General features: G+C 43.6%; 4 protein-coding genes and 1 pseudogene across 21 annotated transcripts; 4 read left to right on the top strand and 1 right to left on the bottom strand.

The window, feature by feature from the left end:
- Nucleotides 1-23676: 23676 nt before the first annotated feature.
- On the top strand, nucleotides 23677-24151 carry LOC100772172 (annotated as a pseudogene).
- Nucleotides 24152-33734: 9583 nt separating this feature from the next.
- Ska1 (spindle and kinetochore associated complex subunit 1) lies at nucleotides 33735-44759 on the bottom strand. Of its 2 annotated transcripts, none has more exons than XM_027397889.2 (7): nucleotides 44561-44759; nucleotides 43915-44010; nucleotides 40452-40576; nucleotides 39306-39403; nucleotides 36482-36619; nucleotides 35441-35610; nucleotides 33735-34932 (listed from the first exon to the last, which is right to left on the bottom strand). In XM_027397889.2, the coding sequence occupies exons 2-7, from the start codon at nucleotides 43997-43999 to the stop codon at nucleotides 34784-34786; spliced, it is 765 nt and encodes a 254-aa protein (XP_027253690.1). In that variant the 5' UTR covers nucleotides 44000-44010; nucleotides 44561-44759; the 3' UTR covers nucleotides 33735-34783. The 2 variants fall into 2 exon arrangements, with proteins under 2 accessions (XP_027253690.1, XP_027253691.1); XM_027397890.2 differs by lacking the exon at nucleotides 44561-44759 and adding an exon at nucleotides 44225-44547.
- Nucleotides 44760-49330: 4571 nt separating this feature from the next.
- Nucleotides 49331-54813, top strand: Cxxc1 (CXXC finger protein 1). Of its 2 annotated transcripts, none has more exons than XM_035440063.1 (15): nucleotides 49331-49675; nucleotides 50347-50465; nucleotides 50566-50666; nucleotides 50991-51226; nucleotides 51315-51500; nucleotides 51865-51891; nucleotides 51969-52214; nucleotides 52373-52480; nucleotides 52651-52832; nucleotides 53105-53312; nucleotides 53394-53504; nucleotides 53633-53682; nucleotides 53836-53932; nucleotides 54132-54284; nucleotides 54367-54813. In XM_035440063.1, exons 1-15 carry the CDS (start codon nucleotides 49673-49675, stop codon nucleotides 54511-54513), a joined length of 1974 nt encoding a protein of 657 aa, XP_035295954.1. In that variant the 5' UTR covers nucleotides 49331-49672; the 3' UTR covers nucleotides 54514-54813. The 2 variants fall into 2 exon arrangements, with proteins under 2 accessions (XP_035295954.1, XP_027253692.1); XM_027397891.1 differs by having other exon boundaries at nucleotides 49332-49675; nucleotides 52648-52832.
- A 19182-nt stretch (nucleotides 54814-73995) lies between these two features.
- On the top strand, nucleotides 73996-88719 carry Mbd1 (methyl-CpG binding domain protein 1). Of its 16 annotated transcripts, none has more exons than XM_035440060.1 (18): nucleotides 73997-74268; nucleotides 75231-75365; nucleotides 78845-78959; nucleotides 79049-79218; nucleotides 79296-79378; nucleotides 79620-79660; nucleotides 80034-80180; nucleotides 80272-80400; nucleotides 80774-80884; nucleotides 80968-81036; nucleotides 81620-81787; nucleotides 82111-82407; nucleotides 82496-82642; nucleotides 83001-83132; nucleotides 83220-83281; nucleotides 83482-83659; nucleotides 84355-86285; nucleotides 87865-88719. In XM_035440060.1, the coding sequence occupies exons 2-16, from the start codon at nucleotides 75256-75258 to the stop codon at nucleotides 83513-83515; spliced, it is 1815 nt and encodes a 604-aa protein (XP_035295951.1). In that variant the 5' UTR covers nucleotides 73997-74268; nucleotides 75231-75255; the 3' UTR covers nucleotides 83516-83659; nucleotides 84355-86285; nucleotides 87865-88719. The 16 variants fall into 16 exon arrangements, with proteins under 16 accessions (XP_027253694.1, XP_035295951.1, XP_035295947.1 ...); XM_035440056.1 differs by lacking the exon at nucleotides 83482-83659 and adding an exon at nucleotides 87533-87729 and having other exon boundaries at nucleotides 83220-83293; XM_035440058.1 differs by having other exon boundaries at nucleotides 83220-83293.
- Nucleotides 88720-88872: 153 nt separating this feature from the next.
- Nucleotides 88873-135487, top strand: Cfap53 (cilia and flagella associated protein 53). Its single transcript, XM_027397905.2, has 8 exons — nucleotides 88873-89260; nucleotides 94055-94284; nucleotides 95270-95443; nucleotides 104921-105224; nucleotides 105719-105937; nucleotides 109484-109700; nucleotides 122984-123086; nucleotides 135219-135487. Exons 1-8 carry the CDS (start codon nucleotides 89000-89002, stop codon nucleotides 135445-135447), a joined length of 1737 nt encoding a protein of 578 aa, XP_027253706.1. The 5' UTR covers nucleotides 88873-88999; the 3' UTR covers nucleotides 135448-135487.
- Nucleotides 135488-143269: the final 7782 nt, after the last annotated feature.

The following is a 143269-nucleotide window of genomic DNA, read 5'->3' as shown; positions in this document are numbered from 1 at the left end:
TCTGTGACCCTCTTTCCTGAGCCATCTATGCAGAATGCACAGGCTGGAATTAATCAGCCCCAAGGGCACTTGATGCAACACACAGGGTTGATGGGGTTGAAATGTGCTTCACTGTTTGCAGTTTCTTCCACTCAGCCTGCAGCCTCTGGGATATTTTCTCCTGCAGTGATCGGACAAGATGAGTGAATCAAACAGTGGATATTAGGAAGCAGCGGGAGCTGTACCTGGCACAAATGTGCTGGTGGATTTGAAGCCAGTGAGTCCACCGCCCGCCCTGCTGAAGTAAAGTGGGGATTGTTGTCCACTCCTGATTGTGTTCCTACAAAGTAGGAATGTTGAGCCTTCTGTGCTAAGAAGAATCAATTTTAAAATGTACCTTCTTGAAGAATACCCACCATGGGGAAAAAAGGAGAAAGTTACTGTAATGTCATTAAATTCTGTTCTTTATTACCTAGGATGGTTTCTGATCTCACCTTTCTTTTTGCACCAATTCTAGGCAATACCTCAATCCACATGCTTGCTAGCTCACATTCTAATTGCTGTTATAAACTCTAGGATAGAAACAAAATAAAGAGGGGAAACAAAGGCTCCTCATCCCACGGACCAAAAACCTTGCATGGAGCTGGGCATTGTGGTGCACACCTGCAGTTCCAGCTACTCAAAAATCAGAGGCAAGAAAATCATTCCAGCTCAGAACTAGAGACCAGCTAGGGCAACACAGTGAGACCCCCACCTCAAAACAAACAGCATACACACACACACACACACACACAGAGAGAGAGAGAGAGAGAGAGAGAGAGAGAGAGAGAGAGAGAGAGAGAGAGAAAGAGAGAGAGAGAATTTACTTGTTCCCATTACTAAAGAACATTTGATTCCACAATGATTGCTGTACAAGTCAAAATGTAATCTAGTATTATCTGACTCTTTGTTGGGGAAGAGACACACCCACCCATCCTCACCCTAAAGCATCTCACAGAGCCCAGCATGACAGGCTCTACAGCTGGAGAATTCCCATCAGCCCTTGTTGCCATAAGAGCTTGTGAATAAAGCAGATTAGGAACAAACAGCCTCCCTCCCACAGTCTTTAAGCAGTCACCTGCCCACTGAGCCTTTGGGAATACACTAGTGTATTCAGCCAAACCCTTCATTCAAGGACCATTCTTCCACTGAATACAGTGGTCAGATCACTTCATATCATGCTGACCCAAATTATGCTGCTGAAAGACATAGGTTTAAAAAGAAGCTTAAAATTACAATAGAGAGCTTTGCTGGAATTTTTTAAAGAATGTCATTTATTTAGAGACAAAGTCTCACTATGTAGAACTGGCTTCAAATGCACAGAGATCCACCTTTCTGCCTTCAAGCCGATGGGACTAAAGGTGTGCCTACCACACCTGGCTTATTTTTAATCATGTATGTGCACACAGCTATGAGTAGGTATACGTAACTGGGTGCAGGTCCCGTGGAGGCCAGGAGAGGGCACTTGATCCCCCAGAGCTGGAGTTACAGGTGGTTGTGAGCTACCTGACCTGGGTGATGGAAACCAAACTCCAGTCCTCTGCAAGAACAGGAACCACTATTGATTGCTGAACCATCTCTCCAGACCCCGGAGCTTTACAACAGAGCAAGCACTTAAGTCAGAGTCAGTAGTGATTCTCAATAATGGCACTTACCATTAAAACATAGGGTCGTAATCCAGAATTTATGTTCTTGGCCCTTTACAAGGTGCCACCTGCTTCTGTAAGTAACATATTATTTCAAGCATGGCTGCATCCACTCACTGACATACACTGCTACTTTACAACTTGCACCACAACAACTGAACTTGATGACTGAAAAAAAAAAAAAAACAGTATCTACAAATCCTGAAATATTTACTATCTGGCTGCTGCCATCTCCTGCCCTAGAACATTGGATGTGAACTCAAGTTTGCCCTGCATGTGGAAGGAGCATGTGGGTTTTCATTAGTCATCTGCCCTAGAACAACCAAGAGGTGACTAATGAAAACCCACATGCTCCTTCGACATGCAGAGCAAACCTGAGTTCAAATCCAAGTGTCTTACTAACTCTGAGATCTGATAAGCTTGTGTCTTGTGCATCTGCCATGGTATCCCAACAGGGTTCACAACTCACATCAGCTAATGCTGTAAGAGTATTGGCAAAAACAAAAGTGACAGGGTACTGCACCTGAACATCCCAAGAATTCTCATTCTCTCTGTGTGTCTCTGTCTCTCAGTGACTCTCAGACTCTCCCTGTCTGTCAGTCTCTCTGTTTGTCAGTCTCTGTCTCTGTCTCTTTCTGTCTCTATGTCTCTCTCAGTCTCTCTCTGTCGATCAGTCTCTGTCTCTCTCTCTCTATCTCTCAGTCTCTCTCTATCTCTCTGTCTTTGTCTCTCTGTGTTTCTGTCTCTCTGTCTCTCTCTGTCTCTCTCTTGTGTCCATCTCTTTCTGTCTCTCTGTCTCTGTCTCTGTCTCTGTCTCTGTCTCTCTCTCTGTGTCTGTCTGTCTCTCCATCTCTCTCTCATCAGTCCTCAGAAGAACTCAATCCTTAAAATAAGCCCTGAAGCTCTGGTAACTTTCTCTTACCTCTACAACCTCATTGATTCTGCCTTTGACATCTATATTTGACACCTGAATTGTGATGGGGCCAGAAGCTGAATATCCTTCTTTTGGGGAATTGCACAGCTAGGAATTCTTGAGAGCAGTGGTGACTTCCTCCCCTTACTGGGGCTGAAAACTTCCACAGCATCTCTTAAATCTAAAGCATAGGCATTCAATCTCTGCTTCAGCCACAAGACTCCCAGAGCTTGTGACACACACACACACACAAACATACACACACACACACACACACACACACACACACAAAGCGATAAAATCCATTGAGACGAGGATGGAAATAAGATGTCTCACAGTCTGTCACTGAGGATGCTGAGGACAGAAGCTATGGCAGAAACAGCTGCTGATAAGCAGAGGCGCCATCAGCAGGGCCAGGTGAAGAGGCTGTGCCCTCTAAAAGCAGCACTTGAGGTCACTTCTATAGCAGGATTTGAATGGTGCTCTTGATCATACTTCTGCCTTTCTGAAGAACTTGAGAATGCCTCAATGTCCCTGTCTAGTTAGGGTTTCTATTGCTGTGATGAAACACCATGACCAGAAAGCAAGCTGGGGAGGAAAGGGTTTATTCTGCTTATGCTTCTGTATCACAGTTCTTCATCAAAGGAAGTCAAGGCAGGGATTCAAACAGGGCAGGAACCAGGAATCAGGAGCTGGTGCAGACACCATGGAGGGTACTGCTTATTGGCTTGCTCCGCATCCTTTCTTATAGAACCCAGGACCACCAGACCACAAATGGCCCCAACCACAATGGGTTGGACCTTCCCCATTAATCTTTAATTAAGAAAATACCCTACAGGCTTGCATATAGCCAGATCTTGTGCAGGCATTTTTATTGCAAATGTTTTTTTATTTGAATTAAAAACAAGATTGTTTTACATGTCAATCCCTCTCCCTCCCCTCCTCCCCTACCACCCCCTCCAACTAAAACCCTACCTATCACATATCCTTTCTGCTCCCCTTGGAGGGCCTTACATAGGGTGTTATCAAAGTCTATACTATCCTTTGGGATAGGGCCTAGGCCCACCCCCATGTGTCTTGGCTCAGGGAGTATCCCTCTATGTGGAATGGTCTCCCAAAGTCCACACCTATGCTAAGGATAAGTACTGAACTACTACAGGAGGTCCCAAAGATTTCCGAGGTTTCCTCAATGAAATCCTTGTTCCTGGGGTCTGGATCAGTCCCATGCTGGTATCCCAGCTATCAGTCTGGTTACCAAGAGCTCACCGATGTTCAGGTCAGCTGTTTCTGTGGGTTTCACCAGCCTGGTCTGAACACCTTTGCTCATCACTCGTCCTTCTCTGCAACTGCATTCCAGATCAGTTCAGTGATTAGTGAACTGATCTGTCCCCCTTTTCATTCCTGATTTAATTGATTTGCATGTTCACTCTCTGGTAAGTTTGGATAAAGGTTTGTCTATCTTGTTGATCTTCTCAAAGAACCAACTCTTTTTTTTTTTTTCTAAGCCTGGATTTCTGTTGTTTTTTTTTTCTCCAACTTTTTTTTTTATTTGAATTGGAAACAGGATTATTTTACATGACAATCTCATTTCCCCTCTCCCACCCGTCCTCCCCTGCCCACACCCCCAACTAAAACCTTATCTGTCACATGTCTTTTCTGCTCCTCCTGGATGATGATGACACTCCATAGGGTGTCATCAGAATCTTTCGTTTCCTTTGGGGTAGGGCCTAGGCCCACCCCCGTGTGTCTTGGCTCAGGGAGTATTCCTCTATATGGACTGGGTTCCCAAAGTCCACACCTATGCTAGGGATAAATACTGGGCTTCTACAGGAGGTCCCATAGATTTCTGAGGTTTCCTCACAGAAACCCATGTTCCTTGGGTCTGGATCAGTCCCATGCTGGTATTCCAGCTATCAGACTAGGGAGCAAGAGTTCCCAGATGTTCAGGTCAGCTGTTTCTGTGTGTCAAAGAACCAACTCTTTGTTTCATTGATTCTTTGTATTGTTCTCCTAGTTTCCACTTTATTGATTTCATCCCTCAATTTGATTATTTCCTGGAGTCTGCTCCTCCAGGTGTATTGGCTTCTTTGTGTTCTAAAGCTTTCAGTTGTGCTGTTAATTCTCTAGTGTGATTATTCTTCTGTTTCTTCATGTGGGCACTTAACACTATGAACTTTCCTCTTAGCACTGCTTTAAAGTTTCCCATAAGTTTGGGTATGTTGTTTCCACATTCTCATTGAATTCTAGGAAATCTTTAATTTCTTTTTTTATTTCTTCCTCAACCCAGGAATTGTGCAATTGGACATTACTTAATTTCCATGAGTTTGTAGGTTTTCTGCAATTTGTGTTGTTGTTGAATTCTAACTTTAAAGCAAGGTGGTCTGATAAGATACAGGGGGTTATTTCAATTTTTTGTACCTGTTGAGGTTTGCTATGTTGCCAAGTATGTGGTTGATTTTAGAGAAGGTTCCATGTGGCCCTGGGAAGAAGGTAAATTGTTTTGTATTTGGATAGAATGTTCTATAGATATCTGTTAGGCCCAATTGCGCCATAACTTCTATTAGTTCCTTTGTTTCTTTGTTAAGTTTCTGTCTGGTGTTCCTGTCCAGTGGTGAGAGTGGAGTGTTGAAATCTCCCACTATAAGTGTGTGTGTTTTTATATGTGATTTGAGTTTTAGTAATGTTTCTTTTACAAATGTGGATGCCTTTGTATTTGGGGCATAAATGTTCACAATTGAGACTTCATCCTGATTTCTCCTGTGATGAGTAGGAAGTGACCTCTTTCATCTCTTTTGATTGATATTAGTTTAAAGTCCAATTTGTTGGATATTAGGATTGCTAGCCCTGCTTGTTTCTTGGGTCCATTTGATTGGAAAACCTTTTCCCAACCTTTAATTCTTAGGTACTGTCTGTCTTTGAAGTTGAGGTGTGTTTCTTGTATGCAGCAGAAGGATGGATTCTGTCTTCTTATCCATTTTGCTAACCTGTGTCTTTTTATAGTCGAGTTAAGACCATTAATATTGAGGGATATTAATGATCATTGATTGTTCATTCTTGTTTGTTTTGGATTTGGTGGTGGTGGTGAAATTATGTGTGGGATTCCATCCCTTTTTTCTTTTGGCTGTTGATAAAGTAGGATTATCTATTGCCTATATTTTTCTGGTTGTAGTGAACTTCTTTGGGCTGCAGTTTTCCTTCCAGAACTTTCTGTAGGGCTGGATTGGTGGATATGTATTGTTTGAATCTGATTTTGTCATGGACAATCTTGTTTTCTCCATCTATATTGGTTGAAAGCTTTGCTGGGTATAGTAGTCTAGGCTGGCATCTGTGGTCTCTTAGTATAGGTAGAATATCTATCCAGGACCTTCTGGCTTTCAGAGTTTCCATGGAAAAGTCAGGTGTAATTCTGATAGGTTTGCCTTTATGTGTTACCTGACCTTTTTCCTTTGCAGCTCTTAATATTTTCTCTTTATTCTGTATATTTGGGTTTTGATTATTATGTGTCCAGGAGACCTTTTTTCTGGTTCAGTCTATTTGGTGTTCTGTAGGCTTCTTGTACTTTCATTGGCATGTCTTTCTTTAGGTTGGGAAAGTTTTCTTCTATGCTTTTGTTGAATATGTTTTCTGCGCCTTTGAGGTGGATTTCTTTACCTTATTGTATACCTATTACTCTTAGGTTTGGTCTTTTAACAGTATCCCATATTTCCTGGATATTTTGTTCTAGGGATTTGTTGGCCTTAAGATTTTTTTTGCTTGATGAGTCTATTTCTCCTAGTGTGTCTTCAACTCCTGAGATTCTCTCTTCCATCTCTTGTAATCTGTTGGTTATGCATCTGTAGTTCCTGATCGTTTACCCAGCTTTTCTGTTTCCAGCATTCCCTCAGATTGTGCTTTCTTTATTGTCTCTATTTCAGTTTTTAGGTCTTGAACTGTTTCCTTGAGAGATTTGTTGATATATTGTATTTTTGGTTTGTTTTTTTTTTCTTCCATTTCTTTAAGGGATTTTCTCATGGCCTCTTTGAGGCCCTCTATCATTTTTATGAAGATGTTTTTAAGGCAATTCTCTTCTGCTTCATCTGCACTGTGATGTTCAGGTCTTGCTGGTGTATGGTCTCTAGTCTCTGGCGGTGTCATATTGGGTTTTCTGTTGTTGAATGTGCTTTTACATTGTCCTATTCTCATCCTTTCTTCTGATGGGTGGAGCAAGAGTCTCTTCCTCTCCTGGTCGTATGGGACCAAGGCTCCCTTCTGGTAGATGCAAACATTTCCAATACTCTGATGTCTGTCCTCTTCTCGTGGATGGAGGTGGGACTGTTACCCGGTCCTTGGCAGTCTCTGGGTGTGTTGGATCCCGCCGCCAAGTTCAGATCCCATGAGCAGATCCCTGGTGTCAGGTGTCTCACAGCAGGGCCGCAGAACCAGAACCGGAAACAGCCCCTGGACTAACTGAGCCATTGGATGGAGGCTGGACTGAGCCGGTGGATGGAGGTGGAACTGTTACTGGGGCCTTGTCAGTTTCTAGGTGTGTTGGATCCTGCCACCGAGTTCAGATCCCGTGAGCAGACCCCTGGCATCAGGTGTCCCCGTGCAGGCATTTTCTTAATTGAGGTTCCCACCTTCACAAATAACTAGCTTGTGTCAAGTTGACATAAAACTAACCAGCACGATAGACTCCTTGTCAATTTGACACACAAACACATCACTATTAAACCATAACCTTTCCTTTCTTGTTCTGTCCCAAGATTACACATTAATATCAACATTACAATATAAACCTTCCAAATTTTTGCAAGTCCCAGTCTTTAAAAATTCAAATACAAAAAAACCTCACTCTCTTTAAAATAACCAATCTCTTTTAAATTTCAAAATCTGTAGGCTCCTGTAAAATCAAAAATAAGTCAAATACCTTCGTACTTCAAGAGGGATGTACCAGGGCACAGTCGTTACCAAATAAAAGCAAAACCAAACTCCCCAAAGTGTAAATAGCCCAACAACCAATGTCTGGGATCCATTCACCATCTTCTAGACTCCTCCAAGTGGCTTAGGTCACTTCTCCAACTCTGTCCTCTGTAATACACACAGCTTCTCTTCTAGGCTCCAGTTGGCTCTACTCCACACATGCTACCAGTAGGTCCTAGTGGTTATCCTAGGGCACTAGCATCTCCAAAACGCTGAGGTCTTCTGCTGCAACTGGGCTGCACTTTCACCAATAGCCTCTCTTTATGGTGCCAAAACCCAACTTCTCTGCATGACCCCTTCAGTCCCGGGTCTTTAACTGCCACTGAGGCTGCACCTTCACCAATGGTCTCTCACAGTAACAAGCCTCAGCTGCTCTCCATGACCCCTTCACTCCTTAAAACCAGCACCACTTGGGTAACTCTTACATATTACCAAGTCCGGCTGTCAGCAAAAGGTATAACCTTGGCCACCTCTGGAACATAGCTTCTCCATGCTCTCAGGAAACACTTCCCAGAAGATTTCACCTTGGTGATGCTGGTCTCTTCTTAATCACCACTAATTTCTTAACTCCAGCTGACCAGCATCAAATATCCCAGCAAAGAAAAGGTTTCACTTTAGTAGTTCTGGTATCTTGTTAACCATAGCTGATTCTTCAGCCCCAGCTAACAAAAACTACAGGATCTTAATTCAAAATAACAAATGGCCCTGGTGGACTCTATGAACTTCTCTTTGAAACTTCATAAGCCAGGCCTCCATCCTCTGCACTGCTCTCAACATTCTTATCTTCCAAGCTCCTACAGAAGAGTTCACCAAGCATTGAACGCTCAATGGCTTTTCTTGCATATAATTCCAAAGTCCTTCCACAATCCTCCCCAAAACAACATGGTCAGGTCTGTCACAGCAATACCCCACAATCCTGGTACCAAGTTATGTCTTAGGGTTACTATTGCTGTGATGAAACACCATAATCAAAAAGCAAGCTTATGCTTCCATCACTGTTCATCATTGGGGAAGCCAGGACAGGAACTCAAACTGATACAGAGGCCACAGAAGGGAGTTGCTTACTGGCTTGATCCTCATGACTTGCTCAGCCTGTTTTCTTATAGAACCGAGGGATGGCCCCACCCACAATGGGCTAGGCCTTCCCCACCAATCACTAATAGAGAAAATGCCTTACAGTCGGAACTTATGGAGGCATTTTCTCAATGGAGAATAACTGTAGCTTGTGTCAAGTTGACATAAAATTAGCCAGCACAGTTCCCTAATAAGTTATTTTTTTAAATCTTTCCATAATAGACACATTTTGCCTAAGGATAAAACTCTCTCTCTCCCTCCCTCCCTCCCTCCCTCCCTCCCTCCCTCCCTCCCTCCCCTCCCTCCTTCTCTCTCTCTCTCTGCATATATTCATGCTAATTTAAGACTGTGATTATAGCTCAACAACACGATACTTGCCTAACATGCATGAAACCATGAATTTAAATCTCCAGCACACAAGCAGGAGAAAAATCTAACCTACCAATTGTTTGTTACAGGTGTAGTTCAAAGGAGTAGACCTTTATTATGATAGTGTGAGTCTGAATTTGATTATTTCTATTGCTGTGGATGAAATCAGTAAAATTCAGCAAAATTATACATTATGGTGTCCATTATACTGTTAGATAGTGTCAGCAATGTATGAAACAAAGTGTTCATTAGGGTAGGGTTTGGGCCATTAAATGGTTCCTAACATAAAACAGCTATCAAAAGCAAAGTTATTCATGGTCCATGTAGTGAGATGGAATAATATTTCTTTTCTTTGCTTTGCTTTCCTTTTCTTTTCTTTTTGTGGTGTTGACAATGGAACCCAGGACGTCACACACAGAAGGCAAGCACTCCATCACCGAGCTAGGCTTCTGTCCTGAGGTGGTTGGTTTTTTTTTTTTTTTTTTCTCTTTCCTTCTTTCATGTGTATGTGGTATGCATGCATTTGTGTATGAGTGTATGAGTGTTGGAGTGTGTGTGTGTGTGTGTGTGTGTGTGTGTGTGTGTGTGTGTGTGTAGCTTGATAGCAGGTTTACTCTCCAATTAATTTTATTTGAAACAATTTTCATGCACTGTATTTTTATCATAGGCTTTCCCCTTCCCCAAGTCCTCCCAGGTTCTCCCTACCTCCCTACACACTCAAGTTTATGTTTAAAACCCAAAAAGATAAAGATTAAAAAAAAAAACACCAAGTCATAACAAAAGAAAGAAAGCGCATACATTCACTCTTTTTCTTCATTCATCGTTGGGTAGAAATTTGGGTATCAGTTAGGAAGCAGTGAAGATCTGGGCACAACAGGAAGATCCAAAGTCATTTGCCAGTCTGTGTTGTGTTGTTATAACAGAATACCACAGGGCATACAATCTGAAGTGAACAGGAACTTACGTAGCTTATGGCTCTGGAGCCCAGGCAATCCAAGCCTATGTATCAGTCTCTGTAGCAGATGGGTCTTGCTTACACATGTAAAGGTAAGAGCAAGAAGGGAAGGTAGCTTAACCTATCCTTCTATCAGGAGCCCACACCCCAGTAACTCCCACACTGCTGTAAAAATGGCATTAATTCATACATGAGGGCCAGATTGCTTCTTAAATTCTCACCTCTTTGCAGTGCTGCCAGTTGCACTGAGCACTAAGTTTCCAACACATGAGCTCTGGGACACACATGTTCAAGTCATAGCACTTTAAAAGCTTTCGAATTCAGCAGGAGGAACTGTTCCTTCTCCTTCCTTAACTTGCTCTAGAGTCCCCACAAGTCATGTTTGAGGCCAAGTGAGTTGACTGTCCTCGTGATTTAGCCATGTTTCAGACTAGTGACAGGGCTGTCTCAAGAAGACACACTCAGGAGGGATGTACACACCAAGGACATGAAAGATACTACTTATTTTTTTATTTCATTTGTTTTTCTATATAAATTTATATAAGTCATATTTTTTTTACTGTTAAGCCATGGTTAAGTATTTAAATTGAAAGCAAAAAAATACAAATGGAGACTTAACAAAACTACTAGGATGTGAAAACGGAAGGAGGCAGCGGGCAGTATGAATTAATGAATACAGAAGGGGCATGTTCTTGGAGATGAGGGAGGTGTGGTTAAGATATGAGGGGGTGGGTTAGGAAAATATCAGGAGAGTGCCTATGTGAGGAAATAGTTGGATATGATTACTAAGCCCCACTGTATTTCTGAATCACCCCCTCCTTCCCCAGTCTTCCTTTCCACCATGACGGACCAGTTTCTGTTTCTGCTAACCATGGCCAGTCTTCATCCTGTGAATTTCCCTCCTCAGAAGAGTTCCCCTGCAGTGCTGGGACGTGCTTCAGAGCAGACTGAGCTGCCTCCTCTTCCTTCAGCTTGCTGCCCGCTCTGCTCCTCTGATGATTGATTTGCTCTTCAGCTGAGCATCTCTTTTCAGCATGCCATTCCTTTTCAGTGTCTTCTGGGCTTTCCTGGGAGACTCTACTTTTTGTTTTATCTGCTCAATCCTAAACTTGAAGGTAATCTCTGAACTTGATTTAGCTACATTCCTCCCATGGGTCTTAGGCTCTTGACTGGGTTGTAAAAGGACAAAGCCAGGAGGGGATGTGCACACGAAAGGACACACAAGAGAGTGCTCATTTTTATTCTGAAACATTTTCAGAAAATGGTGTAGACTGAGAAAGGAACTTCATTTTGGAGAATGCTGAATCTACTGGCAGTTGTATAGTTCAGGAACACTGTATTTTGTGTGCTAGCTGAGTAGCTGGAGGTGATTTTAGCCGTGGTTTCAATTAAGTGGCGATATCTGCTCTTAGGGGTGGTCTAACACTAAGATATTTAATATTTAATGCCATAAATTCACTAGCATGCCAAGCCTAGGTTAGTGTTTCTTAAACTTTAATGTGCACATGAATAGTATGAGGGTCTTGTTAAAATTCTTATTTAGTAAGAACCGGGGTAGAGTCGAAGAGTGTGCATTTGCAACAGGCACCCAGGTGGTGCCAATATTCTTTGTTCCCATGCACATTAAACAGCAAAGATATAAGAAGAGATCTGATGCCTGTAGGATTGGCATGGGGCTGGCGCTAGGGCTGGGGCTTTTTTTTTTTTTTTTTTTTTTTTTTTTTTTTAACCATGGACCTCCCACTTAGCTGTTGCCTATGCACACTCAAATAACCCCAAAGAACTAGAATGACCTAGTAAAAGTACTGCCATTATCTTCCAGCAACCATGATAATGAAAAGGATAAGGGCCAGTCTCTCTGCTGGCTGAGGGTTCAGATGAGAGAAACCAAACTGGAAATGAGTTTCCCAGTGTCACTGACAACTCTGGGAGTCTAGCTTGACAAAGCCTAGATTCAGCATTTCATTCCCACAGGCAAGATGGGCTGTTTCCTAAATAAAACATGAGCCAGAGTAGCAGGAAGGTTCACCTGCAAAGAGCTTGGCCCTGGTCTTTGACCATGAGCACTTTAGAATTGAAATTGTCGGTCAGTCCACTTACCTTCTTGATCGATATAACAAATAAACTCTTAAGCACAAAGTCTTTTCCGGTGGTTTCTGCATGCTCAGAGCCCAACATTCATGTGCCACACATCAACATCATCGAGGCACAGCCTGGACCGGATTATTCTGCATGTCACTACTGGACTTGTTTCCCAATTACTCCTTGCTGTTCTATAAGCTACCTAATATTTAAATAATTTTTTCACAAAAAAAGAGGTCTGAGCTTTAAAATATTTTCACTAATTCTTTGACAGTTTCCTACAATGCATTTGGGTCATATTTGTTCCCTCCCCCAACTCTTCCCATACTCACCTCCCCACCCTCCCTACCCACCCAACTTCCCACTTTTTTCTTTCCTCTAGTCCAGTTTGTATTCCCCAACTATTCTTGAGAGTGGGGGGTCTGCCCTAGAGTGTGATCAACCTACCAGGGGTTGTATCATTAGAGAAAACCTCTGACTCTGCTTCTCCTGGTAGCTACCTCGGCTAGCGGTGGGATCTCATGGCCACCTCCCTGGCTTCACACTGAAACAGTCTGGTTTGAGCTTATGTGGGTCTTGGCATGCTGACACCTTCACTGTGCGTTCATATGTGCACCTGTCACCTGTCCTGTTATGACTAGAAAACAGTTTCCTTGAAGCTACCCACCACCTCTCTCTTCCAGTCTTTCTTCCTCATAGATCCCTGGCGGGAGGGGTGTGAATTGTCCTTGTTTAGGTCTTACAGTTCCTTGTGCTCCGCACACTGCGCTCTTTCCTTCTCCGCTAAAACCCCAGGGCAACATTCTGGCATCGATTCCCTTATATCAGCCACACTCCTTTCTGCTCCCAGGGCCTCTGCGCATGTCCTGTCTTCCATCTTCCCTGAGAATACTTCATTCTCCCTTCATTGGCTTCTTTCCCATTCATCCTGGGGACCTCAGCTCTATTGGTCTTTCTGAGGATGCTTCTCTCTGTTATCATTAAATATGCCCCCGCCCCCGGTGCTATTTACTTCTCTCTTCCTCTTACTGTATGTGTGTGCCCATTTCGTTAGTTCCCTCCATTACCCGAGAAATGAAAGCCGGTGTCTAAACCTCTGGCAGAGAAAAGCGTGCCCCAGACATTTCTCCCACTTCTTCATCATCTCTCCTCTCCTTCCCTGGATTCCCTTCCTTGATTTTTAGCTAAACATGGCAGGGATTTATAAAGATTCGGAGAACATAGTTGACGGCACAAAAACGAAGCCCCTAATTGTGAACAAATTTAGTCTCTTTGAATCTTCTGCAGCCGAAACGAAATTAGCAAGCTGAAAAGACCACTCAATTTTCTACCTGAGGACAGAATTCAATTCTCTTGACGTTCCAGCCCCACGGGAGCTATTACTGATCTGGATACAGCCCCATAAATCGCATGCCCGTGGGGCCCTTGAGCTCTTAAAGCACCATTTGGTTCTTAGCTTCGCTTGTGTAGCATGGGCTTGTGCTCACTCTTTCCTACCACCCCCACCCCACTCTTCCCATCCCCCCTCCCCCATACTCCACCCCGCTGATAAATTTGTTCAGTTTCACCCCTTGTTCTTGCTCAAAGTACCAATTAGAAGCTGCTTGGCTACGGTTGATGTAAGGATATGCGACTGAATACATCAGGGAATGTGAGGATTTACAAGCAAGGGGGATCCACGCGAGACAAGAGCTCACACCCGGTGAACTTGGATGCTGGTGCAGCCCCGGCACCCACGCACTGTTCCCCGGCAGATGTTGCCATGGCATTGCTCCAACAGCCTGAAGTGAAGGCACTGTCTGAAAGCCATTGTTCCTCAGAATCTCACACCTGCATGTTCTGTTTAAATGTCAGGGCCTTTGCTGCTCACTTTGGCCCCAGTGAACACAAAGCCACAGTAAAGAAGGTGCAACATCTAAGACAGCAGGGGGGCAACTTTCCCTTCAGCCAGTGTCAAAGGCCGACATCTATCCCCTCAACTGATCTTTCATTATTCCAACTGGTAAAAGCTTTAATAAAAATTTGTCTATTTAAATCTGCTCATTTCCACTTTCCATCTTGAAAGCAAAGAGACTGAAAGTCTAAGTACCTTTGCAAGAAGGCAGACCAGGCCAAATGGTACTTTACGTAACTCATCTTAATTAGATTGCAAAAATGTTCAGCCCAGAATCCCCCAGAATCCAGCTGGCTCGCCGTGGTGAGCGGCTGCAGAGGCTTTCTCCCTTACCCACGAAATCAGAGCAGTCGCCCATTTTTCTGTCACAAAACCCAGACACATAACAGTCTGTAAATTAGTCTTCCTGCCAGTGTAGGAGGGGAGTTCAACAAAAGGAAGTCATTTATGCAGTAAAGAAAGTTCAAACAGGAGGGAGTTAAGTGTTGTGGGGTATTTGTACACTGTGAAGAGGTACTGCTGTGATTGGCGTAATAAAAAGCTAAATGGTCAATAGCTAGATCCGGTAGCGCGACTTCCGGGCAGAGAGAGGAAGAGGATAATGGAGGCTCATAGGAGACCCCAGGGAGATATATAACGAGTCAGACACACACAATGAGAGGTAAAAGCCTTGTGGTAGAATGTATATTTTTAAAAAAATGTTAATTTAAGTTTTAAGAGCTAGTGGGAAAAGCCTAAGCTAAGGCTGAGATTTCATAATTAATTTAAACGTCTGTGTCATTCGGGGAGCTGGTGGCCCAAAGAAAAGCTCAATTACAGATAAGGCTGTCCAAGACCAGTCCAGGTTCTCTATCTAGAAACATCCAGAACCTTGTGTCTGGGAGTGGTTAACAGAACCAAGGCTGTCCCCATGAGGTTTGAACACTTCTGGAGTCTGTCCTGGTGTCATTGGCAATGTTTATATCAAGGACCAAGACTTTATTGAACAGGGACCAGAAGCCAGCTGTTTGACCAGTCTGGTTCACCAGAACACTTGGTCCTTTCCACTCTCTTGGAGATGGAGGTGGAGAGGAGTGGGGAAGTCAACCTCAAATAGTAGGATACTCTAGAAGCTTCACTGTCAAACTTGAGTCTACTTCCATTGAGCTAAACCTAGACTGTTAGGGAACATGGGTACTAATCAGGAGCATGGCTTTGGGAGGGTGATAAAGGCTATATATAACCTCAGCCCCCTGGAGTCTGAGGCAGGAGGATCATGAGCTCCAGGTCAGCTGGGGATCTGTAACCATATACTGTCACAAACAGTAAATAATAGTGCCAATTTCGTGTCCTCTGCCAGTGAGCAGCAGGGTACATTCTTGGTGATAGGCTGCTTTGTGCCAGGGTCTCTTTATGGCTCCACTTTATGCCTCTAACCAGAGATTTCCACGTAGAATCTAGTTGCTATAACTCAACATGATGGTGGCATGATCTGACTTGGTGAGACAATGGAAAACAGAAAACAGCAAAAAACTGTGTAAGGGTGTGTATAAAGACAAAAAAATTCTATATTAGAGAAGTGGTTCTCAACCTGTGGGTTGTGACCCCCATAGGAGTCTCATATCAAATATCCTGCATGCCAAATATTTACATTTCAATTCATAACAGTAACAAAATTACTGTCATGAAGAGCAATGAAAAATTTTCTGGTTGGGGGTCACCACAACATGAGGAACTATGGTAAAAGGTTGCAGCATTAGGAAGGTTGAGAACTTCTGTATTAGAGTATAATAAGACCAAGGAAAAAGGATTTGCATGACAAATTAGTGTTTGAATGACTTGGTAGACATTAGTTTGGTAGAGGAGAGAGAAATCATTCCAGTAGGGTGAATAGTAGTTTTCAAAACAGAGGCCTTAAAAATGAACATGGACATGTTTAGGATCCCCAAGGCTATTCTCGGGGCCAGTGACTGACTAGGACTTACACTGCAAAGATGCTTTTGTAGTCAAGGTTACAGACATAGACTGATACAGCAGTGGAATGTATGCGCAAGGCAGAGTCCATGCAAGATCAGACAAAAGTTTCCATCATCTTTCATCACTGGGGCTGTCAGAAAGGAGGGTGCCTATTTCCTGTGTGACAAACTCACCCAAGCAAACTCCCCCAAGTTTTAGTATTCAATATATATGTGGTGTTTGAATACACTGGTATGGCTGGACCCTCTGACACCCTCAATCTTCATCTCCTTCTAGAAGGCTCCCAAAGCTCCTATAAAAATCACATTAGCATGACCATCTAACATGGCCCACTCTAGGCATAGAAAACAGCATTGCCAGGTTATATTCCAACACCTCACTGGTAATCTAGGAGATGGAGAAAGACCACACATTCCTCTAGAGTGTGAAGACTTCAAAATGCCTGTCTGTTGAAGGGCACTTGGAGAGACATCAGAGGGGCCTCTGGGTGGGAAAGCATGCTGTATCTTGTCCGGATTGTGTGGTTATTTCACAGATACTGTTCACTTCTGTGAGCTTTCTGTATGTACATAATACCAAAGTAATGTTTTTAATAGAAACTTGGTCTTTTGGAGCCGTCTTTCTCAGCCTCAGCACCAGTGATATTTTGGGTTAGAGCACTCTTCCTTGGGGGTTGTCTTGTGCATCATAGGATGTTTAGTGACATCTCTGGTCTCTGCCTTCTAGATGCCAGTAACACCTCCCCGCTCATAGTCCTAGCAACTAAAAATGTCTTTAGACATTGCTATAAACTTCCTGGTAGAGATATAGCCCCAATTCAGAAATTGTTCCAGATAAACATTGAGGAAAAATTATAGTTGAAATAACACATCAGAAATTTGCCTTAAAATAATCCTGACTAGGGGACAGTCTGGGGTGATAATGAAAATGCACTTTGCAGGAGTTGCTTCTTTCATTCCACATGTGGGTCCTAGGGATCGAATCAAGGTCATCAGGTTTGTTGGCAATCATCTTCGTCTTCTGGGCCATCTTCCAGAATCAGAAAAAAAACATTTATAGAGAAATATTATTAAAAAGGAAAAACCAATAGAATATAATACATATGATGTGCAGATAGGCAGTAAAGAGACTAGAACTGAGTAGGACAACATGTTTGCCTCTGGGTGACAGTACTGAAATATTTGTTTTCTGTTTCCATGTATTATTGTACTATGAAATTTTTATAATTGGAAAGATGAACAGGGAATTCAGTTTTAACACAGAGTTACTATACAGAAGCTAAAAGCAAAGAATTTTCTAACTCTGACCCAGAAAATTTCAGAAAAACCTGCACATGACCCTTTGCATCTGGGCAAAACACAGGGAAAATGAGCAGTTCTGCAGGTGAACAGCTGAGGAATGGATGGGCTGCCAGGCCAGGGATCCACAGATACAGGGGCAAGAGAACATGCCACATTAGCAAAGAGCATCATTGGATAACACAGCCAAAGGGGCCACATCTAGGAGCACACATATCCAGAGAATGTACAACAAGGTAAAGCCTGAAGTGGGAGTCAGAGGGGAGAGGATATTTTATTCTTGGCTCTTTTTTTGTGCTAATTCTTTTGCCAAAAGCCCTTAAAATATTTTTCCATCACTCTTGGAATCAAATTAATTTCCCCTGCCGAGGCCTCCAGGACCCAGCATTCTCTGGTCCTTAGTCACTCTCATCCAAGTGTCCAGTCTCTAAAGACCTTCACAGTTGCTCTTCCCTGTGACCTCCATGCCATCCTAATATCTCATATGATTTTCCTCCTTATTTTACTCAGTCAAATGACACCTCTCTCCCTAGTGGGGTCTTCCCCAACCAACATCTCAAACCACCACCCTCCATGCTGTATCTTATTAGGTTGCTGTATGTTTTCCACAACAGTTACTGCTAGCTGACATTGGCATGTATTTATTATTTCTACCTGCCCCCTCATCAATACCCTTGCCCCAAACCCCACTAGAATGAAGGTGGGATTCGTTTTATGCATGACTGTATTTTTGTTACCTGGAATAAGTTTTGAGATAACGTTTTAAAATCCAATGTATGTTTCTTAGTGGGATGAATCTTATATTCCATTTGGTGCACAATAAGTTAATTAGTTGAAGACATGGGTTTTGGAGTTATTAATGGCTGGATCAAAATACCAGTTCTCAATTTTACAAGTCATATGACCTCAGGAAACTTATGTCACCTCTGTCTGCCTTTCCTACATCTCTATAATGGAAGGCTAACTGCTCATGTGGTTATTTTGGTTGTTGAAATGGGACACTAGGTGAAGCTTTTAGCATGATTAGACAGTAAATGGCAATGCAAAAATCACCAGTGAGCAGTTGGCCGGATTTTCAGTCCACAGAAATGTGAACTAACAATGTGAAGACTGGAGGAAAATTAAGTAATTGGTTACATTTGAACATCAGGTACTTTGACATATTCATTTAGGTTTGGTATTTCTCTGTCACTGGCCTGCCTTCTCCAAGGGTAGACATAAACTGGAACCTAGAATCATCCCACCTCATTTAGATGAGATAGTGTTGGACAGCTCCCACTAAGAGTTGCCATGGTGTCTCATCACAGAAATAGAAACCCTAACTAAGACAGAAGTTGGTACCAGGGATGGGGGTACTGCTGTGATAGGCCGGACCATGTTTTTGTTTGAAGGAATATGGGCCCTGGGCTGTGGATTAGAAAAGCAGTGGAATGTTTTAAGTAGTGCTTAAAGCAGCATGGACGACAGTGGTGCTGATTGTGATTTGAACTGTGGGTGCCTGACTGAAGAGGTTTCAGTGGAGAAGTATGTTAGTATGTGGCCTAGAGATTGTTCTCGTGTTACTTTGGTCAAGAATGTGGTTGCTTTTGCTCTTGTCTGAAGAGTCTACCTGAGACCAAAGTGAAGGGTTTTGGATTAATTCCATTGACAGAGAAAATATCAAAACAGCCTAGTATAGACTATGTTGTGTGGTTAGTAGTGGTAACTCCAATGAAGATTTATAATGAAAAGGAGCAAGTTGAGCAGGGTAAATTACAAAACATAAAATCTGAGAAAAAGAGCACCAGGAAGTAGAATGGAGTTAAGTCCTGTGTTCAAGGAGATAAACAGATTAAGCCATGGAATAAAGGGAGTGGTGACCTCAAGGCAAGACCCCACCAAGCTAAGTTTCCAACTTGTGAAAAGAAATTAAAGAAAAGCTTAGGTCTGGGTACATGACTTTAATCCCAGCACTCAGAAGGCAGAGGCTGGCAGATCTCTGAGTTTGAGTCTAGGCTGGTCAACAGAGCAAGTTCAAGGACAGCCAAGCTTAGGCAGTGAAGGTAACCATTGGAAACAGAAAGTTGATGAATATGTAACTGAACATGGGGGCCATGTTCCAGCCCTAGCAAACAGCAGAACTTGGCAGCTTTAGCCACATGGCTCTGGCTTTAGAGTTAAGGATGGAAGAAGCAGGATATGGAATTTGCCTCTTCAACTAAGGAAAGCTACTGAGGCCAGACATGTGTCAGGGGTATCCCTGAATGGAGGCCCAGAGAGACCATTGTGTGAAGGCAAACTTGCATTGTCTTGGAGACCCCAAGATCTTAGAAATTCCAGAGCCATGGGATACTTACTGAGGAGAGCTGCTAATAGGGAGTGGGAACAGCTCAAGAGAGAAAAGTATGTTGTAGTCAGCAAAGCTGAAAGGAGTTGGAGATCTGAAGGGTATTTTGACATCAGGCATGGATATGCAGAGTTTGTAGTTTGTCCAGCTGTTTTTCAGTCTTTCATTGGTCCAATATTTTCTCTTTTCCCTATGTTTTGGAATGGTAATGTATATCCTGTGCCACTATATGTTGGAAGCATGTGATCTGCTTTTAGATTTTGATTTTACAGGGGATTACAGTTAAGAGGTTGCATGAATCTCAGAAGAGACTTTGAATTTTGGACTTTTAAGTAAGTTTGAGAGTGTGATAGACTATGGGGATTTTTGAAGTTGGACTGAATGCATTTTTGCATTATGATATGGCTACAAGCCTTTGGAGGCCAAGAAGTGGAGCGTGGTGGTTTAAAAGAAAATGGCCTCCAAAGGGAATGGCACTATTGGAAGGTGTAGTTTTGTTGGAGGAAGTGTGTCATTGTGGAGGTAGGCTTTGAGGTATCATATATGCTCAGTCTATTCCCAGTATCTCAGTTCACCTCCTGTTGCCTGCCAATCAAGCTTTAGGACTCTCGGCTCCAGTACTATGTCTGCCTGCACAACACCATATCCCACCATGATGATAATGGACTAAACCTCTGATACTGTAAGCCATCCCATTAAATGTTTTTCCTTTATAAGAGTTGCTGTGATCATGGTGTCTCTTCACAACAATAGAAACTCTAAGACACACATGATCTTGCCTCCCATTCATCCACTACAATGGCTCCTCTGCCACCTGCTCTCTGGCCTGTGTCATGTTGGAGCACTGACAACAGTGTTGTAAGTGCCAGGAATGTGTCTTCTGTAACCTTAGGTCACTGGTAACCAGACTGGCTTTTCTGAGATGAGGGCAGCCTCCAAGCTAAATTCCAGACTCACACATGTTTCTCAGCATGATCAAAGTGAGAGGCAGAGTGAGGGGTTCTGGGGAAGGGAACAAGAAGAAAGCAGAGGGCCCATAGGGAGCTGATGTGCTCCCAGCTGGCTACACTGCCCAAACAGTACTGTTAACTCTGGCCAGAACAACTTTAGGCCCAAATGGAACTAAGACAGGCTAAGCTTTTTCTTCAAGGTCAATGTGCTGAAGAATTTTATGTCAACTTGACACAAGCTAGCGTCATCTGAGAGAAGGAACCTCAATTGAGAAAATGCCTCCATACCAGCAAGCTCTAAGCAAGGCTGTAGGGCATTTTCTCAATGGAGGAGGGCCCAGCCCATTGTGGATGGTGCCATCTCTGGGCAGCTGGTCCTGGGTTCTATAAGAAAGCAAGCTGAGCAAGCCATGGGGAGCAAGCCAGTAAACAGCAATCCTCCATGGCCTCTGCATTAGCCCCTGCCTCCAGATTCATGTCCTATTTGAGTTCCTATCCTGACTTCTTCTAATGGTGAACAGTGATGTGGAAGTGTAAGCCAAATAAATCCTTTCCTCCTCAAATTGCTTTGGTCATGGTGTTTCACAGCAGCAATGATAACCCTAACTAGTACAGTTAGGTATGTTTGCACATAGCCTCCTAAAGGGTACTTCCAAATAAGATTCTGCAATAGCAAGGGAGGAGCTACTAATATCTTCAAGGTAATATAGATTATATCAGTTACTCAAGTACTAGAGATTAGGAAATTCCATATGAGATGGTCATCAGCAAGATGATATTCATGGGGTTCTTTGAATTTCCAAAGGATCCGCAAACATATTAATCACCTGTGAGTCCTCCAAGGACCACAAATTCATGTTGTCACTAATATCACTATAAATAGCTGTCTAAGATAGAAGAAATAAGCACTAAGGAGGAAAACTAAGTGATGGATAATTTGAACATAGGAGTAATTTTTGCTTCTTTCTTTTCTGGTTTTTTGAGATAGTTTCCCTGTGTAGACCTGGCTGTCCTGGAACTCACTCTGTAGACCAGGCTGCCCTTGAACTCACCTTAGGAGCCCTTTCTGTGTTGCTAACAACATCTGAAGTTTATTTGGCTGAGGAGGATTCTAGAACAACACTATGTTCTAGAGAAAATCCCTTGGTCACATCTCCTTATGGCAGAGAAGCAGAAAGGGAACCAGACACGTGCATGAGGCAAACACTTTATATCTTGTTCTCTTATGGATGAACCTGGGCCTTCAAGAATTCCATTAATACCTTCAGAGACTAGAGCCCCATGACCTAATCTCTCTCCACTAGACTCCACCTTTTAAAGATATACCACCTCTTAATACTATTTATTACATTGGTCTAAGCATCCGAAATATAACACTCCCAACCATATAGTAGAAAGTAATTTAAAACACTCTATTATTACACAGAATCTTGAAATCTTGGGGAGATGGATCGATCTTAAAGTGCTTTCCACTCCAGCCTTAGGACCTGAGGTTAAGCCCCAGAACATACATAAAAATCCTGGGAGTGGTAGTAAATACCTGTAATCCTAGTGCTGGACAGAGAGACTGGCATGTCTCTGGTACTCACCGGCCAGCCAACTTAGCCTATTGATGAGATTTGGGTCAACCAATGAGAGATGGATGATGAATGGCTTCAGAAGCACAACACCCAAGACTGGCCTCTGGCCTCCACACATGTGAACATACATGTTGCTCCTGCAGATGTATGTGTGCCTGTACACATACACACAAATACATATCAAAATTTCTAGGGGTGACATGTTTTTAAACAATTTCAACATTCTAAGGTAACAAGTGTTATGGTGTTCCTGTCTGGTTCTGCAGCTGCCTCAGAGCCCCCAAATAACACACGAGACACTTTATTAATTATAAATCTATTGGATGGTGACTAGGATTTCTTATTGGCTAGCTCTGTCTTAAGTATTAACCCATAACTACTAATATATGTATTTCTACATGGTCTTATTTTACCAAGAACTCCAGACTCATGTACCCTCTCTTCCCAGGATCACATGGTGACTTCTCTCTTACTACACTTCCCAGAATCCTCCTTGTCTCCTAGTCCCACCTATCTTGCTTCCCTATTGGCCAACAGTGTTTTATTCAATCAACCAATAATAGAAACATATGTACAGAAGACTTCCCCATCATCTTCTCTTTTTTGTCTAAATAAAAAGAAAGGCTTTAACTTTAACATAGTCAAATTATATATAACAAAACAATTATTAAGCAATAATTGTAATTACAATACTTAGTACAATAACATTTAGCAATATTTAAAGAAAATATTTTATCTATCCTATCTTTGTGAGTCTAAAGTCTTATATGTGACTTAGCTTTTATCATAACTAAGGAAAACTATAACCATAACTATCTGTCTTCAACTCCATCAAAGACCACAGAAGGATAATATATAAACTCTAAAATTAACAGAAACAACTTGCTGCCTGATCAGTCACCTGAAGTTCTTCTGTAATGTTCCATCTTTGGCCCATAGGCCATAGTGTGTCTGGCAGACTCCTCAACAAAGCAGGAAACTTTAAACTGTCCACCTGTAGGGAAACACTGTAGCCCCGCCTCCTAGGTGCCGGCTACAGGTATGCTTGACTATGCCTGTGAGGGTGTGGTCAGGGGAGGAATTCTTAAGGAGGTGACAGACACGTGGGAGCTCTCTCTTTCTGGGCTCCCTAGCCTGCTGCTTCAGGGCACTCTCTCTCTGGCTTGTGTTTGGCTGGTGTTTATCTGAATAAAGACATCCTAACCCCTATAGTCCACCTGTATTGGCAGTTTGTCAATCACTTTCTCCTAGGATGTCTGTCAGACTCTTCCATGAATCAGGAACCTTGAAGCAATGTCCATCTTGTTTCAGCAGTCACTTTCCTGTGGGTCCTGCATGTCCATTTTATACAGCATGAAGTCAAACAGTCCAGACAAGAGCAGTTTCTTGCCTAAATGGCTAGTCTTGCCATATTGGAAGCAAACTCCATAATGAGTTTCTTCGATGTCCATCTTCCCTTCTGACACAGTTGGTGTTGCCAGAAGCGATTGTGTCTCATTGTCAACGGAGTACTAATATTAAAACATTTAAATGCCATATTCTGTAGGTTTATGAAAGGTTTGAAGAATGTTTATCCAATTGAAATATATCTCTATATGTCTAGAAAACCTAACTAACCTAACTATAAGTTTTGACTATTAGCCCCTTCCTTCTTCCACCTGCGAGGTGGCTGCCATCTCTTTTGCAGCATCATGGCTGCCCTCCGCCCTCTGGTGAAACCCAAGATCGTCAAAAAGAGGACCAAGAAGTTCATCCGGCACCAGTCAGACCAATATATCAAAATTAAGTAAAACTGGCAGAAACCCAGAGGTATTGATAACTGGGTTCAGAGAAGACTCAAGGGCCAGATCCTGATGCCCAACATTGGTTACGGGAGCAACAAGAAAACCAAGCACATGTTGCCTCGCGGCTTCTGGAAGTTTCTGGTTCACAATGTCAAGGAGCTGGAAGTGCTGCTGATGTGCAACAAATCTTACTGTGCTGAGATTGCTCACAATGTTTCCTCCAAGAACCAAAAAGCCATTGTAGAAAGAGCAGCACAGCTGGCCATCAGAATCACCAATCCCAATGCCAGGCTTTGCAGCAAAGAAAATGAGTAGATGGCTGGTGTGCATGTTTTATTTGTGTTCAAATAAAACCATAAAAGCTGGAAAAAAGGTTTTGACTATTATAGGCAACTATCTATAATCTGTACTTAATTATACATTGTATTTTTAATGAGCTATATAAACATAATACCTACACAAGAGGAGAAATATACATATCACAAAATTGATCTTAAATTTGTGTCAATAAATGAAAATCAATTCAAATACAAAATATTCATTTCTATACCATAATCCCCCTTCTACCTTTAATAAGAGATTGGTTGTAGTTATTAACCATTTATAACCAAGCCCCTATAAATGAAAACAAAAATTTATAAACAATATTTGGGAATTTGGGCGTCATTTATTCCAAACTGCTTTCTGCTGGTTGGGGGAGCTGTTTATGTCATGGGGATCATGACAAAACACAGAAACCTGGCCAAGTTCTTGTTTTTGTAGTCTGTAAAGCTACAACATCTCAGCTGTTTTGGATGCTGGATCAGCTGGCCCACTGTTTCAGGGCGTCTTGCTTCATCAAACCATATTAGTCTGTAAGAAATCCACAGCTTTTTATTTTCTGTGGAAACAAAAGAAGAAACTCTTTTCCCAAGTAACATGTCCTTAGACTTAAATTTTGAAGTCAAAGCATTTTTAAAATCTATAAATTGGGTTATTTGAGGGGCATTTATAATTAAATGTCTTTTATTCCATGCAGTAAATTTAGATTGATTTCTTATGATGTTCTAAACTAGAATAGGAATCATGAGGCAACAAATAATCCTGTTCATGTCCATTCTAATGGTTACTAATAATTTGTCAAGAATGTAGTTTAAAACTCCTTAAATAATCTAATGTAGAAGGAAACTACTTTCCTCCAAATTTTCTAAGAAATGTGATTACAATTTGCCACACAGAACAGCAGCATCAAGCTGGGGAGGAGAGCTGGCCCACTCAAAAGTCTATAAAGAGGGAGAGTTTCTCATTCCAAGGGAGTTGTCCACAAGAACAGGAAGCCTCCAGACTGGGAATTGCTGGTTGTCCCCAAGCTTCAATCCTCAAAGGGTCCCAATGTAAAGAGAAAGGTCTGGAAGGAACTCCAGTTACCCCTAAGGGAGTGGCAAATGTACAGTTGAGCAAGGCGATCTCCAGGTACTACCAGCAAATGACTTCGTGTAGGCACCATCATTTCTTCTACGGTGTTCACAAGTCAAGAGAAGTGGCAGAAGAGAGGTGATGTTTCCAAAAGGGCCACCAGCATGTTTGTGCAAGGTGGCAATGACAGGGACAGTGAAAGCCAGGAAGAGGGAGTAAGGAACTCATGCAATCCAGTGTGGGACAGCTAGAGGGCAGGACAATAAAGGGAGCCTGTCTATGTAAAGAATTCTCATGGCTGCCTTGATGGCACTGAGTTCTGCAGAAGCAGTCAGGGAGTGAGTGCTTCTGTGTTGTACAGCAGAACAATTGTACTTGGGGTCTACTGTGGTTAGCCACAGCATGACAAGGAGGCAGAGAGAGCTCAACACAGCCATCTGTCCTAAACTGGCATCTGTATCAATCATAAAAGTCATTTCCATTTAATTAATTATGCTTATAAAGGTAAAAATAAGAAAACATTTTACATTAAACATTTGATTAATATGCTAATATTAAATTTGTGTTTTTAATTAAATCTGAAATTCATAGCTTCTCATATTACTTCCCGAAGTTTGGTAAAGAAATGCCATCACATGATAATGTTATCATAGAAGTGTGCAAGTTAGGTGCTTCTACATGTCCTTCTAGTATCCACTGGGTCCACGTCAAAGCATTTATCACATTGCCATTTTATACTGGGGTAGCTACCATGCTTCCCAGAATAATTCATGTGCAAAACTCATGTTTCTGTGCTTAGAGGCTCAGCAAACATCTGTCAAATGGATGAATACTTTTATTTTCTCTATCAGGACAGGAGAGCAAAAAGGAAAGTTACTGTGTAAGAGCTTCTGCTGTGGTCTTTATTACAGCAGAGAACGGAGAAAGACCACATGGAGCCAGTGGAGGCTGATGCTAGGGCTGGGGTTAGTGAATGACAGAGGGCAAATGATAGACAAAGGGTGAGTGACAGACAGAGGGAGAGTGACGGACAGAGGGAGGGTGATGGACAGAGGGAGAGTGACGGACAGAGGGTGAGTCAATGAGTAGACAGAAAAGGTGGTACATAAATGGCCAAACCAGGAAATGTAATCAGATGAGGGAGAGAAAATAAGAACTAAGCAAGTGGGAACAGTCAGTCATTTTTCCATCCTTACAATAAGTCACGGGATTACTTCCAGCAGGACATGGACACCTAACCATCTGAGAGCATCCCCAGCCATCTAGAGGCCAAATCAACACAATACAGGATTTGCCTCTGGCAAACTTAGATATTACATCTCCATATTCTCAAGAGTCCAATCTTTGCTTTGTGTAAAGAAATGTTTTAAAAACAGGATTGCTTTTATCATTGCCCTTCTTTCTCAGTGGTGTATGCAGAACAAATCCCACCTGATACATGGATTCCAAGCCGTCAGGCATAGAACACTGCTGCTTAGCAATGTGAAAAGGACAATGCAGGCTGAGAACAATGGCAATTAGGCTGTGTGCATAGCTGGGCTAATGTCAGGAGTCTCTGTGACTCAGAGCAGATCAAGGGGGCAGAAAGAGCAACTCACCCTCCCATGCTACAAGCCCACTGACATTCAGAAATGGCACAGGTGCTGTGACTATATAACTCTGAACCTAACCCCACCTCCATGAGACCTCAAAATAGGAGAGAGCCACCCACTGTCATGCCCTGCCCACATGCAACAGCAGAGGCTTGGGCGTTCCAACACAGGGGCTCATCATTGTTGTGACTTATCATGGTGTCTCACGGGGGATGATTACCAGAAGTGAGTCACTCCCTTCCAGCTTAGTGATGCCAGCACCTGCTACTGTTATCACAGAAGACCACCAAAGAGACAGCTGGCAGAGTTCCTACCTCAGCCATCACCCCTGGGAATACAGATAGAAGTAAGAAGCACGTGTCTGAAAAGTCTTCTAACATGGGGAAATGGGCCAGAATGAAGCACAGGCAAATATTTGTCCCGTTTGTGGAAAATTCTAAATCAAATACAAATGTTTACAATAGAAAATTATGTCTAACCTTCCTGTGCACTCTCAATAGGAAAACACTTATGATATGTCTGAATACACCCCAAATCATATACTCAAGTTGTGTGTATGTCTTTCTGTGTGTGTGTGTGTGTGTGTGTGAGAGAGAGAGAGAGAGAGAGAGAGAGAGAGAGAGAGAGAGAGAGAGGAGGTAGAGGAAGGGAGGGATGGAGAGAGATCATATTGAAATAAGTCAGTCGGAGGTGTAATGGATGAACAGAAAATATTATGATTTGAATCTGAACTGTCCCCCACAGGTTCGGGCTTTGAATTCTTGGACTCCAGCTGCTGGCACACTTTGGGAAGCTATGAGTCTATAGGAAGTGTGACCTCACTGAAGGAAGGACACTAAGGTTAGAGTGTTGAACACTCTAGCCTGGGCTTTGGGTCTAGTCTCTCTGCTTCTTAGTCTGGCTTGATGGGGAAAGCTTCTATCATACACGCCCACCACAGTGAACTGGGCTCCTCCCACATGCCTTCCTGCCAGGACAGCCTGAAACTGGGGAACAAATAAAGCTGTCCTTTTGGGATGCTTCTGTTTCATGTTTTGGTCACAGTAACACAACAGAATCTAAAAAAGAGGGACAAAGGTTACAGTTTCATCAGACTCCCCACCAAAAGTCATGCAGAGAGGGGAGTAGCATATTTAAGATATTAAAATGAAAAAAATTAATCTAGGGGCAGGGGGAGGGGAAACCATGATTAGAAAATATTGTTTAAATTTTCAATTTAAAAAATGTAAAAAAAAAATTGTTCCATTTCCATGTATTTGTGCACTTTCTGTAGGTTTTCTGCTGGCTTCTAGTTTCACTGGACTGGTATATGATAAGATACCACAAGTTGACTGTTTTAGGTTGTATTTGGTTAATACTTGATATGTGATATACAGTGTGGTCTCTTTAGAAAGTTCCCTGGGCTGTTGAGAAGAAAATATGTTCTGCCTCTGTTGGACATTCTATTGGAATATTCAGCAAATTATCTGTTCCTCAAGTACACTTTCCTTTCTATCCACAGAATGGTCCATTTGGTGGTTCTATGGCTGCACCCTTGATTACATTGGTGATTGTGGTTGGATTATTGTTTATTCTTTACTTTTGGCATTCATTCTTGATATCAGAAGTTTGCTGGCTTCCTGTGTTGGACACAATGGATTCCTTTAGCTATTCTCATGAACTTTATTGTGGAATACTTAACTAGGCAAAGATGTGTTACATTTGTCTGTGCTAAGGAGTATTACTTCAACTATGTGAAGGTATGTTACATTTGTTTATGGTGCATTTGTTTAATTATGTAAAGATGTGTTACATTTGTTTATGTTGAGGAGTATTTAACTATGTGAAGGTGTGATGCATTTGTTTCTGCTGCATTTGTTTAATTATGTAAATGTACATTGCACTTGTTTCACCTTGCTTGCCTAAGGCACCTGATTGCTGTAATAAAAAGCTGAATAGACAATAGCTAGGCAGAAGAGGTATAGGTGGGGCTGGCCGGCAGAGAGAATAAGTAGGAGAAACCTAGGAGAGAGGAAAAAGGAGAGAAAGAGGGAGAAAGTGAAGGATATACCTGGGCCCAGAAGTCAGGCAGCCACCAGCTAGACATGGAGACAGCAGGAAAGTAAGATAGAAGAAAGGAAGGAAGGAAGGAAGGAAGGAAGGAAAGAAGGAAGGAAGGAAGGAAGGAAGTCCCAAGACAAAATGTACATAAAGAGAAACAGATTAAAATAAAAGCTAAGCTAAGGCTGAGCATTCATAACTAATAACAAGTCTCTGTGTCATGATTTGGGAGCTGACTGGTGGCCCCAAAGAAAGCCTGCTACACTTTATTCTTTCCTATACTCTCATTGTTTAGACTCTTCCTCATCTGCGTAGTATTCCTTTAAATATCTCTGAAGTTCTAGCTTGGTGGTGATGAACTGCCTTAATTTGTACCTGTCTTAAATTTCCTTATTTTAAAAAATAGATTTACTGAATATGGCACTCTTAGTTGGCAGTCATTTACTCAGTATTGAATTAGATCATTCCATGTTCACCGGCTTTGCAGGTTGCTAATAAGAGTTCTGATATTATTCTGATGTGTTTGTCTTTGTAAGTGATTCAGCATTTTTCCCTTACAGATTTTTTCCCCCAGTGTAAAAGACAGATGGAAACAGTTGCAGAAATCCACAATTAACCATTGGGCCAGGCTCCTGGAGTACAATCAAAGTGAGGAAGAAGTGATAAAATATGAACAAAGGAGTCAAAAGCATGATGGGGAAACCCACAGAATCAGCTGACCCAAGCTAGTGAGAGATCACTGATCTAGACCAAACTAGACTCCTTTAATGTAGGTGACAATGGTGTGGCTGGGACAATATATGAGGCCACTGGCAGTGGGTCCAAGATCTAACTCTAATGTACAAACTGGCTTAGTGGAGCCCATTCTATATGGAGAGATACCTTGCTCAGCCTAGACACAGAGGTGTGGGGGTGCATCTATTTGGGGTTGTACTACCACTTGTATTTGAGTATGTATTCATTCTCTAGATTTGAGGGTTTTCTACTGTAATTTCATTGAATAAATTATCTTTGCCCTTAGTATTTAAGTTCTTTATTCTATAGTATGGATTCTTAGGCTTGTTCTCTTTATATCCTAGGACTTGTATCCTAGAATTTCCTAGATATTAATGTGTAATATTATTGGATAATAATATCCGCATCAGTTTTTGCTTTTTATATTTGTTAAAGTGTGATCTATGGCCTTGTGAGTGTGCAAAGAGTTGTATGCTGCTGCTGCTGTTGAATGGGGTATTCAGTAAGTGACAGTTAAACCCAATTGATTGGCAGTGTTGTTCAGTGCAACTCTGTCCATATTGATTCTTCTGCTTGTGTATTGTCAATTACTGATTGAGGGCCGGTGAAGTTGCTACCTATATCAGTGAATGTGTTGACAGTTTACTGCAGTATTTATCAGCCTTGATCTTCAGACCTTCTAGTTGTTCTTTTGCTTGGTCAAGTGTATGGGCCATAGAAACCCATTTTTTTTTTTTTTTAAGGAAGACAAATAGACTAAGAAGAAGCAAAAGTATCATATATACCTTGCTAACATTAATTAATTGAGAGAGAGAGAGAGAGAGAGAGAGAGAGAGAGAGAGAGAGAGAGAGAGAGAGAGCGCTGTAGGGATCAATATTATACAGAATTTTAAATTTCCACACCAAAGTTGGGAAACATTCGGCTAGTGACTACAACTCAGGCCCAGGCACATCTGGCCTACCTCACCCTCTGCTTTAAGTAATGCTCTAATGCTCCTTAAATAATAAAGCTGGAAAATATTTAGCCCAGTTCTCAAAATCGATTTATAAAACTGCTAACCTTGTATAGGAGCAGGTTTGAAAAAATGCCTTTGTATTCTGGAAGGGTGAATTGCTTTTACAGTCTGCCAACATCATTGGTATTTCTCAATAAAGAATAAGTAAGCTTAAATAATTAAATAACACTTAAACAAAGTAAACTTCAGAATAAGGAAAATTATCAAAGAAAAGTAGGCACTAGCCCCAGTTGCACATGGTACTGGCTAGGGTACACAAGAGACAGAAGGTCACTGAAGGAGGGACTGCATCGAGGAGGTCGGCTCTCATGCTATGCTGGACATTGTGAGTGATGCAGCTCTTCTGCAGTCACCCACACTCCCAAAATAAAGCCCAATAAATCCACTGGTTCACCAAACTGGCCTTGGATGGAATGGTCTGTTGTTGGTGCCCTATAGCATGAAGAGACTGTACAAGTATCCCCAAGAAAGGTTTACAGAATGCCATGAGCAGACAACCAGCAAAAAGGGCGAGAGATGGACCTGAGGTCAGAGCCAGTATGAAGATTTCTATTAAAATTAAAGATGCCATTTACAAAAAAATGAGTAAGTAGTCTGTTGTTTCACTTGAAAATAAAGATCAAGTGATGTTTTTCTGTTGTCTTAGCAGCTGCACATGAATCTACTGATATTCATCATCTGCAGCCCGGGGCCCCAGCTCTGCTGCAGCCAGAATATGTAGGTTTAAATTAAGTCTCTATCATTCTATTTACCAACTAAGACTTGGGAGGTAAAGGCTGGAGTGAAAACCTGCTAGCTCAGAGACGGTGAATAGCAACTAGCTGGCCTTGCTTTTTTGGCAGGAGACACTGCAAGAGAAAATTTTCTCCCCTTGTCCCAGAACCAAAAAGAAGTGCCAAATTCAAGTCCCCACCCTTTCCTTCCTGGGCGATTTCTCTCTTCAAATTGCTGGCTTCTCCATGGACAATTTCAGTCAGTTAGTCGCTGGCTCCACCAGGATTCAAGGTTTAGCTTTACTGACAGTCTCAGGAATACAATCAAAATATCCCACGACAGTTAAGTAACAGATTGGTGGTTTTAAAATTAATCCCTTCATTATTCTCTTTTGTTGCTGGAGCTTCTCTTGTCCCAACCTGGTCCCGCTGCCCTTCTCAGCCCCAAATAAACACACAGAGACACTATATTAATTATAAAACTGTTGGCCGATGACTGGGGCTTCTTATTGGCTAGCTCTGTCTCAATTATTAACCTATTTCTATTAATCTATGTATTTCCACGTGTTCTTATCTTACTAAAGAACACTTGGTACATCCTTTCTTCCTGGTCCTTACATGGTGACTGTTCAAGGTCTTCCTCTGCCTATCTTTCCCAGAACTCTCCTTGTCTCCTCCTGCCTATCTTCCTGACTCATTAGCCAGATAGTGTTTTATTCATCAACCAATAAGAGAAACATATACACAGAAGGACATTCCCCCATCACTCTTTATATTTTACCAACTGCATAACTAAATAAAATAATTGGTAAAATAAGTATAAAAATAAATGGCCCAAGGGTTTCTTGCAGTTGGCAGAGTGCTTGCTTCTCATGTGTAAGGTCCTGGGTTTGACCTCTAGAACCACAAAAATGAAAAATAAAAACATGCCTGCATTTGAATTAAAGATGGCTAATAATGAATATGCAGGGCCTGTAATTCACTCTGTGGCTATCACAGTAATGATACACATTTTATCCCTACTGCAGGGATGAGCCTGGCAAGCAGATGGCACAGCTATTAATAAACCAGACAGCCTCCCCAGGTGCAGAAGAGGAACACGACAAAGTTCTTAGAATCCAATTACCATTTTCTCATGACCCTTTTCAACTTGTTCACAGGTTATCATTTTCATCTCACTCGGATAAGCTGTTTCTTCTATTATACATACCGATCCCAAATATGCAGGGCTTTTCTCCCCTATAGGTATCAACCTTCCAAGAATCTGGATAACAGCTAGGCATCCCACAACCCAATGCTAACACTACCTAGAGTTAGTGTAGCCCCTGGTTAAGGGCAAAGTCCCACAAGAATACCCCCACTTCAGATTGCATCACCAAGGGTTCTCAGACTACCCACGCTTGCATCCTACTTGGGTACAAATCAAAGTTCCTATAACCTATCATAGTTGGCTTTAATAGCAACTTGTCACAGATCAGAACCACCTTTAGGACTGTCCAGATCACCCTGACTGTAAGCTGCACTTTCTGCTGGCAGCCCAGATATAAAGGGTCTGTCAGCAGGAAGACCATCTTGCCTCCTGCTCAGCTGGCCTCCCCACTTGCCACCAAGCTGATTTGCCCAGTTGCTGATGCTGACTCATCACATTTCCAAGTTATCATCATGAATTAGGGACCAGTAGTTCTCGGCAGATAGGAATACTAAGGCCCCTACCATTTTTGCCACTCCAGTTAGTTATTGTAGGACCACTAGGATCATTGAGGTATCTAGTCTCAAGAACTAAATAACTATTGGGTTCATAGCTTCTTCAGTGTGATTTTGCTCTTCTTACTATTCTAAAACTAACTTAATAAATTCATATGTGTATTTTCCATCCCACTGGATCCATTCTTTTTAGAGAACTCTGGCTAATATTAGCCCCATCGTTAGGAGTTTTGTAATTTTGCTAGGTCAACTTAAAAATACAGGAAAGCACTGGATTTGGCTTTAAGAATGCATACAAATTAGCAGCTGGATGAAAAGGTTGCCTCAAAGGTCTCAGGCAAAGGAACTTCTGTGCACATAGTGGTGAGGTACATCACTTTCCTTGCATATCAATGTTTTCCAACCAGGAAGCTCTCCACACTTTACAGGTAAAGGATGTAACACAGACGCAGCCTATTGGCGTGATCAATAATTAATCTCCGGCCCCAATCCCCTCCCTGGGAGTGGTGATTGGCTCAAAATTGCAGCTTTCTAGTCACAGCTTTGTCTTTCCAGTAACCAGCTCCCACCTTGAAGCCATCCAACGATCACCCCACTGTAATCAGAACAAAAGATGTGCTGATGAAGAGGAAATTCAAAGGCACGTGAGACCTACAGTCAGGAACTGGGCTCAACACAAGATGCACCTTATCACTTAGGATACCACAAGGCTTTTAGAAACTCTGAACGAAGAACTGAAAGTAAAGATTTAACACATATTTATTGTATGACAATATCACAGCATCTCAATATACTTCCTTACAGGTTGAAGCAGGCAGGCTGGCTTATACAGAATGCATTTTAAGGAAGCTGTTCCCTAAGGGCACATGGAAAATCAGTAATCAGACTTTACAACCCAGAGGGCTTGGGTATCCTCATCTTTCCCAACATCAAGTCTATGCCCATAGTATCTGCAGTACTGCCCACTTAACAGAACTAGTTGTGCTTTTCACTGCACACTTCATACACAGGCTGGACTTGGCAGTGTTGAATATTTGCTAAAAGGCAGCAATAATGTGGGCATTACCAATACGAAGTCAGGTAAAGATATAAGGGTATTAGGAAGAAGCCTTAATTACAGAGCGACCTAGCCAGCCAGCAGGGCAGAGTAAGTACAGCAAGCAGAAGATGAAACGGAGGAAGGGCCTTCCACGTGCACGCCCCTCACTCTTAAACCTTTCCTACGTCACCCTGACCCTTGCAGGTGTGGTCAGGCATACCTGTAGCCAGCTCCTAGTACGCGTGGTTACGGTGTCCCCTACACAACAATATTTTTAACTTAACTTTTAAGTTAGCATACAAAGAAATGAGTCCCGTTCCTACATTTTCATACATTGTGTGACATTACACTTTATTTTAATTCACACCCTGCCCTTTCCTGTGCTTCTACTCTGCTCCCCTTGGCTGGTTCCCAGATAGTCCTCACATAATCCCTTTATCTTCTGGTTCTCTCTTCCCCTTACTTTTTGGTCTCCACATTATACACATTTTTAATTTCAGTCTAGGTTCCACATAGGAGATCAGGTTTATCATTCTGACTTTGGCTTATGTGTTTACTATGAGTCCCAGCTTCATCCACATTCCTAAGGGCAGTACATTTTGAAAATACATATGCTTGACCCAAACAAAGTTTTATTTCTGTAAAAAACAAGACCAGGAAGTGTAGCAGCTAATAATATTACATAAGAAATTTCAAGACTGTCCTCTAAACCCTACTGCCAGTCAGTTCCGAGCCTTCGAAAGTCTCAGATTAGGACATAACGGGTAAGTCCTCCCCCTCGAACCTCTGACAGTCTCTGGCAATGCCGTAAGATGTTCAAGATCACATATAATCTCTTGTCAGCCTTCAAGTTCGTAAAGTCCTTTAAGTCAGCTTCCACAATGAAATAACGACCTGAAAAGAGAAACACCAGGTTCTAACTTCCATGAATCCAGTTCTCACAGAAGTTTTTATGGAATCACCTTGTGAATGGCTGAGTCCTTCTTACTATCCCTATCCAAATACAAAACACAGTGGGAAATGGTATCCCATCTAAAATACTGTCCCATCGACTAAGGCTACATGACTTCACGGCCACATTTCTTCAGGGTAGCCCTGCTGTCAATGAGCAGTGTTGATATGCCTTAACAGCTCACTTCTCCAGAGGCATTCTATGGAAACGATAAACAGAAAGGAACCCACTGCAACTCTATCACCCAATTAGAAGACCTTGGATGAGCTAAGAACTCCATCTAGTCTGCAAAATGGGACAAGGTTTAAAAAAAAAGAAAAGAAAAAAAGCTAAATGCTGTCCAGCACACAGTGAAGTGTTAACACAACTGGAGATAATTAGCATTTCCTAGATTCCAGGTTTGTCCTCCTCCCAACAGCTGACATGCACTCATAGATTCCATCACTTTACCTTTCGTGTCCTTTGTTTCTTCATTAATAAATCTTTGGTAGAGATTTCTCTTCACAGAACTCATAGATGCTTTTGGTTGATGTATAATCTTGTATTTACTAACCACTGCTTTATTAATTTCTTTAATAACATCATTAATTTGACAATATGTTAAACGGGATTTCATGTACCTGTTTTTAAAGAAAAGTATATTCTTTTTTACTTTTTATATTTTTTATATTTTATTATGTATTTAAATGTTTACTTCTACTATTTTTTAAACAATAAAATAAGGTAAAACAAAAACAACACATTGGAATTAGAGAAACAGAAGGAAAAGAGCCAAAGAAAAAGAGATCTACTTTTCGCACACTCAGGAATCCTATAAAAACACTCTAAACTGGATAATATCCACATAGAGGACCTGACACAGACCCATGCAGGCCCTGTGCATGCTGCTTCAGGCTGTGAGTTCAAATATGCTTTGATCATGTTGATCTAGAGGGCCTTGACTCCTTGGTGACTTCCATCTCCTCTGGCTCTTACACTCTTTCTGCCTCCGCTTCTGTAGGGTTCCCTGAACCCTGAGGAGAGGAATTTGATGGAGATCCTTCCTACTGAGGGTTGCATGTCCAATGTATGTAGTTATTTTTTAAAAACCATCATACAAACTTTTCCTTTAAATTTATAATGAAATCACATTTCTCCTTCCCTTGATGAAGATAGTATTCCTGCAAACAGTCAATGTATTTAAAACACTGGACTTTCTGCAAGAAAAGTGGCAGGCACCAAACCACAAAGTGACATAGTACAAGGGTGTGGTGGCACATGCCTTTAATTTCAGTACTTAGGAAGAAAGATGGGATCTCTGTGAGTTCCAAGCCACCCTGATCTGGATAATGAGTTCTAGACCAGACAGGGCTACATAGTAAGACCCTATCACAAACACACACTTGCTGGCCTTTTTGCTTTAACATCCAATGTTACAATTCATGCATGACTTAAACAATCATGTATGTTGATTAGTAGTGTTGCACATTAGAATTTATGCTTAGTACTTACGCAGGAACACCATTGAATTCATCAGTGGTTATAAACTGCATTTCCTTTATAATTCTCTGTTCTCTGGGAGGCTTCTTTGCCAGGACAGGTTCCTCAGCTTCGACTGGCTCTTTAGAATCCAGATTGGATTTGTTAACCCTATAGAGTAAAGAAGAACACACACACACACACACACACACACACACACACACAGGTAATTGTTAGAATTATCATATCATACATTTTTTTCAAGCTGGCTGAAAAACTGTAAATGTGTAACATATCCTGGCTTAATAATTTTATAGCCAACTTTTTCTTTGTAGCCCTACCCGTTGGTTATGAATATCTAAATTGTGAGAGGAACATTGAGAAGTAAGTTCTTGAAATCTTCAGAGTATGACTATTTTCATTTATATACCCAAAACATGTCATGCACAGAATATATACTACACACCTTCACCGGTATTCATTCCCATTTGCTTCTCAAAGTTGACATATGTAAAGCTGAACTAAACTCCAATAGCTTCTTTATTTCATTTCCCTAGTTATGAACCTGGAAATAGCATCCATCTTCCATCTATCTTAGTGTATTCTGTTAGTGGTTACTATCAGTCACTACCTATCGCAAACTCATTCTGGCAAATGGAGTCTGGAAACAGGTTGTGGCTTTTAGGTTAACTGCCAAGGCAGAAAAGACATCTGCTCCCACAATGGCTGAAATATTCCAAGAAAGACACCAGATCAGAAATCTGTAGATCCAACACAGAAAGAAGCAAAGGAATTCCCCAGAAAGAAAAGAGCAGAGGACCAGACCCATAGCGCAGCAAACATGACTGATTGTTGTGGGCTGTCAATAAAATGTGAAATACTGTCTTGGCTGTGTAGTAGAATTATGGTAGGAATTACAATAAAACAAACAGTGATGGCATCATTTTTTGTGAATGCTAATGTGACCTCTATCACCAAATGGGCCAACTCTTCTGTGTACCCGATTCTTTTCTCATGTTCTCTTCCTGATGGTGTGCTAAGAATGTGCTGGTGACTCCAGCATGCCCAGCTCACTGTATCCACCCAAAACATCTTCAACCTATTCCAAACTGCTTTGACCTGACCTGGATAGTGGAGGCTGGGCTACAACAGTGCTGTTCTGCCAGCCACATTCCTCTGGATATCCAAGGTCCAGTCCACTCTATATTCCTGACTAATAACCACGAGGCCTTTTTCCCTAATATTCACTCATGACTTTCCTTCTTGAGGGAAATCCTAAGCATTCTAAAGGCCAGAATGGCCATTTCCTCTACAGCAGAGGGAGGGTCTGCATCACAAGTGTTTTACGGTACTGGTAATATACTGTTCTAAACCTAGCTCGTACTATTCTTTAAGTTTTACATATACTACTATAATCACACACACACACACACACACACACACACACACACACACACACACACATATATACACGCACACACACACTTCAAAAATTAAGTTGGCCATGGAATATTTGTGCCTATTGAAAGCACCTTTTAGAAATACAATTTTGGTGTCAGGATTAGAGAGCTGGGGGAGGCCACGACACACAAACTCTTATTTTTTTGTTTGTTTGTTTGTTTTTGTTTTTCAAGACAGGGTTTCTCTGTGTAGCTTTGGAGCCTATCCTGGCACTTGCTCTGGAGACCAGGCTGGCCTAGAACTCATGGAGATCCTCCTGCCTCTGCCTCCTGAGTGCTGGGATTAAAGGCGTGCACCACCAACGCCCGGCGAAACTCTTATATTATAAAGACAAAAAAATGACAGAAGATCTCATTCAGAGCCAGGTAATAGGAACAAGGAAGAAGACATATTAGACAGCTCATAGCTAGGGGAGACAAGAAACCCTGCAGACAGGAAAGACCTGCCTAGGCAAAAAAAGCAACAGTTTGGATACATACATGCATAACAAGAAAGTCACTGAGTTCAGCCTGGGACCTACCCAAGCTCAAGAGAAAACAGCTCCTCATTGATTTCCAGCAGGCCACGAGAACACCTGAACTAAACGTCAAGATAAGAACTGGACATTTCAGAGCACTGACAACTGGAGTCACGAAAGCACACAAGAGCTATTGTTTATGGGGGAGGAAGGAAAGGAGGCAGCCACATCTGAGGAATACAGGATGACAGCCAGGAAGCTTGGGCAGCATGGACACAACACCTAGAAACAAAGTGGGTGATCGAGGAACACTGACAGAGCCGAGGACAAACTCGTCCCCCTGCAACCTGCAAGCCATCGTTTTCACAAAAGTAGTGGCAGTGGTAGCTAAAAGCCAGGCATGAAGGCCTCTGGGAGAATGGCAAGTGTAAAGCTGATGGCTTCTCCAATTGTTTCTCAGGATTCACTGAGCTTAGCTTACCCTAAAGGCAAAGGTTTCCCTGGCTCCCAAGGGGCAATGGAGATACTGTAACTACACAGAGGTCAAAATCTTGGTGATGTCCAGAGGAACATGAGACTGGTATATAGTGGAAGGAGACAGTGATGCTACTAAACATCCTATTCTCACAGCAAAGAATGGCCAAAACTGGCCAAAACTTGAAAGTCTAAGAATGGAGGGATTGGTGGTGGTGGTGGTAATGTGTATGTATGTGGGGGGGGGGGGGAGGCATGCACAGGAGAGCCTTGCCTGGGGAAAGGGGCCATTTTCCTCAGAGATGCAGAATGAGGAGACTGGAGGAGACAGAGAGAAGTATGGTTTCTATTGCAAGAGACAAGAAACTAAATGAACTCTGACAAAAATTCAAGTACATGACAGATAACGACCAAAGGTATTTGTTTCCACAAACTCCAGACAGCAAGAATCAGGAATGTACTTACAAGCTCTGGGTCACTGTCACTTGCGGCAAATAGGATGGAATGTGTTCTTTGAGATGCTCCACATCTTTCAAATCATCTTCAAGAGATTCACAGAGCTCCTAAGTTTCAAAAATGCTTGTGAGCAAGGCTTCCTCCTCTACATGGGTGACGTGTGAAATAGCCAGATCAGACTGCAAGCCACACTTCACAGGCCTTGTAAGTGCTGAGAACATGGAATGCAGTGGGAAAGCACCAAGTGCAGCAATGTAAATGAACAACAAAGTAATAACAAAGGACTTAAGGGCTGGAGTGTAGCTCAGTGCACTTGCCTACCAAGTACAAAGCCCTGGGTTTGATCCCCAACACAGGAAAATAAAGGGAGGGGCAGGGGAGACCTGTAACTTCTAGAGTTTCTAGATGATATTTTTCTCTATTGGATTTTTTTTTTCTTTTTTTAGAGAACAAGTACTATAGGACAATCGTGAGATCGGGTTGAAGTTTAAGCCTTTCCCAAACACTTTAACCTTGGGAAGCAACTAAGAAACAGATGAGATAATCTAGCAAATTGCTCTTATTGAATTAGCACACGTTCCTCAGTGCTCATTATGAAAGTACACTGTCTCTTATTAGCTGAATTTAATTAGGAGTCTTATTTAGAACAAAAAAAAATGTGTACGAGTGAAGTTCGAGCTTTTCTTGAATGAGTTGTCCTCATCTTTGATAGAAATGAATGAACAGACAGAAAGTAGCTAAGAAACAGTCTTCCCAGTCTTCTGTTATCCTTTAAATGAGGATCTGAGGCCTCAAGAGGTGAAATGGTTTTCTCAGTGTGGCAGAGAGTACCGAGCAGGACCAAGGTAAAGACCTACACCTCACTCAAGGCAGGTGTCCTCCACTCAGCACTCTCTCAGGGCATCATTTGCTTACCTTAAACCTACCTACAAAAATTTTTTAGAAACTTTCCTTCTAGTAAGAGTTCTATGCTATTGGCAATTAACATACAGAAACAGTTGGCATTCAGAACTTCTTTACACTGAGAACACAAATGTTACTCTCTAGACTAATTTACAAACCCAAGAACACTGCAACAAAGGATCCTTAAAAACGACCTGGTGATTAGGGAGTCTGTGTTTACTGCCTTCTGTTTTCCAGTTGGGGAAGCATTACCTTAAGTGACTTGTTGGTTTGTTCTTGATACTGAATTTCCAACTCAAAATGATTTAGAAGTTCATTTACTGTAATGATCTCATTTTCTATTTTACTTAAGGTGGTCTTCAAGGCAGGTGCTTGGCCTGTTATAAAGAAAGAGAAAATGGAAAACAAAGTATATAAAAACCAAAACATTCAAGTCCCATGTAAACTTGGAATCGACAGCTATGCCTTAAAAAACATTTGGGTCGGAAAGGACAAGTTCTTGTTTTGTTGTTATATGACAGCTTCTTGCTATGCAGTAGCCCGGACTGACCTCAAACTGAAATCCTCCTGCCTCAGCTTCTTCAGTGCAGGGCTTACAGGTGTGTGCCACCCAGCCTGGCCTAACTTTCATTTCAAAGCAGTAAGGAGGAGAGAGGAAAGTACAAAGTGTTTCCTGTTGCTTTTATTTCTGGCAAATCCTTTTAATATAACAAAACACCTAGAAATAATAAACACCTGTATACAGCATTCATGAGGAAGAGGTCATTCTTCCTGGGATGGCATGAAGTGGGATTCACAGACACCAAGTATGGTGCATGATAAGAGGCGGCAATGATCCCTGTCAGTACATATAGAGGAATGTTAGAGAGAGGTTTCTGGTCTCAGTGACCGCCTCCCCTTGACTTTACTGCAGACAAGAGCCAATGACTTTGAGGCTTCAAACCACAGGATGATAGAAATGAAAAATCTCAAGTAAGGCTGTTTGTTACCTTGCTTCGGAGGACATATTATTAAAGTGTAACCTGAAAAACCTAAAGTGCCAGGGAGATAAACTCATGTTTAGACTGCCCTTTAAGTGTGTTTCTATAGAGGAGGAGACTGAAGACAGGGGCAGCTCTCTGGGAATTCATAAGTTTGGAATGCATATTTACACCATCTCCACTACTCAAAACCTTCAATCACAGACAGAAACAATGAAAATACAGATTAGGTACCTGGAAGAAACAAAGATAAGATGCTTTTATAAACAGGGTGTTTAGACTTCTTGTACCACCCAGCACCTCTCTAGACTCAGATTTGAAAGGGATTGGAAAACCTGAAGTTCTTCTTCCCTTCACATAGAAGTGATTTAGAAAAAGCAAGATGGCTCAGCAGGTAAAGAAATCCACTGTCAAACTAACTAACAACTAGTTTTGATCACAGTGGAAGCAGAAAAGCAACTCCTGCAAATGCACACACCAAGTAAATAAGACAAAATGTTGTTTTGAGAGTAACTTTCAAAGTTTTAATGCCAGCCAGGTGTGACTCGGCACTCCTTTAATCCCAGCACTCAAGAGGCAGAGGCAGAAGAATCTCTGTGAATTCGAGGCCAGCCTGGACTACATAGAGAGACCCTATCTCACAAAAAGAACTTTCGTGTGTGCTTCAAGCAACCAAACAATGAAATACAAATAAGTGAAGAACATTTTGGCCATATCTATAGATTGTGGATAAGCAAATGGGAATAGCAGGAAGCTCCTGGCCTGAAGTTCGAGATAGCAATGCTGTCACAGGGGATGGCTGCAAAGATTACTACATGAAAGGACAGGAAAGACTTAACATTGCATCTGGGAATTAGCAAAGCACTAAATGTCAACTACTACATCTCTGTGAGGATCAGTGTGTTACTCTAGCTTTGCAATGCCGACACTACCAAACACTTGATTCATAACAACTAAAATGAGCCAAGTTAATTTCAGCGGTTTTGTTTTTGCTTTTTGAGACAGGGCCTCACTGTGTAGTCCTGGAATCAACAGGACCAGGCTGGTCTTGAGCTCAGAGATCTGCCTGCCTCTGCTGCCCCCCAGTGCTGGAGCCACCTGACTCTGATATAAATTAAAAGGGTACTGATGTGTGTACTAAGAATTTCAGAATGGTGAGTTAATCAGCTGGATATGGTAACTTTCCTGAAAACTGCTATCTGAAAAAAAAAAATTTAGTCATCTAGACTTTGCTGATCTATAGTAATACAATCAACTTAGCAAATTCATACTTGATGTTAGGTATCTGATAAGTTATAGCAGCCACAGTGAGAGAAGCTATTAGACTTTATTAAACAGACTGTGGAAACAAAGTATTTTTCTCAACTACAAAATGACATCAGTCTAGTAGCTCTCACTACTCCAGCCAGATTTTGGTGGGGTTGTTTGAATCCAACTTTATAGACCCCCAAATTATGTTTATCCAACTATAGTCAAGCCCTCATAAAGAGAACCTACAGAAAGCTAACCATTAAAACTCAAATTCCGCCAGGCATTGGTGGCACACACCTTTATTCCCAGCACTTGGGAGGCAGAAGCAGGCAGATCTCAATGAGTTCGAGGCCAGCCTGTTCTACAAAGTTCCAGGACAGCCTCCAAAACAATACAGAGAAACCGTGTCTTGAAAACCCAAAATCAAATTCCTTGCTTCCTTTTTGTTTTGTTTTAAGCAACGTTTTCCTACAGTCCTGGCTGTCCTGGAACTAATTAAGTAGACCAAGCTGGTCTTGAATCTGTGCCTGCCTCTGCCTCCCAAGCCTTAGGATCACAGGACCCGGATTTTTTTTTTTTTCCCCAGTAAATGTGGCATATGGGTGGAGAGGCTTGCTATGTAGGAATTGAGACTGAGAGCCATCATCCCACCTGAGTGTTTAGAAACGCAGGATGATTTGGGTAACCCTCTTTGGAGTCTTGGTTTCCCTTAGAATAAAATGAGAGGCTTGCCATGTTGAGTCCACAAATAACTTTCTATAGAGTGTGAACCATGAGCCACAAAATAAACCAGTTCCTTTAATAGGAGTTCTCGAATAAGGACTGAAAATATCAAATTTCTAGAAGGGATATTCAACAGAATCTCATATGTTGAAGAAAATTAAAACCTCAAACTACCAATCCACATCACAAACTACAGCAAAATCTCCACAATCTTTCCAGAAGTCAGAATTCTATCTACTAAGAAAGTTTTGAACTCTCCTGGGCAAAGCCAGGAAACTCCATTTTTAAAACATCTTAGACTTGACAAGGATCATCTGTTTCTTTGACTTTTATGCCTTAACAATAATTTCATTTTCAACTATCTGTTTTACCCTGATACACAGGGATAAGCTTCCTCTAAACAGGATGATAACTGGTTATAGGCTAATTCACCCTTAGTAGATCTTTTCATTTGAAGTTTTTAATTTGGTTGATTGGTTTTGTTTTTTCCCTCAACTCTTTTGGGGTATTAGATCCAATTAGCTCTAGAACCATGGATCTCCTTCAAACCTTAATATTGGCCTAATGTCTAAGAAAAAGTAAATAAAGTAAATATTCACCCATTACTTAACGTCGCCTCTGCATTATTTGGAACAGTGATACTGGAGTGTTTTGAAAATTCACTATTGGAAATCTAAAATTACCTTACTAAAGAAACATTCACCGCAGAATAATCAAAACGCACTGTATGTACCCGAAAGCAGTGAGTCAATGTTGCTTACCAAGATTTCTTATCGACAGAATTTTCTTAATATTGTCAATCTTCTCATTAACATAAGAGCATAACTGTTCTAGATCTGAGGCCATCCTTCAAGCATCTGAATAAAACATACAGAAATGCTTTTTAAAAGAAAGTTACGAAAAACCAAATTTCTGTTCACTTTCAAAACTTAAAAACAGTAAACAACATAGCTTTGAAAGGAAAGAACACAATTCGAGGGCATGTTTTTTTCTCAATTCTACAAAATCCTGTGTCTAACAAACAACACAATGGTAACATGTCTTGGAGGCTCCTGCTGGATATCCAGATACCTTAAACCAGAGCTACCATCTTCTCTGGGCTGGATGTGGGAGTCGAGGCCTCAGAGTTTGGGCGTGAGATGGAACGAAAGATCCACAGCGAAAAGTCCTTGCTAGGGTGAGTGAAAAGATGCCGATCTGATCAGGCGTGTCCAATCTTTTGATATTGCGACACGACATCGTCAAGTTCATGCTGGAAAACCGTGCAATGCAGTTGCCAAGTACAGAATCACAAAAGAAATCTCATAACGTTTACGATTTTGCGCAGATCCAGGATAGCCGCGCCTGGCTGGAAACCGAAGTCGGAGCAGGCGGGAGCCGACCCTCCGCGCCTCCCGGTCCGCTCACCTGCTAACGATGCCTCGGGAGGCTTCCAAGCCAGGGACGGGACCTCGCGAGTTCTGGGAGCGAAGACCCTCCGCTGCGGCTGGGGTGTGACCGCACCAGACTACTACCAAGACGCCAAACAGTGAAACTTGTTTCCCGCATTAAAATTCAAACTGTCTGCCGGACTTGGCGCCGCACAAGCGCAGAAGCGCGCTCCCCAACTGCGCAGACTCAGTTAGCAACGAGTTTCCGCTCTACCCTGCAGCGTCTGGGCGGGGCCTGGAGGTGGGGCCTGGGGCGGGGCCTGGAGGCGGGGCTGGAGGCGGGGCCTAGGACAGGATTGGCTGGCTCACAGCGTGGAAAGTTTGCTTTTTGAGCTCTTGCTGATCACAGGTGAATTCCTTGATCATTCAGCTATGACCACAGCCCAGCCAAGTGCCAAGAGCTTGATATAAAAGGAGCAGCTCAGTAGTTCTCAGAATCTGCTGCACAGTTCATCAGGGGCATTTTTTACAAACATCAGTGACAGTGCGGAAATCCTGAGCTCAGGCAGTTAGAACATGTTTTTAAAATGCTCCTATATGGCAGGGCGATGGTGGTGCACGCTTTTAATCCCAGCACTTGGGAGGCAGAGGCAAGTGGATCTCTGTGAGTTCGAGGCCAGCCTCGTCTACAGAGCAAGTTCCAGGACAGGCTCCAAAGCAATACATTGAAACCCTGTCTCGAAAACACAGAAAAAAAGGGGGGGATACAAAGACCATATTTTAAATTGCAAACATTTATGATATGCAGATACTGAGGAGGGAAGGGTTGAAGTGGGGATGGGGACAGTGAGAAGAGCTAGTCAAAACCAAGTAAGTATATATGAAATGACATAAGGAAATGTGCTACTTAATATTCTAAAAGTTTATTCTTCCCTGTTGAGAAAAGGAGGAAAGCATTGCAGGGCGAGGATACTAGCTCCACAGTCATCAAATGTCCAAGTTCTTTCAAGACAACCACTTGTATGCCATTAAACTTTTGTCTCAGGCAATGGGAAGGAGGATGAGATAGGGGTGATGGGCTCACCTCCAGCACCTTTAAGGGAGTGTAGTGAATTCACTGAACAAGACCACTTCATGGGTAGAAAAAAAAAAGTTTATTGGGGAACAAACTGCTGGGCTATCTCATGCGTGTGGAGAACAGCAGCCTAACAGGGGAAAGCAAATGAGTTTTATAGGGCTCCTAAAAGTTTAAGGGCATATTCCTCCTCTCAGAAGATTTTTCCTATCTTTGTTAGACCAGGGTCCCTGAGCCCAGCATGCTGGGAGGGAGTCTGTGCCTGCCCCAATCAAACCAATTATGGGCAGTAGATATCCTTTTGCCTGTGGCAGATGGCCTTTTAGGGAGGAATGGGGAAACATCAGTTATCTTATAAACAAGATCCCTGAGACACAATTATGTCCTGGAAAGTTTTATAACAACTTGACACAAGGTAGAGCCGTCTGAAAGGAGAGAACCTCAATTGAGAAAATGACTCCATAAGATCCATTGTTGGAGATATTTGATCACAAAGTTTGCATTTGCATTAATTAAATAAATTAATTCATCTATCTATCTATCTATCCATCCATTTATCTATTGTAGAATACTTGTGCACCATGTGAAGATATATTGCTGTGATTGGTGTTATAAAGAGCCAAATGTCCAATACGAGGCAGGAGAGGATATATGGGATTTCCAAAGAGAGAGAGGAAGAGAAGAGATTTGGATGCATGAGAGATGCCAGGGAAACACTGAAGGGGTTGGACATACTGTACAGAGTAGAGGTAACCAAGTCACGTGGAAAACATAGATTAGTAAAAACAGGTTGGTTTAAGTTATAAGAGCTAGTAGGACAAGCCTAAGCTAATGGCCAAACTTTCATAATTAATAAGAAGTCTCCATGTCATTATTTGCAGACTGGCGGTGCTAATGAGAAAGTAAAACTACATGTATCTATCCATTTATCTGCCTATATTTGCTTAGTTATGTGATCTGTAAAATTGGTAGTTCAAGCAAGTAACCAAAAGCAAGTAAATCTACAAAGTTTCTACAGGTTTTCCTTTTTTTCTAAAATATTTTTTCCTTTTAATTTTGCAACCTCTAAGAGGATTGTCAAGTCAGGAATAAGTATGAACCTATGTTAACATTTGTTGTAGTTTTATTTAGAATATCATTTGAAAATTTTCTGCCATCCTAAAACTCAGAGTCTCACACGTCGGTGTGCAGAAAAGAGTTTATCAAAGCCCACAGTTGTTCTGAGATATTTGATTACATTGTGTAAAGATCTGTCACTGTGATTAGTTCAATAAAAAGCGGACCAGCCAATAGCTAGACAGGATTTCCAGACAGAGAAGATGCTGGGAAGAAGAGCAGAGATGCCATGAGATGCAGAGCAAGCAAGATGGGCAGTACAAAGCTGAGGTAAACAAGCCTTGGATCAGCAACTAGATTAGTAAAAAAAAAAAAAATGGGTAAATTTAAGTTGTAAGAGCTAGTTTGAAACAAGCCAAAGCTATCTGCTGAGCTTTCATAATTAATAAGAATTCCCTGTGTAGTAATTTGGGAGCTGGCAGGAGGAACAGAAAAATCTGCCTGCACACATTATGGAAAGGGGCCCAGGATTTTAGGTCACCAGATTAAGTACTGAGAAATGGCTGTGAAGGATCTAGTTTTACACACACACACACACACACACACACACACACACACACACACACACACACGGAGGGCACAACAAATTTGTTGTTCCAATTTGACTGGTCATCAAGAGCAGATTGGGTCCTTAACTGTGTATGTTCTCTGGTGGAGTTACCAAGCAACAGAGGTGGAAGTTTAACGTTAGCCTGGACTAAAGACTCTGTCTCAAAAAGCCTAATAAAACAGACACTAGACAGAATTTCTTCCCCTCTTGACCCCACAGCCATTTAGCCCCAAATAAACACACAGAGACTATATTAATTATAAATTGTGTGGCCCATGGCTCAGGCTTCTTATTGGCTAGCTCTCTCCTAATTATTAACCCATTTCTATTAAACTATGTATTGCCACAAGGCTGTAGCTTACCCATAAATGTTCCAGCATGTGACTCCTTTGGCTGCTATATGGCGTCTTTCTCTGGCCACTCCTCTCTGTTCTCTCTCCTCAGAATTCTCCTCATCTGGTAGCCTTGCCTATACTTCCTGCCTGGCTACTGGCCAATAAGTGTTTATTCATCAACCAATAAGAGGAACATATATACAGAAGAACATCCCCATCAATACACAAAGAAATTGATAAAGAGTGGTATACTGTTAAGTTATTGTGCAACTTATAGAACTGTTCATGTGTGTGCAGTGCCTTTAGGGGCCAGAAGAGGCTGTAGGGTTCCCCTGGAGCTGGAGTTACAGAGTGTTGTGAGATACCTTAGGGGGTGCTGAGAACTGAATTTATGTCCTTGGCAAGAGTGCTGTTGTCCACTGAGCTATCTCTAGAGCTCCTTACTTGTAACCCCCATCCTGGTGTGTGTGTGTGTGTGTGTGTAGTGAGAAAAAAAAAACAGCTCTGGCAGTCAGTATGAGTTTTAGAAATCAAACTCAGGTTGACAGGCTGAGCCATTTCACTGGCTCTAATAATTCTTTTAATTATTTGTTGCTTTACTAGGGCACTTTTTGCAATACTAGGACAATACTGTACACTTTTACTTGAGGATTACTAATATATTACTATACCTGGCAACCAGTTTTCACTTCTAGAGCTATATAATTAAAATTTTAATAGTACTGGCTTCTTAAGGAGTATACACCTATTTCTTTTCCTTACTTTTCTGTTTTCTTTCATTGTTTCTTCTCCATTTCCCTTCCTTCCATGTCTTTCTTTCTTTCTCTCTCTTTTTTTCCTTTGGTTTTTCGAGACAGGGTTTCTCTGTAGTTTTGGAGCCTGTCCTGGAACTCACTCTGTAGACCAGGCTGGCCTTGAACGGAGATCCACCTGCTTCTGCCTCCCAAGTGCTGGGATAAAGGCGTGCGCCACCAACGCCCGGCTGCATGTCTTTCTTATTTTCTTCTTGAGACAAAGTCTCAAAATTACCCAAGTTGGCCTTGAACTCACATTGTAGTCCAGGTAGGATGTGAATTTGCATTTCCTAACCTCATCCATCCTCCCACTTCTGCTGGGATTACCAGCGTGTGCCACTACGAAGTTTTAAAACATATATATATATATATATATATATATATATATATATATATATATATATGCACTATTTTAATTCTAGCACTTGAAAGGCAAAGGCAGATGGTTAGCTTGAGTTCAAGGCGAGCCTGGTCTACACAGCGAGTTAAGGACCGTCAGGGCTAGAGGGACCCTGTCTCAAAAATAAAATAAAATAAAATAAAATAAAACAAACAAAAGGAAAATGAAGCCAGATCTGGCTGAAAAACAGGAGGGACGAGGCGCGTAAAAAGTGGGTAAACAACTGGGCAGTTACAACACGATATTTATTTCTTTTGCGGAGCCTTGGCATCCCATTTATAAACGTGGAAGGGTAAAATGACTGGATGGAGGAATGAATGAGACATGATTTAGGCAGTAACAGGATTATCCTGCCCGTGGCAGCAGCACTCAGTGTACAGTCAACTATGGTGATGGCCACGCCCTTTGACAGCCGTGAACCGGAAGCTGCCATTCGTTGCCTAGAAACGTACGGAGTCTGCCCCATGAGGCGTAAACAGCTGATGACGTCTGCGTCGCAGTTGCGAAGCAAGCGCGGCCATATTGCCCTCTGGCGGCCACCGTACGGACTTTGACTGATAAGGTGGCGGCGCGCTCCGAGGACCTGCAGATAGGCGCGGCCATATCTCCCGGAACGTACGGTGTTCGCTACCTTACGGATTCCATGGTTAAGATGGCGGCGCCTGGGCGACATTCGCGGCTGTAGTTGGGCGACCTATTTGTCTGCTGCTGAGCGGTCGTTCTGGGCGAGAAGACTCAGAGTGCGGTGCCGTGGAGGCGGGACCAGGAGCGGAAGTGGTTGTGGGCGCTTTTGCCACCGCCGCGGACGCTGCCTAGGGGCTCGTTCAGGTTCGCTGGGTGCTGCCGGGGGTCCAGAGCGGGTGCGCTGTGAGAGGAGATATGGTGAGTATCCGGTTGGATCGCGGTTCCGAGGCAGAGGTCGGTGGGGTTGGCAACTGCTGCCTGTTGGCAAGGCGCACGGGGCTTCTGGTGAGGTGGATGCCGAGTCTGGGGGCCGATGGGAAAAGGTGTGTGATGGGGTTTGAAGTGAACCATCTGTGAGTTCTTTGATGAACCGTTGTAGGGGGTCCATAGTGGGACTTAAGTAGAGACTGCAGGTGGCAGTTTTGTGGGAAGCCTTCACGTGAGGATCCTTGGTCAGAGAGATAAGGTCTTGGCCATGAGTATTTACAGGGGCTCTGAAAAACCGTCATTGGGGTTGGGGGTCTGTGAGCTAAGTTATAGAGACTTGTGGGAAGCCGGGATGGGACGACAGCCCAACAAATTAAGAGATATCCGGGTAGAACTCTTGAAGGCGGCAATGTGGTAAGTGTTTGTGATGAGCAGTTAAGAGTGACAGGATGCTTGTCAGTGATGTGTGTGATGGGAGAGCAGTATAAGCAAAGTAATGAGGCCCAGGGTTGAGTGATGAGGGTCTGGGCGATCTGTGAGGGAGAGGCTGATGGGAATCTATGAGAGGGAGGAAGTCCAAAGACACAGTAGGAACTTGTGTTGAGCCGTGGTCGAGCTGTAAGCGGGAATTAAGGAGTCATCATTGGGGGTGGGTCTCACAGGATGGAGACGGTTCAGACTTGGAGCCTCCAGATGCTGGAGAGGACAGCAAGTCTGAGAATGGGGAGAATGCTCCCATCTACTGCATCTGCCGAAAACCAGACATCAACTGCTTCATGATGTGAGCTGGGGAGAGGTGGGTGGGCTGATGCCTGGCGGGGTTGGGGAGCACCGATGAAGCCCACCCCTCACGTCTCTACCACTTGCTCCATTATATGCAGTGGATGTGACAACTGCAATGAGTGGTTCCATGGGGACTGCATCAGGATCACTGAGAAGATGGCCAAAGCCATCCGGGAATGGTACTGTCGGGATTGCCGAGGTGAGGCCCAGTGGGGAAGGCAGGTGGGCTCCAAGAGATGAAGAGGAACCGTAATGGGAGGGCTCATGGGTAATCGAGGTGTCCTCTGTGGACAGAGTGATTGTCGGTCCTTGGGGTATTGGAATACCAACTCCATTGTGAGCAATAATGGAGGATCCTAAAGGGAGAGGGCAGCTCTCGCCTATAACATGAGCCAGAGAAGTAGTTGGGGTGGGAACAGAGAAAGAGGTTTTGGGATCATTCATATCCCCCCCCCACCCGCCACACACACACACACACACACACACACACAAACCCACTTTGGTCTTACTCTTTGCCTCATAGAGAAGGACCCGAAGCTGGAGATTCGTTACCGACACAAAAAATCCCGGGAACGGGATGGCAGTGAGCGGGACGGCAGTGAGCCCCGGGATGAGGGAGGAGGGCGCAAGAGGCCTGCTTCAGATCCAGACCTGCAGCGCCGGGCAGGGTCAGGGACAGGGGTTGGGACCATGCTTGCTCGGGGCTCAGCTTCGCCCCACAAATCTTCTCCACAGCCCTTAGTGGCTACACCTAGCCAGGTGAGTGACTGCGGTGGTTGGGGTGGGTAAAATTCTGCTCTGGGCCCCATTTGGGTTCCTGATGTCTATCCTGCGCATTGACTCCTAGCATCACCAGCAGCAGCAGCAACAGCAACAAATCAAACGGTCAGCCCGAATGTGTGGTGAGTGTGAGGCATGCCGGCGCACTGAGGACTGTGGCCACTGTGATTTCTGCCGTGACATGAAGAAGTTCGGGGGGCCCAACAAGATCCGGCAGAAGTGCCGGCTTCGCCAGTGTCAGCTGCGGGCACGGGTAAGCATGGACAGAGCTGGGTAGGTTCAGGTGGGAGAGCATGGCTGGGAGGCCCAAGTAGGGCTGCTTGAGCTACAAATGAGAAAGTGTGGGTGGGGTGGGGTGGGGCCTCATTATGTCCAGATGAGTGGGAGGGGGCCTAGCATGTTCAGGTGAATGCCACATGACATAACTAGCTGGCAGGGGCATATATTTTTAGGTGGTCAGGCATGCCAGGGCACAACAGGTAGGACTGAGCGTATGTCTGAGGTGAGGGGAGGGCTAAAACATTTTGTGTAGACCAGGCAAGGATGAGTAGTTGGGGATAGGACAGGGTGACCCATCATTTTCCTGGGGCTGACCTAGGCCTTCCTCCTGCGCACAGGAATCGTACAAGTACTTCCCTTCCTCGGTGAGTCCAGCCCCCCAGGGCGGGGCAGGGCATGCGGGCAGGGCGGTCAGGGCCAGTCCTGAGATTCTGCCCCGCAGCTCTCGCCGGTGACGCCCTCAGAGGCCCTGCCAAGGCCCCGCCGGCCACCACCCACTCAACAGCAGCCACAGCCATCCCAGAAGCTGGGGCGTATCCGTGAAGATGAGGGGACAGTGTTGTCATCTGTGGGTAAGGAGCTGCCAGAGGCTACAGCAACACCCGAGCCACTCTCAGATGAGGACCTGGCATTGGACCCTGACCTGTACCAGGACTTCTGTGCCGGAGCCTTTGATGATCACGGCCTAGTGAGTAGCAGGAGCATCCTGTGGTGGGGGAGGAACAGGAGATGATGAAGTCACAGCATGGGAAAGAGGAGGCAGAGGGCACCCAAGGCTGCTTTGGGAAACGGTAGGTGGTGTGGTCATGAGCTGGTCAGGTGGGTCAGTGCATGCCCTTCTTGCAGCCCTGGATGAGTGACGCAGAAGAGTCCCCATTCCTGGATCCCGCAATGAGGAAACGGGCCGTAAAAGTGAAGCACGTGAAGCGTCGAGAGAAGAAGTCTGAGAAGAAGGTGATGGAGAGGGGAAAATGGGTGGAAAAGGAAGAGGATGGGGCAGGGAGGGAGATGGAGAAGTCAGGGGCTGAATAGGGGAAGAACCAAAAAGCTGGAGTGGAAAGGCAGATCAGGCCCAAGGCTGACCTCTCTTGCACCTTGACATGACCTGTCTTGCCCCTTAGAAGGAGGAGAGATATAAACGGCATCGACAGAAGCAGAAGCATAAAGACAAATGGAAACACCCAGAGAGGGCTGATGCCAAGGACCCTGCATCACTACCGCAGTGCCTGGGGCCTGGCTGTGTGCATGCTGCCCAGCCTGGTTCTAAGTATTGTTCAGATGACTGTGGCATGAAGCTGGCAGCCAAGTGAGTTTTCCTGGGGCACTGAAGGTAGTCAGGAAGTAGAGCAGGCATGACCAGAGCTTTCCCTCCAGCTAGTTGTCTATGTACTGTTCAATCAAACCCCCATCTGGCCACATGAACCCACCATTCAGTTACCGCCTGCCCCCCCCCCCCCCACACACACACTCAGCCACCCATCCTCGAACCTGTTCATCGTCTATCCATTCACTGTCCCTTGATCACCCCACTTACTGCTTTTGGTGCTTCTCTGCCCACACCTCACTGTCTCCCGGCAGCCGAATCTATGAGATTCTCCCGCAGCGCATCCAGCAGTGGCAGCAAAGCCCCTGCATTGCTGAAGAACATGGCAAGAAGCTCCTGGAACGCATCCGCCGTGAACAGCAGAGTGCCCGAACCCGTCTTCAAGAAATGGAACGCAGATTCCATGAACTTGAGGCCATCATTCTTCGTGCTAAGCAGCAGGCTGTGCGTGAGGATGAGGAGGTAAAAAGAGTTGTATAGCCATCGCTGGGCAGGACCCAGTACCTTGTCCTGCCTGGTTTCATCGTTCTTTCCCCCATACAGAACAATGAGAATGACAGTGACGACACAGATCTACAGATCTTCTGTGTCTCCTGTGGACATCCCATCAACCCACGTGTTGCCTTGCGTCACATGGAGCGTTGCTATGCCAAGGTCAGGGGCCAGTGTGAGAGAGTGGATGGTGTAGGGATATCAGTGGCCTGCAAGGCCCACAGATTTGTTGAATGGGTGGTATCTTGAGAGGGCACCCAAAGTCCTTTTATTTGTGTTCATCCTTCCAGTATGAGAGCCAGACATCCTTTGGGTCCATGTACCCCACACGCATTGAAGGGTGAGTAATGGTGCCCTAGAGTGTTAAGAGAAGGGTGGTTAAGGCTGGGGATTGGGAATGGGATTATGTGTGGAATTGGTGCTAGAGATGAGTGTGGGCCTTTGAAGTGGTCAAGGAGCTACTCAAGGCTGCTCTCCTGTTAATCTCTGACAGGGCTACCCGACTCTTCTGTGACGTCTACAATCCCCAGAGCAAAACATACTGTAAGCGGCTCCAGGTGCTATGTCCTGAGCACTCACGGGACCCCAAAGTAAGGTTTTCCTTCAGTTACCTGCATCCTTCCCTGCCTCGTGTCCCTCCTTTCCTTCTCTTTTTTTCCTGTCAACTTCCATTTCCTCCCTTTCCTGTTGATCATCTCCAGTTCCTCTCCTTTTGCTTCCTTTTCACTCTCCTTCAGATTCTCCATTCCTCCTCTCACCTCATCACCTCTGCCCTTGGTGTCCTTGCAGGTGCCCGCTGATGAGGTCTGTGGGTGTCCACTTGTACGTGATGTCTTTGAACTCACAGGTGATTTTTGCCGTCTGCCTAAGCGCCAGTGCAATCGCCATTATTGCTGGGAGAAGCTTCGGCGTGCAGAAGTGGACTTAGAGCGTGTCCGGGTGGTAGGTTTTAATATTGGGTGTGACCTCAGTCAGCCTGAGCTCCGGGGGCTGGTTCTTATGCTTCCTTCCACTTCCTTGGCAGTGGTATAAGCTGGACGAGCTGTTTGAGCAGGAACGTAATGTTCGCACAGCCATGACCAACCGAGCAGGATTACTTGCCCTGATGCTGCACCAAACGATCCAACATGACCCACTCACTACCGACCTTCGATCTAGTGCTGACCGCTGAGCTTCACCAGCCCAGAGCCCCTCACCCCTGCATTCCAGTTAGGGGAGTGGCCCTGCATCACCGGCTTTCTGTTCCTCCATTCATCTGTTTATTCCACTGCTCCTTAGTTTTATCCCTGTGTCCATCTATGTTCTGGCTTACATTTGCCCTTATTAATGGGACTCTGATTTCCCTTTTTCACTATCTGTCCTTTTCCATATTCAGTGCTGGGGTGAGACTGTGGCGTTTACTCACCTTTGCCTATACCCATCCCCTAAATAAACGGGTTTTGTTATTAAAAATTTTGAACAACCAACAGGAGATCTCTTGATAGTCTCCATTCTTCTATTTTCAGTTGTGGTCCCAGGCAAGGTAGAGGTGGCATATCTGTCTTGGGAGGGACTGTGGTAAATGTGCAGGCTGGGATAGCCAGCGGACTCATCTTGTGCTCCCTTAGGCTGTGACAGTGTGACCTATTTGAGGAAATTTCAGTGATCTGTATGAAGCCCCATCCACAGTTATATTATACCAGGGACAGGCCAGGTGTCAGAAGTTTCAATAGTTTCTGTTAAAAGATTTCAAATGCAGCTGGGCATTGGTGGCGCACACCTTTAATCCCAGCACTTGGGAGGCAGAGGCAGGCGGATCTCTGTGAGTTTGAGACCAGCCTGGTCTACAAGAGATAGTTCCAGGACAGCCTCCAAAGCCACAGAGAAACCCTGTCTGGAAAAAAAAAAAAAAAAAAGGTTTCAAATGCTCTAGTGGATTAAAATAATGGACTTCCTAAAACTACAAGTATGGCTAGACTAGAATGTTCTAAGCATTGTGTAGTTAGCCAGGATGAAGGGTGGTTGCGTGAAGCACACAAAATGGTGTCAGCTAAAGCAAAAAGGGATTCCCTTGGTTAGTTTATTCTCTGCTGGTCTTAGCAGAGTCAAAGCATTGACTCATTATCTTCCGGTGGCATGTCCGAAGAGAACGGAGTGATTTCCTGTTTGTCCCGGCTTATATTATGATTCTGCCCAGCTATGTCACTTCCTGCCTGGCCAATCAGCCACCAGTGTTTTATTCATTAACCAATAAGAGAAACGTATATAGAGAAGGATTTCCCTCATCAGATGTTTAGATTTTTTTTGACCACTTTGTAGGGTGTATTTTTTTAAGGAATGATGCATATAAATAGCTAGCTTTTCCTAAGGATACACAAAGATCTCTCCAACACATGAACAATAAATCTCTCCCTCTCCAACTCAGTAAAACTAACTCAGCCAAAGATTTCAACCTGATTGAGAAGCATTTCAATGGAAGTCTGTAGTTGTCCTATATCCCCTATCCTATATCGTGGATTTATGGGTCATCTAGGATATTCCAATTTCACCTCTTACCAAGGTAATCATTAGGGCTGCTTTTTCAGCTGGTCTAAGTCTTACTCGGATAAAGATCAACAGGAAGCCAGGAGAAAATGTGCTGAGCATTCTTGGGGCCATTGTAAGCATATAACTTGAGAAACAATGGATGGTAACACACAAGGTAAAGCTCCTGTAGTCTGTCAGGCAAACACAAAAGGTAGGACTCTTGTAGTCTGTCAGAGGCCATCCATTTTTGTAAATACAGGTTAACCAGGTTCCCTGCAGTGCCAAGTAGGCTTTTGATACTGCAGGGTTCTGAGAAGGGAGATTTTTGGAAACTATAGTTAGATGTTGCCAAGCATGAAAGATTATCTATTATATCTCCTAAGGTTAACTTCAGGGTAGTGATAGGACAGGTAGACTTGTATTTGTAACAATTGATATCTTTGTGCCTAGATCCACATGTGAGGTGATGCAGTAAATAACATCCCTCAATGACCTCTGTATCAGTTCCTGCCTCCAAGTTCCTGCCCTGCATGAGTCTGTGTTCTGACTTCCTTCAATATGAACAGGAAGTATAAGCCAAATAAGCTCTTTCCTCCCCAACTTGCTTTTTGGGCATAATGTTCTGTAACAGCAACAGAAACCCTAACTAAGACAACAACATACTTGTCGTACCTAGATGGATGCTACAACCAATGCAGCAAATGCTAATAAAACTTGGAGACCCCTGGAAGAGAAGAGCAATGACCTTAATAACTAATCTGTTTTTCTTTATTAACCTAAATAGTTTTCAAAGACTGAAACTTTACATTACATTTTTAAGTGAGCTGCATAGGTACAATATCTTAAGAAATAGGAACATATAATACAGTATAACAAAAGTAACAATAAATTTGTATCAACATACAAAAATCCATACCAGTGTAAGATATTTGAGACCAGTGGTTGTTCAAAAGTAGACTAAACAATCTACCCTTTTATTACATCATTTCTATATCATATCTCCCTTTTTTCCTTCAGAAAGAAATCCCTGAAACTAATTTCCTTTGTTCAGTATTTTACTGACCACGACTAATAACAATTTGGAACCCCCCCCCAAAAAAATGACAAACATCCATAACCCACTGAATGACCCAAAACCACCTACTCCAACTCTTGGAAATGTGGGTATCATGTTTTCTAGATGGCTTCCCATTATCTGGGGGGTGATGGCATCTTTAGGGTACCTGAGAAAATTGGGATAATGGTCAAGTTCTGGGAGAGCTAGCTGTATATCATTTGTTGCCCAGTCTCTTATGTAATGGGAAAATGCAGGGTTCATCTGAAGTCCTGGCTAGAATATAGTCTGTGAGAGTGGACCATCTCTGCCAACATCCTTGAAACTGTTTTGGATGCAGAACTCTGAGGAAACTGCAACAGAGGCACTCTGAGAGGCTGGACCACCTGAGCCACACACTTTCATTGGTGTCTGGTCCCCTTACTCTGAAAACATAAAACTTTTAAAGTTAACATTCATATCTGTAATAACACAAGTATGGACTTTGCATTGAACACAAGCCAGCCAAAGGTGATTTTTTTGTTGTTGTTTTATGTTTGAGCATATAAAATATATATCACCTGTCTTATAGTTATTAAGATTTATTTCTTTATATCTGTATCCAGCATTTTCAGGGGGTCTCCACTGATCAAATCTGATCTCTATCAACCTTGATCAAATCCACAGATGTTATGGAATATTACTTCATACTGTGTGAAGATGTGCCATTGTGATTGGTTTAATAAAAAGACAAATGGCCAATAACTAGGCAGGAGGTATAGGCAGGACTTCCAGACAGATAGAGCTCTAGGAAGAAGAAAGGAGGAGTTGTGAGCTAGATGCAGGGAGAACAAGGCATGCAGGAGGAATGGTAAAAGCCATGAGTCATATAGATGAATAGAAATGGATTAACTTAAGTTATAAGAGCTAGTAGGACAAACCTAAGCTATATGCAGAGCTTTCATAATCAATAGTAAGTCTTGTCATTTTTTTGTGAGCTGGCAGCCCAAAGAAAAATCCACCTACATATGACACTCAATGTGGGGTGCCATTTATAGTTGGACTTCTTTGTCAGGATCATTGGCTCCCCAATGATGATGTTAGACCCCCTGGAAAACTCAGGTATCCGGGGTCCCAGGCCACATTCACTGTCATCCCAATCACCAGGTGGACTCGAGAGCTTGATGCAAACTGCATGAGGCTTTATTGTAATTTAACGAGCTAACCCCATGTTAGCTTGGGTCTTTCACCCACCCACCATGGCGGATGGCTAGCAAAAGACAGCTCCTAGGACCTCCCAAGAGATCTTATAGGGCAGTGTAAGGGGAGTGTCTAGGGGTACGCACAGGCTCACTATTGGTGTGCCTCCAGCCTTAGAGGGCTTGCCCTGTGTTGATTGGCCAACTGGTTGTTATGGCCCATAGGCCCTCCCAGGGTTGTTGCTATGCTTTGTGTGTCATTGCTGTGCGCTTGTCCGTAAACCACACCCAGGGTGGTAAAGCATAGCGCCACCAGCTAACTTCTGATTGGTTCCTTGTCACAAGGCAGGCATCTGACCTCCTAGTGACCAAGGCAAGGTTATGGCAAGAACGTGTTCGGCTGTTATGGCTGCCGAAAGGGGAGCTGGTCCCTTCAATGACATGGAGATTTGTTATTAATTACCAAAGCTAAGCTGATAGCTTAAGCTTGCTTCTAATTAGCTCTTATGACTTAAATTTAAAAAAATTTCTATTAATTTACTTTCTGCCTCATGGCTGTTGGGCCTAAAAAGGCCCATATGCAAGGCTTAGTAGAACTTCCTGAGCCTGGCTAGAGTTGGGTAATCTGTCTTTGGCCTATCACTTCTGCATAGGAGTGACTCAGCAAAACTGCCTCTGCCAAGCTACTGCTAATGTGTCGAACTATTATTGGCCCTTAAATCTCACCTCCTCCTGAGGTCCCCACCCACTTCCTCAACCCTGCCTGATGCAATAAAGAGAGATTCTGCTTCAACAAGTCTCCCGACTCAGTGTGGTTCTCTCCGATGACTAGAAATATCCCATCAGCCTCAGAAAGAGACCAGCTGGACCAGGCCTTCCACAGCCCTACCTGCCAGAGGACCCAGCACATGGTTTTATGATCTCATCTCTGTACTGTCTATACTGCTGGTTCTGTCTCCTGGCATCCCCACCCTTCTTCCCAGCATCCTCTGTGCCTAGAAATCCTGCCTAGTTATTGGCGGTTCAGCTGTTTATTAAACCAATCACATTGATACATCTTCACAGTGTACAAAAAGATTACAACATTCCCCCCTTTAAAATTCTGTTTTTGTGAGCTGGCAGCCCAAAGAAAAATCTGCCTACACACAGTCTTTCATTTTCTGTGGAAACTTAAGCATAACCTCTTTCCCAAAACAACATATTTTTTACTTCCATTTTGAAGTTAAGGAATTTTTAAAATATATAGATGGGTTTAATTTAGCGGTTTTCACAATCCAATATCTCTAAGCAGCTATTGCTTGTTTTTGATTATGCAATCAAAAAATTCAAAGTCAACAAGACACCATATAGGATTCAGGCTTTCTGTGTATATTCCATCTTTGTGTGTCTTGACCTCTTTATATTTTTTTTATTCTTTCTTCAAAGACTATCTTATTATTTATAAACTTACTTTTGTATGATTGTCTATACCCATTTTCTTTTCTTTTTTAAGCTTATGCATATTTTTTAAGCACACTGTAACCTGCTTAGAGGAGTTTTCCATCAGGATCTGTCTTCACTGAGTGTCAGCAGCATTCTCTGACTGTGTAAGACAACTCTTAAACTATGTCAGCTGCCACGAGGCTCAGCTTAGCAAATGGTGCTGGCACATGACACTGCCAGCTGGCTCCAGTCCACAGGCCATGTCCCTATATGTCACTGAACCTGCATGAGAAACATGGTCATCAGGAAGCCATGCTTGACTCTGTGTTCCAAACTTTTTTTAAAAGATTTCTCAGTCCTTAGGTGGATATATGTAGCCCCATGCTGGGTGCCATTTGTAGATGAATTTTTTTTGGGGGGGGGAGGGTTCCAGCTCAAAAAAAAATAAAAGAGATGGAGACTTATTATGAAAGTTCAGCTTAGGCTTGTTTTTAAATAGCTCTATGTTGTAAATTAATCCATTTCTATTTGTCTACGTGTTGATATGTGGCGTGAGGCTTTTATCTCTTCTCCTATATATCTTGCTCCCTCTGTGTCTGGCTGGCGACTCCCTCTTTCTTCTTCCCTGAGCTCTCTCTATCCAGAAGTCCGGCCTATACCTCCTGCCTATCTATTGGCTATTTAGATTTTTATTACACCAATCACAGTGACATATCTTTACATAGTGTAATCAAATATCTCGAAACAGAGAATGGCCTGCATACCAGTACCTTTGGTGTAGGGAGCCGTCCCTACATTCTCCATTATAAGATGGCGCCTGCATCCGGCAGGCACCGAATGTAAAATGTGCAGGCGCTGGGTAACTTTCCATTCCTTGGTCTCTGCCTCTCCCGTGGCGTCATATGGTCTGATAAGCTGCAGCCAATCATGGGGTAACACGTCCGAGGCCACCGTTGACAGCCTTTATAAGGAGTTCGGAGTCTCCACTCTGTAAGCTGATGCTCTCTCTCTCAAGACGCATTAAAGCTTTACTGCAGAAGGATCCGAGTGTCCTATGTCGTTCTTGCCGGCAAGACGATCGTGCGGGACATCTGTTGCTAAAACCCAGGAACTTGTTAACATCGCCGGCACAGCGGAGACCCCTCGGACGGGGTGGATTCAGAACTACAGGGTGGTAAGTTCAGAGAGGTATGCTTTATTCTGATACCTTCTTTTTTGACTTTGTTCTTAATTTGTTACCACATGGGATGGATCAGTAAAAGCCTTAACTCTAGTCTTCATTCTTCTTTTGTTCACATTGGTCTTATATTGTGCTCACCATGGCTGATGTTCTAGTTCGCGACCAAGCTTACCCCAGGTAGCTGCCAGCATAATGGGCTCTTCAAAACAGAGAGACCTAATTAAAAACTGTCTAGAGATTGAGGCTTGCTGTCCCACGGTAGCAGAGAGTCAAAAAACGCTTAAAGAGGTACAGGATAATATATCAAAAACCAAACGAGATGAGAGATTAGGAGCTCAAAAAAGGAAGGACATGTCTAAGAAAAAGGCCCTCCCCAGGATACAAAAAAAGGGGGGAGAAAAAATAGGAAATAACCGGTCACACCCCGGTAAATTTAAGAGAAATAAAGACTCAAAACCTAGCCTCTACCCTACGGTGAAACTAGAGGCCTTAGAGCTGAGCAACTCAGACTCTGAGATTTTAGACTCTAGCAAGGAAACAGAGCTAGAGAAAGACAGATACCACCCCGATAGATATCGGCTGCCAAAAGTAAAAACAAATATGAGGCCACCGCCTGTTAATCCAGCGGGTGTACTTCCATCAGCACCCCCATTATATGAGTTACAACAAAAATTTGATACCGACTCCTTTTTACCATTAGAGGAGCGGAGAAAATTACAGATGGCTTTCCCAGTCTTTGACAGGGGAAAAGGCCGCGCATGTTATTCAACACTGCTTGGAGGCCTGGGGTGCCTGGGGAAAGCCTCATATCCTAAAGTTGCTCAAATAATTTATGTATACTTGTTTTAAAATGTTCTATTTCCTGGTATAATCTAAGTTCTATTACAAGCAAAGGGTCCAAGTTACAGCCATTTTGTAGCTGGTCACATGACTGACGGTAGCCATTTTGCTAAAGTTAAAAAAAGGATACTTAAACCGCCATCTTGACTAAAGGTGACCACATGGAAATTAGAGGTACCATCTTAGAAACAAGTTTTTCAGTTAAGATTTAAAATGTTAATGCTTCTATATATTACAGAAAGACCTTAAGGGAATTTAAATTTCTTTTTAAAACCAGTTTTTTTTAATGTTTTTTATTAATGTTTGTACTTAAAGAGCTTCAATTTAGAATTATTTTTAAGCAAAGCCTGACAATGTAAAGTTCTTGTTTTGTAAAAGATGCTGATCTATTATAAGATATTACAGTTTATGTTTTTAGAAGTTAAGTTTAGGATGTTGGTAGCACACACCTTTAAGCTCAGGGTGTTGATGACACACGCCTTTAAGTTGAGGGCATTGGCGACATACGCCTTTAATTCCAGCACTCGGGAGTAAGAGACAGATGGATCTTTATGAGTTCAAGGCCTGCCTGGTCCGGCAGATCGAATTCCAGGACAGGCTCCAAAGTCACAGAAAAACCCTGCCTCAGAAAGAAGTTAAGCTACTGTTTAAGGAATATAATGTAGCTCTATATAGTTTTAAGTTCAGCTGTATTACAGAAATAAGACTTTACCTAGCCACCTGTGTGCTTCTTAAAAACAGATAATGGGCCGACTTATACCTCTCAAAAGTTCCGACACTTCTACAGACAGATGGAGGTTACCCATCTGACTGGACTACCTTATAACCCTCAAGGACAAAGCATTGTGGAACGTGCCCATCACACACTTAAGTCTTATTTAATCAAACAAAAGGAGGAAATGGGAGCATCCTTACCCTCGGTGCCAAGAGTTGCAATATCCATGGCACTTTTTACCCTTAATTTTCTAAACATTGACGCTCAGGGCCATACTGCGGCCAAGCGCCAGACCTCAGAACCTAAAAGACCAAAGGAAATGGTAAAATGAAAAGATATCTTAACTGGTCTTTGGAGAGGCCCGGATCCTATTCTCATAAGATCCAGGGGAGCTATATGTGTTTTTCCACAGGATGAAGAGAATCCCCTGTGGATCCCGGAAAGACTCACCCGAAGAGCCCCTTCGGACCCTCAAAAGTCGGAACTCCACCCTCTCCCCGGGAGTTGAGAGCCCTATTATCCAGATTAACTCCATGCACCTTGACCTGTCCTTGACGGAGGGATTGTCATCATAGATCGCTTCAGCTGTCTCCTATTTTAAGGAATGGGTGGGGATGGGATTGTTTGGTGCAGCCGTTTGCTGCGGATTGGTGTTGCTTCTCTGGCTGGTCTATAGGCTCAGGACTCAAACTAAGAGAGACAAGGTGGTTATCGCCCAAGCGCTTATAGCTTTGGAACAAGGGTCTTCCACTGACATTTGGTTAACAATACTTAAGCAATAGGCCGCCGGCCAGACAGCTCTTACACACCCGGAGCCTAGGCTCATTGCACAGGGTAGAGTGTCTGGCTTGAGCAGCCCATGAGGGATGTCGAGCAAGGCATCGCACAGAGAGTTGCCCAGTATACAGGCTTCTCTGGGAGGCATGTTGTCCTGCATAAGGGTTGCCTGCCCTAGTCTCCCTTTCCCAAAAAAACAGCAGAGGACAGGTTGAGAGCGCTTCGAGTCAAGCTAACAGCCTGATGGCGACTTTTGTACACAATCTTAATGTTTGATTGGGAAGGTACAACCTCTGCCTCTATCCCTCAACATATGGGTGACCTATTTGCTTGTAAAAATATGAAGCCTTATCATTAATTAATAAAAAAGGGGGAGATGTAGGGAGCTGTCCCTACATTCTCCATTACAAGATGGCGCCTACATCTGGCAGGCACCGAATGTAAACAAGTTATTGTGCAGGCGCTGGGTAACTTTCCATTCCTTGGTCTCTGCCTCTCCCATGGCATCATATGGTCCAATGAGCTGCAGCCAATTATGGGGTAACACGTCCGAGGCCACGGTTGCCAGCCTTTATAAGGGATGGGTTCTTGGGAGTTCGGAGTCTCCGCTCTGTAAGCTTATGCTCTTCCTCTCAAGATGCATTAAAGCTTTACTGCAGAAGGATCCGAGTGTCCTATGTCGTTCTTGCCGACAAGACAATCGCGCGGGACACTTTGGTCCCCTTTTTAGAGTTGACCTGAGCATATGAAAGGCAGAAGAAGATTGGCAGGCTAGTCAGTTTTTGAACATGGCAGATCTGTTATTTAAAAGATAGTAACTCAGTTTGGTAGCTTCTAGGTGAGTCTCCTGAGTACTGTTTGGCCAATGAGGCAGCAAGTTAGGCAGGACTAGGAGTCAAGGAAGATTCTGGGAAATGTAGTAAAAGGAAGTCTTGTGATACAGGCAGGAAGTGACATAGCAGGGAGACTCATATAAGCAAGGACAAGAAGAAAGTTGTCCCTTTTCTCTTGCTCTTCCTCCTGGTCTCTGCTCTGGAGTTGCCATTTGATTCTCCAGCAAGAGAGGGCACCATCGAAAGGCATCCTTGATAAGTCTTATAAAATATATAGATTTATGATAATTAAGACTGAGCTAGCAGATGAGAAATCCTAGTCATTGGCCAAGCAGCATTTGTACCTAATATAAGTCTCTCTGTGTTACTTGGGACCTTAACGTGGCGGCAGGCAGAACTCAGGCGGCCTGGCAGAAAGTGCCCACATAGCAGCAGGGCTCAGGTGGCTTCGGTGGAAAGACATTGTTACAAGCCCTCTTAGCTTATAGACTGTGGCATGGGTGTGAAGGCTGGTGAAGGAATACCTGCTGTCTTTGAAGATGTTTACCCTGCTACCCTTCCCCAAGAGAAGCCTAGGCAAGATCAATCAGTTCAGCCTTTTGTTCGAAGCTGTCCAGGGGCAGGTCCTGGGTGAAAATATCCTTTTGGGTGGTCACACAGTTCTTGCCCTTTAAGCCCCATTCATTATGAAGCTGCTTCCACATGTAAACAAGTCAATGTCTGCCTCAGGCAAGAAGTTTGGGTGGAGGTGGGGGTCTGGGAAGCTAGTCTGGGAAATATGTCCAGAAGATCCTCACAATTATTTAAGAGTACTTTCAGTTCACTGTCTGTCTGGTATCACTGTTGCTGGGCTGAGACTTTGAACAGTTGTAAAGGGGAGATGGAGAAGCAGACTCTATTTGGAAACGTGGTCATTTGACATCCATCAGGCATTCACTCCCTGGAAAAGGATCTCCATAAGGAGTAAGCCCTGGCCTAAGGTGAGCGCCCTTTACCAATAGGGCTGGTAGCGGCTATGACACACAGTCGGGTGGCCACTCAGAAGCCAGGCATTCAGACTGGTATTCTTCTGGTCTCTGCTAAGGTCCTTAGGTCTGGGTAAGCACACCCTTTGTGACCCCCGCCCCCTCACCCCCCCAGAACTCATGAATGAAAAAGAGGATGGATCAGTTTTGTCACCTCAGGTAAGGCCTGAGCTGGAGCTTAGGTTAGAGCATCCTTATGTTATGAAAGGCTTGGTTTTCTCTCAGTCCATTTTCATGGTTGGCCTGCTGTAGTGGTCAAACAGATAGGCCTTGCTATCTTGGCAAGACAAATGATCCAAAAACAGCATTAACCTGCCACCACCAGAAGTTTGCATAGCTGATTTTGGTCTGAGAAATGGGGATCTGGAGGGTGGTTTCCTTTTTGAGCTGCAGTGATTTTATACCAGGTAGGAAACCTCCATTTCGCAAATTTAACCTTTTTTTTTCTTCTTTTTGTTTTGTTTTGAGACTTGGTACCTCAGAATCTTAAGAAACTGAAGTAGGTCTTAGGTGTCTTGAAGGTAAGTGGCTGGGTTGGCAGTTGCCCATAGGAGGTAATAGACAATTTTGGAGAAGTGTTGATTTAGAATAGAAGGTCCCAAAGTCTGTTCATTGTTCTCGAAGAGCTTCCGTGAACAATTGAGGGTACTTTTTGAGCCCTTGGAATATTCACGTCCATTGTTGGCTGGTTTCACCAGAGACAGAGTGGGTTGATTCAAAGGCAAGGAAGGGCTGAAGTGGCAAAGGAACAGAGAGCATGCATCTTTTATATCTAAGACAATATAGCCTTGATGACTGGGTGGAAGAAGGCTGAGTAAAGCATGGGGATTTAGGACTATGGGGATGGATAGTTTCCCTATGCTTATTGACTATGTAGAGCTCCTTGACCACCAGATAGTGGCCTCAAGTTCCCAGTTTATGGACAAGGAGGAAAAGTGCATTCCAGGCTGATTCGCATAGGGTGGAATGTTAGCTTTTAATGTCTCTTGATATGTGGAAAAATATCTAGTCTAGTGTTTTAGCTTAAAGGATACTGTCTGACTCAGATTGGCAGGGCTTTGACCAGTAGATTTATCACAACTTGTGGTTACAAGCCACCAAGTTGGGTGGGTGGGAAGGTGGTCTCTGCCCACACCCGTGGAATCCCTGTTGTAGATCTCTGGGCATCATGGGTTTCAGCTGGTGAAAATCAGGGGAAACAGAAAGTCTTCTGAGGAGAGGTTAAACAGAACTTGATATGCAGGTGGAAAAAAAAAGATTTCAGTTTCTTGAGTCAAAAAGGTGATAGTGATGCCCAATTCATGGAGGTTGTGGTACAGAAGAGCGAAAGAACATTCTGGAGCAACAACAGAGGAATGGCTTACTTGTGACCAGGCTGAAGATGCATCCAGCTGTGGGGTAGCAGTTCCTGACCATGCTAGTGGCCCAAGTAGAGACTTTTCTTCAGAACAGTGGTCCCCAGGGGAGGCGGAGAGGTTAGGTGGGAGAGTTCCACCCCAGTAAGTCACTAGAAACTGGACTCAGTGGCCTCCTATCAACACTTTAAACAAGGGCTCCCAGGGGTCTAGGAGGAGCCCCAGCCCTTTCATTCTGAGTTATCATCAGATTCAAAAGATTTCTAACCAGATGTTTAATCAATTGCTATTGCAGAATTACTAGCCCTTATCTATGGAGCCAGAGGTGGTGATGACGCCCAAGCTCTGAAGGTCAAGGACAGACTTTGATGGCCCCATTCAGCAGGAAGTAGTATAATGATAATGTCATCCCCCTACCCAACTGTTTATCAATAGTAAACAAAAATTGGGGGAATGAGGTGTTTGAGGGGCTGGGCCCTATCCCTAAGGTCCTCCAACCACTAGGCTCCTCTAACGGAACACTGTAATGGCTGTTAATAGCCAGCCGCATCCTGTCTAGATACAGGCAGCCAAGCTCTGCCCTATAGAGTAAAAAGCCCAAGCTCTGGACTTGAAAACCCACCAATCCCTTAGCTTGAAATCTCTACCCTGGAAAGTGCTTCCCCCCAACCCAACATAAAAACCCTGTTTTCTGCTCAGTTCTCTGCTGCCTCTCACCTGAGTAGAGGCAGCCATCCTCCTGGGTTTTTCCCTTCCAATAAATCTCCTGTGTGGTTTGTCCCGAGATGTGACTTTGTGGTAATCCTGGGCTCCTGACAGCCTGGATATCTTTTCCTTAGTAGCTATAAAACTTCCACTGGGGACCCCCTGTGTGGTAAGAACAATAAAAACCCAGAGCAGATATTGGGGTTAAAGATGAAGAGCAGAGACAAAGTGGCCAGCCACTTGGGAGTTCTCACCTCTATCAATGCTCAGACAGAAGGGGTGATCCTGTTCTCAGACTGCATCTCCAGACTGCACTGCTCTCCATCAAACCTCAGACTGCAATGAGTTTCTGTCTCCTCCCGCCTTATATTCCTCTCTCTCCTCTGCCCAGCTAGATCATTCCTGTCTCCACCTCCTTAGTGCTGGGATTAAAGGCATGTCATCTAAAATGCCGGGATCAAAGGTGTGAACTCTGTTTCTCTTTTAGACTGATTCACTCTCATGTAGCTCAGGGTGGTCTTGAACGCACAGAGATCCATTTGCTTCTGTCTCCCGAGTGCTGGGATTAAAAGTGTGTGCCACCAGTGGGTGGCCTCTATGGCTATGGCTAGCTTTGCACTCTGATCTTTAGGCAAGCTAAATTTGTTACATCATAAACAAAATATCACCACACCCCTGCTCTCCTCCACTTTGACTGATGGAATCATCAATATAAACAGGAGGGTGGGCTCAGCCATTCTCACTCCCCTTCTTACAAAGACAGGAATAAGGTGGATCAACAGCTTGAGGAACCTCAGCATTAGCCTTAAGGAATCAGAACCTTCAAATTCTGATGTCTCAAACACACCAAGATTTTGACAACCTTTGAATCTCCATAGGCCAGCTAAAAAACACAAGTAGACTCCCTGAGATGATATTACAAAATTGTAAAGGACTAGATGTTTTACTCCTAAAGCAAAGAGATCTTTGGTAAAAGCTGCTGTTTTTAATGCTAATAACTCAGAAGTCATGAAGGGAAACTTTAGCCCAGGTAAAACAAAATCTAGATCAGAGCGCCAGAGGGAGACCTCTAACTGCTATCAATCAATCATTTTTCTTCTGGTCCCCTTGGCTCACTACCCTAACTGCAAGACTTTTTCTCTTGTTACTTCTTGATGTCACCATAGGCCTTGTTATCATATCATAAACTGTCTAATTACAATTACATATACAAAAACCATCAGTGTGGTTAAGACATTGGTTCTACAGGTCCAATATCAATATTTAGCCCAACAATAATGAGTGAATGATTTGATCCACATGATCCAGAGACAGTGGAGGATGCGGTGGCCTACGCAAGTTCATTCTGCTCAAGACAGCCATCTTAGGAGTCCAGTCTATCAGCAGAATCTAGTAAATGATTCCAGGGAATTCTAACTATTATAATTCCTTTACCTGCTTCCCAGCAATGTGTAACTGCTGTGAAATGATTAGCTGCTTGTACTGACTTCTGTAAACATGCTTATGGCTGTGTGCAAGAGCAAAGTACACATAGCTACATATTTCTTTGTAATATGAAGTAATTGTGGGGTTTGCCTTTAAAAGCTCCCCTCCCCTTTTAGCCTGGGCTGCAGTCTCTTATCCCAATGTGAAATGCTAAAGAAGACCCCAAACACAAATAGTATGCAAAAACAAAGCACATTTATTCTGCAGAAACAATCAGCATGTAATGGTCACCATTTGTACAAGATGATGCCCCCAAGAGGTACACACAGGCTTCTTTTAAGCATAGCTAGGGGAATTTCAGGAAGAGTTATGTCATCTTAAATATAATTGGTTAAGCAGGTGGCAGTTATATTAGTACATTTTTGATAGGCTTCAGTTTTAGTTGTTTTTTTTTTTAAATCTTTGGATATACTTGGGCAAGTTTCAAGGGGGGCTGTAGAACTACTGTTAATTGGTCATTGCTTTGAAATACTGTGGGGCTGACTCAGGAGTTCCTGCTGTCAGGGATGCTGTCTTATGCCCAGGATGTGGGACTACCACAGAGCTAAGTACTGATGCAAACACACAGGGTTTTATTAAAAACAAACTCTGGCCATCCAGCAGCACTCCGAAGCAGCTGGAGAGAAGAGCGGCTGAGAGGAGACCCCAACCAGCAGGAAAGTGAGCTTATAAAGGGAACACCCCCCATGAGCTAGGGGAATGCAAACTTGGCGTTTTCTGATTGGTTCATTGGGGGGATGCTTCTTAAGGGAAAAACATCAAGCTAGGGGAGTGCAAGCCTTGGCGTTTTCTGATTGGTTCATGGGGGATGCTTCCTGGGTCTATTGGCCCTGGGGTTAAGTAAGCATTTGGAAATTTTGGTTAGAGAACTGGTGACCTATTGAGACATCTGGTGACCATGATAAGATGTCTATTTCCTCAGTGTCAGGCTGATCCAGCGGGATGTGGAGGCTCTAGAGCAACTTTTAAATATTTGTGGTTTTTTTGGGAATTGGGTTCAGGGTCTGGTCAGCAGTTTCTTAAGATGGTGCCCACCCTAAAATGGCATTAGTCTTGCCTGCTGGTGTCTGGCCCCTCAGTTGATTAATAGCCCTTTGTTTAAGAAACTGAATCTTAGACTCAGCTTGTAAAATGAAGTTTAGACCTCTCACAGTCAGCTGGCCAACTTAATAAAATTCAACAAATTGGTTTTGATTGAGTCTGAGTGGTCTTTCCCAGGGGTCTGCAATCCCCTAACACCGTATCACAGCAAGGCCGAGTCAGGAGAGCCACCTGCTGTGTGACAGAAACGAGAGCAAAATAAAATAAAGGGACAGAATGTTCCCAGTGGGAACTATTGCTACGCATCTCATATGCTTTTGGTTTTGTTCTCTAAACCTTTTGCTAAGGTATCTTAAAGGAACCACGTGGTATGTCATTTTTTCATAAACCTACAAAGGAGGAAACAACTGTTAGCTATGAAGCCCAAACCAGATGATTCCTCCACTATTTTCTATCACGATAGTGAATCCCCACTAATCAGCCTCAACCAGCAGTCCCTTCTCTTTCTCTCCAGCCCCTCTGGTTTCCCTTTCTGCCTCCTCAGCAAAAGGCTGCCCACTCAGACAGGGCTGGTTATGCGACATCAGAGTACTCCACTATCACCTATAAGGCCTTGTTCTATGAATACCAATTAGGTATCCAATATATTACCCAATCATATCACCTCACCTTTCATGATGTTTATATGATTCTTGCCAACAATCTCCTCTCAGAGGAGCACAGGCAAGTCTGGGAGCAAGCTAGGGCCCATGCAGATGAATTCCACCAAACTGAGAATACCTACCTAGTTGGGGCTATGGCAGTCCCTGACCAGGACCCTGAATGGGAATATAATACCCCAGCGGGGCATCCTAGCTAGGAAGCGATTTTTAATTTGCCTCCTGGCTGGTCTCTACAAGGCTGCCCTTAAGATAGTAAATTATGAGAAGATCCCAGGGGTCATCCAGGAAAAGTACTAAAACCCATCTCAATTCTCAGACTGCCCTACAAAGGCCCTCTTACAATAGCTCTTTATGACTTACTTTTTTCCCAAAAGTTACCCTGATATTAGGGACAAACTTAAATGTCTAGAAAAGGGCCCCCTGACTCCAGTCAGAAGTCTTAACTGTGGCCTTCAAGGTGTACCATGGGAGAAATGGAAAAGCCCCAAAACAAAAATACCTGATGATGGCTAAGGTCTCTCATCTGGCTAAAGCAAAAGCCCAGGCTCCCTCATCTCCTAAAGCCCAAGAACCTCTGTGTACCTGTTTCAAATGTGGTTGGGAGGGTCACTGGGTCTAGGGCCTGTCATAAACCACCCAGACCTTGTCCAAGGTGCCATCAAGAAGGGCACTGGAGTGTTGATTGCCCCCATGTTCCTTGTGGCATGAGGACATCAGCCCCAGATCACCTATGTAGGGGACACGGTAACCACACCTACTCGGGGCTAGCTACAGGTCCACGCCTGTGAGCAGGTGTGGTTACGGTGTCCCCTACACACCTATCATCTGACTTCCTTGGTCTCACCATTAATAATCGAGGGGGTCTGGGCTCCCTTGGCCTGACCACCACCATCTCTGACAGGGAGCCTCGGGTAGTTACAGTATCAGGGCAGTTCATCTCCTTCCTTCTGGACACCAGAGCCACCTTTTCAGTCCTGATGAAGTTCTGGACACCCACCACTCCTTGTTCCTCTATTGATGGAATAGGGGGGCAGCCTTATCAGGCTCACCAAATCCCACCACTTAGCTGTACCTCCCTTACCCATTCCTTCCTAGATATATCAACCTGTCCCATCCCATTGCTGGGAAGGGACCTTCTAGCCAAAATGGGAGCCTTTATTTCCTTTGCTCCCCCCCCATCCACTTTACACGGGCTTGCCAGCCATTCCCCTTCTTCTTCTCCAAACTACACAACTGACACACTTCTACCCTTACCAGCCTATCAGGTAGATCCTCAGCTATGGGACACCCAAAACCCCTCTCAGCAATTTGACTACAAAACCCCACCAAATATATAACCAAGGCTCAATATCCATTTTCACTCCAAAGTCTCAGGGGACTTAAACTCTACTCTGACTTCCTAAGAAACAATCTTCTGCGCCCCACTTCTTTCCCCTTTAATAACCTCATACTATGGAGCCTACGACTTGGTTCAGGATCTCCAACTTATCAACTCAGCAATAGTTGCCCTTCATCCTTAAACTCTCCTCTCTACCATCCCCTCAGAAACCTTTCATTTCTCTGTCAGTGACCTCATGTTAGATGCCTTCTTTTTTATTCCTCTGGATCCCCAGTCACAGAATATCTTTGCCTTTACTTGGACTGACCCAGACACACATATTTCTACCCAATTCACTTGGACAGTTCTGTTTCCAAGGGAAATAACTGAACTGATGAGGCAGCTAGAGCTGCAACTCTAAGGAGCCTGGGTTCCCATCACATGTCACAAGGCTCTCTCATTTCGAAACCCATGCCTCCATCACCATCTCCAGATACTCAACAAACTTTTTCCTATCTGCACCAGGTCTTTCACCATAAGAGTCAGGCTTTGTCCCACTTTACTGAAACCTATTTATAGTCTACCTCTGAGGATCTATCCCATTTAAAGACTATCACTATTTCTTGAAAAGTTTGCAAAACGTCTAAGCCTACCTCCAGGCACCAGAGTCTCCCTTTCCCCACTCATCAAGCCAGGGGATCCCTGTCTGGATCAGACTGGCAGCTCAACTCGACTTCTCCCACATGCCTACAGTTTAAAGCTTCAGATACCTTTTTTCCTTGTAGATACCTTCTCAGGATGGCTAGAAGTTTTTCTCATCACTAATAAAAGATCACAAACAGTTTCTGATCTCCTTTTTAGGGAGATCATCCTCCGTTTTTGGAGTTCCAACCTCCCTTCAATCAGATGAGCCTGAATTTACCTTTCTAATCTAAAAACTTTGGACAAAGCCCTTAACAACCCATATCTCCTACCATCCCCAGTCTTCAGGCAAAGCTGAACAAACTAATCATTCTCTCAAAAATATTCTTATCAAACTTTCCCAAGAACTACATACAGATTGGATAAAACTCCTGCTATTGGCTCTCCTGTGACTAAGCCCTTCCAAAGAAGCCCCTCTTCATTCCCCCCTTTTTTGACAAAACTGATCTCATCTCGTCATACTATCTCTTGTTTCAAACCTTAATCTCTGCATATCAGTTATTGAATAATGCCTTGCCTAACTGCTTTGAAGAATACTGGTTGTGCAACTAGAACCAAAGAAATGCACCCTGACCCTGAAAACCAGTGCCAAAGAAACACACTTTGTCTCTGGAGTCAGAGCCAGTGAAAGAAATACACCCTGGCCCTAAAACTAGAAGCAAAAGGCTAAAAAGGACCAGTGAAAGAAACATACTTTGGCCCTGAAACCAGAGCCAAATCTGACCCTAAACCTGTGCAGAAAACTAACCAATCCTGGAGCAGATCTAGCCATCCTAAACTCAGGGATTGAAATCTGACCAAACCTCACCCTGGAAAAACTCCACCCCATAAAAATCCCTATATAAACTCTGTGTCTGTTCAGCTTGTGGTTGTTCAGGCTGCCCAGCTGTACTCTGCCATCCTGACATAGAGCAGCCACTTTCCTGGATCCTTCTCTCCCAATAAATCTCTTGAATGAGGTTTGGGTGAGACCAGAGAGGACCCTGGGTAGAGAGGAACTTCGGCTCTTTGGGGCAGGGGGAGGGGGGTGAGGCAGAATCGTAACAACTTTGCCAGGAAGCCCGCTCCTGCAGGAGCAGAGCTGATACACCAGGGAAGCCTTTCACTGAAGCAAAGCTGTAAGCTGCTATGCGTACTGTGACCGTGGTATTTCTTGGCTCCCGAGTGCCAGCCAGGATACCTTTCTATCCAAGCTGTAACACTCAGTATTCTGTGACTCCTGAGTGCCAGAATACCTTCCCATCTGAGCTGTAACACTCAGTATTCTTTGGCTCCCGAGTGCCATAATCCATCCCTGTCCATACCAACACAGCAGGGCCAAGGAGCCACTGGGTGAAGCACAAAAATGGAGTTAGCTTAATGCAAAACAGGTTACCTTGGTCAGTTCACCATCCCCTCCCATTGGCCTTTGAGGTATGGTCAAGCCCTCATTTGGTCCCTTCATTAACTGCTTACACATCTCGCCTTCTCCCTGGTTCCCAAGGAAGAAACCTGGCCAGAATGCGCAGTGCTCCTGGAGGTTCCAGGAAGTAGTGAGTACCAATCCTGAAGAACGTAGTCGCAGCAACAAACTGTGTGTGGGGGGGTGTCTCCTAGGAAGGAAGAGGACAAACGAGCTCTGTGATCGTGAACCTGCTATTTTTGGAGACGAAAAACTAGAGCAGGCAAGCTGGCCAGGCTGTCCACTTCCCCTTGTGTTGGGACCAGACGTCGCCTGCACGCTCGGGACAAGAAGCGCGCACTGACTTGGGAAAGCGCAGGCGCACAGGCAAAGAGGGAACTGAGAGAGATGCGGATGTTATCAGAGCGCAGGCGCAGCAGATCTCTGGAAAACCGCGCGCCCCTGAAAAGACGCAGTACGCAAGCGCTGGAGCCTCCCCACTGAGGGCAGGCGTGTGCAGACTGCACGCAGGTGTGGGTCCTGGTCAGAGCCCAAAAGGCAGCCCGTGAGTTTCCGGTTCCGGGAGTAGCCAACGGCAGCCCAGGCCACAAAACTAGTGCTTTGGCGGAGCTTGCGGTGGAGGTGAAGGAGGAAGAAGAGTGGACCAGGCGGGGCGCGCGGGCGCGGGATCGTCCCCATGGGTCCACGGGCCTAGCGCGGTGGAAGCTAAGGGCCTCGTGTCCAGCTGGTGAGACAGCCGCCGTGGGCATGGAAATGGAGAGTGCTCAGGAGGAGCTGGGGAGGAGTTGAGACTCCGAACGCTAGCGGGGAGACGCGAAGGGCCCTGAGGCCGGGAGGAGGAATGGCGTCTTCTGCGTATTGAGAGAGATCCTGGGGAAACTGGTTCGGGGCGATGACAACAATGTCGAGGGACTAGAATGGAGAGGAATGGAAGAGATCAGAACGTTTAGAGAGACGTCAGGCCTCCATGTTAACGGGATAGAAATGGGAACCCAAAGCTGATAGTGAGAAGACGGGGCCTGAGACAGGTCATAGGAGAAATAGCAGGGTTAGAATTATGAGGGACTAGAAACTCGTGGAGAACGAAAAGTGGAATGTCAGAAGACTGACACGGGTGCTATTGTCCCCGAACACCAACAGAAACTGAGAGGCAGGTCACTGTGTGAAGGAACAAGGAAGTTTTCACAGGGTATTAAGAGAAATGGAGAATGACAAAGATAAGGGTAAGAGTAGCGAACGCTGACAGTAGAGGTGAGGGATGAGACTGGAGAGGAATTGTGGGCCAGAAAAACGAGGGAAAATCAGTTTGGGGGAGAGCTTTGGACTTGAGGGGGAGATTGCAGGCTGAAGAATGAAAGGAAAGGGGACTGGTGTATGGAAGAGTTGGGCGCTCTCATGCATATAAATGCAGCCAGAACACTGACAGACATTGGAAACTCAGGTCAAGGAAAATGTGAATTAAGTTAAACTGAAGTTGGGAGGTGAGGACAAGAGACTAGGGACCTCATGCCAGATTGTAGTGTATGTGTTTGGAGGGTGTAGTATATATGTTGGAGGATGATAAAGAAGAGGGATGGCAAGGAAATACATGCGAATGTCTGGGGCAAGTATTAACATCAACACCGTTGTGGCCTAGAAGCAGAGTGCCACTAATTTCTTTCATACCTTACCTACTTCCAATCCTCCTAGGTGTTTCTTCATTTCCGAAGTACCTATGGCTGGGGACTGGCAGGACTGCCCAGCCCTGGGCCCTGGCTGGAAGCGACGTGAGGCCTTTCGAAAGTCAGGGGCCTCTTGTGGACGCTCAGACATCTATTATCTGAGGTAATGGGTGGGTTTTGGTCAGTGTTTAATAGAGTTGGGCCTTGTTAGTAATTAAACCGGTTTGTTTAAATCTATACATGGAGTTAAAATTGTTCACATAGTCAGTCCCTTATTAAAAGTTTTGTGTTTTCATAATCATCCATCCTTAATAAAGCTTATTTGACCAAAGTCAATATGCACATTCAATTGTGATTATTCACAGACACAAATGGGGCAGCCAAAAATTTGAATTGTCTAGTGCTTGCATTCCTAATAAGTTGAACAAGAACTTTTTGCTCCCTTTTGTACTGCAAATCCAGCATCCTTTGTGTGGTCTATTTAGTGCCATATTTTTGTTGTCAAATTTGTTGTTTAAAAATCTCCCAAATAAAGTGTTTTCTAGTGTTCTGAGTGCAAGAAGAAGGTCATGTGCTTTTTCTCCTTGTCAGATAAGCTTCCATGAATTGCATGTACTATCTGCTTGAGTTACAGTGTTAAAAATCAGAAATGTTACATCCCAAAAGAGAAGAGGGAACTTGCTTGGATGTGTGTGAGGCTGCTCTGGAAAGAACAAAAATTAAAATTTGTAGTACTTGATGCTCAGAGAAGTTGGGAAAGTAGCTGAATTTGTAGATTCATGAACTGATGGCTAGTAAAGAGTAGTGAACAACATTGTTATGAAGAAAGCCAAAGATATATTGGTCAGAATTAGGAAAAGGTCAATCATTTTAGCTGCTTCTGTCTGGTTTGCATGTTTCAGAAGGTGATATGGTATAAAAACATTAAACTTGTGATGTACTTCTGTATATCAGGTGTCTTCAGAAAAATAAGACCAAAACACTGGCAGACAAATCTAGACGAAACATTCTCTGAAGCCAGTGTGGCTCTTAATTATTAACTGATCGTGAAGTGAAGTCATTTGTAAGAAACAAATGTTACAAGGTCTTTAAACAAAATCACATAAAACAAGACTATGCATTGATCAGCTGCTAAAAATGTGACAGGCTTGCTGGAACCCACCTGTGTATTTCCTGGAGCAATGGTTCTTGCTGCATGAATTCAGGGTTTGTAGAACCTCATAATACATAATTACTGCATATAATGAGAATTGACTATAAACACATCAACATTAAAGTTCCTAAGTGTCGGGGCCAGTCGACCTGTCAAACAGTACCTGAAAAGAGGAGTGAGGATTTAGAAAGAGACAAAAGAAAGGATAGAATCAGGAGGGCTTTCAGTGAACGCTGCAGCAGCCCAGAATTTATTTCTCATAGTTTTTTTATACCCTAAACAAAAGGGGTGGGCAAAAGCCTTTCTTTCAAGAAACAAACAAGCACAATCACCTCCTTAATTCTCAAAACATCTAGTAACCACACCTCTGGTCAAACATCCTATTATTTGGCCTTGAGGAGCAAGAACAAGCTTGAACTCTCTGACCTTAAGATGGAATGGAGTCACTGTGGGCTCCCACACATAAGCATGTGTTCTGTATTCGTGAAACAGCTACTAACATTTCTACACCCTTCCTGTTTATCTAAGTTGTCATTTCCCTAGAATATCATAAAATTTCAGATATTTTCAACTTTTATGTTTTTAACTTTTTCCACATATGAAATTGTATAAAAATTTCAAAACTTACAAGTAATTGTCAAAAGATACATATTTATCAGACTAGTAAATGGGTTTGTTAGTTTTGTGGATGCTGATAGGAAATGTGATACTTCCTGGGCCAGATATAAAAAAAATTTCTCACAGTAGTATCAGAGCCTAAAATACCTGTTTTTGGCATTTCTTAGAATCCCAATCCCCATAGGATGACATGAAGAGGGCTAAGTAGCATATATGCTGCACTGTATATAGGAAAGGCAGCCTGTGTATTTGAGTTTAGAAAATCAAGTATCAGTATGATAAGCATTGCTGTCCTTTCCCCTGGAAGGGAGGGGACCTTTTCAAAAGTTACCTGTTTTTACAAACAATGAGAAGGTAGTTTGTTTCAGGAGATAATGAATGCCTCTGATGATTCTTGCAGAAGTGAAAAGACCTAGAATGTCATCCCTCAACATTAGCTACTTATACTTTGTATTGAATATAATTTCATTTTCATGTTTTAAAAAATAGTTCTGTTATAAGCTTTTATGATCATGCATTTGGTATGTAATACATAACATTTGAGTACTGGGTACTTGTCTAGTGTTCTTGGAGCCTTGAGTTTGATTTCTAGTACTATATACACTTCTGAAAAACTGGCACTGGGGTGGTAGAAGCAGGAGGATCAGAAGTTCATCTTTCTTTACATATGAGTTTCAAAGCCCTTTGGGTTAAAATGATATCCCCATCTCAAAGCAAAACAAACCAAAATACATATTTATATCTTACTTACTTACTATTTTGTGTTGATTTTTACTCATATTTTCAACACTAATGGTGTTACATGTTGTAAGTATGTTTATGTGTCTTCATTATTATTTATTTTGGAGCAGGGTCTCTCTCTACTGAGCCCTGGGTATACTGGAACTGATTGTATAGACCAGGCTGGCCTTAAACTCAGAGATCCGCCCACCTGCCTTTGCCTCCCAAGTGCTGGGATTAAAGGCATGTGTACAGTGCCCTGCCTGCTTATGTGTCTATGCACAGTTACCAATAGTAATACAATCTGAGGAATACACAAACTCAGTGATATAGTACACTACACTATACACCTAAGCTAAATATTCATATAGTCATACATTGCTTATTGGTACTGATACATTCTGAGAACATGTTATAAATGATTTTTTCATGTTAAAATCATAGATTATAAAGCTAGGACGTGTGGTGTCATTAGAAAGTATAATCTTAGGGACTGTCATGTATATATAGTTGATTATTGATGAGAGCATTGTTGGATACCACATAACTGTATATGCTATGGAATATGCTCCTTTGCTGAATAAAAATCCCGAGATTAAATCAAACACTAGAGAGAATTAGGAAGTCAAGAGAAGCAATAATCATTTAATTATATCAGGGTACTACTAGTCTAACATTGCAGTTTCACAGTACATTAATTTTTTTCATATGTAGGACTCTAAAATGATAAAAATCACACTAAGTTCATAAACCAGTAATTGTAGTTATTATTAATCAAGTATGTACTGTGGTATTACACTAGGTTTGTTTACACTAACATCACTACAGATGCCTGTATAATGTTGTGTGTATAGTATTGCCAGATAATAGAATTTTCCCCTGTATTATAATTTTATGGATTTACTATAGAATATGTGATGGCATGGATCAAAATGAGGTTCACAGCTCTATTATTTATTAACATTTGTGTGCATGATGGTATTTATATTCATATTTTGTATTCCTGTTACTTGTATTGAGGTAGGACTTGGGTGGGGCTCACAGGCTGAATCCAGACTGCTTCTTGCATCTCACCAAATCTGTGGGGATGTTGTGTGGGTGGCATGACATTAGCTCCCTCTTGGTGCCAACTCATTGTGGTTCATTTTCAGCCCCACAGGAGACAAGATTCGAAGCAAAGTTGAGCTGACTCGATACCTAGGCCCCGCATGTGATCTTACCCTCTTTGACTTCAGACAAGGCATCTTGTGCTATCCAGCTCCCAAGGTACTTCACAATGTCAGTGTCCGTGCCAGGGCACCTGTGTCACGTGATACCCATGTACTAACCCACACTCTTCCTGTCTTCATCTCTAGACCCATCATCCCGTGACTGTCCCTAGCAAGCAGAAAAAGAAGCCTTCTAAACCATCCAAGGTCAAGAAACGTCAGGTTGGGCCTCAGAAGAGTGAGGTCAAGAAGGAGACTCCACAGGATGAGAATAAGGCTGGCACTGGCACAGCTCCAGCTTCATTATCTGCACCTGGGTGAGTGTTGGCTTAAGGTTAGCCAGGTGGGTGAGGCTTGGGATTGGGAGTACATAGCTCTGCTCTTTTAATTTTAGGTGCTGTGAGAATTGTGGAAACCACTTCTCATGGGATGGTGTCAAAAGGCAGAGGCTTAAGACATTGTGCAAAGACTGCCGAGGTAAGTCCCTAGGAATTAGGAGACAAACCACATATTAGATCCAGTGCCAGGCTAAGCTGGAGGTTATACAGTACATGTCAGGATAGGATAGCGGCTTTGGGCATATATGGAATCAGCCTGTGACCCTACTCTATTGGCATATGTAGAACAGTGAGAGTCAGGGTTAAGATAGTAGCTGAAGCCATATGTCTGTGTCTGTTGCTTCTTTTCCATTTCTCACCATTCTTCCTTCTTCCACCAGCACAGAGAATTGCCTTCAACCGAGAACAGAGAATGTTTAGGGTAAGAACAGTATATTTCCCATAGTCTATAAGAGAACAGGATGTCATAGGACTGATGGAGGGTTTAGGAGTCATGACAGGTCTTTTTTGTTTTTTTGTTTTTGTTGTTGTTTTTTAAATTGAGACCTGCTGTTGGTTAGTTTGTAGATGCAATAATGGTAATTAATGGGGTACTAGTAGACACAGGGATGAATTTAACAGAGCACTAGTAGAAGGAACAGTAGTGGCCTTGGTGTTGGTAAGCTAATCAGTAGTTTATTAGCTAGAGTAAAGAGGTTAACGGGAGACTAATAAGCATGGCTAACATTTGGAAGGATAGTGGTCCTTGAGTCCCCTGTCTAGGCTTCTAATCTTACCCCATACATTTCTGACAGAGAGTTGGCTGTGGAGAGTGTACAGCTTGCCTGGTAAAAGAAGACTGTGGGACTTGCTCTATCTGCCGCCTGCAGCTGCCCCATGATGTAGCCTCAGGACTCTTCTGCAAGTGTGAGCAGAGACGCTGCCTGCGGATTGTGGAGAAGGTGAGTCAGTCAGATGAGGTGTGCCAAGGCTCTCCTCAGTCCCTGGCCTTCAAGGCCCTGACCCCATACATCACAACTCCGGCCCCCACAGAGTCGAGGGTGTGGAGTGTGTCGGGGCTGTCAGACCCAAGAAGACTGTGGCCGCTGCCGAGTCTGCCTTCGCCCTTCCCGCCCTGGTGTCAAGCGCCAGTGGAGGTGTATGCAGCGGCGCTGCTTTTGGGTGAGTCAGGCTGAGAGACCAGTGCTGGTGGAGCAAAGGCTGGGCCAGTGCTCATTCTGCTATTAAATTTACCACCATGGCTGCTGTTGCTTCCGCCTAATCTGGCTTTGCCTGCCTCATGTCATATTTTCTTTTCTGTCCCATGCTCACCTCCTTGGTTCTGCCTATCTGCCTTTCTCTGCCAGCACTTTGCTCATCGTTTCCGTGGCCACCCTCAAGGATGTCACCGGTGCCCTCCCCAGGTTGTGGTTTCCCCCACTGTGAGTGTCTGACTGCACACTCCACCTGACCAGTCAGTGCATGGCTCCTGCACTCCCCGGGGGTCCAGTGTCTACTTGGTACCACCAAGCCTTAGCTGGCTTTCGACTTCTAGGGTAAACATAACTGTCGTAAGAGTGGCTCGAAGGTGGCTGCCCAACATCACTCCCAAGCTCAGCCACGGCCTCCACTTCCTGCATCGAAGCACCCAAAGCCCACAGAGCTGGTAAGGCCCTGGTGGGCAGGGGGACGGCACAACCCTAAACTTACTCAGGACCTGCCCTGACCCCAGCACATTTGCCTCTGCAGCACATCAGCGACCTAGCGCCCACATCACCTGCTGAGCTCATCTATTACTGTGTAGACGAGGACGAGCTAGTGAGTGGCCCCACCTTACCTGGATAAACCTAGATGCCCCTGATGCTTCTGTAACCCCAAGGAAGCAGATGCTGTAATGGGACAAGTAGGGAGTAATAGTGCATACTAGGATGGATAAGCAATTACTGGGGAAGAAGGAGTTAGCAGTGCTGTGCTTACTGTCAGATGGACCAACATCAATGGCTGGTGCACGACAAACAGGCTGAATGGTGACATTCACAAAGGTGCAGGTAAATACGTTTGTATAGAGTAACTAGTCAACACAGCTGGCGGTGATGAGGACTAATTGAAGGTCAGCAGAGTCCTGGTGGAAGTGAGGGCCAAAAAAGACATTGTCTGGATAGCAGGTGCTCTAATAATACAGTAATGGTGCAGCCTCAGTCCTAATGGTCTTGGAGGCCAGCTGGCACAGTGATTGTGGCATAGTTTGAAATCTCAGATGCCGAGGAGAGGTTGTGGGCTGAGCCTCATGTGTAGCTAGCTCCTCATGGGGGCTAGAGGAACACCAGGAACTACTGAAATGGGTGTTGAGGACGGCCTCTCCTAGTCTTAGTGACAGTAGCACCATTCCCCTCCACCCCAGCAGCCCTACACGAATCACCGGCAGAACCGCAAGTGCGGGGCCTGTGCAGCCTGCCTACGGCGGATGGACTGTGGCCACTGCGATTTCTGCTGCGACAAGCCCAAATTCGGGGGCAGCAACCAGAAGCGCCAGAAGTGTCGTTGGCGCCAGTGCCTGCAATTTGCTATGGTGGGTGGGGCAGGAAGGGTTAGGTGGATGGGCTAGGTTGGGCCTGGCCCACCCCCGCGTTTGGGAGTGGTAGGCAGGCCTGGTAGATGGGTGGGTGGTGTATTGACTCCAGTTTAGGATTCACAGACAGTGTGTTGGGGTGAGTCCAGCTCTCCTGCCATTACTAACAGGAGATGGATTATCAGGCTCAGTGATGAGAGCTCATGTTAGCAGCAGGGTCTCTGCTGGGTCTGACAGGAAGTTAGCAGGCACATTGAGTAGGGCAGGGTGGGTAAGGTCATATGGCACCAGGTTGACCACAGCACTTAATCTTTTTCTCACAGAAGCGGCTGCTGCCCAGTACTGGGTCAGGGTCTGAGGAGGGAGCAGTGTCACCCCCACGTCATCCTTGTCGAAAGAGGCCTCGTTCTCGACAGCTCCATGTGAGCCCTTCCTCAAAGGCCCCTTTGGCTGTGCTTACAATCCCACCAGGCCCTGCCCAGGCTTCAGCCAAGCAGCAAGTAGGTAGAGACTCTGTGCTGCCCCCACCTGACACAGACCTTGTGTTTTTACGAGAAGGTGCCAGCAGTCCTTTGCAGGTGCCTGGCCCTGCTGCAGCTTCCTCAGAAGCCCCATTACAGGTAAGGATCTCTCCCCACTCTTCCAAGCTCCACCCAGCCTTGTGCCATGGAGCTGAGACCAAGTCTGTTGCCCTCTTTTCTTATGCAGGAGGCCCAGTGCTCTGCCCAGAGTTGGGCTGTGACCTTGCCTCAGGTGAAACAAGAGAAGGCCGATGCTCCAGAGGAGTGGACAGCAGGCACAGCCTTTCTGACTTCATCCACGTTGCAGCCTGGCTGCCCTAGCAATGTTGAGGAGGTAATGAGTGTCCTATGGGTGCCATACAAGTGGTCTGTAACCAGAATTATAGTGAGCCATGATGGTGGTACTGGGAATAGTGATGGTGTGCTGATGATGACCAGTCTGTTGAATTATCCAGCATATCTAGCAGGTGCTGTACTCTCCATAGGCAACTAAGTTTGCCTGCCATACTGCCCAGCTCACAGGAGACTGAAGATTGTTGAGGAATGGCAGAGAGATGGCATTTCTTAGTGATAAAAGTGAGGTCTATCTGCATAATGGGTTGGCTAATTAAAAAAAAAAAAACAAAAACAAAAACGAAAACCTTGCTTCAGGCTGACCCTGTCCTAACTACTGCCCTTCCTCATTCTCCTAGGCAGTAGACCCAGACCTTGTACCTGTGAAACAAGAGCCTGCTGGCCCTGAGGAGGATAGAGAAGAAAACAGACAAGATTTTGTCTCTGCATCAGCCCCAGAGGAGGAGACAGGAGGGGTTGGCACACCAGTGGTCAGTGCTGGGGGACGTTCCCACCCTGCCCTGATCTTGCTTTCTCTCCTCCTGTCATGCTGACCCATGATGTTAATTCTTTCCTAGATCACAGAGATTTTCAGCCTGGGTGGAACCCGCCTCCGGGATGCAGCAGCCTGGTTGCCAAGGTGCCCCATACAGTTAGGTGTGGGGATGGGGTGGGTGCCTGCCACATGTGGGCCCTTAGTTTTAAACCTAGGGTCAGCAATTTGATTGGGTGCAGAGGGACATAAAGGCCTGCAACCGTTCCACTGCACAAACAGTAAGGGGGTATTTTGTGCAGTACTGTGAAGATTTGCTCTTGAGATCCAGCCTGTTGGTATTCCAGGGCTCTCCTCTTGGGAAAGGAACAGAAGGACTGATGTGCCGTGATGAAATTGGAAAGAAAACAGATTAAGTGAGGCTGGTCCCCTTTTAAGGGTCAGACTTGACATAAGCATTCTTACTCAGAAGATCACCATTTATGGTCTTGAAGGCCTTAGAAGTCTCCATGAGCCCATTATTGGGTGAGCTGTCCCTGATGATGGGAAGAATGTGTGTCACACAGATGACATTGGACTTGCCCAAGCAGTGGAGTTAGGGGATTGGGCTTTAAGTGGCTCTGCAGGCTGAGTCTGTGTGTAGCTGTGTGATCTCAAGTGTGTCCCCCACTTCCTAGAGTAGCCTCTGTGGGAGATTTGGGCTGTGTGTCCCAAACCTTTCCTGTTGAGTTTACTGTTTCAGATACTGTAGAACTGACCCAGTTAAGTCTAGTAACAGAGGTGAGAAGAGATGCCATTGTGGTAGTGGAAGGAGGACCACCCCCAAGGTTAAAAAAAAAATCTCCTGGGCCAACCACCTGGGTGCCATTGCTCCCACACACTGGTTTTAATGGCTAGGAAACCTGATAGTGTAGGAGATGGAGATGACTGAGACCCTGCCTGGTGTAGAGCAGATGGGGACTTCCATTGGTGATGATACTGCAGCCTGTAAGGCTTACCCATGAGGAGATAGAGGATCCCTGGCTTCTAGGAGCTTATGATTTTCTGGAAATTGAAATTATTCTCTCTTAACAGAGAAGTGCTATACTGTTTACCTTGCTAGTCTATAGAAGAAAGGAAAGTGACTATAGGTAAATAAGGAGAAATGGATGCAGATGCAGAATAGTAGGAAATGCATAGCAAACCTCATTCAACAGACAGACCTGCTCCCTCTTCCCTAGGTCCAAGGACTTTAAAAAACCTGAAGCTAAAATGCAGTAGACTGGAAGCTTCTGCTGACTGTAGAACTGGAGGTGATATTTGCAGACCGGCTTTATGAGAAACAACCTTGATCTGCCAGGTACTGGGCCCTGGCCTGGTTGCAGAGCTTTTTTGTGAATCAACCCTAGGAGAAAAACTGACAAGCACAATCGAGGAACAGGCCTGCTCAGTCCTTTACAGCTTAGAGGAAGCAAACTGGAAAGAGAAAGTGTAGAAGGCTGAAAGAGCATCCCCTCCTCCCAGGATCTCAGTGCGATGAAAAGCTGGATGTAGGAGTAGGGGAAGGATATAATTGAAGCCACTACAAACCACTCAAACAAGCCATCTTCATAACTGTTGGTTGGTGGCTTCTGGATGACACCTGGCAGTGTGTTTGAACATTTTCTCAGGGAAACAGCAGTTGAAATGCTACAGAATAAAGGAGGAAAAGGCATTGCTGTTTGGTGCGCTCCTCCTGTGGAGCCACTTACTGAACCCTCACAGTAGTCCTTAGGAAGCCTAAGTGGTACTGTGCACTTTCGCAGGTTGGTAAACAGACACAGAATAGATGAACCCAGTGTTAGATAGCTAGTATTGGTAGAGTCTAGAAATACACCAGGCTATAAAAGCTTTGTTCTTTAATCCACTAAACTGTTAACTGCAGTCTGTGCAATAATGTATATTACAATAACAGTTTTAGTGACTTTGAAAATATCAGTGGATCACTATGAACACTGAAAGATGTCCTTTACACTTTTGCCTCTTGTGGTTTAGGGAATGCCCAGGCTATAGGTGGATGGGGTCACCTTCTCATCAGGGCACTGGCTCATCTACAATCTAGGTTTCCTGAAGGCCCTAGATGCTGCATAAGATCCCTCAACCCGGAAAGTGTGTTCTTCCCCACTGCTGCTGTCAATTTGCTTGAGCCTAGATGGTCTCACTTTGGCCAGAGCAGTACTTGGAGCTAAAGCTGTCAGCCTGGCCCATCTTTTCCTGGCAGCATCTTCTCTCTGATGACCTTTGTGTTTGTTTCCTGCCCTTAGCTCAAATGTTTGTTAGGAGGCTGAATTAACTTATGCACTGAGTCCTGCCCATGGGCCAGTCTTGGCTAGCCTTACCTCACTTTCCATACTTAAATGCCAAAAAGAAATATAATTGGTTACTTAGCCAGATTTACCGGGCCAGGACTGAGTGCCTCGTCATACTTTGTGTCCTGTGTGCCCTGCTTGCTGTAGCCTAGTCCCAGCCCTGTTGCTTTAGCTAATTTCAGATGTGGATTTCTTATTTCCAACTTACAAGGCACAGCTCTGTCGGCTTCTGCTCTTCCTTTGTCCTGATTTGCCTAGTTCTGTCGAGGGGTCATACTGCTTTTTAACCCCTAGAGTACACCACTTGTCCCTAGTATTCTGGCAGTTCTGTTGGTGAAGTTCTAAGGGTAACAATGTCTTTGGTTGGCATTTGACCTGTGAACAAAGATTGTGGTTACTATGTGACTAGGGTACAATCAAAAGGTCAAACCAGTACAACAAAGAATAGTGTATGTGTATTAAGGGAGTTTTGAGAGACATTTTGCATTACATAATTTTGGGAGATGGTTCAGTGGCCTCTAAGGCTGTCATTTGTATGTAATGCTGGAACTTAAAGTATTCAGGACAGGCAGTCAGGAAGGGAAGGTGGATGGACACATGGGAGCCCATGAACAAGAGTTGGAATTCAAGAAGATGGCCTGGAACCATGTCAGTGTCTCACCGTCTCCAGCTTCGATGACATTTGTGTCCTGCAGAAGAAGCTAGTGTCCTTCGTCAGAGAGAAGTAACATCTGGCCTAGGACTAGAGAAGCTGAAGGAAGAGCCCAGGGAAGTTGTAGCAGCTGAAGGCCTGGCTGTAGGACTTGCTGTTTCCCCATACCAAGGTGAGACAGCAGATTAATGGCTGCTTGTATGAACTGCAACATGCCTGGTATCCCTGCACCAACTTCCCAACAGCCTGCTGTCGCTTCACTTCTGCTAACCACAATGTTTCTGTGGATTTTCTTAACTAGAAGTCTATGGGGAAGGATTCTGGGAAGCATAGTCTAGACAAGGGAACATGTTAGAAAGCCACCCTGCCATGATTCAGCTCCCAAAGGTCTCACCACTCACCCAAGGATAACTGACAAAACTACATTGCTGAAAATGTAAAGCTGAAGACCATGGATTTCATGATGGTCCCAGCAAGCAAAGAGATCCTGTCAAGCTCATCCATAACAGTCTTGCTGGTCTCAGCTGTTATTTGTATCACTCGTCCAGTTATTGAAAACTTGGCCCATAGTTATCATTGTACAAGATCCAGAAATGCAATTTTATAAACTGCATCAATATTTATCACAAGTGATAAAAGATCTCCAGTTTACTATGGACCTTGATGTTCAAAATATTGAATCTAGTATACTATGGAGAAGCCAGCCCTTGTTTGAGTTTTTTGAGATGCTATAGAAAGTTGGAAACAACTTAATCATTTCTATTTCTAAGCTGTTCTATTTTAAAATTATTTTAAAACAATTTTCTTGTGCTATTTACTGGTTTTTATGTGTTTCTTTAAGAACTGTTTGGTGGTGGTAACAGTGTTGACTGCTGTAGAAAAATTGGGATTGTGGGTGGCTAGCTGAAGGTCAGTTCTGTCATTTCCCTAGGCTGAGGTAATGTGCTTGCTACTCGTGCACCTTGCAGTCGCTAAGACTCTTCCAGGCCTCGGCTGGTTGAGAAGACCATTGGGTGGTTTCTGTGCCAGGCACCCTGTAGCGCCCGAAATACTTGACTATTAATTATCGGGCGAAGGCCTGAAGATTTAAAGAAGCAAGCAGAATGCTGTTTATTTGGGGGAATGGGGAGCCTTAAATACTGTCTTGCAGCACGGTGGAAACGCCCCAGGGTGAAGCCTATAGGGCTGCCAGAGAGCTCAGCTGCCCAAGAGAAAAACAGGATGTGCTACAAAAGGAAACACAAAATGTTTCAGCCGGAAACCACAGGCTTGACCCAAACATAACCCCAAATGGGGGACCCGCAGTGCTCTACAGCACCCTGGGGCAAAGCCTGTGCCAGCAGTACCCCTGGTGTACGGAGAAACTGGCTCCACTCTTCAGGGGATGGTAAAGTCTTAAGTTGGGAGTTTCCTTCCCAGGCTTATCCCGAGAGTTCTGATGGTGGTGCACTGCCTGCAGGCAGCTGGCTGCCTCCAAGGATCAACTTCCCCAGGCTGTCCCAAACTCACGAACAGGACCTCCGGCTACACAATCTCAAGAATATGGGCCAGGCAGCCCCAATCTGTGGGGTCGTTTCACAAGCCCTGCTCAAGGGGTGTCTTCCCTTCTGTGGAGGGTATGTGTGCTGGGGGTGAGGGAGACCTGCCTAAAGGCCAGCACTTAGAGCCACTCAGATGAAGGAGCTGCCCCTCTGGACATTGTCAGGGAACTCAGACATCATCTTAATTTTTTTCTTTTTTGTTTGTTTCAGGCTACATAAACTGTTAGCAGTAAATGAAAATGAGTATTTTACTGAACTGCAGTTGAAAGAAGAAGTACTGTAGGAGAGAAAAACTATTATTATTAAGAGAAGAAAGACATTCTTTTGTGGCTGAAAAGCTGAACTCGGAATTCAGGAAATGGAATCCAAATCTAGAGATGTACCATATAGAACATCTGAAGTGGTTGGGTTCCAAATAATTAAGCATGCAAATTTGAAGAAAATCGATCTTAAGAGGGTATACACATGAGTTATTAGTGTCTGTCAGTGACTGACCTTGTTACTGCCCCTCCCCCATCCGCTTTTCTGTTCTTCTCCCCACCACCTAAGAACCGGTACCAAAGTAGCATTCATAATTGGCTCTTCAACATTGTTATCTCTATCTTACTACTAATGGGAACTACAGCTCTGATCCCCAGGTGTGCTGAGGACTGTCCAGTTCCCCGGATTATGTTGCCAGTTTTGCCTGGGATCTGATGCCCAAGAATTGAGTAGCTGACCTTGTGATCTGAAGTCTGGGTCCACAGTGATGCCTCCATTCAGACTTTATTGTGTTCAGCCCCTAAGACTACTTACTTCCCCACCAGTACGTCTGACCTGCTTGCTTCCCGTGTTCACCCAAACTGTAAGCTCTGTTTTCTGTTCAGTGCAGTGGGAAGATGCTGTTCACAGGTAGTACTGGTTGTGTGGCTCTATATAGCACTTAAGCTCTTTGAGCTTTAATGGACTTCACTGTAAAATAAAGCTAATGATACCTTCAGTTCCTTCAACCCTGTAAGATTGTTAACCTCAAAGGTTGTTTCTGGAAATACTTTGTAAAATGTAAAAAAAAAAAAAAAAAAAAAAGACAAAAAACAAAAAACAAAAACTACTCAAACACAAGGTTGCCATGTGATTATTACCGTCATCAAGATTAAGGTAGTTGAAAATTTTAACCTTTCCACTCACTGCCCTTTCTTGTGCTTTTAGCTCAATTACAGAGGATAACTAGCTAAATCCACTGGATTGTGTTTTGACACTTGAGTTAGAGGTGTGTCGGTCCCGTCACTCCCCACCCCCACCTTCTGACAAGCCCTGAAAGAAAAGGAGGTGGGTGGAAGTATAGCTGCCAGGGGTTGGGCAATGGATGGGCGGAGTGATAACAGCAGAGTGCTCTCATGGGCTAGTAACCAAGGACGACTTCCGCTTGACCAGCCCACCTTCAGTAGCGGCTCACAGGGAGGGGTGGCTCACCATGGCAACCAACCTCTGCGTCTGGAAAGCAGACTCTTCTGGGCTTTGCGGTTCCTGGTCGTCACCATCCCAGAGAGACTTGAAAATGTACAGCCAGCGATTTGGCACTGTCCCAAGGGAATTTAATGGCCCCACTCCCAAGGCGGTGATCATAGTAAGTACAGGACGTTTGTGCGGGGAACTTAAAACTTTTTCCATCTCTGGGTGGGGCCCGACCTGTCTGGGTTCCTTCACCTGGGAAGCAGGTTCCTTATGTAGCAGATTTTGAGGAAGAAAAGGTTTTTGCACACCTATCATTCCGCCCACACCCAACCCAATCTTTTCCACTCCAACCTCCAGCTAGAATCACCACTTGGGATCTTGGTGTTTTTGTTACCCCCCAAACGGAAAGATCTGATCACTTGCCATGGCCAGGGGTGTGGAAATACTGTAGAAGGGTACTGGGCCAGGAGGCAGATTCTGGATCTGTGCCAGCTACAGTTCAACAGTACGACCTTGGATTGGTCTTGTGACCCTATGAAAAGTCTATAGAAAGGGAATTGGACTTTGAATGTTGTGTGTGATAATTGAATGTTTGCTGTGCCAGCCAAGTAAGTAGGAGGTATTGGACAAAACTGTCCCTACAAACTGGAAATAAACCAGTTAGTTGCCCCCTAGGGTAGGCCGGTAAAGGTAGCCCATAAGAAAGTAGTTTAATGCATTTTTCTAAGAATCCAGACACTCCTTATCCATGCATCTGGGTTCCTTTATTCCTGCAAGCTGGTTTCTACACACCAGAAAATCTTTCGTGTATAATCAGAGTTCTGGCTGGAACCTCTATTGGGTGTGTAACACTAAAGAATATACAGGGATAAATCCAGTGATATTGGGTGTGTAACACTAAAGAATATACAGGAATAAATCCATTGATCCTGGGAGTTCCCCTTCATTAAAAGCCCCATCCACAAGGTGAAGAAACAGCTTCCTCCTAAATAAGCCCCTAAAGGCAGGTAATCGGTTATGTTCTCTGTGGTGGCAACTTGTGGAAGAAAGATTTGGGCTAATCAAGAATACAGCTGTGCTATGGTCCATAGGGCATGTACCACATTTCCATTCACTTATAGACCTCCCTCTTCTCTAGGTTGAAGGACTATAGAATCTGGACCTGGAAAATAGTAGTCTGGAAACTGCTATGGGCTTTAAGGGCTCCAGATAACTTCATGAGGGACAGAATCAGATCACTTTAGGGTCACATATCTCAACGCAGCACTTGGGATCCAAGCCATTTGTTGATGACTATTATGTTCATAACCAATAAGGGATAGGAAAAAAAAAAACAGACTGCTAAAGTAGAAGCAGGCCACTGAATACTGTCTGCTTACAGAAAAAAAAGTAGGAAGCAAAAGAAGCCAGAGTTGTTTCTTCTTCTCTGGTGTCTAAGTGTGCGATAAGAAATGCAGAGTTGAGTGGTAACAGAATTGGTGTAGCTTGAACCCTCAGAAATTCCCTAGAAAAAAGCAATAAAACAAGCAGTGATGTGAGCAGCCATTGGCACATTTCTTTTTCTCATTTGACAGAGGAGAAATCCTATACTTGAAACCTAGAAGCACTAGCGTATGGGTCAGAATCAAACTTGGATGAAGTCATTGTTCTTTAAAATAGGAACCTTCTATGTTATAGTAGCAAAGTCATTCCTTGATCATCACAAATCCTCTTTGATTGTATTTTAGTGTGGTCAGAGTGTTAGTGTTCATTCCATTATTGTAGTTTCTAATCACACATGATTTTCTTTTCTTTTCTTTTCTTTTTTTTTTTTTTGTTTTTTCGAGACAGGGTTTCTCTGTGGCTTTGGAGGCTGTCCTGGAACTAGCTCTTGTAGACCAGGGTGGTCTTGAACTCACAGAGATCTGCCTGCCTCTGCCTCCCAAGTGCTGGGATTAAAGGCGTGTGCCACCATCGCCCGGCCTACACATGACTTTCTACTTCTAGAAACATGTTGAAAATGCTCAGAGTCACTTATTGAAAAGATAATGTTCTGGGTATATTGGATAAATAAAATATATTATCAAAAATAATTTCCTATTTTCACTTAACTAATTCAGTTACAAGAAAAACTTATGTGTCTGTTTTGTATTATATTTCTATTGAACAGTGTGGATTTTGGTCAGTGACAAACCTATTCCTCAATTGGCATCACCTTTTCCCTTTTAGACAACTCAAGGTCCCACCTTGATCCTCCAGAGACTGGGAACTCAGCTAGGTGTGGTGACACAAGCCTGTAACTACAACATTTGGGAGATACAGGCAGATGATCAGTTAAAAGGAGAGTTTAAGCCATCCTGAGCTACATGACAACTGTGTCTCAATGCCCCAAGCCTTACAGAGCTTCCAGGTCCAGCTGCCACTGGTGCTGTTTCTCACCAAGTCTTTCCCTTGTTCCTCTCTTGAGTAAAAGTGACCCTGGGTCTTGATTCCTGTTATGATGACTGGCACCATTTGTTCCTAGCTGGCCTGTATGTTGTTCTCAGCCCACAGAAGCCTACTATACTGTTACAGAATCTGTACTTATAACATGCCAGGAATGTTCAAGAACAGTAGTTTAACTGAATGACTCTAGACTCCAAATACTTTTGATGTGGATTTGCTTCTCATGATATACTTCCTACTCTCATCTTGGGTCTTGCTTCCCATTTCACAGGGTGTGTCAGCTACATCCAGGTGCCATTTTGTGTACCCCAAGACTGAAACATTTCATCTATTTGTCTTTGGATGCTGTGTTTGTTGGTTTGTCTCCTTCCAGTGCTTTACTACAAATATCAAACTCAGTATCTGGTAATTCTGGCACCAATGTTCTAAATGTAATTCAGCAGAAGAATCTGCCTCATGCCTTCTGGGTTTATTACTATGAATGAGCACTGACCTGCCACAGTTCACCCAAGGATGACTGGATAAAACCACCACTGAAAACACAAAGTTCAAGACTATTGATTTCTTGGTGGCACCAGGAGGTACAGACGCTGCATCAAGACTACCAGAAACACTTGTTCACTCATTCTTATTGAGAGGCTAATTCTGGGAAGAGAGTGCTCAGTGCTAGCAATACAGAAATAATAAATATAAAGTCAAGGAGATTTCATTTAGTGTGCTGTTTTGGATTCAAAATGTGCATACATATCCAACTTCTAAGTGACCATTGTGCAAAGAGAATATATTTAAAGAAACTGAAACTATGCCAGAATTGTCTGCAGCATAGGCCTTGCATTCAAACTTCTAAAAAATGAACCGAATCAGAGTGAATTTCTAGTATCAGCCCCCTCCTCCATCCTTCTTTTCTTTCTTCATTTCTTCCTTTTTGGTCTTTCACATTTACAGTTTAGTACATGTGTAGCTAGATAGTAGCCCTCCCTTTTTTTATTGAAATTTTTTGATGCTAATAACTGGTTAGAAACCATGTCAGTACAGTAGGTCACAAGAACAAGATTGAGAAAGCCCCTAATTCTTACTATCCAAGTCTATCCTATTTGAAGCACTTTGAGCATAGCACTCACATCTCTGGTTGTAGAACTTGGTCTGTTTAATTTTTTCCTGTCAATCCATCTGTCCATCCATCCATCCTTCCATCCATCCATCCCCTATCTATGCTAATTCTTTGAGTTTCCAGTTCCATGCCTGTTTTGCTTGTATTTACCCCAAGTCTTCTCATATCCACCCCTCCTTCCATACCCAACCAATTTGTATCCTCTTTCTTTTTTAACCCTTTAAGGCCAGTTTGTGTTACCCCCATATTCTTGGATGTGTGGTCTTCTGCTGAGTGTGGTCAACGAGCCAGGGGATGCACTCTCAAAGAAAACAGTCTCTCTCCCAGCAGCTAAGAGTTGTTGCCATTCACTCCATAGCCAGTGATGGGATTGTATGCCCAGCCTCCCTTTCCATGCTGGGAATGCTGGGATACAGTCTGGCTGGGGCTTGCAAAGTCTTTGTGCTGTTATAATCACTCACAGTTCATATGTGCAACAGCACTACTGTGTTGAGAAGATGTTTTTGTCATTGTCACTCCTGTCTCTTCTGCAATGATCTCTGAGCCTTGGGAGTGGGTGAGGGCCTGGGGTTCGGTATTTATGTTTCCTTTGGAGCATCCTGTGGTCTATTATTCTATGTACTTTGGCCAGTTGTGGGTGTCTGGGTTAATCACCACCTACTGCAAATAGAAGCTTCTGGTGAGGATTGAGGGATGTGTTGACCTGGTGGGAATATGCAGAAAAGGCTGGGAAAAGCTGTTCAAATTTTAACTTTGACATGTGAAGCAGCCTTGTTTCTAAAATTAATCAATTAATACAAAAATTTAACTTTAATAATTATATCTACTTTTAATCAAAGGACTTTTTAAGAAAAATAGGTTATCTTTAACTCATGATTTGACTTACTTTTTTATGATGGTGCAAAAATGATAGGCATTCAGCAGGTTGTACTTTAAAATGTGAATATGGATCTTTTCATGGACTATCAATATATAGTAAGGTTACTCTCAAGGTCTTGGACAGGACATTGAGGTTAAGCCTATACCAGGCTCAGGCAAGATGGTGAGGCCGAATGACAGATACTCTACATTGTTTGTTATGCTTGGTAGATTATGTGTGTTAAATGGCATTTTTTACTAACAGTGTCTCTTGTTTACAATAGGTTTATCAGAATGCATGCCATCAAATGCCAAAGACTCTCCATATTTGAGAATGATTTGATGAATATAAAACTCAGGGAAACAAACAAGTTAGCCCTTAGAGACTTAAGCTGCTTTTGGTTGTAATGGCAAGATGATGTGTGTGTGGACGTATGTATGTATGTATGTATGTATATGTGTATGCAACACACAGACACATACACACACACACACACAAGTTTTTTCTCTCTACAGTCAGGCTCTTGAATTTTGCTTATTGTAACTGACAACTGTCCTTTTTTTTTTTTTCAGAGGGCCAAGCCTCCCAAGGCTCAAAGGGCTGAGCAACATCTGAAAAGAATCCAGCGCAGCTACCACAAGTACCATACTACTTTGGCTTCCATTAAGTCCAATGAGCAGGAACGCCTGCGAATTGACTGGATGCAGCACAAAGACCGCACATGCATTAACAGTCGTGTGCAAGCTAGAGTCAAGGATGCCATGCAAGGCTTCATCATCAACACCGAAGAGAGGCGGAATAAGTAAGGCTCACAGACCTGGTACCCAGGTTTGAAGCACTCCCAGAGCACTCACTTTTTATTTCCTTTGAGTACTGGGGATAAGGCCTGGAGCCTTTCCTATGTTAGGCAAGTTCTACGTCCTCAGTTGACAAACTTTAATAACGTGCATGAAACAATCGGGTCAAATAAAGGCCATGGCTAAGTATTTCATAGTAAAAGCAATAACTATTGTTCGTTATTCTGTATGTTATGTATCGTGATCTTTTATGTATGTTAACCACATTTTAATGGAGAAAGAATATACTGTTTTATGATTTCTTCTTTTTTTTTTTTTTTTTTTTTTTTTTTTTTTTTTTGGTTTTTCGAGACAAGGTTTCTCTGTGTAGCTTTGGAGCCTATCCTGGCACTCACTCCAGGCTGGCTTCGAACTCACAGAGATCCTCCTGCCTCTGCCTCCCGAGTGCTGGGATTAAAGGCGTGTGACCCAGCTATGTTTTATTTCTTTAATTAAAATGTTTAATTAGAATCTATCGACTTTGCTACTTTTGAAGATATGCATTTCCTATTTTATCTGTATGTTACCAAATAAGATATGGCATGAATTAAGGTCTTATTTTATGGAGACCCACAGTGATTTTTTTTTAACATTATTTATTGAAGGGGTGAGTGCCATTGTGGATGTGGAGGTCGGGGGACAAGTTGTGATTCTCTCCTTCCACTATGTGGATCCCAGGGTCAAACTCAGGTCATCACCCTACTCTTCTTGTAGTCTTTCAAAGTGGCTTCTGGAGACAAAACTCATGCTTTATTGTATTTCCTCAACCTTATCGTGATCTTTTATTTATATTTTTGGTTGTGAGCCTAGCCTTTGACAGCTGAGCTATCCCTCCAGCCCAATCTTTTGATTTCTTTAAAAATTGTTAGACACTAATTCAAAACAAAAGTTAGTTGGAATGATAATTTTAATGAATAAATCACTTAGTTGTTTTTCATTTGTTTGTTTCAGGCTACGTGAACTTTTATCATCAGAAGAAAATGAGTATTTTACTGAACTACAATTACAAGGAGAAACCATTGAAGAGAAAAAAGACAGAATGAAAGAGAAAACAAAGTTATTAAGAGAGAAGAAGGAAAAAGAGAGGCAGGATTTTGTAGCTGAAAAATTAGAACTGCAATTCAGGTAATAAATTGGAAGAGCATGTAAGCAGAATGTGGACATGGGATTGTTACCTAGACTATTAAAGAGATAGCGACAAAGCAGCTGCTGTTAGTCAAGGAAAGGAAGCAGAAGCATAGTTCCCTTAGGGAATAGTGCTTACTGGGAGAAAGGGCTTTAAGACCATGATGGATCATTGAGGTGGCAGGGAGAACATTAGACATAAAATGGTGCAGTATGTGGGAATACACAGTGGGGGCCCTAAAGGGGGGGTGACGGAAAGGAGAGGAAGAAAGGGATGGGGAGGGTAGAGAGAGTGGAGCAAGAGAGCCCCTGCCCCCATTGCAGCACCTAGGAAGGGTGGGGGTTGGGCTCACAGAAAGCCTCCAGAGCAGCCTCAAGAACAAAGGAAGTACCAGATTTTATAACTGTTGGGAGGCTGGTGGAAGTTTCACATCAGTGATTTAGTTCAACATAACCATCATGAAAAAGGACTGGAATAAATTAAGAGCTGTCAGAGCACAGAGTGCTTTGTAATTCTCTGTGCACAGGAGATGGCTGTGGGGAGGAGGGCTTGACTTCTTTAGGCTGTGGAGTCTCTTTTAAGAGTGACCACTGTCTTAAAGGGACAATCCCACATTCTAGCTGGTATATTAAAAATGGTTTAGGAACGCTAACTTATAGTAAGTTATAGCCTTAGAAGGGTGTACACAGTAATCATATGTTAAATCTCAGTAATCACTTAAAATGCATACATTAAATACATCAGTGTCTCAAAATCCTGCCCTAGTGCTCTGTGCTTGCCTCACAAGGATGGAAGTGCCAAGTGAGGGTTGTTCTCACCTTTGTCCCTGCTGACTACGGTCTGATTATTAGATTATTACCATGGCCATTTCTGATCTCCCGGACTTGTGATCCACTTCCAGTCACAGACTACAGAGACCCTTCTTTTTCAGATCTCTGCTCTTCCCTTTAGTCATCTGACCCCGCGGTTGTCTCTATGTCCCTTCTTTTGCCTTTCCATCTTAAGACATCCTGAATCTGTACCGATTTCATGGAACATTTTGAAGGTAGTACCCCCTCCTCTGAAATGAGCTATTGTGTTACATCATCAAGAGTGTGGCAGCTACTTTTAACTTCATAAACCACGACACATTCCTTACTTTTAAAAGAAAGGTGTGTGTGTGTCTGTGTGATTCTGTGTGTGTGTCTCCTAGGTAGCTTCCGCTATCAACCTGACACAGCCTAGAGATTCCTTTTTTATTTTATTTTGTGTTTTTTTTTTTCATTAGTTCAAATTAGGAACAAGCTTGCTTCACATGTCAATCCCTTCTCCCTCCCCTCCCCCCAACTCCCCACCAGCTCCCCAGCCCCCTACCCCCTCTGTGCCCCAGGGAGGGTAGGGCCCTCCAAGGGGGCTCCCCAAAGTCCACCACATCATCCTGGGCGGGGCCTAGGCCCTCCCCCATGTGTCCAGGATGGTTTCTTCTAGTTCCATCCATTTGCCTGAGAATTTCAAGATTCCATTGCTTTTTTCTGCAGAGTAGTACTCCATTGTGTAAATGTACCACATTTTCTCTACCCATTCTTCAGTTGAGGGGCATCTAGGTTGCTTCCAGGTTCTGGCTATTACAAACAATGCTGCTATGAACATGGTTGAACATATGTCCTTGTTGTATGAACCTGTATTATTTGGGTATATGCCCAAGAGAGGAGTTGCTGGATCTTGAGGTAGACTGATTCCCATTTTCCTGAGCAACCACCATACTGATTTCCAAAGTGGTCTTACAAGTTTGCACTCCCACCAGCAATGGAGGAATGTTCCCTTTTCTCCACATCCTCTCCAGCATAGATTATCATTGGTGTTTTTGATTTTAGGCATTCTGACAAGTGTAAGATGGTATCTCAGAGTTTTGAGTTGCATTTCTCTAATGGCTAAGGATTTTGAGCACTTCTTAAATGTCTTTCAGCCATTTTAGATTCCTCTGTTGAGAATTCTCTATTCTGCACCCTACTTTTTAATGTCATTGATTGGTGTTTTGGTGGCTAGCTTCTTGAGTTCATTGTATATTTTGGAAATCAGCCTGCTGTCAGATGTGGGGTTGGTGAAGATCTTTTCCCATTCTGTGGGCTGCTGTTTTGTCTTATTGACTGTGTCCTTTGCCTTACAGAAGCTTCTCAGTTTCAGGAGGTCCTATTTATTAATTGTAGATCTCAATGTCTGTGCTACTGATATTATGTTCAGGAAGTGGTCTCATGTACCAATTAATTCAAGGGTATCTCCCACTTTCTTTTCTAGAAGATTCAGTGTGGCTGGATTTATGTTGAGATCTTTGATCCATTTGCACTTAAGTTTTGTGCATGGTGACAGATAAGGATCTATCTGCAATCCTCTGCATGTCCGAATCCAGTTGTGCCAGCACCATTTGTTGAAGATGCTATCTTTTCCCATTGTATAGATAGATTTAGCTAGTTTGTCAAAAATCAGGTGTTCATAGGTGTGTGGGTTAATATCGTGGTTTTCAATTCGATTTCTTTGGTCTGTCTATTTTTGTGCCAATACCAAGCTGTTTTCAGGACTATACTTCTGTCATAGAGCTTGAAGTCAGGGATGGTGATGCCTCCAGAAGTTCCTTTATTGTACAGGGTTGTTTTGGCTATCCTGGGTCTTTTGTTTTTCCATATAAAGTTGAGTATTGTTTTTTTCAAGGTCTGTGAAGAACTGTGTTGAGATTTTGATGGCGATTGCATTGACTCTATAGATTGCTTTTGGCAAGATTGCCATTTTTACTATGTTGATTCTACCTATCTAAGAGCATGGGATCTTTCCATCTGGTATCTTCTTTAATTTCTTTCTTTAAAGACTCAAAGTTCTTATTATACAGGTCTTTTACTTTTTTGGTTAGCATTACCCCAAGATATTTTGTTTGTGGATATTGTGAAGGGTGATGTTTCTCTGATTTCTTTCTCATTGTGTTTATCATGTGTATATAATAGGACTATTGGTTTTTAGAGTTAATTTTATATCCTGCTACTTTGCTGAAGGTGTTTATCAGCTGTAGGAGTTCCCTGGTAGAGTTTTTTGGGTCACTTTTATAGACTATCATATCTTCTGCAAATTGTGGAAGTTTGACTTCTTCCTTTCCAATTTGTATCCCCTTGATCTCCTTTTCTTGTCTTATTGCTATACCTAGAACTTCAAGTACAATATTGAAGAGATATGGAGAGAGTGGACAGCCTCGTCTTGTTCCTGATTTTGGAGGAATTGCTTTGAGTTTCTCTCCATTTAGTTTGACAGCCTAGAGATTTCTAAGAGAAGCCTCAATTGGGGGATGGCCAGATCAGATTGCCCCATGGTCATGTCTGTGAGGAATTGTTTGAATGATGACTGAGAGATCCTAGCCCACTGTGGGTGGTGTGATCCCTAGGCAAGCGGCCTGGCCTGTATAAGGAAGCTAGCAGAGCTGTGGAAGGGGACATATCACAAGGTAGGCAAATAATTACAGGCAACAAAAGAATGAGAGTGGGAGAATTAGTCTCCCAGGGATGAACTTCATGGTTAGTTTTACAGTGCCGAGTGGTCAGCCCTGAAATAACATACATAAAAGCAACACTGGACAGACTCAGCAGATTTTATTTATATATTTATGCACTTATATATCTGTGGCTGCCTGCACCACAACTAAGTCCGAGTATCCGGTGAAAGCCTGGAGATTTGGATGAACGACAAGACGCCTGGTTGATTTTCTGAGAGAATGTCTCCCACCTTTATTGTGGAGCAGCCTTATATACAAACTTACCAAACTCCAGGTGAAGGGTTCACAACAGGATATTGATGCTAGTGGAGTGAAGTCAGGAAAACAGGAGGAAACTGTGGTTATGCTGGAAAACAACTCTTAGAGAACCTGTTGGGGCTGAGTCCCAACATCTCCCCCTTCTATATATATAACAAAACAGTTATCAAGTAAGAACTGTAAGATTTCAACCATTCTATCTTAGTGCATTACTATAACTATCTATCTTCAACTCCATCAAAGACCATGGAAGGACAATATATAAACTCTAGAACTGACAGAGACATCTTGCTTCCTAGACAGTCACCCAAAGTTACCTGGTAATATTGGGGCATCCATATTTAACCTGCAGGCCACAATGTATCTGGCAGACTTGTCAGCAAAGCAGGAAATTCTAAACTGTCCTCCTGCAGTGGCAGTTTGTCTATTACCTTTTTACTGTGTCCTGTAGAATGTCTGGCAGACTTCTCCATGAAGCAGGAACAGGAAAGACTGTCCATCTTGTTTTAGCAGTCAGTTCCTGTGGGTCCTGCATATCCAGTTTATAAAGCAACAGTTAAACAGTTTAGGCAAAAGCAGCTCTTGCCCAAATGGCTAGTCTTGCCATGTCAAAGGCAAACTCTATAACGAGTTTCTTGGATGCCCATCTTCCTCTCAGATATAATTGGTGTTCCAGGAGCAGTTGTGTCTCACTATCAAGAAAAACCCTAAACCATTTAAATGCCATATATTCTGTAGGTCTTTGAAGGGTTTGAAGAATATCTATATATCTAGAAAACCTAACTAGTATCAACAAATGAAGATCAATTTCAATACAAAGTATCAACAAATGAGGATCTATTCCAATACAAAATATCATTTTTATATCATATTCTTCCTTTTTCTTTTAAAAAGTGATTGACTGGCCAGGCGTTGGTGGCACACGCCTTTAATCCCAGCACTCGGGAGGCAGAGGCAGGCAGATCTCTGTGAGTTCGAGACCAGCCTGCCTGGTCTACAAGAGCTAGTTCCAGGACAGCCTCCAAAGCCACAGAGAAACCGTGTCTCAAAAAACCAAATAAATAAATAAATAAATAAATAAATAAATAAATAAATAAATAAAAATAAAAAAGTGATTGACAGTGATCACTACCATTTCTAACCAATCAAATTTAAATGAAAACAAATATTCAGATCACCTGGGCCTCTGCTTCAGGGGGTCATGCCCCATCAAACCACACTAGTCTGTAAGAAATCCACAGCCCTTCACCCTCCGTGAAAACAAAAGCAGAAATTCCCCTCCCAAGTAACCTGTACTCTAACAACTGTTGCTCCTTCGCCAGCAATTAAATGATTTAAAGACAACACAATAGCATTCTTTTGTTAACAGTCACACATTTACGATCACACTTCATAAACACATGTGTGGCCACACCATACATACAGAACATACACGTACATCATTTGAACAAAACTCACAAAGGAGAGGAGGTATGGGGAGGGATGGCCACCCTTACCATGGCTTGGCATCTTTGGAGGGTCTTGAGGACTGCCGCATCTTTGTCCATTCCTGTATGGTCTTTTGTAAGCCTGGGTCTTTTCTTTATCTGCCTGGACATATTCTACTTTCTCATCCGATGTGAAAGATAATGTGGATGGCTTGTTGTGAGGGCTTGGGGAGACTGGCTGGAAGTTCAGGGCTATGTAATTCACATTGCCAGTACTCATTTTTTGGAGCCAGGTTGTTGGTACCGCTGGGTACAGGGGATGAAGACATTGGGTTCTGCATAGGGACATAGTTCTCCTCACTGTCTCCAGAGTCTGTGTTGGAGATGGAATGGCATTACTGGGAGGAGCTGGAGTTAATGGTGTGGTTGACCAAGGACCAAGACTTGGTGACAGGTGACTTGAAAGGGAGCTCATTGGTGATAGCATTGTTTCTCAGGTCAAGGGGTGCTGGCTTTGCTTTTCGGCCAAAGGCTTGAGGTTGTGATTGACTGGGAGTGGCTAGATCTCGCTTCCTCAGCTGGAGCCTCTATGGAATAGGAAGGGCTGTGAATGGGTAGCCTTTTGGGTCAAAGTGATGGGGCACTGTGCTCATGGGGATGTAAGAACCTGGGTTTACGGGCACATAGTTGTCATCAGAGCTGGCACTGTCTGATTGACCCAATTGTCTGAAATGACTAATTGTCTGATAGTCATTTCTGGGGAGTTAGCAGACCAGCAGGTGGTTTCACTGCCTCATGTAGGTCTTTGTTGAGGGCTGCCCCACCGAGGTGTCTTGGGGTGGCTTGGGGGAGCTATGGCTGAGTCTACTAGGATGTCTCCAAATTCCCTACACAGGGTGTTGATAGGTGCTTTGCAGGTGTACACATCCTCACTATCTGCCTCAAACCCTGTGAGGCTGCCTTTGGTGTGGCTGTGTGAAGCCAGGCTATGGGGGAGGTCAAAAGCATGGTCTTTGAATTGTCAGCTTGGCTTGGGAAGGCTATAGAAGCCATGGACTTGATCACTGACTCTGTTGATGCAGTGTTTATTGCCCATGGCAAGTTTTTGTGTGGCTGTATCACTCTCCTGTTAGGTGCCCTAAGAGAAGCTGTCACTCCTCGCATTTTCTGTCCTTTGGCTTATGCATTGGTGCAAGTGTTGATACCCCTGAGGTGCACTGGTGGACAAGGAGGCCGGATGTGGCTTGACATGGGGGGTCTGGCTAGAGAGAAAGGGCTGACTAAAGCTGCTGAACTCAGCTTGAGAAGCATGGAGACTATGACTGACTGAAGAAAGGTTTCTCAGGGAGTCTGTGCTCCCTTTAGTCTGACTGAAGCTGCAGATCTGTCAGATGCTCTGGACCCATCTATTCATGTCAGCCTCTGTCTCATCCACCAGGTAGAAGGTATGCTCATTGGTCTTGATATCAAACATAAAACTCTTGGAGCTCTTTTTTGCTGAAGGTCAGGCCTACATCCACCTGCTTACAGAAGTTTAGGTTGATGATCTGCAGGGGTTTCTTGGAGTGTTCATTCTTGTAGTATTCCAGAACATCTAGGTCACCACTCATCTGACTGATCCACAGGATAAACCAGCGTTTCTTCCAGGCATAGTGCTCCAACCTTTTCTTTGGAGGTGATTTCCCCAGCCAGCCAGTGCACACCACATCATTGCTGGCTGACTGGAGCCCACAGCGGGCTCGAGTGGACAAAGGCACAGCCTGCTGGGTCAGCTGGCTGCTGGTGCTCAACTCATGGGGGAGGATTCCTCGGAGGAAGATCCGAGGAATAATTTTTAATAATTTTTAATAATTTTAAAAATAATAATTTTTAATAATTAAGAAAATAATAATTTTCTTAGCATTATTACTTAATCCAAAGTTAAAATTAAATCTTACCAGTACCTTGTCTCTTTAAACTTTCTCTGTGTGATTGACTGTGATCTCTATTCCAATCCAACTCTCTTAGGAGTTGAGGCACCCCTTTTCCAGTGCCTTTACAATCCAACTCTCTTAGGAGTTGAGGCACCCCTTTTCCAGTACCATTTCCAATCCAACTCTCTTAGGAGTTGAAGCACACCTTCTCCAGTGCCTTTACAATCCAACTCTCTTAGGGGTTAAAGTACCCATTTTCTAGTACCTTTGCCAACCCAACTCTCTCAGGAGTTGAGGTACCTATTTTCTAGTACCTTTTGCAGTCCACTCTCACAACTCCTTACTTGCTGGCCAGCCTTCTGAGGGCGATCTCTCAGGGTCCCATTTCTTTCCCAATCTCCTGTGGTTATGCTGGAAAACACTCTTAGAGACCCAATGGGGGCTGGGTCCCAACATATTTCCCCAGCCTTAATGCAAAGATACTTGGAAAAGTCCCAATGATTTCTGTTTCTTCCTAGGACTATAGCTTTTAGAGGAAGAATCTATTTATAACTAATTTATTATTCTGTGGTTATATTTTCACTGCCTCTTATACTTCTTAATGTACATTAAGGACATTGCTGTCATGGGGTTAAGAGCTGTGTACTGGGGGGCAGGGGCAGGGGGCTCGTGGGGGTATTGATATGCGAAATAATTTTGTAAAAATTAAATTAAAAAATATTAAAAAAAGAGCTGTGTACTGCTTTTGCAGAAGCTCCATGTTCTGTTTGAGCACACAGATCTGGCCGCTCACAACCATCTTACTGTAAGTTCAGCTTTAGGGGATCTGATGGCCTCTTCTGGACTCTGTTGGCATCTGTACTCACAGATCCGCATATAGACAGAAACTTATATATACACATAACTTAAAAAACATATTAAAAGCAAATCTTTAGGAAATTGCTATCATATTTCTCAGGTTAGTTTCTTTATTTTGCTTTTTTTTTCATTTCAAGTTCTTCTAAGTAGCAATTATCACACAAATGATTATCAGTTTCATATGTCTTTTAATTTTAAGATTTTAATCCTCAGAAGGGATCTGAAATTTTATTTTTTTCCTGTAAGTGTTTAAAACATAGCCATTAGCCTTTTAAAATTCATTTAATAAATATAGTATTATTTTGTATTTATGAGCATTTTTCCTGCATGACTATAAATAAATATACCATGTGTGCCTCATGCCCAAGAAGACCTTAGAACTGGAGTTACATACAGCTGTGAGCTGCCATGTAGGTGCTGGAATCAACCTAGGGTCCTCTGCAAGAGCAACCAGTGCTTTAACTGCTGAGCCATCCCTCCAGCCCAAATGCATTCATTTTTGAAATAAGGTCTAATTTAGTAATCTAGGCTAGCTTAAAACTCAAGGTGTAGCCCAGGCTGGCCTTGAATTCAAGATTTTTCTACCTCAGCCTCCCAAGTGGTAGGACTACCACCCGACCTGGCTTCAGTAAATATTTTCAGGACTTATGTCAGACTCTTTGATAGAATACTATGTTGGTTGACATGAGGAAAATGAATGTCAGTTAGGTTCTTAAGTCACCGAGCATGAGTAAGCAAAGGAATGCCTCTTGTTAAGCTGCGTTCAGGACTAGATGGTCTCTCAGTAAGTTCTCATTTATCTGGCAGAATACAAAGGGAATACAAGCATTCATTTTCACTGCACTTGCAAAGCAGGATGAGAAAGCAGCAAAATCAGATGGAGGTGTGGTCCAGAGAACCATGGAATCTCTATCACTGACAACAGTTCTATAGACTCCTCATTAACAATACACACTGCCCTAATCCTCCTGCTAGAGTAATTGTTCTCAACCCTTGGGTCTCGACCTTTCTGGGAGTCAAACAACACTTTTACAGGGGTCGCATATGAGATATCCTGCCTATCAGATACTTACATTATTATTTCTTTTTTTAAAGTTTTTGGTTTTTTGAGACAGGATTTGTCTGTATTTCTTTAGAGCCTGTCCTGGAACTTGCTCTGTAGATCAGGTTGGCCTTGAACTCACAGAGATCTGCCTGCCTCTGCCTCCCGAGTGCTGGAACTAGAGACATGCACACTACACCTGGCTAGATAAGGTAAATTTTTGATCCAGAATCACAGAGAAAATGGCAGAGCAAGGATTCAAGCCGATTCTTCCTGATGACAGTGCCTGTATCTTAGCAGTGTCCTCCTGGACCTCCCTCCCTGTGGCTTCCTACATTTCCTCTGTCCAGATGGTGTGGATCTGGGTTGTTTTGGTTTTCCGTTCTCCTGTGCCTTACTGTGTAGATATATGCCTAAAAACAGCACTGCTTCACGAAATGCTGGCATCTTTTCAATTTCCCTTCCAGGGAGCGCTGTGAGGAGCTTCGCAGTAAACTGGTTAACATCCACGAGAAAAAGGTGGTCAAGGAGCGGAAAGAGCAGATAGCATTCAACAAGGAGCTGCAGAGGCAGAAGCTGGTGGAAGAGCAGATGTATGCCAGGCTTTGGGAGGAAGATAGACTAGCCAAGGAAAAGCGAGAAGCTCAAGAAGAGAGGAGACAGAAACAGCTAGTGGAAAATACACGCCTAGGGCTGGATGCTCAAGTAACCAGCCTCCAGGCACAAAGGCAGGCTGCACAGCAGAAGAAGGAAGAGGAGGGCCGCCTCCTGGTGAGCACCCTTTCAGGTGCCCCCATGTAGCGATGGGCTCCATGGGTGTAGCAGTTTTCGGTTGGTTAATACAGTTTTTCGGCTTGGAGTTTGGGGCTGGTCCATTAATCACATTTCCACTTGGAAGTTTCATTGCTTCTTAATAATGTACTCATCTAGATGTACAGGTGTGCATAGAGGCATAAGCCTGGAAGAATGTGGGCTGGCATGTTGACTGTAGTGGTCAGTGATGTGTACTGGGGTCAAAGATCATTCATACCTACTTTCTTGGTCATTTTTGGACACTTATCACTTACTTTACAATCACACATACAGCAGTTTCTACAAAGCTTTATTGCTGACTCAGCTATGTTAAAAAGCAAGCTCCATTTCTACAGCCCCTCTAAATACAGCCATGTGCACGTTTCCAAGAAACTCCTTAGGCTCACCAGCATAGAGCAAATTCATTAACTTAGTTGTTTTCCCTAACGATCATCTTCATTATTCCTCCTTAGGAGCAGAACAGAGCACAGATTAAACTAGAGGACGAAAAAGAGAAGCTCTGGAAGCAGAAGACAAAGCAGGAAACTAGGAACAATTTGCAGAAAGCCTTGCAAGCAAAGATAGAGACTATGCAACAGGAGCACAGAGAGGATCAGGACTTGAACAAGAAACTCGTGGGAAGGGCCCTTCAAGACTTGCAAGAGGAGGCAGATAAGAAGAAGCAGAAGAGAGTAAGACATTTATTTAGTGCCTACTGAATGCTGGTCAGGATTGGCTGCTGAGTTGCCAGGCTTACAGTTGTTACTTTCTGTGTGCTTTTATGGTGCAAGGCCCTGAGCTCAGTGTCCCGCACCAGGGAGGAAGGGAAGGCAGGAGGAAGAGAGTGAGAAAGGGAAGGAGGGAGGAAGAGAGGGAAGACTATAAAAGATCACTTTAGTCCTTCCAGCACTGCAGGAGCACTCCAGTTTCTCCACACTCTCTTCAGTATTTGATATTGTCACTCATTTTGCTTTATTATGGCACATGTTCACTAACATCTCATATAACTTTAGTTTGCATTTCCCTAAAGGTTAATGCTGTTGTACAGTGTTTTGTGTTATTTGCCCTCTCTATAGTCTCTTAGGTGCAAGGTCTCCTTATGGATTACTTGGGTCATTCCTGTTGAGGTTCCAGTCAACCCATTGTAGGGTAGCAGTATTCCCATTGACAGTGTGCTGGTAACTGCTTTAGGAGACTCTTTGAGAAAGTGTTTTGTCTCGCGCTAACCGTCTCGCCAGCAAAAACGACTCGGGACCACTCCTCAAGATCCTTCTGCAGTAAAACTTTAATGCGTCTTGAGAGGGAGAGCATAAGCTTACAGAGAGGAGACCCCGAACTCCCAAGAACCCATCCCTTATATAGGCTGGCAACCGCCGCCTCGGACGTGTTACCCCTTGACTCGCTGTAGCTCATCGGACCATATGACGCCACAGAAGAGGCAGAGACCAAGGGATGGAAAGTTACCCAGCGCCTGCGCACTAACTTGTTTACATTCGGTGCCTGCCTGATGCAGGCGCCATCTTGTAATGGAGAATGCAGGGACGGCTCCCTACATCTCCCCCTTTTTTATTAATTAATGATAAGGCTTCATATTTTTACAAGCAAATAGGTCACCCATATGTTGAGGGATAGAGGCAGAGGTTGTACCTTCCCAATCAAACATTAAGACTGTGTACGAGAGTCGCCATTAGGCTGTTAGCTTGACCCGAAGCACTCTCGACCTGTCCTCTGCCGTTTTTCTGGGAAAGGGAGACTAGGGCAGGCAACCCTTATGCAGGACAACATGCCTCCCAGAGAAGCCTGTATACTGGGCAACTCTCTGTGCGATGCCTTGCTCGACATCCCTCATGGGCTGCTCAAGCCAGACACTCTACCCTGTGCAATGAGCGTAGGCGCCGGGTGTGCAAGAGCTGTCTGGCCGGCAGCCTATTGCTTAAGCATAGTTAGCCAAATATCAGTGGAAGCCCCTTGTTCCAAAGCTACAAGCGCTTGGGTGATAACCACCTTGTCTCTCTTAGTTTGAGCCCTGAGCCTACAGACCAGCCAGAGAAGCAACACCAATCTGCAGCAAACGGCTGCACCAAACAATCCCACCCCCACCCATTCCTTAAAATAGGAGACAGCTGAAGCGATCCATGATGACAATCCCTCCGTCAAGGACAGGTCAAGGTGCATGGAGTTAATCTGGATAATAGCGGCTCTCAACTCCCCAAGCGTTTGCTCAAATTCGGAGGTCCAATTCTGCAACATGAACTGGGAAAAGCTTTTAGACAAATTAGCTGCTTTGGTGAAATTCTCATATTGGATGGAGGTAGCATATAGGCCAGGGAGCTTCTGCTCACAGCCTAGTTGGGCCATCTGCCATAATATGTCCAATTGTTCCACATCTAAAGTAAGTTTTTTTTTTTTCTTCTGCCCTCAAAGACGGGAAAAGCGAGGCGCAGCTTTCTTTTTACCTTTTCTGGAAGAAAGGAATAAGACTTCAGGCGCGTCTCATAGGGAGGGGGCACTGAAGGAGCAACCTGTGAGAGGGCTGTTTGAAGCTGCCGTCTTCGAGGTTTTTTGCTACTTTGTATATGGTCATCCAGATGGTATCTTTCTTTCTCATATTTAGCAGCCTTCTCACCTAGCTCAGCTTGTAAGACTTCATCTCCTGAGCTTTCAGAGTCATCAGAGCTATCAAGATTTAAGGCTTCAAGCTCATGTACAGGATCTGACAAATAGACTCCCTTGTCATTAGACACACTGGGAGGTCCTTTTTCCTTTTTTATTGGCTTTTCTTTTCTTACATACCCTCCCTTGTCATTAGACACACTGGGAGGTCCTTTTTCCTTTTTTGGGACCGTGCGCGCCCAACCTCTCACTATGTTCGGTTTCTGACATGTTATTCTGGACTTCTTCAAGATTGCTACAACAGCGAAAAAGATCAACAATCCCAAGCCAAAGTCCAGAAAAGACATACCTCTCCGAATCGTACCTCCCTACAGTTCTGAATCCTCCTTGTAACCAAGGGGTCTCCGATGGTGCTGACACGGCACACTCCTCAGGATCCTTCTGCAGTAAAGCTTTAATGCATCTTGAGAGGAAGAGCATAAGCTTACAGAGAGGAGACCCCGAACTCCCAAGAACCCATCCCTTATATAGGCTGGCAACCGCCGCCTCGGACGTGTTACCCCTTGACTCGCTGTAGCTCATCGGACCATATGACGCCACAGAAGAGGCAGAGACCAAGGGATGGAAAGTTACCCAGCGCCTGCGCACTAACTTGTTTACATTCGGTGCCTGCCTGATGCAGGCGCCATCTTGTAATGGAGAATGCAGGGATGGCTCCCTACAGTGTTTGAACCAGCTTACTCAAAAATGTGTTGTCAAACATTTCAAACAGACACTAAGAATGGCCTAAGCCTTCCCAGCACCCCCACCCTGTGTGTCCTTAATATGCTTTAGCAAATTTCAACTAAAGTCAATTCTTGTCTTGTCTATGCCTACAAGCACTCCTGAGTCCTTTGAAGTAAATGCTGTATCAGTGAATGCTTAAGTATATAGCACCACAGATTAGGATGGCACCTTTGAAAAGACGGCTTTTTAGGCTGCCCTTGGGGTTGACAAAATGGCTCGTCAGGTAAAGGGGTCTACTATCAAGCCTGTTGATTTGAGTTATTTCCCCAAGTAGAAATACAGAACCTGTTACTGAATATTTCCCTTTGACACCGCCCCCCCCAACACACATGAATGTGCATGTACACACACATATACCATGGCACATGTGTTTCCACCCACACACATTACACACTCACATACCAAATAAATAAATTACCATGTGTGGTAGTTTGAATGTAATTTGCCCCATAATCTCATAAGGAGTGACTTTGTTGGAGTTGGTACGGCCTTGTTAGAGGAACTGTGTCACTGGCGGGGGGGGGGGGGGCTTTGAGGTTTCCTAGGCTTAGGATACTGCCTAGTGTGTTAGTTTTTTTTCCTGTTGTTTGCAAGATGTAGGGCTCTTAGCTACAGCTACAGTACCACATCTGCCTGCATGCTGCCATGTCCCACCATGATGCTAATGGACTGAACCTCTAAAACTGTAAGCCACCACCTCAATTAAATGTTTTCTTTATAAGAGTAGTCATGACATCTCTTCACAGCAGTAAAAACCCTAAGACAGCATGTATTAAAAAAAATAAACTTGCTCTTACTGATGTGTTCTAGTAACATGAGTTAAATTTTATGCCGTGTAGGAAGAGATGGAAAGAGAGCAAAAGATATACAACAACTATCTAATGCAGCGACGAATGGAAGAAAAAGCCCAGGAGAAAGAACTAGACAGAATACTAGAAGACATAAAGGCAAAGAAGTTGGCTGAGAAGGATCGAGAGCTGGCGCTTGAAAAGGAAGCAAGGAAGCAACTCGTGAACGAAGTCATGTGTACAAGAAAACTCCAAGTTCAAGAAAAGAGTAAGGAACTGGATCATATCCATCTTATCTTTGCCGTTACTTTTTATAAGTTAGTTGTTTACTTAGCATTTAATTCAGAATGATGGGTTTCACTGTGACATTTTAATTCATATGTGTCATTATATTCTGCTCTCATTCACCCTTCCACACCATCCTTCTGTCTCCCCTTCTCCCATGCTCTTACATTTAACAAAGCAAAACATTTAGGTATCCATCTGTACAATGCCATGAATGTTGCAAGTACTAAGACCCCTATAGGCAAACACAATGTGGAGTCAGACCAGATTGATAATAGATAGTTTAACTAAGAAATAGTACTCACGTAGATCCACTTAGCCAGTCAGCAGGGAGCAAGAGAAGGAGCCCACGTGTGTGCCCTTGAACTACTTAAACCTTTCCCGCATCACTCTGACCACGCCCAAGCAGGTGTGGTCAGCAACACCTGGTCCAGCCCCAAGCAAGTGTGGTTAACGTTACCTGTGACCACGCCCAAGCTGGCTTGGTCAGCGGTACCTCTAGTCATGCTTTCTCTCTAGAGACCCCTGCTTTTGTGAATCTTGTGTAATTAGAACAGGAGACATAAATGAAGGAGAAACTTTGTATCCTAGCAGACACTGTCCAGTTGCAGGGGAGGTGCTCTCAAGGTGGAAGAGCAGAGTGCGCCCTACTGCTGTCTACCTTGATGATTAGAAAAGATAGGAAACATGGAAGGCAGTCACCCGCTTCTTCCTGCTCCCTTTCATCTGTCCCTCTTTTCTTTCTGTCTCTCTGTAACTTTGTGCAAGTCATTTTTTAAAAGCCTGAAATGTGCTGAACCATGAGAATCCTAGGTGTCTGTTGAAGTCAGCTCAAATGGTTCATTCACTCAAGGCTTGTTGTGTTCCCCATGCAAAGTTCATCCTTCTCTCCAAGGCTTTAACTATTTGCCATTTTGATGACTGATGGGCTAGAAGGGTCTCCATTCAGAGACCTTTCTCAAAATCTGGGGAGGTCTTCTCCCTTTTTCTATCAGCAGTCAGTCTACATCAGTTCCCAGGTGTTTCATAAGGAACTTTCAACTAGTCTTATGAGGGTGAAGTTTAGTTTAAGATTTCTGGAATTACATGTACGCTGAGTTACCCCCATCTCATGGACCTCCCTGGACCAAGTTGCCCCATGCTAAGTGAAGGAGTCTATTAACTCTGTTAGAATCCAGAGCAGACCCTTCTCAGGTCATGCCTGTCTGTAGCTGTGTCTTCCTCCTCTCTCCAGCTGATTCTGCATACTGGTCCTAGCCTAACACACTACCAACTGTATGATAGATACACATTAACTAAATGGGCCTCTCCTCCCTATTCATGCCACATTCTCAAGGTTGTGTATTTCTTTCTCAAATGAAAGACCCCCCCTCCACATGGAAATCAGAGGCAGTCTGACTGCAGGTGTGTACTGTGGATTACTGAAGTCTCTAAGGGACCTCTCCTCTACTACTTGGGCCTGAACTCTCCCCCAGAGTTCCTGCCATACTGGTATCTGCCTATCTTTATTAAAATTAACATTTCCCCCAATAAATTCCTTACCCCAAAGGGTAATTGAACATAGTGTCCCTCGTGCTCTCTGAATGCAAAGCCTTTCCAGTGAGATGCTCAAAGGATCCCCTGGAGACCATGGATCTTACAGCCTCACTGTGTCTACATTATAGCTTCTTATGGTTTCCCACTCATGACCCTTTCACTCCGGAAATTGTTAAACAGCCCCATGTATATGAGTGTATAAAATAGGTACACAGATCAAACATGAACTGAAAATATATCATAAGTAAATTTATTTGATAACAATTCTTTAGTATATGTATATTTTTATCATTTATTAAAGACAAAACCAACATTGCATACTAATGAGATATTCTTGCTTATTTTGCATAAAGAATGAGGTCTTGGGGCCTAATCTTGGTTGAATATTTGATAATTCAGGACTGATACCACTTTTAATATTTTTCAGAGTTGTCTGGTATTTTTATTTTATAACCATCAATACTGAGAATACCATGTCACATGAACATATAATTCAAAACAGCAGAATTATATTGAAGGCTGTTTCAGAAATTGTTGGGAATTCTGCCCTAAAAACCAAAGAAAAATTCATTTACTGATCTATAAAAATGAAACTCAAAAAATGAAACTCACGTCAGCAATTCAAACATCAATAATAATACATTAATCAGTAATCAAACATTCTAACATAATATAATTGAAAGATCTGATACATACTGAGTAATGTTAATAAGAAAATAACTGAAATCTTTGTTTATTTCTGTGACCCACACAGTTTAAGGATTGACCTAACTGGGGCAAGGGGGATGAAGAAATGATAAACTAGTACATAAAAGCTGGGGTGTTGTGTTGTGGTCTGGGCTGTCATGGAGATGCAGTGACAGCAGCTTGGAGCCTTGGCACATTTATCGGGTGTGTTAGCTAATCTGAGTAGAGGGTCTCTGTAGGGAAACAGTCTCAGGATGAAGTTTTTTACTTTGTGCACACACTGGTTTTAGCTAGAGGTCAAGCATTTCTCAATATCTGCACTTGGACCAGAGAAGGACCTGGCTGTTCCTGAGGATCTGAGGCATTGGCATCCCTAACTTGGTTCTGCTCTTGTCAACAACACATTTGCCCAGGACTTCATCTGCCACCTGTGTCTTTCCCTTTCTTATTTCTTAACCGTTCCCACTCCCAAGGAAGCTTGACTTCTAGTCCCTGCAGCAGCGCCACTTATATCATCTCTAGAACCTGACTGAGGAGAGAAAAAACAAAACAAAACAAAACTCAGTGTTCACAGTGTGATCAAATGTCCTATAAGAGAATTCCAAAGCAGCTAGACTATTTTACACTCCTACCAGTAATGTGTAAGGGTTCCTTTTCCCCCAGATACATACCATCAGCTGCTATCATTTATATTCTTGATCATGGTCATTCAGACTAGAGTGAAATGGAATTCTAAAAGTAGTTTTAGGCCAAATTTCCTGATGGCTAATGATATTGAACATATTCTAAGTGGTTTCTAATAATCTGTATATTTTTTCTTTGAGAACTCTGTTTAGTCCCATAATTCACCTTTTTAATCAGGTTGTTTCTTTATTTCATTCTCTGTATTCTCAAGTTATTAAGCTTCTGTCAGATATATAGTGCTGTTGGGGTATCCACCAGAGGAGACTGCTCAGGCAATAGAAAGTCTTTATTAGCCAGCCAGTGACTGCACTGGTATTGAAAGACCCTGAACCCCTAAGGGCCATAAGATCCCAAGGAGCCCCTGAGACTCAGAAACCAGACCAAGAGCTGCAAAAGAAAGAGAATTTATTGAACGAATGCGCATTCGGGTGTCAGCAATACCGGGAAAGCTGCACACCCAGCAAGGGTTATAGGCTCCTTTTATGGGGAAAACCCGCAAATCAGCATACATGCATGGGGTACAATGTGAACAAAGTATGATCTCATGTTAGAGAGGTCACCCAGGTGTGACCTGTTTTTCTACAAAGGAAAAACCACAGAATGTACTCTGGAAAGTCCCTGATTATCTATTGGCCAGGTGTGACCCAAAAAAGATTGTTTGTCTGCCCTGGGTTGGGGCCAACTTTGTTGTCATGGGCCAAGGCCTGTGGGAAACTGTTCTCTCTGTGAACTAAAATCTTTCATTCCCCCATTTTTTTTTGGGGGGTGAGGTTTTAATCCTAAAACTTAGGTCCTTCTTATTGCCTGAGAGCCTGATATTGCTGATTAAGAACTAGGGCTTGGGTTATGAATAAGCGTTCTTTAATAAATCGGAGTAGGTGATTAAGAATGCATGGCCCAAAAGTCAGCAGTAGTAAAAAGAATAAGCAGGGGTCCCACGAGTATGGAAACTAGAGTAGTAAGCCAAGGGGATCCCATTAAACCATCCTTTAAATTAGCCTTGTGGGGACTCTTGTTCCTTTCATTGCTGGTTGAGTCTCTTCCTGAGCTTGGCCATGGAATCTCTAATAACTCTAGAATGGTTAATATAGAAACAGCATTTCTCTTTCAGGGCAGCATAGAGTCGCCCTCCTTAAGGAAAAGGAGATCAAGTCCTCTATGATTTTGAAGGGCAACCTCCGCTAGAGAGGCCAAATGTAAGGGGCCATGGGCCCAGAACTATGTGGTTTAAAGCCCACCTTTGTAAGCCTTTAATGACCTTTAAGTTTGCTGCTTAAAGCCAGCTCTGTGAGCCTCCTGTAACCTGTAATTAGACACGGTTTGGCCTAGCGGAACTGCTAACTGCTTCTGTTCCGAGAAAGGGCCGTGGGGCTTTCCTATTCGATGTTCCGGGGAAAACCACAAGATGTTCCGGCTGATAAGAAGAATGTTCCAGCCCCAGCAAACACCAGATGTTCCTTCCTGTTATCCCCCCCCCCTTACCCAATTTCCTTGTTGCAGGGCTATATAAGCCCACTCTAAAGCCTTGATAAATGAGACCTTGACATTGCACAGACAGACTCTTGTCCTTTTCTTGCACCGCTTGGTCTCCTTCCCTTCTCTCACCCATGACTCTTTCAGGCAGTCCCCCTTCGGACCCTGAATAACTGGACCCACGGGACGGGTCAGCCAAAGTTTTTTAGTTTTGTGATGGATCCTTTTATGGATTTAGTATCTTCATTTATGGCTGTTTTTAGCTCGTTGTAGTGTCGGGGCCCTTGAACCAGCACAGCGGTTCCTGTGTTGATCTCGGCTGTTATACCTGTCCCTAGGAGGAAGGCCAGGGTGAGGGATATGGGTTTTCTCTTAATTCTGTTAGGATATCTCTCATATATTTTATAGGCCTGTTTAAGATAATCAGCAGGGTGGTAAGACATCCAGGGAAGCAGGCGAATCAGGACATGGAAGTCTTTGGAGGCATTTAAAGTCTGAATATGTATATATGGTGTCAGCCCGGTGTTATAAGTCCATCAAAGTCCAGGCTCAGGGATCAAGTAGGTGGATGAGCCTAGATAGGAATTTGGCCTGACTGGGGGCGTAGGTGGTCCCTGGTCCCCAAGGACTGGAATGGGCCTATGGAGTAGATCTCCCTGGGGGCGACCATCCGGGTGATGGTAAATAAGTGTGACCAGGTCCCGCCGACTCCTGTTTCCCTTTGTCTGTACAGAGAATGACCAGTGGGTTGTATCTGCCCCCTCCCCCAGCCCCGGGGTGGCGCCTTGGTGTTAACGATAAATCTTTCTGCCAAAAGCCACCTCAGCCTACTGCCATGTGTGAGCTTTATGCCAGCCGCAGAAACTTGTATTAGGTTCAAAGCTGCTTGGCCAATGACTAGGATTCCTCATCTGTTAGCTCAGTCTTAATTATCATAAATCTATATATTTTATAAGACTTACCTTATCGGACACCTTATTGGCATCTCTCCTTGCTGGTGGATCACATCGTGCCGCTGGAGCAGGAGCAGAGGGGAAAAAGAGGGACCCTTCCTGTTTCTCCTTTGCTTAAATATGAGTCTCCTTGCTCCTTGCTATGTCACTTCCTGCCTGGATCACCACTTCTCTACTACATTTCCCAGAATCCTCTTTGACTCCTAGTTTGTCTACTTGCTGTCTCATTGGCCAAACAGTATTTTATTTAACAATCAATAAGATAAACATACACAGTACATTCCCCATCATCTCCTCTTTTCTGCCTAAATAAAAAGGATAACATATTTTATAATAACTGAAGAAAACTATAACCATAACTATCTGTCTTCAACTCCATCAAAGACCACAGATGGAATATATATAAACTCTAGAATTAACAGAGACATCTCGCTACCTGGATAGTCAGCCAAAGTTCCTCTGTAACATTGGGACATCCATCTTCAGCCTATAGGCCACAGTGTGTCTGGCACACTTCTCCATATCACTTTCTTGTTGGTCCTGCATGTCAACCGGAACCCTTCAGTACTGTCTTGTTTTGTCCAGTTTATTCAGCAACAAATACTCCAGGCAAGAGCAGTTTCTTGCCCAAATGGCTAATCTTGCCATGTTGAAAGCAAACTCCATAATGAGTTTCTTCGATGCCCATCCTCCTTTCTGACGGAATTGGTGTGCCAGGAGCAGTTGTGTCTCACAGCCAAGAAAAACCCTAAACCATTTAAATGCCATATTTCTGTAGGTCTTTGAAAGGTTTAAAGAATACCTATCCATCTCAAATACATCTCTGTATATCTAGAAAACCTAACTAACCTAATTATAAATTCTGACTATTATAGGTAAAAGATCTGTAGAAGCACAATACCTAAACAAGAGGAGACATGTACATATCACAAAATTGACCTTAAAGTTGTATCAATAAATGAAAATCTATACCAATGCAAAGTATTCATTCCTATATCCTATTCCCCTTTTCTTTCTTTAAAAAGAGATTGACTATGCTCATTATCATTTATAACTAACCCCATTTAAATGAAAACAAACATTTATAAACAATATTTGGGAATATGGGCGTCATTCTTTCTAAACTGCTTCCTGCTGATTTGGGGCGATGTTCATACCATTGGGATCATGATAAAACATAGAAACCTGGCCAAGTCCTTGCTTTGGTAGTCTGTAAGGCTGTATCGTCTCAGCTTTAGGGGGTCTTGCTACTAACACCTGTGCTGACCAGAAGTGAGATGATGAGGGCAGAAGAGCTCTCTCTCTCTCTCTCTCTCTCTCTCTCTCTCTCTCTGTCTCTCTCTCTCTCTCTGTCTCTGTCTCTCTGTCTATCTCTCTCTGTGTAGTTCAGGATCCATATTAAAATGTGTTTTCCCTTCGTCTCCATTATATAGGTATACCTGGGCCAGAATGTGTACTGAGATACATAAAAAGGTTTTCCTTGGTTTGGAAAGCATCAGAAAAGGCACATTTAGTAAAACCATTAGTACATGCTCAGCAGTGGTCTCACGGGCTCAGTTATATTGCTTTGTCCATATGAGTTAACCCACAAGTCAGAATAGTGGGCATCAGAATAAAAGACATGCCTAGATTAGGTTTGGATATTACACAAGTTCCAGCCTTTTGTAAGTCCTCACAGTGAGTTTTGTAAGTCAGTGACCTGACAGTCTGGTTAGTTCCTATCCCTATGTAGTAAGGGGGTTAGGGGTCTAAGTATAACCAGAAATCCTGGATGATTTCTGGTTGGGGATGATTAATTAAGCAATGGACCATGTCAAGAGTAGATAATAGGGATGGGGAGTCTCTGCTTCCTGGGTAGTGAGAGGTGAGACTCTAGCTCTGGTTGTGTCAAGTGCTTTTAGGAGAGAGTTGGTCAGGCCTTGACACAGATAAATTTGGGGTCCGAGGTTCTCCCTGTTTCTCAAAGGCCAGATTTGTTTTTAAGGATTTTTTTTTCAGGAAAGCCTCAGTTTCAATACCCCAATTTTTGCAATGGAAACTCCCTTGTTCTTGGCAACTAAGAGGCCCAGCCAAAGGACGTGTGTAGAATTGTAAACTCTGAGAAGATAAATTCTTGTATCTTTCCTTTCCCCCCCAGTAAAACAGGCATTTAAAGTGGGCATCAGTGAGCAAGGCCAAGATGAATATAGGTTACAGGTCTGTAGTCACACTAATACCTTCCTTGTGTCTGTCTTTTCAGTTCCTGGGTCCAGACCTGAGGGCAGTGGATGTTGGACAACAACCCTGTATTTATACTAAACATAAGGCTCAGGAGGAAGTAGAGGGGCAGGGAGTGTAGGTACCTGGGGCCAATAAAACCTTAGGGGGTTCCTAGTTCTGACAGTTCATTTGGTATCCTCTCTGTAGCTTCCTCTTTCTTGACCTGGGTGTGGTGGATCCATGGTGTAATTTCAGCTGCTTTCACAGCTGTAGAACTGGGGAGAATCACCTTGTAGGGTCCTTTCCAAGTTGGTTCCAGCACCACTTTGGCTACCTGCTTGACCCAGACAGTATCACTGGACTCAAACAAGGGAAAAGTATGGTGGACTTGAAGGTCAGTTGGGTCTCTTGGATAGTCTGATGAATAGACTGTATAGAAGACTAGAGGGTCTGTAGTGACTTGAGAAGGGAATGGTTAGAGAGTTCTGCCAACTCCTGGTCTCTGAACTTGGGAAGCAGTGGGGGATGTCTTTTTGCTTGTTTTGTTTTTATTTTATTTCTTTTTCTTTTCTCATGCAATATATCCTGGCAAAATCCTCCCCTCCCTTTACTCCTACCAGGCCTCCCACCTCACACTTACCCTCTCCCCAAGATCTACTGCTCCTCCATTTCTCTTCAGAAAAGAGCAGGCCTCCCAGTGATGTCAACTGGACATGACATAACAAGATGCAGTAAGACTAGGTACAAACCCTCATATAAATTCTGGATGAGGCAACCCAGTAGGAAGAAAAGGGTCCCAAGAGCAGACAGAAGACACTCCCACTCCCATTGTCTCACCAAACCCCAGTCTAAAAACACAACATATATGCAGAAGACCTAGCACAAACCCATGAAGGCTCCATGCTTGCTTCAGTCTCTGTGAGCCCTTGTTAGCCCACTTAGTTGATTCTATGAGCCATGCTTTCCTGGTCCTTGACACCTCTGGCTCCTACCATCCTTCATCCATCTCTTCCACAGTGTTCTCCCACCTCTGCCTATTATTTGTCTGTGGGTCTCTAAATCTATTCCTATCAGCTTCCAGAGGAAGCCTCTCTGATGGTGATTGGTCTAGGCACCAATCAAGAGTATAGCAGAATATCATTATGAATCATTTCATTGACTTGTTTTCGGTCAGTCTATTTGGTTCTATCCTAGGTTTCTAACTCATCCAGATTCCAGTGTCTGGCCATCCAGGTAGTATCAGACACAGTCTCTCTCTCTCTCTCTCTCTCTCTCTCTCTCTCTCTCTCTCTCTCTCTCTCTCTCTCTCTGTCTCGGCACAGGCCTTAAGTGTGCATTCTGCTTAGATGTCAGGGGGCCCTGAATGAGAGGCCCAGCTTTCCAGGCCTCAACACAGGGATCTATCTGGACCATAAATGGGAGTCAAGGGATGAAACAAGCAAGCTCTCTGGGAATGGGGACAAGTGGAGTTTGTTTTTTATTTTTTGTTTTGATAATTTTTCTGGGCAACCTGTTGAAGCCAAAAGGATTCAGGTCCCCAACAGGAAGGGGCATAGACAACACCATGGAGGGGGGTATCTCATACCAAAGAAAGCCATTGGTCAGTACAGGGAAACAAAACTGACAGAAACACACACACACACACACACACACACACACACACACACACACACACACACGGGTGGCCACCACACATTTGAAACAGTCAGGGGAATCTGGTGACATTTCACACAGATTTTGGATACTTACTGAATAATGGTGATGTTCAACCTCTCCGATGTGTCCTAACAGAAGGTGCCTTATCCATGGGGCAAGAATAAGACCACTGCCAAAATTTTTGAGCCAAATTTGAAACAAGCTTTATTAAATACTGGCCAGGATGATGGACATTGGCCAAGCCCATACCCAGGACTTCCAAAGAATGGCATCAAATTACATTAGTCAGAGGCTTACAAAGGCAAAACCCATAGGGCTACAAACTTGCCCACCTTCATCCAATAGGGGCAAGCATGCATCCTGACGTACTTCCTGCCTATGTGTGATAAAACACATCCTGTGTAGTTAGGGCAACCAAGCTTGTTTACAGAAGCGAAAACATGTGACCTGTTATTTTATGTGAACAACAGCCCCTAGCATTCCAGGAAGTTATCTGTCCTTGGGCAAAGTGGGTCTTACAGGTTAGAGATACTGTTTTGTAGCTCTCTTAAAGCACAGTAATGTAGACTTGAAACATAACTTTAGCCCTCACATTACCTTCAGAGGTGGCATACCAGGCAACTTTCTAATTTATTTCCTTTTGGGGTGGAGGTCCCAGACTTCCCCAAAGTGTTAGGCAGTGGTTGATCCAAGGGAATCATGGGGATCTCAGGTAGTGAACTCCCAAGGAGCCCCTTGACCACCACATTCTTCCTGTTCCCAGGGGTTCTGAGACCCCAGTGTCTCAATGTCTCAAAGTCTGGTCTTTAGGATCTTGGGGGAACCTCGAGAAATACGGGGTATGCACAGACAAGGGTTTAAACCAATAGAAAGTCTTTACTAGCTGGCTGTTGACTGCACTGGGTGTATCAGGATCTCACTGTACCCCAAGCCTTTCTAAGGGTGAGCTTTTAAGCACAAAAACCATATTATGAGTTGACATTCTTGGCTTAACAAGAACCGTTAGCCGGAAGTGGATCTACAGAAGTAGAAACACAAGGTCAATACGTTTAGAGACTTTCCCAGAACTGTGGGCATTAATGATTTAGGTCTTCGTTTTCTTTTTGGCTAGTGAGTACTATCTATGTGCTGAGTTTTATGGCCTAAATGGTACCTCCATCATGGACTTACTTGTGTTAAGACCAGGGGGCCTGTTACATGTAGCTGCAAAGTGCTTTCTCTTTTCTTTAGCCCTGTATCTTCACTCAATTAGCAGTTTGTTTTGCTATTTTGAAGCTTTTAAGTTTCATGAGATTCTCATTTGTTATTGTTGGTGTTATTTCACGGAGGAGGTAAATTCAAAAGTTCCTTCGGTGGTAGCCATCTTGACTGATTGTCAAGAACATATTGTGGCCAGGCCTTAGTACACAGAGAAATCAGGCATATGGTGTCAGATAGCCCCAATTTGAAAAGATTTTGTAAAAGACACCCTAAAGGAGTTTGGGGGTCTGGCTTTGACCCACAGCTGCCTATTTCACAAGCCTGTGCAGGAACACAAAGCCTAAAGCACTGAATCCAGAACTGTAGACTGTGGGTCAGAAAAAGGAGGTTTGTAAGGTGTACCCTTGAGCAGGACATCTCCTACAGAAGGGGTCCCATGGAACAAAGGCTGCCTTTGTTCCTGTAACATGTGCGGGTCCTGATGCGGCCATGTCTTTGGAAAGTTACCCCGAAAATCAGAAGAGGCCCTAGGCCTCTAAGGCGGTGACGTGGAAAGGACAGCTCACCGGGCAGAGAGTATGTGCAGGGGTGAGGGTTGTTTTCCCACCATGCGGCCCTAGGCCGAACGCACCAGATGAAAAATTTCTGTACCCTGATATTAAGACTCTCTGCCGATACAGTAAAACAGATCAGGCCGAATTAAAATTTATGAGTAAAATGCTCCTGGACGGTCTCCTGGCCCTCAGAGAGGAGACAGGAAAAGGAATTGGAAAACCGCATGGCCTTTTTGCAAGAGGCAATTTAAATACCTTGTAGGCGTGGTCTTGAGCATCTCTGGAGCTTCCATTTCATGGGCTTTCTGAGAATGAGCAGGGTTTGGAGTGGGGGAGAGGGGAGGCAGAGTTCCACTAGGACAAGTATGATATCCTCCTGGCTTGTTACTTCAATGAGTATGAAGTGGCCTTTATCTCCTCCGAGTAGCTTTGGTTAGAAGTCTGTTTTGTCAGATATTAGCATAGCTATGGCTATGTGTTTCCTAGTTCCATTTGCTTGGAATATCTTTATCCCTTCTTGTATTCTAAGTTATTATTTGTCCTTAATGGTCTAAGTGTAGTATCTATCCTTAGAGGAAGCAAAAAGGTGGATACTTTTACCTTTCTTTTTTAATAAAAAAATATCTTAAAATCATGTAGGTTTGTGTGTTTGCATGTGGATATGTGTATGTGCGTGTAGGTGCCTTTAGAGGCCAGAGACATTGAACCCCTGGAGCCTGGGTCACAGCCAGTTGTGAGCTGCCTAAATGGAGCCTAACTCTGGTCTCCTAGAAAAACTGCAAGTGCTTTTAACCACTGAGTCCTGTATCCAACCCCTGCATCCTATTTAATAGTCTGGGTTGTTAATCTGTATCTTGGGGGGGGCAGTTAAGCCCATTAATATTCAGCTAATACTGTAAGATGTGTTTTAATTGCTGTTGTTTTATGATTTTTTGATTTTTTTTTAAAAGATACTCTTTGATCGACTGCCCTGATGTTGTTCATTTTTCTCTGTGGCCTCTTAGGTATGTTTATTCTTCTTTTTGGTCTGAAGTATCCCTTCAAGTATCCTCTGTGGGGCTTGCTTAAGGGTCATAAATTCAGTTTGTTTTTTTATCATGGAAAGTTTTGCTTCCCCTTCGTTCATAACAAAGAAGGTTATGCTGGGTATAATATTCTGGGTTGGCCATTGTGTTTTTCCAGAGCTTTGAGTATCTATTACCAATATTTTCTAGCTTTGAACAATTCTATCAAGAGCTGCTTAGATGGCTCATGGCATCTTACTACCAAGTGTGGGATAATCTCTTTTGTACACTGTGAAGATGTGACTTTGCCAAGGCTCCTTCTGATTGGTTTAAATTATTCTTTGAATTCTTTGAATTTGTTTATAACTGTCCTTTTGAATCCTATGTTTTCTATCTCATCTAATTTGTTCTTTGGGATTATCATTGTGCTATTGGTGCTTGCATGGGGCATACTGTCTTTTTATTCTTTTTTGCCTCAGGTATATTTCCCCAACAAGTCCTGGGTATCTGGAGTTAGCTTGTTGGTTGTGACTTTTGCCATGTATTTTTAGCCTATAGGTGATCTGTGTGCTAGACCACTTGGGAAGAGAATGGAGTATAGGAGGTGGATGGGGAAAAGGAGACCCTCTTACCATTCCCCACTGTGATGGAGCAGGCTTCCCAAGCTAGGGAGGGATGGAAGGAGTGCCTTGCCTGGTCCCTAATTAGCAGGTCTGGCCAAGATATATTTTAATCTGTTGTGAAAGGCCACTCACAGATTTTTAATGCAAAACGACGAGAAGAAATCAGTGTAGATCACAGTGTACAAGAAACTTTATTCCTAGAGAGAAGTGCATCTCCCTTTTGTTTTTGAGACAGGTTCCAACTATGTTATCTAGCTGGTCTTAATGTCCTGAGTTCAAATGATGCTCTTCCATCAGTTTTCCAGGTACCTGGGGCTACAGGTGCACAGCTGCATGCCTAGCTTGTACTTCTCTTTTCTTTTGGTTTTAAAAAATTAATTGAATTTACTTATTTGTTTGTTTATTTACTGTGTATATATGTGTGTGCATACACTTATGCACCATGGCACATATGCAGGTCAGAGGACAACTTGTTAGAGTCAGTTTTCTCATCCCACCAGGTTTCAGTCCCAGGGATCAAATTCAGGTCTTCAGGCTTAGCAGCCTTTACCCACCAAGCCATCTCAACTGGCCCTACTTCTTTATTCTTGATCCAAAATCCACCCAAGCTATTCTAAAGACAATATGACTTTACTGCCCAGAAAGGTATCAGCAAGTCTCGCTTGAAAAACAAAAATCTTTCTCTTGCCTTTCTTAGAGGAACGAAAACTCAAAGAACAAGAAAAACTGGCTATGGAACAAGAACGTATAAATGAAGGCCTGAAAGAGCTCAACTGCGAAGAGATGAAGAATTTTGCCAAGTATGATCTCATTCTCTTTATTACTATTTCTTATGTAGAGAAATGTATCTTTAGCAGTCTATGGCCTTAGCCACCTCGTCCCATGAGAAATGTATCTTTAACATAAGGATAATGTACCACTAATCCATATATTACTGATATCATCTTATATTAATACTACACTGGCCCTTCTAGAACCTCAGAGCTACTAATAAGATTTAGTATAAAAATAGGCACAAGCTGTGTTGGTAAAGTCAAATGCCACTGTTATCATGGGTGTGAATATACACATTGGTTATTAAGCCGGATGAGCATCTTGAATAATAACATAAATTTGCAAGAAGTAAAAAAAAATAAGTAGTGTTGTTATACCAGGTTCCAGAGACTCCAAACAGACCATCACAAGGAGCCAACTCTGATGCAAAAGCCAAGGTTTCTTTATTGTTCAAGCCATCAGGGATCCCACTCGATTGAAGGGAGTGAGACCCTCCCATCAATAATTAAGGGAAGCTTATAAAGGGAAAGACCGTAAAGCTGAAGGCCACAAATTACAAAGTTTCCATGGTTACTCAAGGTCGTTACAAAGTACAAAGTATAGCAATAACTATATATTTTAAGCAAGATACATTTGAGCAAGATAGGTCAGGGGCATGGAGTCTCAGGCTCATGGGGTAGCAAGTTTGCCAATTATCCCACAGGCCAGGGAACTTTTACAACTGGCAATTAGTGGTTATCTGGTTTTCTGTAGAACAAAGGAATGTTGACACAGATGGTGGCACGCTAACTCCCTTTCTCTAAGAGCTGTGCTCAGGCTCCTAGTCACACACTCAGGTTAGGGAGTCAAATTCTCTTTATTATTAGAAATTCCCTTTTTTCTCTGCATATGTTCAGCGGCCCAGGTCTTTAAACATTTATTAATTTTATTTTGGCCTCTCAGTGTGAGTCAGCTTTCTAATACTGTGACAAATAAAGAAAACAATTCACAAGTATGCTGAGGCTGGTGTGTTTGTGCTCACCACAGCCTACAGGGTAAGGATCCATGGGAGACAAGAAGGTAGTTTGGTTCAATACAACTTGGTAGCACTGCTGGTTCAAACTTTGAGAGTCTGACACTCAATAGTGTATTTTAGGCATGTTTAAGCACGATTTGGTGAAAATTTTCCTGGTGGTACTTAAACCAGTTCTGTGTGCATAATAAAGCTTAAGACATTGAAACTCTTTGTAAAGTACAAGTGACACTTGCATGAAGTTGGGTTCTATAGATTGAGACAAACAAGTACATAATAAGGGTCTGGGGGAGGATCATTGTGGTCTCAGCCACATAGACAGCACAAAGGTCACCAGGCTATTAACCATACCCACTCCTGGGCAGAAGACAGATCATACACTCTCCTTCTGAAGAGACAGCTCTGTGTTTAACATGCTTGGTTTCTCTAGTGATAATCTGTGAGCATAAGAGCTTCTATGCCTCCCATACAAGGAGAAATGCTTCCTTCCTTCCTTCCTTCCTTCCTTCCTTCCTTCCTTTCTATTTTGGGGGTTATAACAAGGTTTGCTGATGGCTTTCCTCATCCTGTCTTTACATTCTTACCCTATATCAGGAAGTTTTCTTCCTTCTTTCCTTCTTTCCTTTCTTTGTTTCTTTTTGAGTGTAGGGGTTGTAGTTTTTCAAGACATGGTTTCTTTGTGTTTTTCTGGCTGTCCTGGAACTCATTTGTAGACCAGACTGTCCTTGAACTCACAAACATCCTCCTGCCTCTGCCTCCTGAGTGCTGTGATTAAAGGTGTGCACCACAACCACCTGGCCAGTACTTTTTCTTTTTAGAGAGTCTTTCCCTCACAGTTTCAGAGTTTCGGTGAATTATCACTATCTCTTTGGACCTATAGCAGTGCAGAAAGCTAATCACTTCATGGCCAAGATACAAGAGACAGGGAGAAGAAGGAGCTGAGGTCCCAATATTGCCACCAAGGTCAAGATTACAGTGACCAGAGGACTTCCCAGAGTGTTCTACTTAAAAGTGTCTGCTACCAGGATAGGGGACTGGGCAGGTGACTCAGTGGATAAAGGTACTTGCTGCAGAAACCTGAGGACTGGATCAGATAATAAGAACCCACATAAAAGCTGGAGGCAACCAGACACAAAGATAGGAGATCCCTGGTGGAAGCTAGCTAGGCTAGCCAGATTAGTGAGTTCTAAGTTCAACAAGTGACCCTGCCTCAGTAAATAACATGAAGAGTGCTTGAGGAGACACCTGGTATAGATCAGAGTGGTTACTAGCTAAATTAGCATGAATGGCTTATATGCACAGCACTCTTTGTATGTGTATCCAAGATTAAAATTCTTATGTGTTTTAGTGTTTTTGGAAACACCACTGTCCTGTAAGTCTTCTGTGGGATCACCGTGTTTCCTGATGATTACCCAGTCAGGCTTAGGTGGAAAAGCGGGCCACCTTCTCCTTGTAGCTTTCCTCAATACATTTTCATGGGGTGCAGTAGAAGAGGAGGGCCTGTATTCTCTAATTCAGTCATCCTCTCTGCTTTGGGAGGAGGAAGGCTTTCTGTTCATTCATTGATTCTTGGTGCATTTAAATATGTTCTTTTTTTTTTCTACAAGAGTATGATTTTGTATCTAAGCTTTTTGCCAGTTTGATTAAAAAATAGTATGTAGCTGATCCTATTGACATCTAATTACTGTTTCTGCTCTAGAGACCTGTCTTATTACTCTTGCCCCCTCCCCACCTCACACACACACACTCACACACACACAAAAAATCCTCATGTGTGTATGTGTGTAATTTGCTGTGGCATGCTTGGGAAGTCAGAGGATAAGTTGTTGGGGTCAGTTTTCATCATCTATCATATGGGTCGAAGGGGTCAAACTCAAGTCATCAAATTGGGTGGCAAGCTCCTTAACTGCCGAGCCATCTTGACAATTTACTATTTTGAAAAGTTTATTGTTGGAGATTTGAAAACATCTTCATAAATAGCATCCCTTCCCACTCAACATCAGGTCAACTGTGGGATAAGAAAAGGGTGTGAACTGGAAGCATTGTAGACTCCTATTACTGCCTGAAAACGTTCAAAATTTGTGGTTTAAATCAGCTTAAGTTGGCAAGGCTCCACTCTGTGATTCTTGCTTAGGACAGCTCATGTGGTTGAAGCCAGATTTGAAACTGAGGCTGAGTACACCTGAAGGCTTGACTGGGGTAGACCTAAAGACAGCTACTCATCACTGGCACTGTAGTCGGGGATCTCACCTGTGTTTGCAGCAGTAACATGAGACCTGGAGTACTTATTTATAGACGAGCAACATGTCCTCCTCTATCTCTTCCCACTTTATTGCCTTAAGGCAATTTCTCACTGAGCCAGAGCCTAGCAGTTTTGACTAGGATGACTGTAGGTGTTTGTAACCATACACAGCTTCTTTGAGGGTAGTAGGGAACTGAACTCAAGTTCTCATGCTTGCATGGCTTGTTATCCTTTTGCTTAAATTAGAAATAAAGAAGAGGCACAGGATGAGACATGAGACTAAGAGACATATTAACCAGTTTATTATAGGCCCGGCAGAGTAGAGAGACTAAGAGAGAAGAGAAACAGGGTTAACTGCTGACTGCCATGACCGGTCGTGAGAGAACGAGAGGCAGAGAGAGCATAAGAGAAGAGGCAGAGTAGAGAGAAGAGGGGCAGAGAGAGTGTATATGGGCAGGGGGTCTGTCTTTTAAAGGGGTCCTCTACACCTTCGTGCAGGCTTAGTTCCCATGGAACCCTGGGCTGACCAGGGTACTGCCTGCATGGATTCTACCAGGTAACAGGGGCAGGCCAGCATAATGCCTGAACCTTTCATGGCTAGTGCTCTTTATTTTCCCATCTTGCCTGATTGTTGCCAGATTTGGGGTCACAACCTTTGCCCCAACAATCTAGGTCTGGCCACTTAGCTTCTATGAGACAATTTAAAAAGTCAAGTTAATAGTTAAAAACAGGAAAACAAAAGAGGTTTATTGAATGTGGCCACATTGGAAAAATGGACACAGAGATCTAGCAACCTCTCAAGTCCATCTTCAGGGGTCCCGACATGAGGGTAAGATTTAACTGAAGGGAAGGTCTCTCCAGAAAGTCTTCCCAACAAGTTGTATGTCTTTCTCTGGGAGACTAATTTCTCCCCTGCTGCCCCCAGAGCTTCAGACAGGAAGATATTCCTGAACTGTTAGATTTTGACCCAAGTGCAGAGTAAAGAGACAAAGGCTGACTAGAGACCAGTCTGACCTCAACAAATGAGTTGGGTTTATTAGCACACACAAGGACCAGTCTCTCTGCTAAGGGAATAGTTTTAGGAGTATTGGTATTAACTCTTCTTTGAAAGTCTGGTAGAATTCTTCCCTAAAACCACCTGGCCCTGGGTCTTTTGATTGGTAGACTTTTAATTACTGTTTCTATTTCACTGAGAATTATAGGTCTGTTCAAATTACTTATCTGATCTTTATTTAACTTTGGTAAATGACATGTATCAAGAAATTTATCCATTTCTTTTTTTATTTTCCAATTTGGTGGAGTACAGGTTTTTAAATATGTCCTTATGATTCTCTGGGCTTCCTAGATGCCTGTTATATTTCCCCTTTTCATCTCTAATTTGGTCAATTGGATATTCTCTCTTTTGCCTTATAGCTTATTTAGATAAGGCTTTGTTGATCTTATTAATTTTCTCAAAGAGCCACTTCTTTGTTTCATTGATTTATTTTGTTGTTTGTATGTATGTATGTATGTATGTATGTATGTATGTATGTATGTATGTATGTATGTTACTGATTTTAGTCCTGAGTTTGATTATTTCTTGCCCTCTGTGCCTTTTGGATGTGATTTTCTTTTCCCTTTTTGTTCTAGTGCTCTCAGATGTGCTGTTAAGTTACTAATATGTGGTCTCTCCATTTTTAAAAAAATATAGGCACTTAGTGCTATGAACTTCTCAGAACTGCCTTCATTGTTTCCCATGCATTTGTACATGCAGAGTATTTATTTTTCATTCAATTACAGAAAGTCTTTAATTTCTCTCTTGGCAAGTTTTTCATTCAGGAGAGAGTTTGTTCAGTTTCCTCAAGTTTGTAAGCTTTCTAGTGTTTCTGTTGTTGGCATCTATCTTTAATCTATGGTGATCAGATAGGATGCAGGGTGTTCTTTCATTTTTGTTTTTAAATATGTTGAGACTTTCTTTGTGTCTTCAGTATGTGGTCAGTTTTGGAGAAAGTGCCATGAGGTGCTGAGAAGAAGACATATCATTCATTCATTTGTTCATTTATTCATTCATTCTTTCATTCTTATGTATTTCCTATAGTATATCCCACCCGAAGTTTCCCCTCCCTCCCAGTCCCTTCTCCCCCCCTCGATGCCCCAGATTTACTCCTCCTCCATTTCCTTTCAGAAAAGGTAGGCCTCCCAGTGGGGTTCTGGTAATTCGCAGGTCGCCAGGGGGACTAAGCCTGAAAATAAATGGGCGAGAAAGAAAGAGGGAGACCAAGCAATGGGTTGTCAAGGTCTGTATATTGAACTTAAGCAAAGAGTTCTTAAAGAGAAAGAAAGACGAAGTAAAGAAAGAGGAAGTAAGGGAGGAGAGGAATTGGGTGTTTAATGCCCTCAGGCCTGGACAGGTGTCCCAGAACATTCTTGTGGTTTATCTCGGAACACTAACCTTCGGGGAGGGGGTGGGGTGTTTGACTAAATTGGCAGTTAGCCAAGCATGGAGGTCGCCAGGCCTCTTGTAAAGGAGACTTTTATATCTAACCAGGGCTGGCTCCTGACATCCCAGGGATATCAAATGAACACGGCATATCAAGTTACAGTAAGACTAGGCACATCCCCTCATATTAAGACTGGATGGAGCAACCCAGTATGAGGAATAGGGTCCCAAAAGACAGCAAAGGAATCAGAGACAGCCTCTGCTCTCACTGTTAGGAGTCCCACAGGAAGACCAAGCTACAAAACTGTAACATGCATGCAGATGACCTCAGACAGTCCTATGCAGGCTCCCTGGTTGTTGGTTCAGTCTCTGTGGGACCCTATGAACCCAGGTTATTTTTATTGACTTTTTTTTTTAGTTTGATTCTATCCTAGGTCTCTGGGCTATCCAGCCTCTGGGCCTCCAGGCAATGTGAGGGGTGGACTTCCTCTTGTGGCATGGGTCTCAAGGTGGACCAGTCATTGATTGACCACTCCTACAAGGCCTTTACCCCAGCACATCTTGCAGGCAGGACAACCTGTAATTCAACAGTTTTGTGGCTGCATTGGTGCCCCAGTTCCTCCACTGGAGTCTTGCCTGGTTACAGAAGATGGTTTACACTCCATTTCCCCCCATTACTAGAGTCTTAGCTAGGGTCACCTTCATAGACGCCTGGGAGTTTCCATTGTAGTCCCATGCCCCCCCCCCCAGTTCTAGTGATCTCTCCCCATACTTTCTCCCTTCATCCCCCTCACCTGATCCCTCCTATTCCTGTCCCCACTCACCCCAGTCTACCCACAATATATATTCTGTTTCCAAAGGTACATTCTTTTGTGTTTGGATGAAATGTTCTATAAATATCTTTTAGGTATATTTGGTTTATAATGTCAGTCAGCTCCAGCATTTCTGCTTAGTTTTTGTCTGGATGACCTGTCTGTTGGCAAGAGTGGAGTATTAAAAGTCTCCCACTATCAGTGGGTGAGGGTCAATATGTGATTTAAGCTGTAGTCTTGTTTCTTTTATGAGCTTGGGTGCCCTTGTATTTGTTGCATAGATGTTAAGAATTGCAATGTCCTCTTCATGGATTTTTCCTTTGATGAGTATGTACTGTCCTTCCCCTGTCTTTTCTGATCAGTTTTGGTTTTAAGGTTCTTTTGTCAGATATTAAAATGGCTATACCCAATTGCTTCTTAGGTCCATTTGCTTGGAATATCTTTTTACATCTTTTTACCCTCAAGTGATGTTTATCCTTGATGTTAAAATGCGTTTCTTGGATGCAGCAGAAGGATGGATCCTGGTCTCACAATCATTCTGTTAGTCTCTGTAGTTTTATTGGAAAATTGAAAGATATCACTGATCAGTGTTTGTTGATTACTGATATTTTTGTTGTTGTGGTGTGTATGTGTGTGTGTTTATACTATTTTGATTTGCCTGTCTCTGATTATTTATTCCCTGTGTTTTCTTGGGTGCATTTCACCTCTTTAGATTGGAGGATTCCTTCTAGCACCTTCTATAGGGCTGGAATGGTAGATATATATTGGTAAAATTTGGTTTTATCATGGAATGTCTTATCATCTCCATATATTATAATTGAAAGTTTTGTTGGGTATAGTAGCACAGACTGTCATATGTGGTCTCTTAGAGTTTGTAGAACATCTGTCTAGGCCCTTCTAGCTTTAGAGTTTCCATTCAGAAGTCAGATTCTTTTATATGTTAGTTGGTCTTTTTCCATTGCAGCTTTTAATATTCTTTCTGTGATCTGTATTTTTAGTGTTTTGTTTATTATATGCCAAGTGACTTTCTTTTCTGGTTCAGTCTATTTGGTGTTCTGCATGTTTCTTGTACCTTGACAGGCATCTCCTCCTTTAGGTCAGGGAAATTTTCTTTCTTTTATTTTTTTCTTGGTTTTTCGATACACAGTTTCTCTGTGGTTTTGGAGGCTGTCCTGGAACTAGCTCTTGTAGACCAGGCTGGTCTCAAACTCACAGAGATCCACCTGCCTCTGCCTCCCAAGTGCTGGGATTAAAGGCCTGAGTCACCACCACCTGGCTGGAAATTTTCTTATATTATTTTGTTGAAAATGTTTTCTCTCCCTTGACCTGGGTTTTGTCTCCTTCCTCTAGTCCTACTATCCTCAGATTTGGTCTTTTCTTAGTGTCCCAGATTTCATGTGTGTTTTGTACCAGGAGGGAGTTTTTAGATTTAATATTTGTTTGACTGAGGTATCCATTTCTTCTGTTGTGTCTTCAATGCCTGAGATTCTCTCTTCCATCTTTTGTATTCTGTTAGTGAAGCTTGTCTCTGTGGTTCCTGTTCAATTCTTAAGTTTTTCAATTCCAGAGTTCCCTCAGTTTGGGTTTTCTTTATTGACTGATTTCCACTTTGAAGTTTTGAACAGTTTTATTATTTTTGTTCTGCTGTTTGTGTTTTCATGGATTTCTTTAAGGTATTTATTCACTTCCTCCTTAAGGAGCTCCATCATATCTGTAATGGATGTGTTAAATTCCTTGTATTATGCTTCAGCTATTTTGCATCTACCAAGGCCTACTGTAGTAGTTCTTGTGTTCCATTGGGAACATATTTTCCTGGCTGTAGTTAATTGTGTTTTTATGCTGGCAGATAGGCACCTGCAATTGGGAAGGTTGTAATTTTGGGTGCAGATATCTCTGTAGTCTGATGGAGATGGGAGCAGAGAAGAGTGGGGGTGCAGCAGATATCTTGCTCCATCCTGGGAGTTGGATTCAGAGGGAAAAGAGAGGTGAAGATCTGAAGTTAGCTTACCTATTTCCCTGACTGGTATGGCCAGCATGTTCCCAGGGAATGTCTGCTTGTGTGGGGGGCTGGGACAATAGGATGAGTGGGAGGAAGGAAGGTTGGAGAAGGTCTCCATGACCTGTTGGAGATGGGAATCAGAGAGGAAGGAGAGACTGCAGCAGGTGTTCTGCTACAGAGCTTTGGATGAAACTGTTAAGGGCATTTTAAAGAGATGTCTATATTGAAGAGGCATGGAGAGAGTGGACAGCCTTGTCTTGTCCCCAATTTTAGAGGAATTGTGTTGAGTTTCTCTCCATTTAATTTGATGTTGGCTGTTGGCTTGATGTACATTGCTTTTATTATGTTAGAGCAATAAGACAACAAAAGGAGATCAAAGGGATACAAAAATGGAAAGGAAGAAGCCAAACTCTCACTATTTGCAGATGATATGATAGTTTTCATAAGTGACCTGAAAAAACTCTACCAGGGAACTCTTACAGCTGATAAACACCTTCAGCAAAGTGGTAGGATACAAGATTAACTAAAAAAAAATCAGTAGCCGTATTATATATAGATGATATGTTCTTGGAGAAAGAAATCAGAGAAACATCACCCTTTACAATTGCCACAAAAAGCATTAAATACCTTGGGGTAACACTAATCAAAAAAGGGAAAGACCTGTACCATAAGAATTTTGACTCTCTAAAGAAAGAAATTAAAGAAGATACCAGAAAATGGAATGATCTCCCATGCTTTTGGATAGGTAGGATCAACATAGTAAAAATGGCAATCTTGCCAAAAGCAATCTACAGATTCAATGCAATCCCATCAGAATCCCAGCACAATTCTTCACATACCTAGAAAGATCAATTCTCAACTTTATATGGAAAAACAAAACACCCAGGATAGCCCAAACAACCCTGTACAACAAAGGAACTTCTGGAGGCATCACCATCCCTGACTTCAAGCTCTATTACAGAGCTATACCCCTGAAAACAGCTTGGTATTGACACAAAAATAGACAGGTAGACCAATGGAATAGAGTTGAAAACCCTGATATTAACCCACACCTACGAACACCTGATTTTTGACAAAGAAGCTAAATTTATACGATGGAATAAAAAAGCATCTGAAGCAAATGGTACTGGCATAACTGGATGCTGGCATGTAGAAGACTGCAGATAGATCTATGTCTATCACCATGCACCAAACTTAAGTCAAAATGGATCAAAGACCTCAACATAAATCCAACCACACTGAACCTATTAGAAGATAAAGTGGGAAATACCCTTGAATTAATTGGTACGGGAGACTGCTTCCTGAGCATTACACCAGTAGCACAGACATTGAGATCAACAATTGATAAATGGGACCTCTTGAAACTGAGACGCTTCTACACAGTCAGCAAGACAAAACGGCAGCCCACAGACTGGGAAAAGATATTCACCAACCCCAGATCTGACAGAGGGCTGATCTCCAAAATATACAAAGAACTCAAGAAGCTAGTCTCCAAAACACCAAACAATCCAATTAAAAAGTGGGGTACAGAACTAAATAGACAATTCTCAATAGAGGAATCTAAAATGGCTGAAAGACACATAAGAAAGTGTTCAACTCCTTAGCCATCAGGGAAATACAAATCAAAACAACTCTGAGGACAAAACAATTCTTAGGACCATCTTACTCCTGTCAGAATGGCTAAAATCAAAAACACCAATGACAGTTTATGCTGGAGAGGATGTAGAGAAAGAGGAACACTCCTCCATTGCTGGTGGGAGTGCCAACTTGTACAGCCACTTTGGAAATCAGTATGGCGACTCCTCAAGAAAATGGGAATGAGTCTACCATAAGATCCAGCAATTCCACTCTTGGGCATATACCCAAAAAAGAACATTCATACAACAAGGACATATGTTCAACCATGTTCATAGCAGCATTGTTTGTAATAGCCAGAAACTGGAAGCATCCTAGATGCCCCTCAACTGAAGAATGGATAGAGAAAATGTGGTACATTTACACAATGGAGTACTACTCAGCCGTGGGGGGGGGGGGACAATGGAATCTTGAAATTCGCAGGCAAATGGATGGACCTAGAAGAAACCATTCTGAGCAAGGTAACCAAATCACAAAAAGTTAAACAGAGTAGGTACTCAATCATATATGCATTTTAGACATAGAGAAAGGATTACAAGCCTACAATCCACACTGCCAGAGAAGCTGGTAAAAAAGGAGGACCCTAAGAGAGACATACAGGGTCCCCTGGAGAAGGGGAAAGGGACAAGATCTCCTGAGCATATTGGAATCATGGAGGGAGGGGAGAGGGAGCTAGGATAATGAGAAGGGGAGAAGAGGAGGGGTGAGGAGGACACGAGGGAGCAGAAAGGTTGAGTCGGGAGAAGAATAGAGGAAAGCAAGATAAGAGATAGCATAATAGGGGAGAGATTATAGGTTGAAAGAGAAATCAGGCACTAGGGAAATGTCTGGAGATCTACAAAGATGACACCAGCTAACAATCTAAGCAACAGAGGAGAGGCTACCTTAAATGCCCTCCCCTGATAATGAGATTGATGACTGACTTATATGCCATCCTATAGCCTTCATCCAGCAACTGATGGAAGTAGAAGCAGACACCCACAGCTAAACACTGAACTGAACTGGAATCCAGTTGCAGAGAAGGAGGAGTGATGATCAAAGGGATCCAGACCAGGCTGGTGAATCCCACAGAAACAGCTGACCTGAACAAGGGGGAGCTCTCCATCACCAGACTGATAGCTGGGAAACCAGCAAGGGACTGATCCAGACCCCATGAACGTGGGTGTCAGTGAGGAGGCCTCGGGAATAATGGGGCCTTCTGTAGTAGATCAGTACTTACTCCTAGCATAGGTGTGGACTTTGGGAGCCCATTCCACATAGAGGGATACTCCCTGATCCAAGACACACAGGGGTGGGCCTAGGCCCTATCCCAAAGTATATGACAGACTCTGAAGACCCCCCTATGGAAGGCCTCACCCTCCCTGGAGAGCAGAAAGGGTACGAGATAGGTAGCGTTTTAATTGGGGGGGGGCGGTGGCAGGGGAGGAGGGGAAGGAGAGGGAACTGGGATTGTCATGTAAAACAATCTTGTTTCTAATTCAAATAAAAAAAATGGAGGAAAAAAAAAGAGATGTCTGTAAGCATTCTTAGGACCAGGGGTTTAGGTTTAAGATAGTGTCCCAGTTGTACCATCAGTAGCTATTATGGAACAACTAACTAGAGTTTCCTTCTTTATTAAAAAGGGTATTTATTTATGTATTTATTTGTTTGTATATTTTTATTGTATATGTGTACATGTTTTGCTAGCACCACATGTTTTGTCGAGTGACTTCAGAGCCAGAAGAGAATGTTGGTACTGGAGTTACAGATGGTAGTAACCTCTAATGAGGGTGCTGGGAACTGAACTTGGGTCCTCTGAAAAAGCAGTCAGTGCTCTTAACCTCTTAGCCATCTCTCCAGCATTGGAGTTTCTTAAAATATTTTAAAAAACAAACAAAAAAAAAACCAGAACTGTCACATGATCTTGCAATCCCACTTCTCGGTCTCTAGATGGTATTTGCATGTTCATATTCATGGAAGCACTATATTTAATTATAATGCTATGAATAAATCCAAATGGTAACTTTTAATGTTATCCTTTGTGATCTTTAAAACTTTAGGCGCTGTAGTTTGGCTAAGGAGTATAAGAATCACCTTCAGATGCAAATTGCCCACCATCGGCAGGTTCTCAAAGCAGAGAAGGAAGAGGAGCGCCAGGATTTTGAAGCAGGGGTAGCAGCAAACAAAGCCTGCCAGGACAAGATCCAGGAGATCCTCGCAGATCCTCACGCTCTGTCTTACATCACTCACCCCATGCGCAGGACTTGGCCTGACAAGCTCCCACTGTAGTCTGTTTAACATCAGTGTGTATTTTCTGGGTCTTTTAGTATTTTTTTAACTACACCTTTTAACTAAGGATAAACTCTTATTCTGTGAGTTTGTATACTTTGACATAATTTTCTTCCTTCAAATAAATTTGTTCTTTGTTTGGATACTAGTCAATTTTTCATTGCTATGGAATGATATCTGACATTACCAAAATTAAAAAGAATATTTATTTTAGCTTCTGGTTACAGAGTTTTTGACGCAGCTTGTCTGGTTTTACAGGATGTGAGGTCCCTGTCTAGTGTTTTACCAAAACCCCTAGGGATAAGAATCAATAGAGGAGAATAGTTTTGTTTATAGTTCAGGTCATGGTGTAGCTCCCCCGCCCCTCCCTCCATGATAAAACACTGACCAATGCTGGCAAAGTTTCTAACTTACTCACAAGTTCACGCTTAGCCTTAGCTTCACACAGCCTAGGAAAGGTGCTGCCCACAGTAGACTGGGCCCTCCACCATCAACTAATAGTCAAGACAATCCCCCAAAGACATGCCCACAGGCCAATGTGATGTAGGCAATTCCTGGATGGAGGTCTCTTCTCTCATGTACTCTAGGCTGTGTCAAGGTGACAATTGCAGCCAACAGGACAGAACCTAATGCTTTCATTGTTTTCAGTTTCTCTTTTTAAGAATGAAAGGCTAGAATCCAAACCAGTGGGAGCCACGGTCCTAGCTACCCATTTCATTTCTCAGTCAGCCCCAGATATTAGAAAAAATTTAAAAAGGCTGAGGAGGGTCCCCAAATTCCCACACAGAAATTGGTTAAAAATGGCTTTTAAAATTTTCAATGCCTGAAAAGAGGCAGCTCACATGGACTGCTCTCCCCCAGGATTTTTGGGACAGCCCCCATTTCTTTGGCCAAGCCTTGGCTAGGGATCCCTCCACCTTCCTATCACACTTCTCCAGTATGTTGACGATCTCCTTCTCTGCAGTCCCACGTTGCCTTTGTCCCAAAAGGCCACCTCTTCAGTCCTAAACCTCCTCAGATCCCTGGGATATCGAGTTCCACCAGCTAAGGCTCAGCTATGCTTTCCCACTGTGGTGTATTTGGGGGTTCAACTCAGCACAAGGTCTAAGACTCTCACCTCTGAGTACAAGCCCTACGGGATTTACAACCTTCAATCACAGCAGCCCAGATCCTCTCATTTCTGGGCCTGATGGGATTCTTCTGCCACTGGACCCCTAGCTTTGCCATTTCAGCCAAGCCTTTGTACCAGATGGTCAGAGAGACTCCCAGAGGGCCTCTCACCCACCCTACCACTGTCTTTCTAACTGCCCCTGCCCTTGCTCTTCCAGACCCCACCTGACCTTATCACCTTTATATAGATGAAAGGTCAGGAGTGGCCACTGGAGCTTTAGTCCAACAGGTTGGACCTTCGAATCGTGCTGTAGCTGTTTTGTTCAAGCAGCTGGAGCCCACTGTCCGAGGATGGCAGCCTTGCTTGAGAGCCCTGGCAGCTTCAGCTGAACTCACCTGTGCGGCCCTCAAGATCACCCTGTTCAAGCCTATCATGGTATTCTCCACCCAGAGTCATTCTTCTGAGTCATTCTTCTCTCTCCCTCCATGGGCCCTCAGAAGTCCAAGTCTTTCACTCACTGTTTCTAGAAAAATCCCACATTACCTTGGCCTCCAGTCCTGCCCTGAACCCTGCAACCCTACTCCCTGTCCCCTCCCCCTTTAGTGCCCCCTCACACTCCTGCCCAGGAGCTGTGGAGGCTATAAGCTCACCCCCGCCTGGTCTCCTAGACCAACTGCTCACAAACCCCCAACTTACCCTCTTTGTTGACAGAAGTTCTCTTATAAATAGATAAGAAACTGCCAGTGGGCGTATGCAGTGGTCATTTCCATGAAAATGGTTGAAGCAACTGGTCTGCCAATGATAACCTCTTCACAAGAGGCCGAATTAATCCCCTTGACTAGAGCACTCCAAATAGCCAAGGATCAACATGCTAATATCTATACTGACTCTAAATATGCCTTTTTAATAGCCCATACTCATTCTGTTCTCTGGAAGGAAAGGGGATTCCTCACTACCAAGAGCACACCTATAGTTAATGGACTCCTTATAGCCAAGCTCTTGGAGGCCCTCCAGCTCCCAGCAGAGGTAGCCATAATTCACTGCTGGGGACACCAGTCCTCCAAGGACCCAGTAGCCTTAGCCAATGCCAAGGCTGGCTCAGTAGCCCAGGGACTGGCCTCCAGCTCCTCTGGATCAACAGAACAGATTTTGTTTTTGACACCCTCTTATCAGCCCTGTTATCAACCAGAAGAGATGGATAAACTCTTAAAAAGGGGGACCACACAAACAAAGGATGGCTGGTTCTTCTCAACCACCACATCTTTCCTCAGGACCAAGCACTATCTATCATTTCAGACATCCACCAGACCTTACACATAGGCCCTAAAGCTTTGTTCCATTTCCGAAAGCCCCTCTTCGACCCCACTCATCTTGGAGCTTATATTTCATAGGTTCACTCCTCCTGTCAGACCTGTGCTAAGACTAATCCACAGGGGGCCCTCCATATACAGCTGCCTCTGCACCAGCTTCATAGACATCAGCCAGGCAAGGATTGGCAGGTAGATTTCACTCACATGCTCACTCATAAAAAACACTGTACCGCATTGGTGACACACGTCTTTAATCCCAGCACTCAGGAGGCAGAGGCAGGCGGATCTCTGTGAGTTCAAGGCCAGCTTGGTCTCCAGAGTGAGTGCCAGGTACTCTTAGATCACATCATCCCTCGGTTTGGTGTGCCACAGACCACCCAAACAGACAGTGGACAACCTTCACTTCCAGGGTCATAGAGCTCATGTCAGAAGCTCTCAACATTTCCTGGAAGCTCCACATCCCCTATGGTCCACAGTCCTCAGGAAAGGTAGAAAGGGCCAATGGACTCACCAAACAACAACTAATCAAGTTCTCCATGGAACTCATGTTATCTTGGCCCTCCCTTCTCCCCATTGCCCTTACCTGCCGCCTTCGGGCTACCCCATGTTCTCCCACAGGCCCAAGCCCTTTTGAGCTACTTTATGGAAGGCCCTTCCTCCTCATTCACCACCTCCCAACCCATACTCCTCCACTGGCTGGGTGCCTGTCCTATCTCTCCCTTCTGCGGTCCCTTCTTTGTTCACATGCTGACAGCTATCTCCCTGCTCCCACACAATTGGACCAAACTGCCCCTGAGCCTGCCCGCTCTCACCAGGGGACAGGGTGCTCCTCAAACAGCTTACTCCTAAGTCTCTCACCTGATGGACAGGACCCCACACTGTGATCCTTACCACCCTCTCGGCTGCCAAGCTCCAAGGACATTCATCCTGGTACCACCTCTCCAGGCTCAAGTAGGAACCTCTTCAGGATACTTGGTCTGTCTAGCAGCTGGGACCCTCCACCCTCTGGTTTTCCAAGATGCCACAATGAAGGGCCTATTTGCTCTTTTTCCTGACACATTCACCTCTGTCAGTACAATTAGAGCCAATGATAACAATCTATTTTTTCTCCTAGCAGCCTGTCTTGTCCACCTCAAGGAACAGGTGCCTGAGGTTTCTAGGATGGCAGATAACCAGATGCTTCTTCACCCACACCTTCCACTGAGCGTGAACCTACCAACCCCTGACTCTCTGCCTCCCTCACACCATCCCTTGTCAGCAGGAAGAAGCCAGATATGAACTGGTATCCACGTACCCAAAGAGTCCGGGATGTTAAGGTGGAACCTTCACCCCAGCCCCTGGCATCCATATACCCAAAGAATCTGGGATATTATGGTGGAGGTTCCACCCAAGCCTCCCTCCCCTACTGCATCTCAGAAAGCCTGCCAAATCATGGCACCTCCCCCAGAGATGCTCAAGACTACTCCCACAGATTATTTAAACTGCCTCCCAGAGAACATATACTCCTGGTTTTTCTGGTCTCCCCTTCCCGTCTCCTCTCTGGGGGGCTGGAAGGCCATCCAGGAGCACCATATCCATTAAACATGGGCTTTTTCTTAAAAAACTAGAACAAAAACAAACAAAACAACTCTGTATAGGCTAACATTTTAAATATCAATTAGTCAATACAGCTAAGGGGAATCCACCTTCTTGACAATCCACAGATAAAAATGCCCAGTAGATTGGAATAGTATTCATGAGATACACACATTAGATACAGGTTGCGGGGAATTTCTCATCGCCACTAGGGAAAGATTGCGATTTAACGCATGCAAAATTATAGACAGAAGCAAAAGATATTCCCGAGTCTATATTTCTCTCAGGCTTTGCAATCATACAATTTTCCTCCATCAGAAGATATTTCTGGTGGGTTGATACCTTGAATATTAATTTTAATCTGCTGTAACAAATGATAATGACTTTTGGCGTATAGCCATCAATCCAGACAAGTTTTTACCTTCAAATCCATTGGGCTGTTGAAGTTTTCTCTTAATATCTGGAGCTTCTTGGTTATCAAAGGCCAGACTGATTGCCATCTGGTTTTCTGGTGCCTGAGGATCCAATGGAGTATAAGTGTAATAGGCATCCATCAGGCATTCAAGAAATGCTCTTGGTGGTTCATTCTTTTCCTGTGCCGTCTGACTCACTTTAGACAAATTTTTGGGCTGTCTAGCAGCTTCTCAGAGACTCCCTCATAGGCTTCTCCGTACCTTCAGTTGTGTTGTGGTCCCATCCCTCATCAAGCCAGGAAGTGGGAAAGACAGCATTAATAGTTGCCATCCATGAGGCAACTATCTTGCCCTGGAACCAACTTGCAGCATTCTTTCTGGATTCTCTCTCTCTCCAGCAGCAAATAGAACCTGTGGGAGCTGTTGATAATCATCCCAAGTGGGCTTGAAGGGACCAGCTCCCCCATTTCAGCAGCCATAACAGCCTAACACGTGCTTGTCTGACCTTGCCTTGGTCACTTGGAGGTCAGATGCCTGCCTATTTTGGCAGCCATGACAGTCTAACACGTGTTTGCCTGACCTTGCCTTCATCACTAGGAGGTCAGATGCCTGCCTCATGGCAAGGAACCAATCAGAAGTTAACTGGTGGTGCTATGCTTTACGGCTCTGGGTGTGCTTTACGGACAAGTGCACAGCAATGATGCACAGAACATAGCAATCACCCTGGGAGGGCCTATGGGCCATAACAACCAGTTCACCAATCAACACAGGGCAAGTCCTCCAAGCCTGGAGGCACACCAATCCTGAGCCTGTGCGTACCCCTAGACACTCCCCTTATGCTGCCCTATAAGATCTTTGCCCTGTAGTTTCTTGGCGTCTTTCCCCAGCCATCCGCCATGGTGGATGGATGAAAGGACTGAGCTAATGGGGTTAAACAACTGTAATAAAAGACTCATTGCTTTTGCATCAAAATGGGCCTCTTGGTGATTTGGGGATTCAGAATTTGGGCACAACAGACTGATGGGTGAACAATACAGTATCAAGAAGAACTATTAGGACTTGTGGCTTCTCAGTAAAAGAGGAAGTTTGGAGCTTCTAGTTATACAGGTCTCTAGTGGCAAAGGGAAAGAAGGCTAGGTGAGGGTTGCCCTCCACATCAGGTACTCCTCCCCCCCTGCAATGGTGCAGAGAGGGAGAGGAATGGAGGCCATAAATCATGGTTTTCCTGAACTAGTATGGAGTGGGCTCAGCTAAGGAAAGGAGAGAGGGAGAGGGGAAGGAAGAGGTGCTCTGAAAGGAAGCAGAGGGTTTAGGGGAAGGTGAGGCACTAGGGGAATTAGCATCCATGCTAGTCTCCATCAGAGAGGAGTTCCCTGCTCATTGATAGGGTGGAGGGTTATAGGAAGGAGGGGAGTCCTCAGCTTCAGGTCCAGAAGGGGACGGCAAGACTGCAGTAGTATCAGGTGGGCTAGGCTTTCTTTTGATTTCTTCAGTTGAATGGGAAGAATGATAGTCTCATTCTCTGAGAAAAGAATGAGGGTTTTAACCTGGAATGGGGGTTGATCAGGGGATAGCACCAGGTCACAATGTAAGGGACTTGGTCTGGATTGTCTGGAAGCCTGAAAACAATATCCTGGAGCTTAAGAATAAGTTTAAGATGAAAGGAACCTTCAGAAGGCCATCCAACCTGAAAAACTGTGAATTCTAGTGAACAAAAGACCCTAAGTCACCCTGGTTTCACACTGGCAGTGGAGACTGCTGTCCCATCCCTGAAGTCATGAACGTGAGAAAGGACAAAGTCCAAGGGGACCTTAGATTTAGGAGGAAGTTTGACCCATGGTGGAGACTAATTCGCAAGCAAGTATAGCAAGGAGACTAACAACAACCAAGACAATGAGGAAATGAAAATGAGGAGATGAAAATCCAGCAGACACAGACAGGGGAACACTGCACGATAGGTCATATGGTCCCGGTCCAGTTCCAAAATACTACAAATAAATGACCCAATGGTTAGAGGAGGGAAGAGGGTCATGTAGTGGCAACAGTTAAAAGTTAAAGGAATGTCGGGCAGGGGTCACATGGAATCAACTGTTAAAGGTTAACCTTTGTCCACAGTAGCTGTCAGCTGTAAGTCAGGGAGCAATTGTTAAAAGTTAACTTTGTCCACAGTAGCTGTCAGCTCCAATTCCACAGGAATTTCTGTATAGGCTTACAATTTTTATATTTCTGGGCTCTTCAGCTACTGAGGCTCTCAAGCCTATATGTGACAAAAAAAAAAAAAAGGTAAGGCTTTTATAATCCACTATGTGGACAATGTTCTAATCAATCATCTTGATTCTTCCAAATTGGCTTGATCTCTGTTGACCCCCTTCCCAGACATCATTCAAGCATGGGAGCTTCATATTTTTCAAGGAAAGGTCTAAAAATTATCTATATCCAATACCTAGGGAAAGTTCTAAAAGAGTGTTCTGTATAACCTTAAAACTAGAAATTCATAAGAATTGTCTCAGGCTGGAGAGATGGCTCAGAAGTTAAGAGCACTGACTGCTCTTCCAAGGGTCCTGAGTTCAGTTCCCAGCAACCACATGGTAGCTCACAACCATCTACAATTCAATCTGGTGCCCTCTTCTGGCAAATAGGCAGAACACTGTATATGTGATAAATAAATCTTTAAAAAAAAGAATTGTCTCAAAACTCTTTATGATTTTCAAAACCTGTTGGGAGATATTAATCAACTATTGCTATTCAAGGTGTCAACCCAACAAAAAATAATTTCTGATGGACAGAAACTCGTTTTGCAAAGTCTACAGGATATTGATTCCAGAATAGCTATTGCATCTGCCTTTAATTTTACAAATGGGCTAATTTCCATCCCTTGCCTGGTGGCTGTGGGGAATTTCCCTACCTGTATAGTCCAATTAATATTAATATTGTTAGCCTAAACAGAGTTTTGATGAATAAAACAAATACAAAAAGATGCTGCCCAAGTCAGGAGTTACCAGTTTCTTTTAAAAGCACAGTTTAAGAAAACAGCTGTAATTTCCTGGGCTGCCAAGATAGCCATATACTATCAACTGATACAAAATTTCAGAATTGCCTTAGATCAGACCAGGTGCTTTGCTAAATGGGTTTAAATGCTATTCACAGAAAAGATACAATCTTATTTACAAAACCATGTAGCCAGCTGTGTGGTTTGTTGAGTCAAGGTAAATAGTTCCAAGTAACCTAATTTTGGTGCCAAGGACAGTAATTAACTCTTTGCATGGATTCCTAACCTCAGTTTTATGGCCTTTGCTCATACACCACTGGATAAGATTCCCTGACTGGCCAGGACTAGCTACAAACTATAAACTAACTTTAAAGCCCTGAAAGATAGTTACAAGTCTCCTTCTTTTAAGGTCAAGGGTTACATT

This window comes from Cricetulus griseus, chromosome 2, assembly GCF_003668045.3.
Source record: "Cricetulus griseus strain 17A/GY chromosome 2, alternate assembly CriGri-PICRH-1.0, whole genome shotgun sequence".
Taxonomy (NCBI): domain Eukaryota; kingdom Metazoa; phylum Chordata; class Mammalia; order Rodentia; family Cricetidae; genus Cricetulus; species Cricetulus griseus.
The sequence above is the reverse complement of the archived record's forward strand: the minus strand, read 5'-3'. Positions and strand labels throughout refer to the sequence as shown.

Coding starts and splice junctions, on each gene's coding strand:
- Mbd1 (XM_027397892.2), top strand. CDS start 75,256: ATGGCTGGGGACTGGCAGGACTGCCCAGCCCTGGGCCCTGGCTGGAAG. Junction 79,219..79,295: donor GCTTCATTATCTGCACCTGG/GTGAGTGTTGGC, acceptor TTTTAATTTTAG/GTGCTGTGAGAATTGTGGAA. Junction 83,294..87,864: donor TTGCCAAGGTGCCCCATACA/GTTAGGTGTGGG, acceptor TGTTTGTTTCAG/GCTACATAAACTGTTAGCAG.
- Cfap53 (XM_027397905.2), top strand. CDS start 89,000: ATGGGCGGAGTGATAACAGCAGAGTGCTCTCATGGGCTAGTAACCAAG. Junction 95,444..104,920: donor AAATTAGAACTGCAATTCAG/GTAATAAATTGG, acceptor TTTCCCTTCCAG/GGAGCGCTGTGAGGAGCTTC. Junction 105,225..105,718: donor AAGAGGAGGGCCGCCTCCTG/GTGAGCACCCTT, acceptor ATTCCTCCTTAG/GAGCAGAACAGAGCACAGAT.
- Cxxc1 (XM_027397891.1), top strand. Junction 50,667..50,990: donor GTACTGTCGGGATTGCCGAG/GTGAGGCCCAGT, acceptor TTTGCCTCATAG/AGAAGGACCCGAAGCTGGAG. Junction 52,481..52,647: donor AGAAGAAGTCTGAGAAGAAG/GTGATGGAGAGG, acceptor CTTGCCCCTTAG/AAGGAGGAGAGATATAAACG.
- Ska1 (XM_027397889.2), bottom strand. CDS start 43,999: ATGGCCTCAGATCTAGAACAGTTATGCTCTTATGTTAATGAGAAGATT. Junction 40,577..43,914: donor TCTGTCGATAAGAAATCTTG/GTAAGCAACATT, acceptor TCTTTATAACAG/GCCAAGCACCTGCCTTGAAG. Junction 36,620..39,305: donor GTGACAGTGACCCAGAGCTT/GTAAGTACATTC, acceptor TTTACTCTATAG/GGTTAACAAATCCAATCTGG.